The 140,000-nt window shown below is 40.8% G+C and overlaps 3 protein-coding genes and 1 non-coding gene across 5 annotated transcripts in view; 1 reads left to right on the forward strand and 3 right to left on the reverse strand.

Annotated features, from left to right (window-relative positions):
- Positions 1 to 23,887: 23,887 nt before the first annotated feature.
- Stip1 (Stress-induced phosphoprotein 1) lies at positions 23,888 to 56,282 on the reverse strand. The gene is made up of 13 exons (XM_080266729.1): positions 56,165 to 56,282; positions 53,052 to 53,173; positions 49,091 to 49,178; positions 46,673 to 46,807; positions 42,998 to 43,152; positions 40,928 to 41,105; positions 38,518 to 38,644; positions 37,101 to 37,243; positions 36,514 to 36,594; positions 31,244 to 31,502; positions 30,803 to 30,963; positions 30,113 to 30,219; positions 23,888 to 28,186 (listed from the first exon to the last, which is right to left on the reverse strand). The coding sequence occupies exons 1-13, from the start codon at positions 56,183 to 56,185 to the stop codon at positions 28,114 to 28,116; spliced, it is 1,650 nt and encodes a 549-aa protein (XP_080122855.1). The 5' UTR covers positions 56,186 to 56,282; the 3' UTR covers positions 23,888 to 28,113.
- Positions 56,283 to 59,618: 3,336 nt separating this feature from the next.
- On the reverse strand, positions 59,619 to 87,304 carry LOC145392260 (leukotriene A-4 hydrolase). 2 transcript variants are annotated; one of them, XM_080266727.1, is made up of 13 exons: positions 87,211 to 87,304; positions 84,629 to 84,744; positions 81,282 to 81,421; positions 80,539 to 80,683; positions 79,248 to 79,366; positions 77,967 to 78,105; positions 76,032 to 76,172; positions 73,737 to 73,943; positions 72,863 to 73,007; positions 66,346 to 66,520; positions 63,631 to 63,748; positions 62,787 to 63,007; positions 59,619 to 61,517 (listed from the first exon to the last, which is right to left on the reverse strand). In XM_080266727.1, exons 1-13 carry the CDS (start codon positions 87,254 to 87,256, stop codon positions 61,397 to 61,399), a joined length of 1,833 nt encoding a protein of 610 aa, XP_080122853.1. In that variant the 5' UTR covers positions 87,257 to 87,304; the 3' UTR covers positions 59,619 to 61,396. The 2 variants fall into 2 exon arrangements, with proteins under 2 accessions (XP_080122853.1, XP_080122854.1); XM_080266728.1 differs by lacking the exon at positions 76,032 to 76,172.
- Positions 86,309 to 86,427, forward strand: LOC145392275 (5S ribosomal RNA). Its single transcript, XR_013895955.1, has one exon. It is a non-coding gene; the product is annotated as a 5S ribosomal RNA (ribosomal RNA).
- A 5,465-nt stretch (positions 87,305 to 92,769) lies between the features above and the next one.
- Positions 92,770 to 140,000, reverse strand: part of LOC145392215 (uncharacterized) — a 103,453-nt gene continuing 56,222 nt past the window's right edge. Inside the window, exons 2-12 of the mRNA XM_080266667.1 lie at positions 110,752 to 110,925; positions 109,751 to 110,024; positions 107,754 to 107,901; positions 107,204 to 107,600; positions 102,107 to 102,847; positions 100,595 to 100,764; positions 99,585 to 99,743; positions 98,432 to 98,503; positions 96,522 to 96,691; positions 95,220 to 95,585; positions 92,770 to 94,096 (exon numbers count right to left, since the gene is read on the reverse strand). Of these exons, the coding sequence (XP_080122793.1) occupies positions 94,005 to 94,096; positions 95,220 to 95,585; positions 96,522 to 96,691; positions 98,432 to 98,503; positions 99,585 to 99,743; positions 100,595 to 100,764; positions 102,107 to 102,847; positions 107,204 to 107,600; positions 107,754 to 107,901; positions 109,751 to 110,024; positions 110,752 to 110,925 (2,763 nt within the window). The 3' untranslated portion in view covers positions 92,770 to 94,004. The remainder of the gene's footprint in view (positions 94,097 to 95,219; positions 95,586 to 96,521; positions 96,692 to 98,431; positions 98,504 to 99,584; positions 99,744 to 100,594; positions 100,765 to 102,106; positions 102,848 to 107,203; positions 107,601 to 107,753; positions 107,902 to 109,750; positions 110,025 to 110,751; positions 110,926 to 140,000) is intronic.

Below are 140,000 nucleotides of genomic sequence, written 5' to 3' on the forward strand. Positions count from 1 at the left end.
TCTCAACACCTGCTGTAATACATGATTGGTTGATAAATAAAATGTCACTTTAATTGTAGTATAGTTTGTTAATATGAACTACTAAATATTTTCATTTGATATTCATCTCTACATATGGATTTTACTGCAAAGTGCTGTACACATAAATTCCGAGACAGTCGCCGAAATTCCGAATTGTAATGTTGACAAACCAGACTTCATAACACCTGCGTTGTGGGTGGCGTGTTTCATCTACGGGTGCTTATTTTGGCCTTAGTGGTGGTTGGCTACGTTGCATTTGGCTGCAGTAACACTCAAGGACATTCTGTGCATCTTTTCCGACAAACCTACATGTGATCCAGCAAGAAGGAAGTTATGGGAAATAAAGGAGAAGAGAACAAACTGGTCTGCAAGTGAGCGTCATCGGCTTTGCCAGGTAAATTTTATTTATTCACATGTATTTGGCCTATTTTATCAAAAGAGCTGTTATACCATAGTACAAACTGAAAGAGGCTGTGTGAGGATACAGTATATTTTCATTAATGAAATGGATGTAAAGTTGGTTATATGCTGGACCTTGTGTTCAGCCCCTTTAACTTTCACACTTTACTAGCGGTAAATTGCAACGTTGGGTCTGGTTAGTACTTGGATGGGTGACCGCCTGGGAACACCAGATGCTGTTGGCATCCCTACGTGTCAAGTAGGGTTGGTGGAGGATTAGTGCCCCACCCTGTAAAAACAATTATAGTGTTCCTCCTCGTAACATAGGGTTTGGGTGGAGTCACCCCCTCCCTACACTATTGCCATGTTTCCTAACCCTACGATGTATAACGCCTGTGGTTTGTGTAGTAGGAATGATACATAAACATAACTCATACTAATATAACTGTAATGAAAGTGCTGACATGTATCAAGGAAGAATAAAACTATTCTGCATACTATATTATACGATAATAGAGAAACGTGGCATAAAAATTTGGCAGTGTTGCTCTAAAAATATTCTAATTATTATTTACTTCCCCAACACTTCTAACATTGCTAATTAATTTAGCAAGTATAATTGCAAGAAAATTTGAAGGGATAAAAGTGGGAAGAGGCGATCCTTTCATAATTAAAATAAATATATCAAACAGCTCTGGGGTGGCAGCACTCACGCGACACGTGTTTGTGTGTACGCTGTGGGAGGTCACCAACCCCTACAGGATTTAGGCCTATTGGGGAAACCTCTATAAAAAAAAAACGCGCCGTGACTTTTACCTCAAGGGTGGTGCGGAAATAAAGTCAAAATTATAATCCATACATAAAAATGGAAGTAAAAAACCATGGATGACACATAACAAAATCTAGCGAGAGAGAGAGAGAGAGAGAGAGAGAGAGAGAGAGAGAGAGAGAGAAATAATAATAATAATAATAATAATAATAATAAAACTTTATTTCCACTAAACAGTGGGTATTCTTATACATTATACAGTAGTACAGCATACAGTATGAAAGTTCTATACACAATATAATACAAGTTGATACATATGGTGGAGAATAGTGACAGAGAGGTAAATGGTTTAAAAGGTGTGGGGACACTTAGGTTAAAAATAGATCAATTAAGGGATTTAGGAACGAAGGCAGTGGGAAGGATTAAGACAGATGGGATTGTAAGATTAGGGAGTTTGAGCAATAGGGTAGAATGTATGCTCTCAATAAAAGTATAGCAATTATCAACGGCTAATTATTATACAGGTGTTGATGGTGGGGGTCTATATTTATAGGAGGTGTTGGTGGTGGAGGTATAGCGGGTGTTGTTGATGGGGGTGTTGTTGGGGGTAGGGGTATAGGGGGTGTTGGTGGCAGGGGTATAGGGGGTATTAGAAAAACGGAGATCACAAGAGGGAAACAGTGTCAAGGTCATCGCTGATGGAGAGGTCAGCTCGGAAACGTGGCAACAGTGCAGGGAGGGGGTGACTCCACCAAAACCCTACGTTTCGATCTGTCAGACTATAACTCTAAGCCCTTGGCCACCCCGTTTGGGATACATGGCGTCTGGCAATGAATGAATGAATGAAATTGAAAAATTTGGTTGATGAGAGAAGACCATTGTCTACATGTAGTTTAAGCTACTATATACTTTACATGTTGGCCATATTCATGTAGGGTGTATGTAAAGGGCTAAGGCATAACTGTGAAAAAATAATTCTCATATGGTTAATGACGTGCTTCCTACGTGTCAGCAAGTGGATTGGTGGAAGGTTAGTGCCCCTCCCCGTAAAACAAATAACTCAAAGTCAAATGGCCACCCCTTATGGGATAATGGCGTCTGGCAATAGATAGATAGATAGGTGATTGTAGGCCCTGATCTACAACAAAGAAGAAAAATATCTAACTGATAATACCTTCTTTAGTTGACTACATTAGTTATAAGAAAGGAAGTCTGTCATATCTGTCCACTGCTGTCTCAGATCTCCACTCAAAAGCAGACACAATCATCAAGACCTGTGCTGATTTGACTGGGAGTAGCTGCTCAGTAAGGGAAAACTTAGTGAAGTTGAATTGAATGAAATTTTCATTAAATATAATAACTTCCAAAATGCCACAGTGTTGCCATCTCATTGTAAACATCATTTATTAATGAAAGATGCCATTGTCATGCAAAAGCATGATCCAGAAAAAAAAAAGACGAAAATAAGAGTGGTGCATGCACTACATTGATTAGACTATGTGCAACACCAAATACAACACTTGTAATCAACTGTATTGATAACATAGGTTAGGTTAAGGAACATTATATGTATCTATATCTATCTATCTATCTATCTATCTATCTATATACAGTAAATATATACCTGATGTATGTACCTAAAACATACATATTGTATTGGAGCAACAATTTTTTTTATTAGTATATGTGATCTCTGTTGTACAGCACCAAACATGACATTGCAACCATCTGTGATACATGCTGCGGATTAGACTTAAAAATACCCGGTACAGTATTTTGTACATAACACCCACAAACTGAAGTAGATCTGCTGTAGAGTGGGTCAATACTCTTTTGTAGGTTATGAAACATGAGTGATGATGATGTATTTTATCCAATTTATTCTTATCAACATTTTGTGTGACGGATGTTTTATACTATGATGAAGTTACACAACCACATCTATTTATCTAACCAGTCCTCACGTTTGTAAATGACTGTGATGATTTCATACCATAAGTTAAGAAGAAACACACAAGTACAAGAACCACTTTAGATCAGTGGTTATACTGCATAGGGTAGTATATGTTTTGTGATTGGATTATTCGTATATCTGTTTTACAATACTGTACACTGTATTTTGATATATATTTTACTCTGGTGGAGACTTTTATATCCATACAGTCATCCAGCATTCAGTCCTTTTTGCCCCATCATTATTTATATCGGATATTTTATATAGATACAGTTTCATATGTTTACCATTTGGCCTGTGATAACTAGCAAATATCCACTCGCTGCACCAACATGGCGGTTGTGCAGTCTCTCTGAAGGGTGTGTAGTCTGGGCCTGCGGAGAGGCTGGAGGATGCCAATGGGGTACGGATGGTGAGAAGTGTGAACGTCGGGGGTAGGGTTGCGAGAGGCAGACTGAAAAAGATCTGGGACGAGGTCATAGAATGTGACCTCAGAGATACAGAATAGGGAGGCTGCCAGAGATCGAGTAGCATGGAGATCCACAATTGGATGACCAAGGCCGACGCATGCACGCATGATAGAGCCTTTATCAACGATACAAACGTTGTAACAACATATGTTTTATTGTAATACAAAAAAAAAAAAAACATGTTAATAAGCCAGAAGGCTGTTCGTAACACACACACACACACACACACACACACACACACACACACACACACACACACACATCACCATGCCAGTATCTCTGAGTAATCCCCACCTTTTGTCTACCCCCAGCACGTGTGGAGCAGCCAGCCTCTCTTTACCCCTTCTCCGGACATTACCCATCACCTCAACATCAGAACCACCCACGGATCATCTCAATTAGGCTAGAGCTCTGGACAGTGAGTATTTGGAGATTTCGTAATGCCTTTTCCATAGCGATTTATTCTGCCTATAACGCCTTCATAGCCTGTTGTACGTTAATGTTGAATACTGTGCTGATATTAAGGTGGCATAAATAGCATACGAGTCAGTGTTAAGGTGCAGTGTCCAAAATAAATGTCTTATATCCTCCCTCTGTATACCTGCGATTCTCCTTTCTTCCCTCCCTCCCTCCCTCTCTCCCTCCACCTGTTACCCTCCCTCCCTCCACCTGTCACCTTTCCCTCCCTCCCTCCCTCCCTTCACCTGCTACCCTTCATTCCTCCACTTGCTACCCTCCTTTCCTCCACCTGTTACCCTTTCTCTCTCCTCCTCCTGCTTCTGCTCCTCCTCCTCCCCCCCCCATTTCCGGTTCGGCCGGAAGAGGCGGCGGGGGAGGAGAAGAGGGAATAGATGGAGAGGGGGAGGGTGGAGGAGGAGAGAAAAAGTGGGGGAGGGGAACAGGTAGAATGTGTGTGTGTGTGTGTGTGTGTGTGTGTGTGTGTGTGTGTGTGAGAGAGAGAGAGAGAGAGAGAGAGAGAGAGAGAGAGAGAGAGAGGTAAAATAAGTGTGAGGGAGGGGGTGGGTGGAGTGGGTGGGAGGAGGGAGGGAGGTAAGATGAGGTGGGGTGGAGGGGGGTGGCAGGGCGCGTGAGGTAGCCAATCAGCACTAAGCCAGGTAATGGTGGGGCCAATGGGAGCGGCAGTACAGCACGTGGCAATAACTAGCACATCCCGCACGCGCTGTCACGCATCACGCACCACAGCCCTCCCACACCCACTCCTACCCCTCCCTCACCCACCCTTACCCCACCCTCACCCTCCCACACCCACGCTACCGACACGCCGCTCGGAGAAGGGCGATTGTCTTTTTCTTAAACTAATTTTTGTACTCTAATAACCAACAGGATTTTTGTAACCTTATCTAGCCTCAATCTCAAAATACAGACAGTCATCCAATATAACCTCAAATCAGTAGTAGTAGTAGTAGTGGAACAGTTGTAGTATTTGTTGTTACCCTCGGCTGATGTGTCCTTAATCGCTAATGAAAGACTTACCGAACTGAAGGGGTTAGGCACATCACCAGTAACCATCTCTTACGCTTCGGGGACTTTTCCAGTAGTGCTGTGACTGACCTCTGACAATTGTATCCACTTTAGGAGAGACTTATAAGAGAATTGATGTACTTGTCCTCCTTCTGTCTTGTTAAAAAAAAAAATGACACGGAACAGAGAGAGAGAGAGAGAGAGAGAGAGAGAAATTGGTGTAAGACTATGGATGGATTATTGGATTACTGTTTGCTACGTCAGGAAGTGAAGGAGCGTTGTGGTGTTAGTGTGGATGTGATTAAATATGTTAAGGAGAAATAGTCTGAGTTGGTTTGGCCATGTGAGGAGAATGGAGAATGAGAGACTGACTAGAGGAGTGTATGTGAGTAAGGTGGAGAGGGAGAGGGGGAGGGAGACCGAGGATGAGATGGAGGAATGGAGTGGAGAGCCATATGAGAGGGAGGTGTGAGTTGGAAGAGGGCGGCGAACTTGCAGGGGACAGGGCGACATGGAGGCGATTTGTTTGTGGTCACTTATTGCGAGATTAAGACTTCTGGCGATAGCTAAGATAGATAGATAGATAGATTGATAAGTAGATAGATAGATGCAGGACTCATCTTTCTTCCAGCAGGACTCATTTTCCTTCATGCAGGACACATTTTCCGCCACCCAGGACACATTTGCCGTCACTACCGTCAATTCTTGCGTCCCATCCGCTTCCGGGCGCCATTGCCTGAAGGAGGAGCCAGAATTACACGAACGACTGAAGGCTGTTTGACAGAGAGAGAGAGAGAGAGAGAGAGAGAGAGAGAGAGAGAGAGAGAGAGAGAGAGAGAGAGAGAGAGTATAGATCATCCACTGTAAGAATAATTAGAATTTGTTTTATCAAGAACTGTACCCTTTTCACTCTAACTTGGCCTAAAATTTCCATCTCCCCATCTTCAGTGCTAAGTTGCAGCAATGTATCAACACTAGAACAGAATGCTAGTCACGAAAAAGTGCTATGGAGAGGATGCAGAGCCGTAGTACTAGAATAGAATACAAGTCACGAAAAAGTGCTATGGAGAGGATGCAGAGCCGTAGTATTATCTTTTTCTGCCGCTGAGCTATGTGAAATAAACTACAGAAAGTCTAAAATCTGGACCAAATTGAAATAAAAGAACTGCATGCGTAAAATTATGATCTTTTCAACATTATATTGAGTTGACCCAAGAGATCAGCACTAGAATATGGTGCTAGTGACAGGGGAGTGCTGTGCAAAGGGTGCTGAGCCGTAGTATTATTTAACATGAGGTAGGGCAGGTAAATTTTCTCCCTGCCTTCCTTCGCCCTCCCTGTGCCTTACTTCACCTTACCTACCTCTCCTCTCCCTTCCTTCATATTTTTCCGCCCTCCGCTCCATTCTACCTCCCTTCCTCCCTCCCTTCATTCTGCTTTCTTGTCTGCTTTCCTCCTTCTGTATCTTCTCCCTCGCTATCTTTCTCCCGCGTAATCTACCATTTTCTCCCTTCGCCTCTCCATCCCCTTTGCTCCCTCTCTACCTTCCTTCTTACCCTTCCCCCTATCTTTTCTCTCTCCCCCCTCTCTACCCTCTCCCTGACCCACTCTCTCTCTCTCTCTCTCTCTCCCTCTGGCTAATGATGACGTCAGCAGATTCTTCAGGTCATAATATCCGGTGGTCAGTGATTCTTCCTTCATTAGTCTCATTCATTCATTCTTCATTCATTCATTCATTCTTCATTCATTCATTCATTTTTCCTTCATTCATTCATTTTTCACTCATTCATTCATTCATTCTTCATTCATTCATTGTCAGTCAGTCATTCTTCATTAATTCATTCATTCATTTTTCATTCATTCATTCATTCACTTATTCATCCATTCATCATTCATTCATTCATTCACTTATTCATCCATTCATCATTCATTCATTAATTCTTCATACATTCATTCATTCATTCATTCATTCATTTTTCATTCATTCATTCATTCACTTATTCATCCATTCATCATTCATTCATTCATTCTTCATACATTCATTCATTCATTCATTCATTCATTTTTCATTCATTCATTTATTTTCTTTCCTACCTTTTATGTTTTCTTTCTTCCTGCCTTATTGTCTTATTTCGCCCTTCCTTCCTTTATTTCATTCCTTTCTCTTCATACTTACTTCCTTCCTTTTCTGCTTCTTTCCTTCATTCTTCCTTTCATATCTTATTTCCCTCCCTTCCTCTTTCATTCTTTCTTCCATAACTTATTTCTCTCTCCCTCCCCCTGTTCCTCCGTCCTTCCTTCCTTTCTTTCTTCCTTCATTCGTTTTATTTTCCTTCCTCTTCACTTATTCATTCTGTTGATCTTATTCATTCTTCCTTCATTCGCTTCTTCCTTTCTTCCTCTTCACTACTAATCTCATCCTTCCTTCCTTCATTCATTCATTTCTTCGTTCCTTCCTCTTCACTAATTCATTCCACCAATCTCATCCAGTCTTCCTTCACTCATTCTTCCATCCCTCCTTCTTCCCTTCCTTCATTCCCCTTCCTTCATTCATCTTCCTTAGTTCTTCCTTCCTTCTACTTATTATCTTTCTTCATTGTTATTCTTTATTCATCCCAACTTTCCTTTCGTACCTTCTTTCCATCCTCTTTTCATTCATTTATTCATTCATTTTTTTTTACAGATTATTAAATATCCGGCGGTCACTGATTTTTTCTCCTTCTCAAACTTCCTCTGTGTGACTTCCTTCCATCTTTCCTTCAGTTCCTTCTTTTCCCACCTTATTTCTTCCGTTTCCATTCATTTTTCCTTCATTTTTTTCCCTTCCATTATTTCTCACCAGGTTCCTTTCATCCATCCTTCTTTCTCTCCGTTGTGTCTCCTGTTTCCATCTTTCCCTCACTTCCTTCTTTCCCTGCATTCATTCTTTTTCTTTATTTTTACATTAAGAACATAGGATAACCACCCAAGGTCATTCCATCCTGTATCCTCGTATCATTTTATCATTCTTCATTCTTTTATTCCTTTCCTTCCTTCCCTCCTTCATTCATTCCTCCATTCATTGTTTCCTTCCATCACTCGTTCATTCATTTCTTCAGTTGTTCATTTTTTTTTTTTACATCATTCGGCGATTTCTTTTCATGACTAATTCATTCATTCATTCATTCCTCCATCCGTTCATCTTTCCTTCGTTCATCCGTTCATTCTTTTCCATCATCCGTACATTATTTTCCATCATCCGTTCATTCTTTTCTTCCTTCATCCGTTCATTCTCGCCATTCTTTATTCCTCGTTCATTCATTCATTCATTCACTACTTCGTTCTTTCGCTATTTCATCCATTCGTTCATTCTGTCCCTTCCTTCATTGTTCATTCTTTCCTTCATTCGTATATACATCCTTTCCTTCCTTCATTCGTTCATTTTTTCCTTCATTTACCCTTTCATTCTTCCCTTCATTCTTGCCATAATTCTTTCCTTCAGTCAGTGTTCCTTCATTCATGCCTTCTTTCGTTCCTTCGTTCGTTCCATCTCCTCACTTCATTCGTTTATTTTTTTCTTTCTTCATTCCTTCATTTTCGATCATTCTTTCCATTTTCCATTCGTTCATTCTTTCCTTCATTCGTTCATTCTTTCCGTATTTCCTTCGCTCTTTCTTTCCGTATTTCCTTCGTTCATTCTTTCCTTATTTCCTTCGTTCATTCTTTCCGTATTTCCTTCGTTCATTCTTTCCCTATTTCCTTCGTTCATTCTTTCCCTATTTCCTTCGTTCATTCTTTCCCTATTTCCTTCGTTCATTCTTTCCTTATTTCCTTCGTTCATTCTCCCTATTTCCTTCGTTCATTCTTTCCTTATTTCCTTCCCTCTTTCTTTCCCTACTTCATTCGTTCATTTTTCTAGACTTCCTTCGGTCTTTCCTCCTCCGTTCATTTTTTCCTCCAGTCGTTCATTCTTCTCTTCATTCGTTCATTCCTTTTTTTGTAGTCACTCCACCCTTGTTCCTGGTACAAGGGGCGATACCGGGAAGTAATACGAGATACTTTTAATAGTGCTGTAAGTGGCAAGTACTGGTTCACCTGTACAAGCTGTTTACCTTTCCTCAATAGTTAGGCTTCAAGACGTGGGAATTGTCCAAGAGTTACTCCCACGGTAACAGGTATGGAGGGGGGTGTAGGGGGGGATGTAAGGGGGAGGGGTGTAGGGGGGGTTTAAAGGAGAGGGTAGTGAGAGAAAAGAGAGAGAGAGGGGAGCTGAGATGAATGGAGGGTCGAGGTAGTCACTTTAGTTTGAGAGAGAGAGAGAGAGAGAGAGAGAGAGAGAGAGAGAGAGAGAGAGAGAGAGACTAAGAAAATCAAAGAAACAGGTACAAAACATAATCCATATACTCTACCATCAAACTAAGGAGTGTGTGTGTGTGTGTGTGTGTGTGTGTGTGTGTGTGTGTGTGTGTGTGTGTTTTAACTAAGAGAGGGAACAGTCGGGTATACACACTGCTCTGGAAAACATCGTAGCCCCTTTTCCTTAGCGATTTGTTTTGTTAAATCTTGATATTGTTTGGTATTAACTTATATCCTTAAAAATCTGTATATATTCCAAATTGCACTAGTAATATTCAAAAGCAACGTGAAGAATTAACCGCTAAAAAACGTGTAACGAAATCTTCAAACATTCGTGTGTGACGTAGATAATTGCTGTTGCTTTGTTGTATTAGAAGATGTAGGTTCGATCCAGTGAGGCTTTGTGTGTTTTATGGAGAGAGAGAGAGAGAGAGAGAGAGAGAGAGAGAGGGAGAGAGAGAGAGAGTTACGTAGATCACACAGACGCAACGTTTTTTCTAGGTGTTCTGCCCCCCCCAAAAAAAAAAATAGAATAAAATCAAATTACAGGTTTCAGCTAGAGAGAGAGAGAGAGACCGCAGGAGAAAGAAAGAATGGAAAAAAATTAAGACCTGACAAAAGGACGAAGAAACCTATATAACCAGTCCATTTTTTTCCCCCTCTCAGGTGAACGATAATAAAAAAAACGCAGGTGATGCTGAAAGGAAAGCCAGCGTAGAGCAAACCGGTTTTTCCTTAACTTTCGTTCGATTTTTGCTTGGTGTTGGTTCAAGGGGGGGGGGGTGTTGGAGTGGTCGGCGGAAGTTATAAATGGGTTTGGCTGGAGAGAGAGAGAGAGAGAGAGAGAGAGAGAGAGCATAGAAACATTGAAGAACTATAGGATGAATTTTTTTTTTCTCCATAAGCGAGTGCGGCAATCTCTCTCTCTCTCTCTCTCTCTCTCATAAACGATCCTGATATTCGCCTAGTACAGTACACCTACTTTCACATTATTATTATTATTATTATTTATTCCCTGCTTTTCACACTACATCATCTCATTCTAATGCTTACCCACCTGCTTTTCTACCTGCCAGCAGTCTCCTCTCCCTTCCCTACGCATCTTACCTGCCTTATTCCCACACCTTACCTGTATCTACATTATTTTCTCTCCCTCACTCCCTGCCCACCTACCTGTCTACCTACATATCTACCTAACTACCTCCTTCATTGCTTACTTACCAGCTTTCTTATCGCCCTTATTTACCCTCTAGCCTCCCACCTACGCACATTAACATATATTGCTTGAGATATTATTCTTTTTTGTTTTCTTTCTTTAGGAGGAGCAAGGAACACAAGATGCTGCAGTATCCTTCTCATGTCTCTCAGACGAGGAGGTAAGTTGTTGTTATTATTATTATTATTGTTGTTGTAGTTGTTGTTGTTAGTAGTAGTAGTAGTAAATAACCACCCAAAAGAGATCTAAATATTCTCCTGTGACTAAGATTTTCGTTTGCAGACCGAGATATGGAAATATTTTCTATTTTCATTCCCTTGTACTGCCTGCAAAACTAGTCTTTGTCAAGCCAGATAATTAATTGTAGTTCTTTGGTTAATATCTCCCTTTTAGCAAAAACAAATCTTAGTTTGTTATCGTGTTTTGTATTTTTCTTTATTGGCCACAGCCTTTCAAAAGTGAACTTACTTACGAAAGGGAATCAGTTATACGTTGCAGTTTGAGTTACTGGCCAGGTTTCTGAGAAAAGAAGAAAAGAAAAAAGGACAGGAAAGTGATGGCAAGTTGTTTTTGTATTAAGGTAGAGTAGACCTCAAGAGAGCATGTTCCAGTAATCTTGGCCAACGGTCCATGACACCCACAGTTGACCTCCAAGCAGTACCCATGTTCCTCTTTGTCGGGACCTGCCACCCCCCAACGGTCCGGCTCGTAACGGGAAACCAGTAAATACGAGAGAAAATTCGACTGTTGGGAGGCGAGCGATGAATGAAATACCGTCCTCTTTATCCCCCGCCCAGAGCAGCCAGAGAGCGAGAGCCGCCGCGCTGACCGTGTTCCAATACGCGTGGCTTTGGCTTTGCCGGATGTTAATTGCTCTAGTAGGCCAGTTAAATATTACACTTGAATTGCTTGAGTCTGCATCATTTTATATTTCACTGAGCTGCAGAGATTGGCGCTTGAATTTGCTTCCCCAGATATTTTTGCCAAACCTATCGTTGTGTACAGTCTTTAAAAAATGAAGTTTTATTTGAGTATAGTTTTCTCGAGCATGTTACTTTATTGAATTAAAAAACAGAATTTTAAAGCAGCATGCGACACCCAAATAATTTATTATGGTACTGTACTTAATACTAGAAAAAAGTAAACATTATAAAATTTTGTAAACTTCCGAAGCCAGTGTCAGGGAAGCTTTGAGATGGGGCGGTTCACTTGTAATCCAGCACTGATGCTCGACTAAACTCACCCGTCAGTCCACGTTTTTCAAGTGCCATAAAAACCTTCTAAATCCCTTCGCAGTGGAGCCATGACGCAACACAGGTGAGGCAAATATTCATGATCGTTTCTGCCTTACGTAAAGAGTGAACTAGATAACGTATATAGCGAGAAAACGCGAAATATTTAATGAGTGTGTGGGGGGTGGACCTGCGTCACTTGTTTGTCCACTGTGACGCCATAGGAAGAGCAGCGCTGGGATTTCAAAATATTTCGCTGGTAACAGAAATTCTTCGTCCTCGCTCATACTCTCACTCCATTTTTAATTGATTTCTTCATTATATACATATTTACAGACCAAATTACAACGAAGTATCAGATATTGTTGGGATAACATGCATTGATTGGAAATGTGCTAGGATGTGACGTTATTGAAAATGCGATTCGTATCACCCTATTAGTTTATGGCTCATTTCACACCTGACACAACCGATGAGGAGAGAGAGAGAGAGAGAGAGAGAGAGAGGAATGAAAGCAATGTACGGTAAGGAAGGAAGAGAGAGGAGAGCAAAATGAGGTTGGCAGAGAAGGGAAGAAAGGAAATAAAGTGGTAGAGATGGAAAGTGGAAGGGGAATCTCTCTCTCTCTCTCTCTCTCTCTCTCTCTCTCTCTCTCATTTTTTTCTTCCTGTCCCTCCTGCCTTTTTCCTTCATCCCTCCTTCCTTCCCTACCTGTCTCCTAACCTGATCCCTGGAGGAATTTCTAACGACCACTGGGGGAAATTGTGGTAGTTGTGGTTGTGGTAGTTTGGGTAGTAGTTTTGATAGATAAAAGTTATGGTAGTTTCGATGGTGGTAGTTGTGGTAGTTGCAGACATTGAGGTGCTTCTGATAGTGGTCATGATGGTTGTGGTAGTGGTAAAGAATGGAAATTGTGATGAGTGGTAGTTGTGGCTGCGTTAAGTGTGGTGATTGTGGTTATTATAGTGATTGTCAAGGCTGATAGTTGTGATACATGAGGTAGTGATGGATGTTGTGATTGGTAGTTGTGATGGTAAGTGTATGCCATTATTATTATTATTATTATTATTATTATTATTATCATCATCATCATCATCATCATCATCATCATCCATATGCATAGTAATATTTGGTGATGAAAATATATCAGGCTTATTCTAACATGGCCTAAAATTACCGTCTTTCCTTCTTGAGTGTTTTATGTCAATATATTAACTCTAGAATGTGCTACTGTTCACAAAGAAGCACTATTGAAAGGATGTCGAGTCAGGGTTGTCTGTTTCTGCCACTGAGCTACGTGAAATAAGCTGCAAAGGAACGAAAATCTGGGCCAAGTTAAGGTGAACGATGTATAGTAGTGGTGTTGGTAGCGGGGGAGGCCTTCACGCGGTGGCACAGATATGATAGGACGGTGTTGCTGCCCCCCGGTTATACAAAATTACAAATGCCACCCAGTTCCTTCCTTATTTCACTCGAGGCTGTGTGTGTGTGTGTGTGTGTGTGTGTGTGTGTGTGTGTGTGTGTGTGATATAGCAGGAATGTAATATAAATGCCATCGAAACTAGAGGATTATAAACTGCACTAACCCTTTCATGCCAAGAAAATATCGCAAACCGGGAAATGCAAGTTTCGGTTCGACAACTTCAGACAAATTACAAGTCTCTCTAACTCTTTCGTGCTTCTCTGCTTTCTTTAACTTTTTTCTTCCTTTTCTTCTTTAACTGCATCCTCCTCCTTTTCTTTAACAGCTTCGTTATTCTTTTCGTTCTTTATCTTCTTCGTCCTCCTCTCCTCTTTAATTTCTTTTACTCTGAATTTGATGATGCATATTGCTGTCTTGAAATTATGTCTGTCGTAATTAGAGAGAGAGAGAGAGAGAGAGAGAGAGAGAGTAATAGTAAAGCCCTAGGAATGCAGTAAAGGAATATACAGTATAGTTTTGGAAGAAAGGTTAAAAACTGTGTAATGTAGATTTTAATAACACAGGATGGTTTAAAAAGCATAATTATTAATCTCTTCCATCAGAGGACGTATTTTTGTCATTTTTTTACTTCCAACAGGTGTTTTAGTTAATGAAGGCTGTGTCTAACCATTCCAGTTCTGAGTCTCTCCTAACTGAATAAAGTAAGAAATATAAACAAAAAACAGTAAACAAAAAACAAAAAAAACAAAAGCAAAACAACAAAAAGAAAAAAACAAAACAACAAACATAAACAATGAACAACAATTACGTTACCGGATTGATGGGACTAACCATTTGACCGCGTTTTCTTTTTCCGTATTCTTCCTACTTTTCGGAGTCTTTATTCGGCATAGAAGAGATTTTTTCAAACTGGAATAGTTGGACATAGCCTTCTGTAACCCCTTCAGCAGGAGAGGCCTGTCCTAAACTGAATAAAATAGTTTGGAAGTAGAGAGAATCCAGCAAAAAGTGCGTCACTAAACTGAATATGTTAAGACGTGGAGCAAATCATGACAGGAAAGGGATTCGTATTTTGTACCTACCTTGGGTGCTTCTGTCGCCCCCCGGATGCCCCCCGGATGCTTCTCTCGCCCCCCGGATGCCCCCCGGATGCTTCTCTCGCCCCCCGGATGCCCCCCGGATGCTTCTCTCGCCCCCCGGATGCGTCTCGCGCCCCCCGGATGCATCTCGCGCCCCCCGGATGCTTCTCTCGCCCCCCGGATGCGTCTCTTGCCCCCCGGATGCTTCTCTCGCCCCCCGGATGCTTCTCTCGCCCCCCGGATGCTTCTCTCGCCCCCCGGATGCTTCTCTCGCCCCCCGGATGCTTCTCTCGCCCCCTCGGATGCTTCTCGCCGGTATGATGCGTCAGGAAAGAAAGTGAAGGGCGTGCAGGAAGTGTGAAGTATATCGAGTGGAGCAGTATGTCAGCTTCTGGCCTTCACTGCGCCTTGACACTTTCGTAGATGCTGTCACTGGTCGCAGAGGATGCTTATAGAACACGCGCAGAGATAAGACGTACAGTGAAGTAGAGTTGGCAGACACAGGTTCGATTTCCCGTCAGTCACTATGTCCGAATTATTGCTGTGGCTTGGATTTATGCCTTTCCAGTACACGAAGACCATTAAGGGTGACACTGTTTACTAAGTCCTAATCTTCGCGTAGAATAAAACACTCGGCACTCGAATTTATATCCACATGTCAAACTGTACTGCTGGATGAATAGGGAAAATGGGAAAACAGACTGCACCTCAGCACCTAACATTCTGATCGGCCCGAGAAACAGGGGAGATAACCCCGCACAGTGAAGGATGGTATACAGTAAGAGGTGGAAGTCAGTGTTTCGATTCCCGGGCCTTCAGTGTGTTGGAATCATGAAGGGAGTTACAGGCTTCATCCAGCAGGGCACACGGATCCACAAAATGATGATCGCAAAGTGTGTCTGATGCGTCAGTACTCTGTTTTCGTAGAGGTTTATGAACTGATGTAGTGGTGGTAATATAGTAATAACAGTGTGAGATTACGTCCACATATTTTCCTGTATTTCTACTTGAGCGTCATTTCTGGGGCGGCGGAAGTCCATCCAATATTCAGTGTGTTGATACACAGGACATTATTATTGTGCTGGGGTTCCTGTGACGGTATTATTTTGTTTTAAGTGATTAGCACTGTCCATTCATTCTTCATAGCTATACTTATTTTTTAATAACAAGGATTTCTTATTTCCATATTTATTCATTGCAGTAATTTATATGGGAATTGCAAGGAACATGTAGCCTGATTCACTGATTCTGTGCGCGGCAGCCCTGACCCAGCATCCGTTACACCATTGTCATCATTAGAATATAATGCTGCAAATGTGCATGGAAACGCAACTTGGATACCTACAAAAAAATTCAGAACTGCTCTCCATTTTTTGCCCTACTGCCCCACCCACTCCTATTTTTTTTTTTTTTTTGCTTTAAGACCAATTAACGGGATCGACCATTTTCGTATATATACATATATATATACATACATACATACTTATTATAATATATATATATATATATATATATATATATATATATATATGAGAGAGAGAGAGAGAGTTTGGGGGTGGGAGGGGGAGGAAGTGGGGGTGGGGGGAACTGCACCTGTTATGATCGCTGCCAGATTTGCCCGCGGCTCGCTTGTCTCACCATCCCTCCTGTTCCCCCCCCCCACCTCCCTTTAACTTCCTCCCACGCTTCATCTCCCCATCACCTTATTCTGTTTATCACGTTATCAGGTTTTCATCTGTCTCAACACTGTAAACCTGCATACGTCCAGGCTTCCTACTTACTACCTTTTATCGCTCCTACGAAATTTCCTTCAGATTCTCTCTCTCTCTCTCTCTCTCTTTCTCGGTGATCTGTACTGGTAGCGTCCAACCCCCATTATCCCCCCTTTCTTCCTCCCCCCTCCTTAATGACGGTCGTGTTGCACCTGTTGTTCTAGACACACACACACACACACACACACACACACACACACACACACACACACACACACACACATACACACACTTTCAGATGGGATTATTGGATGAATTTTAATGTCAAGATCATTATCATCATCATCATCATCATCATCATCATCCCCTGTTCCCTCCTAAAATATTGTGTTATAAACAGTTCGCATCAACCCCTTCAGCACGATGGCGTTTGTTATTTTACCCTCACTGCAGATATACAGGTTTTAGTCAGTTTGGGAGAGCTGTCATGGTGAAGAAATTAAACGATGAAAAAAAATATATATATATATTGCTTTGAACGGATAATAGTGTTGGTAAATGAAGTAAGAATTAGAGAGGGGGGGAAGGGAGAGGGTTTAGAGAGAGAGAGAGGATGCTGGGGGTCACTTCCGGTCACCGATCAGTTGCCTCAAGACACACTTTTTGTCTTGGTTACCCTTGAGCAGTTCCTCCCTCCTTCCCTCGCTCTCCCTTGTCACCCTTTCTCTCTCTCTCTCTCTCTCTCTCTCTCTCGTATGTTTGAATCCTGTGGTACTCTGCCCTTAATACAAACGCTTGGCATGATCAAAAATAAATAAATAAATAACGAATCAGGTAATTAACAGGGTAACAAGAGAATCCTTTGAATGAACAGGTTAAAGTATAGCTACGAAAAATTATATATATTAAGCCAAAAAAAAAAAAAAAAAATCTGGCTTTGAGAATTAAAAAAAATAGTGAAGCTTTTTGTCCCCTGTGTGTGTGACTTGGAAAATTTTTACTATTATTATTATTATTATTATTATTATTTTCTTGGATATTATAGTTTCAGTTTGTTTGTTTTTTCGTGTTTTTCTTGGTACGTGCATTTTCTTTTGCCATTGTGTGTGTGTGTGTGTGTGTGTGTGTGTGTGTGTGTGTGTGTGTGTGTGTGTTTTTAGGTATTATTTTTCCTTTTTTTTTTCCTGTTATTTTTATAGTTTTCATTTATACTCATTAATATTTTTCCCTTATATGAAGCTTATCCCCTTTGCTGCCGCGTCACCCAGTCTGTATTGAAATTCTGGCCAATATCAGACGATTTTGTTCAGCTGAGAAAAACCTTCGTAATCAGAGAGACGAATATGGGTTTCTTTGGCTAACACCAGATGATTTTATTTAGTTAAGGAAATATTATTAGAGGGACGTAGAGGTTATTTGTATTTCAGACGATTTTATTCAGCTGAGGGAAATTATAGCAATGGGACATATAAACTTCAGGTATTTCAGACGATTTTATTCAGCTGAGGGAAACTGTAGTAAAGAGAAATATAGGCTCAAGGCATTTCAGACGATTTTATTCAGCTGAGAAATTATAGCAGAGGGACGGAAGGCTATAGATATTTAATGCATACTGACACCAGACGATTTTCCTCATCTGAACATCATCCTGGCAGTCAAAGGGTTAAGTGACAGCCATAATCCCCTGAAGTCCAACCCCTCTAGTACCGTGACAGCTTATTTATCTTATTTCCTTATCTTTTATCACCAGACGATTTTATTTATCTGGCGGTGGATCTCTTAATGGCTAAATGGAGACTAGTTCAAACCCCTTCACCTCGAGAAACCGTCCCTAACCTACCTAAAATCCCTCGGGTGTAGCAAGAATAAAGCCAGATATTTGTTTTACTGGGGGATATGAAGGTGTTGCTAGAGAGAGAGAGAGAGAGAGAGAGAGAGAGAAAAGGGAGGTAAGTAGAGCCAGAAACGACACTTCCCTCCCTTCAGGCGGCGTTAGCCCTCCAGCCACTCCTCCGGTATGCCCTCCGTCTCTCCCACTCTTTCCCTCCCTACCTTCTCTCTTTCCCTTCATCTGCCTCTCCCTCCCTTCTCTCTCTCTCTCTCTCTCTCTCTCTCTCTCTCTCTCTCTCTCTCTCTCTTTCTCAGGTAATCATATTTTGTTAGTCAGTTTCAGTCATTCATCCATGTGCATATTTATTTACTTCAATATATATATGTATGTATGTATGTATATTCATGTCCACGTCTTAATCTCATTTACATTTAACTACTACCGTTTATCTATGTAAAATACCTCCGAATATATAGCCATTTAACTGTAGATATCGTTTTGTCGAATTCATCCCCCCTCCCTACATTTCATCCATCCATCCACTCAGTTACCCATCCATTCATTCATTCACCCATCTCTCCATTCACACACCCAGCGATTCCTTCATTCATTCATCTACCCACGCATAAAAACATGCTATCTGTTTACCTTCATGTCTGACTGTCTTCATTCATTATTATTTAATCTACTCCTCCATTCATAAATTCGTTCATTCATTCAAAAGTTATCTTTGTCATACGTCTTATTCCCCCCCTCTCCTCTCCTCTCTCTCTCTCTCTCTCTCTCTCTCTCTCTCTCTCTCTCTCTCTCTCTCCATGCAGTCCCTTTTTCCTCTCTTTCCCTTTTTTCCCCCTTCCTTCCCGTCCCCATTCTCTGTTCCTCTCCCCTTCCCCTTTTTCTCATTTCCTTACCTCTAATCCTTCCCCTATCACTTCTCTCCCTTTCCTCTTTCCTGCCAACCTCCCCCTTTTTAACCATTCATTTTCTCCCCATCCTGTGTTTCCTCCCTTCCTCCCTTACTGCTCTCCCTCTTGCCCCTTCTTTCTCTCCCTTCCATCTTTACTTCCCTCCCTTGATCCATACTTTTCTCCCACTCTTTTCCTTTATTTCTCTTCTTTTCTTCCATCCTCTTCATTCGTCTCCTTTCCCCTTTCCTCTCCTCCCTGATTTCCTCCTCTCCTCCCTTTTTTCTTCCCTCCTCCCTCTATCCTGCTTTCCTCTCCATCCGTATTTCCTCCCTGCCCCTCTCCTCCTTGTTTTCCACCTCATTTCCCTCTTACCTTCCTCTCCCACTGTTCCTCCCTTTTCTCCCTGTTTGTCTTTCTCCCTTCCTCCCTCTACCTCCTCCTCCCAGCACGCGACCTGCACGTTCCCTAATGGTGGGAGATGATCCACGCGCACGCACTCCCACACGCCTCTCTCCCTCTCTCATTTTCACGACTTTGTTCTTCCTTCTCTCCACTTTTTCTCTCTTTTCCCTCCTCCTCCTCTTTTTCTCCCCTCCTGTCATTTCCTTTATTGTATATTTTTCCTTTCACTTTATCGTTCCTTAATTTCTTCTCTCTCTCTCTCTCTCTCCCTCCCTCTCCCCACCTTTTCTTTCATCCTCCATTTTTTCTCCCTCCATTCTTCCATCCTTATCATCTTTTTCCTTTTTTTTTCTTCCTTTTCTCCATTCCTCTTTTTACCCCGTCTTTATTTCCTTCTCTTTCACCCATCTTTCTTCACGCTTCGTCTTCTCCTCTTTACTGTATTCTGCCACTTGCTTCATTTCTTCCTCCCTGTGTCTCTTCTCCCTATTTTTTTTTTTTAATCTCCCTTTCCTGGCTTCTTCACTCGTGGGGGTCAAAGGTTAGGGAGCCACAAGGGTCATTGAGAGCCCCTCCTTCCGTAGCCTAAGGGAGAGAGGGAGAGGTGGAGAGAAAGACGAAAGGTGGAGGGGAAGAGAGAGAGAGGGAGAGGTGGAGGGGAAGAGAGAGAGAGAGGGAGAGGTGGAGGGGAAGAGAGAGAGAGAGGGAGAGGTGGAGAGAAAGACGGAAGGTGGAGGGGAAGAGAGAGAGGGAGAGGTGGAAAGACAGAAGGTGGAGGGGAAGAGAGAGAGAGAGTGGGAGAGGTGGAGAGAAAGACGGAAGGTGTAGGGGAAGAGAGAGAGAGGGAGATGTGGAGAGAAAGACGGAAGGTGGAGGGGAAGAGAGAGGGGGAGAGGTGGAGAGAAAGACGGAAGGTGGAGGGGAAGAGAGAGAGGGAGAGGTGGAAAGAAAGACGGAAGGTGAAGGGGAAGAGAGGTGGAAAGACAGGTGGAGGAAAGATAGAGAAGGGGGAGAAGAAAGGAAGGTGGACAGGAAGGAAGGTTGAGAGAGAGGGAGGGGGAGAGGAGGGCTAGGAGAAAATGGAGGGAAGAGAGGGAAGTAAAATGAGAAAAGAGTGAGGAGAGAAGGAAGGAAGGAAAAGAAGGTGGAGGGAGGAAGAAAGGGGAAGGGGGGCAGAATGAAGAAGAGGGAAGAAGAAAAAGGGGAATGGAGAGAGAAGTAAGATAAGGGAGGGAGTACACGGTGAGAATATAGAAGAAAACAGAAAAATGAAATGGGGGAGAGAAGGAAAGTAAAATGTAAAAGTAGAGGAAGGAAGGAGTGGGGAAATGAGTTGAGAATGGAAGGGATGAAAGAAGAATGAAGCCTGGGAGGATGGAAGGGGAGAAGGGAATCCCGGGGAGGCTGGAAGGGGACAGGGGATTAGGTGGGAGGCAGTAAAAATGTCAGAGTAATCACCGACACACACATTTAGGGTTAGCCGTTGTTTCCACTCCTAATGCTCTACTCACTCTTACAAATTCTTCCCTTTGTTTTATTAATCAATATGGCCATAACATCTGTGCATACTCACTGCAATCCCGTTATCAACAAACATCCTTACTTCACATCTTGCAGCAGCTGCATTTTTTCCATCTCATCCCCTCTCTTCCCTTCATATATGAGGGTCCCAAAAATTCCCGGAAGGAACAAAAACTTTACAAAACTTACAGCAAATTCATTTTAGTTCCTTTCAAAGAACTCCCCTTGAGATGCTATACACTTGTTCCAGCACTTTTCCCAATCCTGGAAACACTTCCTGTAGTCTTCTTTTGTTGCCTTGTCCAGAGACTCACACATTTTTTCCTGGATTCTTCTAACTTGTCAAATCTTCTGCCTTTCAGTTCTAACTTAATCTTGGAGAACTTGAAAAAAATCACAGGGAGTGAGATCTGCCAAGTACAGGGGGTGTGGAGCAACAACAACATTGTTTTTGGCCACAAATTACTGAACTGACAATACGGTGTGTGATGGAGCATTGTCAAGATGCAAGAACCATTTATTGAGTGCGCCACTTCTCTGGCCACTTGCTCCTGATGCCTTCCTGTACACACCTCAGTACTGTAATGTAAAACTACTGGTTGACAGTCTGTCCACGGGGAACAAATTCTTTAAAGACAACTCCCTAAATTTGAGAAAACAAGATCGACATTGTCTTGATGTTGGACTTGTCCTAAAGTGCTTATCGGTCTTGGGGATGTTGGTTTCTTCCACCGACTGGACTGCTTCTTGGTCTGGGAGTCATACCTGTAAACCCAGATCTCATCACCTGTAATGACATTTGAAAGAAATTCTGGGTCATTTCTCTGCCTTTCTTTCAAGTCCTGACACATGTTCACACAATTGGCTTTTTGACCAGTAAGGGGATGAATTTTGCTCCAACTTGGTGCATGCCAAGATCTTGTGTCAGAATCCATTGGACTGAACCCCATGAAATGCCTGTGGCCTCCACTTGTTTATCACTAGTCCAACAACAATCTTCCAAGATTTCCTGTCAAATTTTCTTGATGTTTTCATCTGTTCGAGAGGTCAAAGGACGGCCAGGACATGGAGTCTTGGACTGACATGGTGCCTTTCTTAAAACACATGTTCCATTCACATACATCTTCTTTTTTTTTCCAGCACCTGCTCCTTGAAAACTTGCTCAAGAATTGTCACTGCCTCAATCAAAGTTTTCCTGAGCAAAAAAAAACATCATTCATCATCATCCAGACCTCCTTTCCCACCCCAGGGCAGGGTGAGTAGCAACATCCAGACAGCCCAAATTTGCCCAGTCCAATGGACCATGCTTCCATTCACTCACCATTCAAGCCCTCGGAATCCTGGCTCCATCTGATATGCCAAAAACATTCACCACGTTCTGTAGCTTCACATAAACATATCTGATAAGAGTCAATCCGGATGCTGTCACGTTAAAAAGGGGTGCCAAATCTCTGATCATGTGCTTCTTCTCACAACATTCATCCAGCCAGTTCGTTCCCTTGTCCCCTGGAATCCTGGCTTCATCTGATGCACCATAAACATTCACCAAGTTCTGTAGCTTCACGTAAACGTATCCGACAGAATCAGTCTGGAGCATTAAAAAGGGGTGCCAAATCCCTGATCATGCGCTTCTCCTCACAACATTCATCCAGCCAGCTTGATCTCATCAGTCCTCTAGCCTCCCACAGACTTCCTCACTCCACATCTTTCATGAATCACATTATTTCGTATCATATCCACTCTGTATTCCACATACATTCCTCAGCAGTCTCATCTCCACTGCTCTCACTCCTGACTTTTCATTTTCATGCCACACCACAGTCTCACATCCATATGTTAAAGTTGGCACTAACACTTGTTCACGTAAGCCTCGTGCAGCTGCAACACTTAAGCCTTTGTTTCATATCAAGGCCTTCATTGCATCAACTACTTTCCTTCCTTGTGTCACTCTACTTTCCACTTCTCTTGCACATTTTCCTCGCTTTTTTATCATTGTACCCAGGTATTTGAATTCTCTTACCAATTCCAGTCTCTCTCCATTCACTGTAACATCACACTGGAAGTCACCTTCTCTCAATAATTTAAAAAAAAAAAAAAAAATGCACTCTTTGCTCATTCAAATATTCCATAGCAGAATGAGGACCAGCATTGCTCATCATGTGCACAAAGAAAAAAAATCCGGAAATATGGACTCAATATTCTCAGTGCAGTGCCATGCAGGCAGAATGATTCACGAGACTGCATGCAAGGCGTGCCTACTGTTGCAACGGGGAACTATTCTTTTTCTGTGGTATCAGTCTCTTTTGGTAATTTTTTAGTTACTCATCATACATTCCTCAGCTGGGGTATGTGGCTGGCTCAGGAGAGATGGACACCCATCTCCTACATAGTCCTGGATCACGAATGACCAAAGTGTAGCAGCTGTTAGCCCACCAAAAAGATAGTCAGTAGATGGGTACTCTTGTCCCAGGAGATATTACTGTGGGAGTGACATGGGACCAAGACCCAGTAGCTGGCTTTGCACAGCACTCCCAGGCAGAGTATTCAGTCACATTTGCCAAGAGGTCTGGGCTAACACAACTAGTCACACATATCTCTGCTCACACATATCTCATATATAGCTCATAGTCACAGGGGCTATGCCTGCTTCATTTCCTTGCACCTCACCATGTAGAAGGACCCTGTTCCAACCCTGGTTAGGCACTAACTGCAACAGGAAGGCAGCTGCTTGCTTGCGGTTGATGGGGTCAGGCCAGATACACCAAGGTATGGCAACAACAACAATTCCTCAGTAATCCCATTTCCGCTGCTCATACTCTTTACTTTTTACTCAGTCATACCCAAGTCATACACCTTCATGTAATCCTCTAATGAGCCTCCAGACTCAGACCTCTATTTTTTTTTGTTAAAGCCTTTGCAGTGCTAGCCACCATCTACCTTACATATTTACTTTTTTCTGTTGCCGCACATACACAGGTACAGTACTCAACTCCCTCACCAATTCAGTTGTCTCTTTCACCAGCACATCACACAGAGAGTTACTATCTCAACAACCATTCAGCAATATTACTTGACAAACACAACTTGTATCTTATAAGGAAATGGAACAGTGTGTATAAATTTAATCCATTTATTGATCCTGTTAAAGATTTGCAGTTATTTGTAATGCCTTCAATCACATACCCAGCATTCTTGGCTTATTACAACTTTGTAACAGTTCTATAAGCATGACAATATTGAGTTTGTGTAGGAGCTTGTTGGGAGTGTGTGTGGGGGGGGATGTAGCTACTTAGTATGGGCAAAGTTTAGACTGAAAGGAAATAAAATCTCAGTAAATCTCTCTCTAGACATGGGAGAAAAATAAATAAATAAATAAAATAAAAAATAACCCCCCAACCACAGTAGTAGTTTGTACAAATTCTCATATTCATGGCAGGCTGTCTTCCCAGTCATTCTGGCACCACAGTAAATATTTATTCTAACCAGTTTCCCCCATGAAATTTTTTTACATGCATTACCCATGGTACACTGTATCATTTGATGTGTAGCTAACATAAGCTATTGTAATCAGTAACAAATGAAAAGATGAGACTAGCTGCATTTCTGCACTGCATGTACAAAAATGTGAATACCGAATATTACCAACTTCATAACCCAATCCTTTTCCCAATGACTTCATGATTTTCAGTAGCCTACTTATCTAGAAATGAAATTTTGTATGGTTTTTAACATTGGTGTCGAAATTATACTTCCTGAGAAAGTAAAAGAACACTAAAAATACCTGGCACTGCCTGGCAACTGAGCACGAAGCTTATGGCATGTCTCCCAAGAATGTGGCAGTGAATAATGGGGGAACGTATCCAGCTCTCCAAATGCCTGAGGGATGATACTGGTAAGAGAGGTGAATGTACAGAAAGGATGAAATCTGGTTGATATATTGTCATAAATGAACAAGATAAGTTATAACTTTATGTTAGGAAAGCTAAGAGATGAGACTGGGTGGATTAATTAGACCCACATATTGAAATGGTATTTATTGTGAAAATAAAATAGTTGGGGTCAACCTTGGACACCCCTCAGCCAGAGTCATACCAAGTTGTACTGAAACCATTCTATCCTCACAATAAAGATTTTATCACTAATCAACTATCATCATCCCATTCCTAGCTTGGATGGGTGAAGTAGGATCCAGAAATAAAGAAAGCACAGAGAACAACAGGAATAGTACAATTAGAAGCAGGATCAGAGGTAGGACACCATAATGTACAGAGAGGACTTCAAGAGCCAGGTTACACATATTTCCAACTGCTATATTCTTAAAGTCTGCTTAGTGTTGTGAAACCTTTCCCTACTGTAAGGAAGATGCTTGCTCGTTTGTCTGACATGATTCTACTATCTTTCATGAGTTTTGGATGAGGACACACTTGCCTGAAAAGAGTGACTGCCAAGAGGAAATGAGGTACAAGGGTTCTGTTATGGTTCAAACTATTAATGTAGCAACACTAACCCTGTGCTTTATTTCATTTTGTTGTTCATGTATTTTGAGCAAGTGAGTCCATGCCCTTACTGAGTCCTCTGCTGTGCACCATCCAGATTACTCTTTCAACCCAGGGACATCATCATTATTTTAGCCTTGCTCTCTCCTGATACTTTTACCCAGCTTAGGAGGCTTTTTCAACTGAAGGAGTCAGATATTGCCTACCTTAGCCTTTATACTACCAGAGGTCTGTCCTAAGTTGAATAAAACTGTGTGGTGGTAGCAAGGAAAAAAAAAAAAATATGCAATACATCATCAGACTGAAGGGTTAATGATTAATAAACTAAATATTACCAAAGGAATCATCAGATGTGTAATGGCATTACAGTAGTTATAAAGTTCACTGGTTGACAATATTGACCATACACTATCATTATTATTTCAGTTCAGTTTCTAGGCCTATAATACAAATCTGAGCCCTTAAATGACTAATGATGTGTTTTGTTTTGATGCTGTAAACAATACCAGTACTCCACTCCAAATCCCTCCTCTCATTCTTGGGGCAGTAGTTGTGTGGTTACAAAACTTTACTGCACCTTTTCTTCAATGATTTATTTTGTATGCTGTCCTTTGCTAGTCTCATATATCTTTGATGTCTTTCCAGCACTGACAAAGACTTGGGGGGGGGGGGGGAAAGAAAAAAAAAAAAAAAAAAACGACCATGAAGTATTTGGAAGCCTGTTTTAGTCACAGAGCCTAGGGATGTCTTATGCACTTATTCTTGCCATCTCCTGACAATTTTGATGAGCTTAGGATAGACTTTTCAAACTGGAGTTAGCTAATAGCACTGATAAACCCCTCATATGATAGGCATCTCCTGAGTTGAATAAAATTGTCTGGCAGCAGCAAGAATAAACTGAAAAAAGGATGTCACCCAAATTCAACAAGTTATCCGATAAGGATACAGGATGGTATTCTTATGTGGTGTAGCTAATGTACTTACTAACACCTTACGTAATTATCTTGAGTATTATGATTCCATATTTCCCATGACAGTAATCTTTGCTGTTTCAACGTATTTTGGTTAATTAACCTACCTTTGAAATTAATTTGCATACCAGTAAGTATATTACAAGAGAATATTACTTCTGTTTTTGTCAGGACAATTATATTTATTTTAGCACAAGCCAGATTATTTGACTTAGGCAAGTGATAATACAATACTACCATCATTAACTCTTCCATGGCCACAGCTTGCCAAGTGTTTTATTCCAGATCAAGCCCGGCAATTTAATTTAGCTAAGTAACCTTAGCCTTGGGCCTCTACAGTATGGTTCAAATACTGCAGTGTTGGCTTGGATAATGGATGGATAAGTCATAGGAGCTTCATGAATGTGCAACAAACAAAAATAAACTAGTAAGTACAATAAGTGGTGCCACAAAAATTCCAAAGGCAACTAGAATCCCTTAACACTTCAATGCTAGTGCCGTAGTTTTATTTTATTCTTGCTAGTCTTGTACAATTATATTTAGCTTAGGAGAGGCTGTTTACAGTGGAGTTTGGTACATTCAGCTTAGGAAAGGCTATTTAAAGTGGAGTTTGGTACAGACACCATTTATCCCTTCACTCTTTGCAGTTTCCCCAAAGCTGTATAAAACCATCAGGAGATTGCAGGAAAAAAATGACCAACACATCACTATGAAGGAGTTGCCTGGGATGTTGCTGATCTCATTAAGCTTATTATGATCAGGACAGTTATAATATTCTCGTTAACACCAGATAATTTTATTCAGCTGAGAATGAGTCATAGGAACCTGAGTGTTAATACTGGTATTATCCCTCTAATGGTCAGGACAGCAATGGAATACCAGCCACTAATGCCAGATTATTGTATTCAGCTGTTAAAAAAAAGGAGGGGGGGGGGCCTCAGTATTATGCTATTATTATTATTATGTATATATTTACATACAGGGTAGATTGATGAGGAACTGAAGGCACACTGCCCTTGGATCCTTCACTTATAGACATTTTTCCCACATTACTACACCAGGCTGGCCTTGGATCCCTACACCACAGAGGGTAATAAGGGACTGGATGCTATTGTCCTTATTACAGTATCCTACAAGTTCACAGGACTGCTGTTAACCTGTTCACAGAAACAACACCTTTATACAGTACAATTTATTCCTGCTACCTCCAGATTCTCTTCAGCTTTGGGGAGATCTCATAATGAATCAGTTACTGAAGCTTATATTCATCCCCTCCAGCTGAAGAAGTCCCTTTTAGACATAGTAATATAGTCTGGAGGTAACAAAGATGAACATAGTAAAGGGGTTAAGAGATTTTTAAAGGTGACAAGGAATACAGACTTCATTTCTTAGAATGAGAAAATGCTTTCTCTAAGGTGAAACTGCGAGTTGATTCCAAGCCTGTTTTACGGATTTAGTTTTGTTCTAATTTACACAGCTGAGGATCTCATACAACTGAATAGGAATCTGATTTTGTTCACTCAATAAAGCACATATTGCATGAGCACTTCTCTAATAACTGATAAATACATCTGACTGCCCTAAAACACCTCAAAAAGAAGTGCTACGAGAACATAACTGTAAATATTATATCAATCCCTTCTTCCATCATAATGCCTTGAAAAGAAAGAAATCATATGTACAAGTCACAATTCCCTAATTAACTCATAAATGGCAAACCTACTTACTATGCTAAAACGTTGTCCTCAATAATGATTAAAAAAAGGCGAGCCATAGTTAAACTAACACACAAATATGGGCAAATATGTAATCCAGTGGTCAAGGAGGAAGGTAACAGTCGAGTAGGAGGGTGGCCAAATGTTGCAATATCCACCCACCTCCGTTCAGACGCTCTACCGGATGGAGATCAGGCCAGACTGGAGAAGCTTCTGAATCTTGGAAGCAATTTCGGGGTTCTTCAAGTGACTGAAAAGGCAGGAACAGCAATGTTAGGAGCTTCTAAATTTGGGGATTGGAACTTGAACAATTGGGGGGAGGGGGGATCCCATAGGAGATGATGTATGCTGATGACTTGGTGTTAGCTGCAGAGGAAAGACTTAGGATATGAAGAGATGGAATGGGGCACAAGAAACTGACAGTCAATGTTAATAAAACACAAGTGATGAAGGGTTGGTGGTGGTACCGTCAAAGCAGAGAGAAAGTGGCCATGTACAGTATTTTTTATATAAGGGTGCATAAGAGATGTGTTATTAGAGATAGACTGCAAAAAATGCAGATTTTGTGTGTGCAGTGTGTCAAGGAGAGCCTGTTGAGATTTTTAGGTGTGAGCATGTGAAGGAATTTTTTTATCTGGAGGATATATTATGTGCTGGAAGTGGAGCTGGAGCTAGTTCTGGGGCTACAGTAAAGAGTGGATGAGGAAGTTCAAGGGGCTAACTCTCGTAACATTGAGAAGGCTCTCCCTCCATGCTATGGGATTTTGTGCTGCAAGTGTTTGGAGTGTAAGACTGTATGGAAGAGAGACGTGAGCAATAATGGTGGAGGATATTCATGGAATCAAATGTACAAGAATGACAGTGATTAGTTGGATGTTTTGTGTGTCCTTGAATTCGAGATCTGAGGGCACTAGGATTGCGACTGAAGAGTTGAGAGGAAGGATGGGACTGGAATGCATTGGTGTTGTGATGAGGAGGGGTAGACTAAGATGATCTGGGCATGTTGAGAGAATAGAGGGCAGCAACTGGGTGCGGAAGGTGAGAAGTGTGAACGTCAATGGTAGGGTTGAATGAGGCAGGCCGAAAAAGAACCTGGAACAAGGTCATGGGGTGTGATTTCAGGAATAAAGGACTGAATAGGGAAGCTGCCAGAGATCAAGCAGCAGGGAGAGCTGCTACCAGTATTAGGTCACCATGACCAATGCATGCCAGCTTGTTGGAGCCTTTACATATGACACACAGCTTACAATGCCTAGCCCATTTCCACTATTCTCACTCTTGATTTTTCATTTTATATTATGATAATTGGATAATGTCCACCCAATGAAGCTGGCACTAAAATCTCCACATTTAGCTCTAAGTCAGTTTGTGCATCCAATTATAACTGTCTAGACTTTCCTCCCACTAGTTCCTCTCATGCCTTTTCTGTCCAATTCTCTGATGCAAGAGTTAACCACTACTCCCAGTCCTTCCAGTATGCAATGGGCCAACTCTGGAACTGTCTCCCTCTGTCTGTTTTTCCTACTGCCTACGATCTCCAATCTTTCAAATGCAGTACGTCCGGGCTTCTCAAAATGAATGGATCTTGGATTTGGCTCTCTGTTCTCTTGTTTTTGTTTTTTCTTGGAGGGAGCAATCGACAGGCCCCTGGTCTTTGGTTCCTTCTTCCTCACACAAAAAAAAAAATAATAATAATAATAATTTGGTTTTACGCCAGGTATCCCCAAAGGACTAAGGCGTTGCCCCTGGGTAGAGGACTTTAGGACTGGAGCGTGTAGCATTTTAAGACCGGATGCCCTTCCTGATGTCTACCAATGACCCTTGGGTGGATTCGATCCTCCGACCCTTCGGTCAGAGCGGTGCGCTCTAACCCACTGAGCCAAAAAATAAATCCATCCATCCATCCATCATAAATAAAAAAATAAACCCCAATCACCCATTGGATGTAAATCTTTACAGGTCCTATCCATGAAGTGCACCTTAACTGGTCAGCAGGCATCATTTTGTTGTATGATTACCACCCAACATAATTTCAGCCTTATGGCTGCACTAAACTGAGTGAAAGAATGGCGAGTGCCCCCCTCACCACCTTTCTAAAGGGCAAATGTGGCAAATAATAAACTTAGCTGAAGACTAAGATGAAAACACACTTTTACTATCAGTATAATATACTCACTCTTGGAGGGCACGGGGGTCAGTCTGCATCTGCTCAAGAATCATACGCATGGCTGGGTCCTTCAGGATCTGTTGCACCTCAGGATCTGCCATTGCTCTTTTACGCACCTGGCAGAAAATAAACAGTCAACATCACTACCCAGTATAAAGTTACATATGTAGTGCACATGGGTTTTTAATCATTATACTATAATCTATCTATCTATCTACTGTACTGCCAGATGCCTTAATCCCGTAAGGGGTGGCCACAAAAAAAATCACTTCCATGTCGCCCTATCCAATGCCATTTCATTGCCCTGCTCCCAGCTCACCCCCCCCCCCTCTCATATAACTCTCCACTCCATCCCTCCATACTCAGCCTCTCTCCCCCTCCACCTCACTCACATACACTCTCCTTGTCAGTCTCATGCTCTCCATCCTCTCCACATAGCCAAACCACCTCAGTGTTTTTATCCTAATGCATTCTATCACATCCACATCCACACCATAACGCTCCTTTACTTCCTCATTTGTCAGTCGTCTCTGCACATGCTCCTCTCAAATAACTCATCTTAAATATCAGGACCAACTTGCCTAGCCCTGGACTCCTATGCGCAATATAGGATTGGGTGATAGATAGAAAGCATAAACTAGCAATACATCAGGGAAGGGTTTATAAAGTGGCTGGTGTGTATGATCACACAACACTAACCTCTTCTGGATCACTGGATGCAGCCAACATACACTCACGGTAGCCATCAAGTGCGTCCTGGCAGTTTGGATCAATGTCGATGGCTTTTTGGTATGCATCCTGAGCCTTGGAGTACTGCTTCAGCCCCTGGTGGATCTTGCCTTTCCGCACATAGCCTTTTACTGTACAAACATACAGATTAAATAACTGATACACATCACATTTTCATCTGTTTCATCAATTTCCAGTTATACTTGTATAAGAACATTTGTATCAAACAAAGCACTGCTCTTGAGCTGTTAACTTCTCAGTGACAACCTGTAATAATAATAAAAGTACTGATAAAAAACAGTGTTTGCTGTTATTACACCATTTAAGATGTTAAGAAGTACAAATAAAAACATATAAATTCAAACATGGGATTTCCTTCAAAGACTGTCAATCCTACTTCACCGAACTCACCAAAGTTTGGTTCAAGCCTGATGCATTCATCGCAATCCTTCAGTCCCAAATTAAACTCTGCCAGCTTGGTGTAGCAGGCAGCACGGTTGCTATAAATCTTGGCATCATCTGGATTACGTCGGATTGCCTCTGTGTAGTGGCGGATAGCAGTTGGGTAATCACCCTTGCGGAAGCATTCATTGCCCTTTTCTTTTTCCTCCTCAGCTTTAGCAGGATCGATGTATGCTAATCTTTCTTGTTCTTTTAGCAACTTCTCAACCTGCAGGATAAAAGTGCATATCACGATCATCATCATCATCCAGACTTGCTTTCCCACCTTACAGCAGGGTGAGGAGTAGCAATGTCCATGATAATTTTGAATATATTTAACATATTCTTTTGAATACTGCATTTAATTCCAGTCTGTGATCTATTCTACAAAGAGGCGGCCAAAGCAGCAGTGATGGGAATGCTTTCATTCATTCAAACTGGTGTAAAAATGAATGACAGGCCTCAAAAGGTAAACAATAATTCACTGGAGAGAGAGAGAGAGAGAGAGAGAATCACTAATCAACAGGTTCAGTTAAATGGGCCACACACACTCACTGTAAATCAGCAAGCAAAAGACGCTATATAAATGTTTGTTTTAGCAATGGCCCGAGACTCTAGCACTTATTTCTCCACCATTTTAGGTGTGAACTAATCTGTAATGATGAATATTTTCCAACAATATGGTTGTATCCCACACTGTACTGACTGTCCTAAATGATAAATGCTTGAACTGAAACACACGGAATATTTAGACCATAATATTATATCACTGTGGTTAGACTGCAGCCTGACACAAATACCTGGTCAGCAGACTTCTGTCAGGCAATGTGGCAGACTGGTACGCGCTTGCGAGCTGGGAAGCAAGCATGCACACGCGCACACACAGACACACATATACTGGTGGTGTTCCATCAATAGTATAACAAGGTTAATATTTACTTTCAGTGGTACAAGAGCTGTGGGCAGAAATTCAGCTTCTTTTAATTTTTTCTATTAATCATCAGTAAAATGTATATACTGGTAATTAAATAATACACACAACATAATTATCACTGTCTTTCTTGAAGTTTAAGGACTTTAAATCTAAATTTGAATGTTGCTTGCCAATCTGATTTTGTTTACCTGTTGTGAAAAAATGTTGGTACTCTAAAAAATATCATATTAATATACAAAGATGCATCTAAATATCACAATTCCTTTAGCTTTTCTAATTGGATTTTTATTTTAAAGAAGCTACAGTATAAACTTTTATTTTAAAGAAGCTATGAAATGATACCTGTACTATACCTATATATAGTAGGATGATATTAACCCCTAAGCGCCGGTCCACATCACATTACGTGTTGGTAGAGGTCTATGGTCTATGTCATATGACGTTTTAATTTTTCGCGGGGATGTTTGAACTTCATAGCGCACCATATGGACTCAGTATATTGTCCCGGCATGGCTGGTGTGCAGAGTCACGCTGGCTGGCTGGGGGGAGGGCAGCCCAGCAGGGAGGAGGGCTGTGGTGGAGGGTGGTGGGAGGCCAACGTAGGGAGTGTGGCCTTGGAACCAGCTGATACTGGTTCGGGGTAGGGGTAGGGGTCGGGAGCGGTAGGGTAGTGGGGAGGGCTACTAGGGGGCCATGTGGGGTGTGGGGGAGAGTGTATGGGTGCTTGAAAACACTTGTACTGACGATAGCCAGCCTTTAGGGAGTATCACATTGTCAAGAAGTACTAAAAAGTGAAATAATGTGTAAATAGTGTGTAAATAACTGTGAATACCTAAACAGACCTAAGTTTGTTAGAAAATAAATATCATGGAAAACATAAAATCAGCCGATCTTTATTAGTTACTGTCTTGTGTTTTTTTGGTATTTTAGTTGTGATATTGTCTTCATACGGCATTGTGAATTAGTGAGAGAAACAAAGACCCACTCAACACTTATTCTGATGCGAGATATCATCCCTCCTCCCTCCACCAACCACTGCCATCACACCACCGCAACCTTGAACACGCTCAGCTCAGCCGCCACACACCTGCTCCCTCACACCATACTACCACCTCCAAATCGCCAACAGAGAGTAGGTACGTGCTTTTTAGGTGTTTTTTGTCATTTGTGATTAATTTGTAATGAAAAAAATTTATTTGGGGGAAAACTGATTATCCTAAAAATAACCCGGTTCTGGGACATGCATAGGTCTACCCATGCCTGGCGCCTAGGGGTTAAGACACACTGATACTCATAAATAAGCAATATCTTTCCCACTGGGCAAATAATAGGAAACATGAAGCACATACCAGAACTTTTGTGCTTCCCTAAAAGTACGCAACACTCAATCATTGGACCAACAGTAAACACACAACTTTTTAAACTTCTAAATCTAAGCCGATCTTGGTAATTAACGATACATAAAACGCATTATGTGTAGTATGTAAAGTTCTGGCCATTACCCAAATAGTACAACACAGCATTTATACTTGAAAGCACTGTGCGTAAAATCTTGGCTGGCCAGCCATTATCTGCAACCTTTACACTTAAAAGTACGCAACATTCTGATCATTAGCCAACTCAGGCCAGACCTGACTAGAATTAATGCACAGTGGTAAAAGTACATGTGCTTTAGTCCCTGAGATTGGATTTAACAACTAGTGGTCAATGACTGTTACATATATACTGCATATACAGGTATACCCCGGTTTAACGACGCAACTGGTTATGTTAAAACCCATCGTTAGGCGAGGTATCGTATATCAGGGTAGTTTTAACACATAAAGTAATGAGATGCATTTTTCAGCCTTGGGGTCCCTCCCCCCCAACCAAGTCCAACACCCACCCAAATGAGTCCAAAAACAGTTTAAAGCCAATCTAAATGGCCTAATGGCTGTAAAAGAAGCTAACCTAAGCCTAACACCTGTAAATAACTCACTAAAACCAACAAATAAAATCTGAAAATCATCAAATATGTCTGGAAAAAATCAAACTTAGTAAACAGTACCCCAAAATGACAATGTTCACCCCACCTATGGCTAGAACACATTAATCTAAGTCTAAAAACTGTTCATAAATCAACCTAAACAGAATTTTGGTCTAAAATGTCACCAAAATCGGTAAAAAAAAAAATCAGAACCCATCGTTAAACCAGGGTTTGGCCATCATTATGCTGGGTATGGTGGAATTTCTACCCCCATCGTTCAGCAGGGGTATTGCATCAAGGGGTATCGTATATCGGAGTAGTACTGTATCACGATTAAAAGCGCATTCCATGCAATAAAGCATGAATGACTAAGTTCAGTGCATACCAATCACAAACACAGGTAATATTGTGTACTGTGCTGGCTCACATTACACATACAAAAATGTCATGCTTTTCTAGATTTTAAGACAGTCTTTAGTCCAGCATATCTTACTTTGATAAGCTTAGTATCGAAAGTTCTGGGGTTGAAGTGGGCAACGTTTTATGGTCACCATGTCTCCTGTCACGCTAAATATTAGATCTGAAGTTACAATTGAATCTGCACATAATTTGCGCACTCAAGCACTTGTACTGTAGCTTACATACTGAGTTGCCCAATGTCATTCATCTCTTCATCTCAGTTACTGTCCCCTTATTACCCCTGTCAACAGTCTTCTTTCTTATTTTATGCAGTAAATCACCTCTTTTAGACTGCAGTGAGAAGAGTGTCCATCCATCCATCATTCAATTCTACGTTGCCCCATAAGAAGCGTAGAAGCCTGGGGCTAGGCAATTTGGTCCTGACATTCAAGATGAGAGTGACCAGCCTCACTCATCCCTGAGTGGCATTACATGAGCAATAACCCCAACCACCCCTTGAATATAAACCTTCCCCAGCTCAATCCGACTGGAGTGCTGTAATTACCCACTAAACCACCAGGTGCCAAAATTTGGTTATATGGTTACCACCCAGCATAGTAAATGGTTTCCTAGTGTACAGGAAACCATTAGGCTTGTCACTCAGTGTAGAGTCACCTACAGGCAGAAGGAAGAGGAAAATATTACAACATAATAAAGAATATAGGCTTATAACCAATGGGTTTGGGTGTGTGTACACTAATTACAAACATAAATCCACACAGCCACCACACACCATTAGTACACAGTATACCTCAACTTGCTGCTTTCAGCCTTCAGTTCTTTCTTTCTTTTCCTTTCCCCCTTTCCTGTTCACCCATTTATTATGCTTAGCCTTTAATAGTTTTCAGTAAGACTTTCTTAAGCTGCAAACACTGTCAAGGTAAGAACACTTCTTCACACAGAATCAAGCAAAACAGTGAATGAAGTCTTCAATAAAAGGAATTTTAATGTTACTTCTGTCCATATCAGATATCCTGATATCAACAGTAAATACAATAAAACCTCGATATAATGGACTATAATAGGCTGGAATTTGCTTTTATCGGAATTGAGGAGCTATCAGACTAAATTCTTATATATCAGAAAAAGTCCGATCAAGCCAAAAGTAGTCCGGACTGCCTGACCACTTCAGCTGTATTCACCACAATAAGGTAAATAAGACATGTTTATCAGTGTACAGTACAGTATTATTATATATATTATACCATTTGATTATTGTAGTGAATGTATAATACAGTACATTACTGCAATACAGTAGTAGTGAAAAGTTTAAAAACCGTTGGTGCAATCTGGACAAATGTCTGATATATCGGAAAAGCCCACGTTAGCAGGGGGAAGTCCGGATGTCACTTTTATTGGAATTTCACTTTTTTCAGAAAGGCTTGGGTCCCAATTAGTCCATTATAGTGAGGTGTTATTGTATCGGTATCGGTTTGGTATCGGAAAAAATTGAAACATTGGTGATACATCGGTTCAGAAACCGTATCGATAACAGCACTAACACACACACTCAATCATCATTCAAAATCTCAATAATACTAACTCCAAACTAAAGGCATACCATTCTCACTTACACAATTAACATTACCCATCAGCCGAGAGCCAATCTCACAACTTCACAGGATAAAAACAAGGGTGCCAAGCCCTTGTCAGGCAACTGTACATACAATATACCTGTACTTCCAACCAGCCCAATCTCATCAGTTACGGTACCTAATTTAAAAACCTGTCTTGCTCTCTCACATTCATTTACCAAAAAGTCCACCTCCTCTCATCTTCTGACTTGCTCAGATTATAGATACACAATTTTTGCTGGCTTTTTACACCCCTTCTCTCGAATCGACCATTCCATCTAATCACAATCTCTACCTATTATCTTACCTTGCTCAGGAGCTCTTTGGTTTCTGGAGTGCGGTGTTCGGAGAGAGATTTTTCATAGAAAGTCTTTGCCTTTGTATAATCCTGCAATACAAAACATTTGGATAATTTGTTGCAGAAGTTAGTGACAGGTTTTAAAAATTAGCTATGGACAGCAAATGAATTTTTAAAATCGCCCATTAATTCCATAATACAGGAAAATTATATTAAACATTACCACTATACATGGCTAATCTGAGGTGGAATAAAAATATTAAATGCAACATAATAGTATTAGGAAAGAATTTAGGACCTTACCAAAGGGCTGTGAACTTCATGTATTTATAACCTAATCCACTGTGATAAGAATAAGAAACACTACACTGCACCATAGTTCCTGCAAAATGTACAGCCACAACATTAACATGCTTTAAGTACTATGGAGGTAATACCATACAGAATGAAAATGTTTCAGGCACTAGTGAATACTTTGGATGAACTGGCAGTTTTGAGACAAAAGACATGATTATTATTATTCAAAGTGAAACTATTTTAATAATAATACTGCATCACTTAATGAAAGCACAAATCTTCCAAGTACCCATTCTCACCTTCAAAGCTTTGTGCGCATTACCAATCCTAGTGAAAGCCTTGGCTATAAGTTTAAAGTCTGCCCTGTTTTCACGCCCAACCTCCACAGCCTTCTCACACGTGCTAATACATTCCTGGTAGTTCTGCATCTCAAAGAAAACCGCTGATTTGGGGCAAGAAAAAAGTGCAGTTAACCTTTAGTTTATGATTAACATTAACATAACATAAAATAGAGTATACTGTGGTACTAATCATACTAATTGACTGCAAGCATTCTCTCTCTCTCTCTCTCTCTCTCTTTCTTTCTTGAGTAATAAGAGAAACTACTCTTACTTAGCAGGCTAATATATACTATACGATACTTCCCATAAGCTAAATAAAATCATCTAGAGTTGGCATGGGAAAAAATAAAATCATCTAATTTCTGAAGAGCTTAGCAAAGATAATTTCTAAATACATCACTATGAGAAGATTTTTCACCATCACTGCCATCATTATCTAATCCTGTGTTGCCCCATGAGGAGCATAGCAGCCTGGGGCCAGGCAAGTTGGTCCTGACATTTAAGATGAAAGTGACCAGCCTCACTTAACCCTGAGTGGCATTACGTGAGCAATAAACCCCAACCATCCCTTGGATATAAACCGGCACAAGCTCAATCCAACTGGAGCCCTTTAATTACCCACCAGGCACCATAATTTGGTTAGTTACCACCCAGCATAGTAAATGGTTTCCTGGCATACTGGAAACCATTTGGCTTGTCACTCAGTGTTGCGTCACCCATAGGCAGAAGGAAGAGGAAAGTGTGAAGGAAAGAAAGACAGGACGGGAGTGTGAAGTCACCCATAGGCAAAATGAAGAGGAAAGAATGAAGGAAAGACAGAAGAGGAAGGAAGGAAGAAGAGAAAGGGAAGACACCTGAGAGCAGCACTACTTCGACTGAGTGGATGGTGAAAGCTCTCACCTACCACATATATATTATATATGTACTGGTATGTATATATATATATATATATATATATATATATATATATATATATATATATATATATATATATATATATATATATATATATAGCAGTAGCAAGAATGAATTGCTGTATATTAAACCATAACACTGCAGGGGGTTAAAAATCTTGGTAGATCAGACAAACTATCATCAGTCCAAGAACTCTTTAAGCATCATATAGTGTACCAGTTAACTCCTTCACAAAAATGATGCACTTTCCATATTCAGGGTAACACTGCACATTGTTACTCACTGGGAAGAAGATTTAACAGCCTCTACAATTACAGAGAGTAATGACAGCCATACCTAGCCCCTTTAATTGGAAATGAAATCCCTAATTTGAATAAATTCTCAGGGAAAAAATAAAAAGTATAGTAGTTAAAGCCCAACAATGCAAGACTTCTACAGTAAATATATTCTAACATCTCACCTGCTTTATTGCTGAGGAATGTCATATCTGTTGGATCTAATTCTATGGCTTTATTGTAGTGTTCGAGGGCTGTTGTGAAATCCTTCTTCTTATATGCTGCATTCCCTGATTCCTTCTCTTTCAGTGCCTGGAGAAAGGTATTGATATTATTTTCCACTTCTTGGTTTTGCCTTACCTTACAATAACACTGAAGACTTAAAAATAACCTTTCAACACCAAAATTCACCATTTAATCCATATGCAACCATCACCACTTAATCCATATGCAACCATCATTCAATCCATAGGCTACCATCACCATCAGATCCATATGCAACCATCATCATTCAATCCATAGGCTACCATCACCATCAGATCCATATGCAACCATCATCATTCAATCCACACCTAATCAGCACCATTCGATCCAGACAAAAATCAATCATACTTACAAATCACACTCTACCCAACTGCTACCTTATGGAATGCAATCCTGAATCCTGCGACCTTACCTAAACTTATTTATCCCCTAAAGACCACATTTATCCGAGATTAAGTTCCATCAAAACTGCAATTTGGAGTCAAATTTTCAACTTTTCCCAAGGTAAAATTTTTTCTTACAGATCTTAAGAGCTTGAACTTACACACCTGAAAATGCCAATCTCAGTCCCCTAGACTTAATGGTTACCACAAAACCGCCCATCAAATATTATGTGTCCCCCCTTGCAGTCAGAGAAAACCTGAAAGAAATCAGTGGAAACCTAATTTTTGCTAGAGAACCTTACCAAAATCAATGAAATCAATGCAAAATATGTTTATACTGAAACCAGGTGTGAGTCAGCATATAAAAAAAAAAATAATAAAATAATAAAAATCCTCCCATCATCCAACCCTATATTGCCCCATGAAAGCATAAAAGCCCGGGGCCAGGCAAGTTGGTCCTGACATTTACAATGAGAGTGACCAGCCTCACTCATCCCTGAGTGGCATTATGTGAGCAATAAACCCCAACCACCCCTTGAGTTTAAACCTGCACCGGCTCAATCCGATTGAAGCACCTTAATTACTCAATAAACCACCAGGTGCCATAATTTGGTTATATGGTTACCACCCAGTGTAGTAAATGGTTTCCTGGTGTATAGGAAACCAATTGCCTTATCACTCAGTGTAGAGTCACCCATAGGCAGAAAGAAGAGGAAAGAATGAAGGAAAGAGAGAAGAGGGAGTGTAAAGTCACCCTTAGGCAGAAGGAAGAGGAAAGAAAGACAGAAGAGGAAGGAAGGAAGAGAGGAAAGGGCAGACACCTAGAGCAGCACTACATCGAGTGAGTGGATGGTGGGCGCCCCCACCTAACACACACACACACACACACACACACACACACACACACACACACACACACACACACACAAATTTAAAAAAAATTTGAGGGCAAGCACCCGTCATCTTAGACATGCCACCCATCTAAAAATAGACTCAGTATGATTAAACTGTACAAACAAACATTGCTTTCAGCTAATAACCTTACATAAATTACTATAAATTTATAACAAACCTTTCTAGGCATCAATCAGTCATTTGTTATGGATTAAAAGTGGATCATAACTGGGAAATTATCGCATCATTTTCAGGACATAGGCTAGGAAGGGAGAGAGGTGGAAGTGAGGTGGGGGGTCTCAGGCAGGGGTGAAACATACCCCCAATGTAGGGGAGAGGTGGTGTGAGGGTAATTTTGGCGAGAGTAGACAGACACAGGCCGATCATGACAGGGAAATTACCGTGTCATATTCGGGACAAAGGATAGGGAGGGAGGGAGGTGGAGGTGGGGTGGGGAGTCTCAGGCAGGGGTTAGACATATCCCCCCAATGCGGGGAGAGATGGTGCAGGGGGTATGGTGCAAGGAAACATACACAAAGCAATCACTGCAGGGGAATTGCCACTGGATTCAATATGAAGGGGGAGGGGGCTTGTGGGGGGGTCATGAGAACCCCCCTATACAATGTAGGTGTAGTACTGGTGAGTAGTGTGGGTGGGAGCAGAGAGAGCGGGCTGTATCCAATCAACCAGAGGGAGATGGAGATGTGGCTGGGGGGGAATTCCCCTCACAGACCTGGTGAGGGGGCGGGATCTTCCTTCCCACCACCTCATCCCCTAGTTCTGATTGAGTAGGAACCATTTATGCCATGAAAGGGGTTGGCTTAGTGCTCCACAGTTTTTGACAGACCTCCTACCATCATCAGTCATAGGTCTCTGCATGGCAAACTTGCAAACTGATGATCGTCAGTCATAGGACTTTCGGGATATACAGAAAAACCTCTAATCACCTATTAGTGTTCAAACCTTTGTGTGTGACATGGTGTTAACTCTGACTTGAGACACACAAAAGATGAAACAGATACTTTAGGCTAAACCATTCGAAAATAATTCTAACCTTCAGCTGTTCAGGTGATTTATCAACGTCCATTTTCTCCTCCTTCTTGGAGGGTGGTGGTGTGGGGGCCTTTTTAGGGGGTGGAGGTGGAAGGTCATCATCATCATCACCTGCACTCATGTCCATCCCCAGCAACACACTCAGTGCCGTCAATACATTTTTGTCTCCAATCTTAGTTCTGGAAAACAAATATACAATTAAGTTCACTGCCATCCTAACCTCTTCTTCCTAAATAAGGATAAGGTGAGACAAAGTGAAACAGTACACATATTAAAACATCCCCACAGGTCGATGCACATTTACTGACCATGTAATGTCATCAGGGGTTTGAGGGGCCCTTAACTTCTTCAGTCATATGACATGTTATTTAATCAGGTCACCATTAGACATATTCATAACATACAAAGGATCTCTAAAACTGAAGCAGTTAATGAAGACTACATTTCACTCCTAGTTTAAAAAGTCTCTCCAAAGATGAATAAAGGATTTTGGAAGTAAGACTGAACTGCGAAAATAAATCTTTAGATTGAAGAGGTTAGCTGGTCAGGACTATGGTATCCTGATGTTGAGCTCCTATGTATCAAAGGAGATAGTATGCACCTGGCCATTACCCTTGCTGAAGAGAAGTCAATGATCAATGAACGAAGCAGACTCAAATTCAATTTAACAGGGCATGATGATGGTGACTGATAATGATCCCCCTCCCTGAGGGTCAGAGGAATGTTTAGTAGAGTATGCTGGACTACTTTCCAAGTATTTGAAAATATTATTCCAACCTCTTTTTCCCACCCAAAGATGAGGTGAGCTAAGGTCCAGAAAGCTATTACAAATACCAGTCTTCTTAAAAAAAAAAAAAAAAAAAAAAAAAAAAAAAAAAATAAGGGCTAGTGAAATGGGAGCCCCAGGTCTCCTTATCACTACTTTCCATTTAACATCAGAGTACCATCCTACTTGGCTTGTGCTACAACCTCCTCTCTATGAGGTTCATCAAGGAAAAGATGAGTCACACAAACAAAAATCAAACACCATACCCAGTAAACTGAGCCACAAAATTATTCAAGCCTTCAAAATCATCACTCCACCTGACACAAAAACAATTTATGGTACACAACAGGAAATGGCAAAATGTTCATCATCATCCAGACCTCTTTTTCAACTGAAGGATAGAATGTGGAAGGGTCTAGACAGCAAGAAGAAAACTGGTATATAGAGAACCAGCAAATATCTGCGTAATTAAATGGGTCACCCATTCACTTACTATTCAAGCCCCTAGTCTGTAAGAGTTTTATTCTAAGTACCTTCAAAGATTTCTTACCACCTCTTCCTATGGAATTTATTCTACACATTACACATCCTCCTCCTCTTATATACATGTATAACCTGGTTTAACGATGCAATTGGTTAAGCAAAAAACCCATCGTTAGGTGGGGTATCATATCTCAGGGAAGATTTAACATGTAAAGTATAGGGATGCATTTTTGAGCCTTGGGCTCCCCCCCACAGCCAAGTCCTAAACCCACCCAAATGAGTCCAAAAACAACTGTAAAGCCAATCTAAATGGCCTAACGACTGTAAAAGAAGTTAACCTATGCCTATCACCTGTAAATAACTCACTAAAACCAACAAGTAAAAATCTGAGAATTGTGTTATATCATGATTAGTAAAGTGTACCCCAGAATGACAATGTTCACTCCACCTATGACTAAAACACATTCTAAGTCTAAAAACAATTTATAAATTAACCTAAACATACAATTTTAGTCTAAAATATCACCAAAATCAGTAAAAGAAAATAAAAACCCATCATTTAACCGGGGTTTGGCCATCGTTAGGCGGAGTATGGTGGTATTTCCACCCTCCTCGCTATGCCAGGGTACTGCATCTAGGGGTATCGAATAGTGAGGTACCTGGTATACCTGTGTTGCTGGTGCAAATGATGCCAGTATTAAAACATTACATAAGAAGCATCCAGGAGAATGTTAAGGTGTAATGTGCCAAATCAATCACTAATAACAACATCCTATGATGCCTCCTATGCCAACGAAAATCCAGCCTATTAAAAATGCTAACCCAAGGGCCTGAGGGTTGGTGCGCAGCTCCTCTATGGTCCTGACATATTCAGGGTCCTTCATTAAGTCCCTTGTGCGTGGGTCCTGACGCAGACGCTCAAGGACATTTGGGTCCTGAAACGGATTCATTAACCTCCCGCCTCCCTGCTGTGCTATCTGTAATGAGAGAAGTGTTGACTGAATAGCTGATAAAACCACAAACTTAAGTACTAATAATTACAGAAATCTAAGACTTTTATTATTCCCGTATGAAAAAAAAAAAAAAGGGGGGGGGGAGAATACTGCCTATCTATATCATCATCATCAGCCATTTGAGTATCCACTGCAGGACCGGCCTATCCCGACCAAAGTGGGGATGATACTGCCAATGTATCTCTACCAAGTGGCTTAGGCTGTCTGGAAGAGATTGTATGGAGGGTGAGAAGTGCCTCTAGGTGTCACTGTAGTGTTGGAGTGACTTTGGATGTGTGTGCAGTCTGTGAACCAAGTGTAATCGGTCCGTGCAAGCCGACTGGGTGCAAGCATACTTTATAGTAAGTGACACTGGTTCAACCACAGCAACCCTTATGTCCACCAAAGTAGTACGTGGCCGGGTGTACACTCTCAAAGTTTATTACCCTGGTGGGGTGCAAACCCTGGTTGACCCGTGTACGAAAACGTACACTCTACCGCTGAACCACAAAGGCTATGTACATAATATATATATATATATATATATATCCATCTATCCATCCATCATCCAATTCTACGTTGCCCCATGAGGAACGTAGAAGCCTGGGGCTAGGCAATTCGGTCCTGACATTTAAGATGAGAGTGACCAGCCTCACTCATCCCTGAGTGGCGTTACATGAGCAATAACCCCAACCATCCCCTGGATATAAACCTTCATCAGCTCAATCCGATTGGAGTGTTGTAATTACCCACTAAACCACCAGGTGCCATAATTTGGTTATATGGTTACCACCCACCATTGTAAATGGTTTCCTGGTGTACAGGAAACCATTAGGCTTGTCACTCAGTGTAAAGTCACCCATAGGCAGAAGGAAGAGGAAAGAATGAAGGAAAGAAAGACAGAAGAGGAAGGAAGGAATGGAGAGGAGAGGAAAGGGCAGACACCTGAGAGCAACACTACAGTACATCGTGTGAGTGGATGGTGAGCGCCCCCACCTACCACACATACATATAGATAGATAGATAGATAGATATTGATATAGGTATAGACAGATATATATATATATATATATATATATATATATATATATATACTGTATATCATCTGGAACTCCTTTCCCACCCTAGGGCAGGGTAAGGAGTAGCAATGTCCAGACAGCCCAAATTTGCCCAGTCCAATGGGCCACGCTTCCATTCACTCATCATTCAAGCCCCTGGAATCCTGGCTCTATCAGATATGCCAAAAACATATTTTGCAGCTCCACATAAACGTATCCGTTAGAGTCAATCTGGACGCTGCCACATGAAAATGGGGTACCAAATCGCTGATCATGCACTTCTCTTCACAACACTCATCCAGACAGCTCTATCTCTTGTCAGTTCCCTAGCCTCACCGACTTCCAAACCTCTCTTCCTCACACACTCATCCACCATATCTCTCCACCTTCTCCTTGGCCTACCTCACCTCCTCCCTCCTTGAAATTCACTCAGATATACCTTTTTCACCACTCTATTGTTATCCATTCTCTCCACATGACCACACCATCTCAGTACACTCTCTTCGATTCTGGTGTCCACCTACTTTCTCACTCCACATCTTTCATGAATCACAGTATTTCATATCCTATCCACCCTCTGTACTCCACATACATTCCACAGCAGCCCCATCTCCACTGCTCTTACTCTTTTCATTTTCATGCCACACCATAGTCTCACATCCATATGTTACAGTTGGTACTAACAATCTTCATGTAAGCCTTGTGCAGCTTCAACACTCAAGCCTCTGTTTCTTATCAAGGCCTTCACTGCACCAGCTACTTTTCTTCCTTGTGTCACTCTACTTTCAACTTCTTTTGCATATTTTCCTCTCTTTTCCATCACTGCATCCAAGTACTTGAACTCTCTCCCCAATTCCAGTCTCTCTCCATTCACTGTAACATTGAACTGGGAGTCACCTTCTCTCTCAATAACCATCACTATACTCTTTGCTACATTTACTTTCAAGGCATGACACTCACAGACAGCAAAACTCTGTACCAGCCTACCAAGTTCTTGTCCGGCATTTGCAAGCAGTACTGCATCATCAACATACAACAAATCTGAGATATTCCATCCATCACCATTCATTACTAACAGCATCCCTCTCTCCATTACTTGTGTTTTTACTTGTCTCATCACCTCATCCACGTACAGTATACAGTATACTGAACAACCATGGGGGCATCACACAACCTTGTCGCACACCCATGCAGATAGTGAACCATTCACTTAGATGCCTATTAACCCTTACAAATGCTTTATTACCATCATAAAAACTCCTGACGGCACCTAGCAGCTTCCCATCTTCACCGTACATGTGCAAAACTTTCCACAATCCTTCTCTGTCCACTTTGTTGTATGCTTTTTCCAGATCCATGAATGCCATAAACACCTTATAGTCCTTCTCACAAACCTTCTCTGCTATCTGTCTCACTCTAAATATTTGATACACACATCCTCTGCCATCCATCATCCAATCCTATGTTTCCCCATGAGTAGCATGGGAGCCCAGGGCAAGGCAAGTTGGTCCTGACATTTAAGATGTTCACTCATCCGCGAGTGGCATTACGTAAACAATTAACCCCAACCACCCCTTGTTTATAAAACTGCACCAGCTCAATCTGATTAGAGCAACTTAATTAGCTACCCATTAAACCACCAGGTGCCATAATTTGGTTTATATGGTTGCCACCCAGCGTAGTAAATGATTTCCTGATGTACATGAAACCATTTAGCTTGTCACTCAGTGTAGTTGCCCATAGGCAGAAGGAAGAGGAAAGAATGAAGGAAAGAAAGACAGAAGAGGAAGAATGGAAGACAGGAAAGGTCATACACCCAAAGCAACACAACATCAAGTGAGTGGACGTAGTGCTGCGCTCGTGTGTCTGCCCTTTCCTCTCCTCCATCCTTCCATCCTCTTCTGTCTTTCTTTCCTTCATTCTTTCCTCGTCCTTCTGCCTATGGGTTACTTTACACTCTCTCTTCTGTCTTTCGTTCCTTCATTTTTTCCTCTTCCTTCTGCCTGTGGGTGACTCCACACTGTGTGACAAGCCAAATGGTTTCCTGTACATCAAGAAACCATTTACAACACTGGGTGGTAAACATATAACCAAATTATGGTGCCTGGTGGTTTAGTGGGCAATTAAGTTGCTCTAATCGGATTGAGCCGGTGCAAGTTTATATCCAAGGAATGGTTGGGGTTTACTGCACATGTAATGCCACTCAGGGATGAGAAAGGCAGGTAACTCTCATCTTAAATGTCAAGAACAACTTGCCTAGTCCCAGGCTCCTACACTCCTCAAGAGGCAACACTGGATTAGACGGTGGTTTGATGGATGGATAACTTTATGACCTGGTCTAATTAACAAGGGCTAAAGTATGTACTGTACTATACCCATACAATGAGGATATAATTTCACATTTTCCATTCAAAGTGATTTCTTTGCAAAGAACATGCTTCACTTACCTTAGCACGACATTCAGCTAGACCATCCTTCAATTGCTGGTTGTCTGGTTGTAATGTAAGACCCTTCTGGTAGGTATCAGCTGCCTCAGTTAGTCTCCCAAGATACGCAAGTGCAGCACCCTTCCTTGAGTAACCCTGCAACCGTATAAAAGGAGGCATAATTATAAATGAAAGGACATAATATAAAGTACAGTAAACAAATCCTGAAATCTAAACGGCTTTGGAATTAGCCTACAGTGGCTGCCAGTAACGGTGAATACAGTGAAGAATGTTGCATCAAAAATTTAGTATTGGTTCTTATGTTTAAAAAAAAAAAAGAAAAAAGAAAAAAAAAAAAGGCATTGGAATGAGAGGTCCCGTGATGTTAACATCTACCTATCGCATGAAACAACATTTAAGAAACTGGTTATTGAAAACTGCATAATGGATCTGAGAGTTTGTGCACTACAGGTATAACATTAAATAGTATACAGATAATGGAAAGACTTAAAGGAACTGAGTAGGGGTATGGAAGGCCTTCTCTTATGTATTAGTACTGTACAGTACTGTATATGAATTTAATAAACCCACCAGGCTACCACCCAGCACTATACCCATTTTACACTACCTTGGCCTAAAATGCCTTATCTCCATCTTGAATACCGAAATGCAACAAGAGATTAACATTAGAATATGATGCTACCCATGAAGATGTGCTGTGGAAAAGACGTTGAGCCAAAGTATTGTATTTTTCTGCCAATGGATTGCAGCAGACACTCATTATACGATGAACCAGTGTACAATGAATCACTTATATAATGATGAAAAAGCTATGACCTTTCTCCTAATTATGACTGCATTTTCACTCATACATCATTATAAGCCCATATAAAGCCTCACTGGCTGAAAGTACGATCATTATCTTCGTTTTCATTATCACCGACAAGCAAGCGTACAGTCATTTGTTTGTTCCAAGATGGTTGTTGAACTTGTCACCATTCTGTGGGTTTTGTGTCAGTGACAGAACAATGATATGGTGTTGGGGTTCAAACAGCAAGTGACATGCAAAGAAGTGAATACAGTAATTAAAAATTTACTTGGAGTTGGAAACTTGTTTTTAGACTTTGTTGGGTGAGCGACCCTTAGCCAAAACTGTATCCTCACTGAGCCCATGTTATAAATGACTCAATAAGCGATAAATTGATAAGCAATGGACTTCTTTTCAAATGCATCCTCATCTTAAAACAAGGACGAACTGCATGTGAAATGAGCTGCAAGAGGACAAAAATGTGGGCTAAGCTATGGCTATATCAGTGAAAGCATCCTTGTAGCTCTCACTCCACAGGAAAGGGGGGAGATGAGAATGCACCTGGGTTTTTCTTTCCCCTATGCAAAATAACCCCAAAGATCAAGGAGCCTTGTTCTACACCATGCCACCCATTATGAACCTGAGAAATTATTTGGAAGATGATTAACATGATAAAAACTTTAACACTTTCCCGAACCAGCCATGCATAACTTTTCTACCCTGTTCCCAGGCTGGGGGTGAGTTTCCATTGAAATGAAGATTTGTTGCCTGTGTTCACCAAATTGTTGTGCCATATACTTGGGCCACGAAAAATCGCTCCAACAAATGACACACCAGCCAGTCATCGACCCAGAATCGGTTAGCCAACAAATGACTTATTGGTGCGTTATGGGCCAGGAATAGCATTAATTTTAGAGCTGACATAATGCAAACACCCGAAACACAACCCTTACATCTGCCACATCTTTATCAATGATTCATTTTTAGTACTAACCAAATCTTTTAAATATCAGACTGAAAATACACAAAATACACCTGCTCTAAGAAGCATTTTAGTAGCCTCTAAGAACCTAATGTATGAAAAGCCATACATCCATAACCTGACCAGGTTAATTTCCTATGTCTGCTCATTGCTGCAGAGAGAGAGAGAGAGAGATGGGGGGGGGAAGATTTCTTATTTACACTCATGTAAGGTAACATATCCATGAACATGGATAAAAGGTATAAAAAAATCAACTGAAAAGTTCAATTAACAAGATCACTATCACTCAAGCTCCAATAAATGCAAAATCACAGAAGTAACTTGTTTCAATTATAAAGGCTCCAACATGCATGCAGTGCTGGCATTTGTCACCTAATGGAAACTATGCTGCTTGATCCCTAGCAGCCTCTTTACTCAGTTCTTTATACCTGAGGCCACACTCTATGTCCATATCCCAGGTCTTTTTCCGTCTGCCTCTTGACACCCTACCCTCAACATTCACACCTCTCAACCTTTGCACCCAGCTGTCACCCTTCATCTCCACATGCCCAAACCATCTCAATCTACCACTTCTCATCACAATACTAATACACTAATACTGAACACTGGAATTACAATAAAATACAACTGTGACTCCCAGGCTCCTTACCTTAGGCCAGTCTGGTTTATATAGCACCACCTTCTCTGCATCACTCAAGGCATCATTGTATTTACCCATCTTGGCATACGCTGCTGACCTGCCAAGGATTCAAGAGGTATGTTTTAAATAAATCAGTGTACCACAGTGAAATGAACCTCAGCCCCTTGATATCACAGACATCACATAACTAAGTGAACCAAAGGCAGTACACCTGCAAAATGCCCATGGGCTGTTTAAATGTCTCTTAGAGCAGGCCTCAAAGACTACCTCACAACTGCACGTTTACATAATGATGAGCCATCAGACAATCATCACATTTTCCTTTTGGATCCTCACATCCTGACCTATTGCGATGGGGTGGCAATGAGGTTATGCCAATACAGAAAAAAATTGCTGACAAACATACATCGAATAACAAATTGCAATATGCCATCAGGCCAGTTAAATACATCTAAAAGCATGCCTCAATCCCATTCTCACCAACACAGGTCTCAAAGATGTAGAGCCATCCCATAGCAATCCAGACTACGACAGGTTAGGATGTGGGGATCACAAACAAAAACATCACACAGAAAACTACTCAACATATTGAATAAACTCAAATTACACTCAGTCAACAACCACAAAAATGTCACTCATACACACTCAAGCACATACGCATACGCACACACACAAAGACAACAGCACACAGAGCAGACAATGGCTGAGCCATCTCCTCAGGGTTCCTGATTATCTAATTTTGTAGTGTGGGGATTGAGTACTGTCCTGTACTGTAATTTTCATAAGGTTGTGCAGTCTGGCTTGTTAAACCTGGGCCAGAGAGAGAACCACAGATATTCAAATGCGAAGTTGAAGAAACATCAAGGTGGCAGTATACAGTAGTCTGGTAGGAGTAAACAACCCAGGGCAGTGAGAAAACAACTAAGGCCAGTAGAAGAAGAGGGAGACCTGACTAATAAGAGTGAAACTGATAACAGAAGGTGTTGCTCAGAAAATTTTTGATGCTTCAAGGAGACTCAATAATACAGAAAAGTACAAAAACATTTTCCTAAGGAGAGACTTAAATGAGAATGAAAGGGTGAAGTTAAGGTCACTGCAGCAAAAAATATACCGGTACAGTATCTGGATAGTAATTGATATGAAGGACAAGAGGTGGTATATAAAAAGAATGAAGCAATACGGATAAAGAAGCTAGAAGAAAATGAAAATTGACATTTGGAACAGACTGGAAGAGGTGGTGGTGCAGGAAAAGAACATCTATGTTTGCAAGCTGAATAACTTAAGATAAGGAGACAGGACAACACGAGCTTAGCTCAAATTCTGTACACTACAACTAGGCATGAACACACACACACACACACACACACACACACACACACACACACACACACACACACACACACACACACACACATCTCATTTGAGTGAAAATAAGACAAAGGTGTTGGTCAAATAAGAGTAAAACACCGTGACAGTTTTAAACTTTGTACGACTGCGCCATGGCAGAGATTACATCCAATGATACTAAGTTCACGGGGTTCTCCCATGATGACCAAAGCAACACAAGTATCAAACTGAACCAAACAAAAATAACAAATGTGGTGAAAATGACTGAGAACAATGACCTGGAATTAACACAGGCATGGGCAATAATTATCGAATTATAAGAACGAACTTTGGAACAGGAGAGGAGGATAAAAGAGCTGAGAAATAGATCAGAGAGCATCTGCTCACGCAGTGCTGACCGGGAGAGAAAGATGTCTGAATGAAATGCGGGTAATGAAACAGCTGCAAGTGAAATAAAACACCTTAAATGACAAAATAAGAGGCTGGAGGAGGAAAGGGACAAGATGAAATGTAACCCTGATGAGTATGAATCTAAAACTAAGATGCACGAGGAACACATCAAGGAAATCCAAAAACATCATATGGAGTGGAAAAAAAACTCAACAGGAAGATAAAGTAAGTCTTAAGGAGGTTTTACAACAACAGAAAAAGGAAAACCAGGAAAAGGTGGAGAAGGAAGTGGTGAAAGTATTAAAAAGTAAAGAATCACTTGTCAGAGGTGCAGCAGACAAGAAAAAATACATGATTATCTCAGGTTTGAAAAAAAAAAACAACATCAGTGAGGTCAGAAAGAGAAAGGGGAGAACTGGGAAGGGGGAAGGAAATAGTGTCAATAGTTATGGCCCAGGAGGGGATCAGGAGGGACAAGGCCACTCAAAGTATAATTTCAATTTCAGGCCACAGTAAATGAAATAATCAATAAGACATGGAAATTAGCAGATAAGGAAGGATTTAAAAATATCTGGATAAGGTGAGATGCAAATGAGGGAGAGAGAGCTCAAATAAAGGAGCTAGCTCCTGCCCCACCTCCAGCACATAACACGTCTCCCAAATAACACAACTCTTCCCCACACTCAATAGACTTACCACCAAGTTCAACCCTTTCACGCCTGGTAATATCCACATGCTCTCCCTGACACACCACACACATCAAATCACCATTATCTCACACTCTACCTCTAATACCACTACATCTCTCATGCACCCACTTATCACAAACACTGCAGAAAATGGAATTACTTCCCATGCCCTTGTGACAAATTGCACATGGCCACTCTCCCTCTTCTTTGACAGTACAGTACTGCCCCCAGCCTTAGATACCATCACTTTTGTTTTAACTGCATATACTCTTAAGCCCTTGTGCTCCCATACCATCTCTCCACTTCCTAATCTTTCTTCCACCTCCCATTCATTCTCTGCAACCAACACCAAATCATTAGCATAAAACATCTTCCACGGGAGCCCATTCCTGATGTGAAGTCACGTGAGAGGGCTTCAAGCACCGTGATAAACAACAAGGGGCTCAAGACTGACTCCTCATGCATGCCAATATTCACATCAAACTCATCACTCAAATCTCCATTCACCTTTACCTGGGTGTGATCACCCACATACATGTCTATTACAACCCTAACCAGCTACTCGATCCCAAGCTTTCTCATTGCCCACCTCACCACCTCTCTAGGAACTCCGTCAAAGGCCTTCTCCAAATCAACAAAAGCAAAGTACAGTTCTCTTTTCTTTCCTGTATACTTTTCCCCACGCTCTCGAACAATGAATATGGCATCAGTGATCCCTTTGCCTGGCATAAACCCAAACTGCACATCAACAATTAGTATTTTAGCTTTATAAGCAAAAATTATTTTAGCTTTATAATAAAAAATTAAGTCTGGGTACTCCAAACTTTATCTAAATTTCCCTCAAAATGCAAAACTGGCTTTGAATCCACAATATACTGGGTTAATACCGTCCAATTATTTACAATTCAATTGCAAAATAAATATTTCCATTTACCTAATCTGGTTCTTTCCTTATAAATCTTATTATGGCCTCTTGCTGACTGGTTCTCTCACAACTCAAAAATATCCTGGCACAATTCAGGGTCATACACTCTGCATAATATCCTGTAGGTGTCAAACATGCCTCCTCTTGGCCTCCTATATGATAATGTTGGTAATCCTAGCTTCCTTAACCTTTCTTCAAAGCTCAGACCCTTCCATGATGAAACTAATTAGGTCGCTCTTCTCTGTACAATATCTACTGCCACCACATCCTTCACCAAATGGGGACACCGGACCTGATTTGCATATTCTAAATGGGGTCTAACCAGAGTTACATTTAACAATTTAAAGATTTCTTCATCTAAAGACACAAATGTTTGCCTTACAAGCCCAACTATGTAGGCTGCCTTATTTATCTTCTCCACCAGATGATCAGTTAATTACAGATATTGTCACTTAAAGTTCCACTTTTGTCCATAAATCTGATTTGCCAGATTCCCAAACAATCTTAACCAACTGAATGGCATAAGTTGTGATATTCTGGATTAAACCCGACCCATAACAAGTACCAGTACTTGTTGCTCCTGGTATACCCTCAAATAATAAAAAACTACACAACTTACCTGTTGCTATACAAGACATGGTTCTCACGATCAAGCTCTATAGCCTTTGTGTAATGACTGATGGCTTCCTGGATTTTTCCTGCCTCCAAACAAGAGTTGCCAAGTTCCTTTAGTTGTGTAACCTGTTGAGGAAATAACAATTAATCAGTTCAAATGATTACATACTTCCTCTTACAAAATCCCTGATGTTTGACTATGACATGGTAGCTATTTCTATCAACTGGATGTTAACCCTTGCCAAGCTGCAGACCTCATACAAGGCACAATGAAGGTCTGCATGGGTCAAGTTGCATGCCTCATACAAGATACCGTACAATTTACACTGGATATAAAAACAATTACTCGGGGGAGGTAAACTACTTTATAAAGAATCAGCGCAGCTTAAGTTAAAGCATGTGCCAAAATCTGAAGCATCACTACTGTATACATTGCTGGTCATGTCTACATTTCGAAAATTTAAATTTTGTTAAAACAGACTTTACTATACTCTTCCACATGCTGTAATGACATCATACAACACTCTGCTAATACTGTGCCTATACCATCATATCAGTCTTACATGAGACTTAGCATATACCGGTACTGATACCTATTCACAACGCAGACAATGATTATCAGCACTGACAGTGACACATGAAGGTCTGTGGGGCACTGTAACTGGAGAACTGCTGGGCCTCAAGGAGTGAAGTATTGTATGGGATCTATGACCAAAGTCAGTAAGTATCAGCAAAACATCACTCCCACAACCAACACCAGTTAATATACACAGTAATACCTCCTCAAGTCAGAGTATAAATCAGAAACCCACAAAACTCAAGTCAATTAACATCTATCTATCTATCTATAGCCCGACGCCCTAATCCCGCAAAGGGTGGCCGCAGACAAAACGCCTCCAAGTCACTCTGTCACCCACCATTTGACTCCCCTCCCCCCAACTCACCCCCCCCTCCCTCATATACCTCTCAACTCCATCCCTCCACCTCATCCTCGGTCTACCCCTCCCTCTCCCTCCCTCCACCTCACCTACATACACCCTCTTAGTCAGTCTTTCATTCTCCATCCTCTCCACATGTCCAATTAACATACCGGTTAGTATTTTTTCCTCAATAAACTATAATGTAATAATCATCACTGTGACAGCTGCAAAAACGAATGGTTTTGAAAATATCATCTATAAACCTCACCACTTTCACACACAAACTGTGGCAAGTAACCACTCCCCTAGACGGACTTTGAGGTTGATTCAGTTTCAAAATTAGTCCATCACTAACAGTTCATCTCTACTAATCTATCCTAATATGATCCAATCTAACCTAACCTAACTAGCTGGAACAATTCGGGAATAAGAGAGTTTGAGGTCTGAAATGACTTAATGGCTTCTCTATGAGGCCACTGCCTCTGTCAAAAAACATGATGCTCTTTAGTAAGAAATGTTATTTCAGCAGAATTTGTCATAAATCAATTATCCAATTTTTAGTAATAAACGATAAATCTTATTTCTGCAGACTCTGAGGGTTACAAATGAATTATAAACTTATAAAAGATACCCCTGTCATTAAATTTTCATAATTTGTTCATGAGAGCTCTCCTGCAATCTGACTGCTAATTATAAATGAAATCTTAAAAATGCACTTTTGTTAGGTACATTAACTCACCCTCAAATAATTAGCAAAATTCAAGCTGCTGTACAAAACCTAAGTTCCATCAAATCTACTCTGGGCATTATCAAAAAAATCCATTGTATAGACAGTAAGTGAAAATATATGAAACAGTTACGTTAAAAAAAAAAAAAAAATGCTCCGTCCATGGTGCCTATGGTCTTTAGTAAAATTCTTACCAAGAAACAACACAAGCCTGAACTATACCTTTACAAGTCTGATAAACCCCTGGTAAAAACACTAAGAATAAAAGAGTGGACACAGTCCAGTAATACTTTTCCCCATTTGTCATTTCCAAATACCTTCAAGTTACCAGAAAACTGAGTTACCCCTCATGAAAACACGTAAAGGTAAGCTGTACTTGAAGCAGTGGGAGCACCTTACCAATTCATTTTGTATTACTCCAGTGTGTTTTCTGTATTTTTCTGTTTTCTGGATAGTAAATTACCTTTTCCTGCTGAAAAATTTCCATTTTTATCATTACGTCCCTTAAGACATATAAGATTCTGTTACGAGTCTATGATCAGGACGTGTATGAAGGTGTCTTTGTCCTACAGGAGGATACGAGAACAAGGGGCATCCTAAGAAAATCTTCAAGGAACAAGCAAGAGTAGAAAAAACACTCATTTTGTAACAGAGTTGTGGATACTTGGAATCAACTGCCCCAGTATATGACAGAATCAAAACCAGTAATGAAATTTAAGATCAATTTAGGCAAGGTTTAGAGTGATCGAGTTAAAATTTAATTATAAAGCCAAAATTATGTATAATAAGACTGTTAGTTCTGCTCCCGCCACCACATATTCAGCTGAAAGTTCAGAGCTGGATGTACAGGCCTAGCTGGGCCCTTTCCAGAAGATCTACTGTGAGTTAACCAGTACCTACGATTGTCTTAACGTACTCAATGGTGGTTTTTGTTTCCCAGCTTCCCGACTGGATGCTATGTTTGGCCAGGCTAACTGGATGCTAGGTTAGCTTAAGCTTGGGTTAACACTTAGGACAGTCCCACCATTTACCCTGATGAGTCAAAAGGGCTAACAGTGGAACATATATACCTAAAAATGATGGGAAAACAATTTTCAGATATCTTTATTTACCCCACCCAGAAATAATCAGAAAAATATAACAACTATCAGGAATAACAGATTTGGTAAGGTGCTTCTACTGCTTTAAATAAAGCGTACCATTACCTGAAAATGTTACAAACTCCGCATCTCATGAAAAATTCAAGCATACGCCTATCTGAAGTTTACTAGAGTTCTTATACTGTAATTACATAAAAGATATTATGGGATGGGCTATGGGCTTTATGACGCTCACATGGCACATCCAACACCAAGTCAGGTTACACCCTCAAACATGTGCATGATCTCAATTGTCACATTACGGATTACTTTTAGTCCAGCAACCTTAACCCTATAATACTCCTAGTAGAGCACACAGACACACACGCACCTTGGCTGCGTTGTCACCCATACTGTCTGAAGACTAATAATTGACTGAAGACGGTCAAAGACTGAGAACCTACGGTGCCGCCTCGTGCAATTTTCTCGAAGCCTCTCGACCCACAACAACAACAATCAGAGAGAGCGGGACAAGAAAAAAAAAGTGGGAATGATTTGTCACATATGAAAAATTCGTAACATTACATAACAACATCCATATTGAAAGAAAAAAAACTTAGCTATTAACTCATTTTGAAGGACTTCACAAAATATTTTAGACTGCGAACAAATGACAATCGCGTAGCGATACAACATTGATGCCAGATTCCCAGGAATGTCTGGATTTCTCCAGAAAACCCAGGTAATAATAGAATTCCTTTTACTTCTCATGCACTTTCTAAAGAGGAGACATGTCCAGAAATTTGGTCAGCACAGAAAATATTTTCCTGCAAGTAATATGATCTTGCTGTTTCAGGGGATGCTAAAAATCTAACTAAATGCGGCTTCGCCGACCGTTCAACACAAAAAGATAAGGAAACATTTGTAGAAATATATCGCTTCTTGAGAAAGTTATGAATTTAGAAAGTGGTTTTTGAGCAGTCGTTTGACTGATTAACCTAAATAAAACTGAAGGCACAAGGGTCATAATATACATGTCGCCAGTGCAGTCAAGGCTCATTTGCGTCCTGTGCAGCCTATAGTGCATTTTTTTTTTTTTATTGAAAGATGGAAGATCGGACTTAACACGGAAACTCACGAAGTATGCTAAAAATTGTGCATAATCTAAAGTCATCTGCTTAACATGCTATCAACCTGCAAGTGACGCTGCTACTCAGACTCGGAGATAGCTAAGTAACTATGTTAACGTAACTCTACCATTGTTAAGTCTTATTATTATTATAATTATTATCATTACCTTTTGACAAGGCCCAATAGAATACTTAAGTCCTCCCTTACCTTAGAGAATAGTGTCAAACAGTGGCGCGCTTCTCCGATGAGGGCAACCACTCCTAATGGGTTAGGTTTTCTCATGATTGATTAGGGTTTCACAAAAGTTTTCCGGATCCAGAATCTGTAATACGATCTGGATCGGTCCCAGAAGTTAATCGACTGTTCCTTGGGACATGGGCTATATCTACCCTCCAAATCTTTTTGAGTAATCCTGCTAACAAACTGGGTTGAAGACTTTCTCCTAGTCAAAGAATGATGCTCGAGATTGTTCTGTTGCATTACCGTGCTAGATGGTTCTGCTAATGTACTGCACCCATCGTTCAATCGGTTGAGGACATCATCCCATAGGGGTAGAGCATAATGACAAGTGACCCAGATAATCTACCACAAATAGTCGGGATCTGGCAACACTGCATTTCAGAGCAGAAGGAAACTTAAAAACTCAAAAGGCTGTGGAATGTCCAATATCTTTTAAATACCTGAAACGGGAAATCCGAAGGAATTATGGAGTCTCTGAGTATTTATGATGTTGAAAACAGATGGTCAGTTGCAGAAAACAATCCTATGGAAAGTGGAAGGCCGGGGTTTACTTATATGAACTTACTGATAATTTTATACTGATCAGTTTTATTCGGTCAAAAATTGGAATCTCTCCATTTTGAATGATATGCTGTAACATGGTGACTGACATGTTATGGGCAATGAGAAACAAAACTATGGAAGTATCTGACATGACTTCAGTGATAAAAGAAGTGGGGTTAGTTACTGATTTGATAAAATATGATTATACTGTATATGTGTGTGTTGTACAAGATGACTGCCTGAAAAGTGTGAGTGTAAATGTGTACAAGGGGAAGGGTGATGCCCTAGAAAAACTTCTAGAAGGTACAACTGGACAGAGCGAATATTCATGAGATGCAGTTTGGGTTTATGTCAGGCAAACGGATCACTCACGTCACTGTTTGACAGCTTCAGGAAAAATGAATAGGAAACAAAAGGGATCTGTACTTTGCTTTTGTTGATTTGGAGAAGGCAAACGGATCACTCATGTCACTGTTTGACAGCTTCAGGAAAAATAAATAGGAAACAAAAGGGATCTGTACTTTGCTTTTGTTGATTTGGAGAAGGCCTATGATCAAATCCCTTGTAGGTGGTGTGAAGTGGGCAATGAGAAATTATAGGATCGAGAAGTGACTGGTTATGGTTATGTATGTGGATGCTCACACCCAGGTAGGTGAATGGAGACTTGAGTGATGAGTTTTCTGTAATGCTGGTGTGCATCAGCAGTCAGTCTTGAGCCCCTTATTATTTATCATGGTGCCTGAAGCCCTTTCACATGACTATGGAAATGGACTCCTGTGGGAGACGGTGCTGATGATTTGGCGTTGATTGCAGAAAAAGAAAGGGAGGCAAAGGAGAGATTTAGGAAGTGGACAGATGGTATGGGACACAAGGCCTTATGAGTAAATGCAGATAAAACAAAGGTGATGGTACCTAGGGTTAGTGGCAGTACTGTCAATGAAAAGGGAGAGTGGCCATGTGTGGTTGGTCACAAGGGCATGGGAAGTAATTTCATCTTGTGCAGTGTTTGTGATGAGTGGGTGCATAAGAGTTGTAGTGGTGTTAGAGGTAGACTGCAAGATTATGCTGATTTCATATGTGTGGCGTGTCAGGGAGTGCACATGGAGACTGTCAGTCTTGAAAGGACTGATCTTGCTGGTGAGTCTCTCGAGTGTGTGGAAGAGTTTTGTTACTTGGGAGACATGTCATGTGCTGAAGGTGGGGCTGGAGGTTGCTCTGTGGCTAGAGTAGGGAGTGGTTGGAAGAGGTTCAGAAAGCTGTTTCCTCTCCTGACACTGAGAGGGCTCTCCCTCCATGCCAATGGATCTTTGTATGCGGCAGGTGTTAGAAGTGTAAAGCCGTATGGTAGTGGGAGCTGGGCTGTAAAGGAAGAGGATATTCACAAGCTGAAATGTACAGAAATGACAATGACTAGGTGGAGGTGCAGTGCGTCCCTGTGTACAAAGCCTGGTAGGGCTAGGTTGACAATGGAAAAGTTAAGAGGACAGATGGGACTGGAGTGTATTGGTGTTGTGATAAAGAGAGGTAGACTGAGATGGTTTGGGTATGTGGAAAGGATGGGGGATGGCAACTGGGTGCAAAATGTGAGAAGTGTTGCGACAGGCAGACCGAAAAAGACCTGGGATGAGGTTACAGAGTGTGACCTCGCGGATAAGGGATTGAATAGAGGGGGACTGTCAGAGCTCAAGCGGCACAGACAGCCACCATTACGTGACCAAGGTCGACGCATGCAAGCATGGTGAAGCGTTTATAAACGGAACGAAACAAACAAATGATGATTCTAATGACACTGATGATGACACTGCCTTAGAGTACAAAAATTGTAAGATTCAAGTATGAAGCTTATATCTGGCTTAATATCAATAACATGAGTTATTATAAAAGCCTGGTCTTGCAGTACTGTGACACTGAGATTAAACAATATACCATAACACTTTTATTTAAAAATATAAGGCAATGTAAAAAATACATTATCCTTAGTGCTCCTCATAAAAATATATACATATACAGAACAACAAAGTACCTGTACTGTATACATGAGTAGTGAAGCCCTTGCATAGCATTACACAGAATTAAGTAGTGCACTTAATAAAAGAAAAATGTTGCAAATTAAGGCAATTATTAATAAAGGTACGACAGCACAGTTACCTGGTCATCACCACAGAGCAATTCATAGTGTACTTTCATTCAAATTTTCTGCTTGCCAGCCTCCTTGTGACTGACATTACTATGCATTGCATGAAGTGGTTAGTTCCTACCTTGTATCTCCAAAGTCTAGAATGTTACCTTTTCAACTATGTCCATTTATTCACAGCACTATTACTCACAACATCCTATTCACTGCACTATGTATCTAAAGCAATCTGAAGTGTTGTACTAAACAGTCTGGTATCATACATAATGGCATGCAAGTTGCTTTACTTTACTTGGCACAATGCATTGCTTTCCCATATATATATTGCATGTTTATCTAAACATTAGAGATACAGTTGTGCTCAGACCTGCATTCATGATAACATTTATTGCTTCCCATGTCTGTACTGTATATACAGTACAGTACAGTATCTTCTTAATCCCTTCAATTCAATTATATCTATATTTTACTCATGCTACCTTCAGACAATTTTACTTAGCTTAAGGAGAGAAGTCACAGTGTGAAAAGTTACCAGACTGTTTCTAATCTGTTACTACAAATTATTTCACCCAAGTTAACAAAATAGTCTAGAGACAGCAATATTCAAGGAGTTCATCCAGCAATATTCAAGGAGTTCATCCAGCAATATTCAAGGAGTTCATCCAGCAATATTCTAGGAGTTCATCCAGCAATATTCAAGGAGTTCATCCAGCATCCAATCCTATGTTGCCCCATAAAAAGCATAGGAGTCTGGGGCTAGGCAAGTTGGTCCTGACATTTAACCCGTTAACTGTGCATTGCGGTTTTTTGGAGGTGTCCGTGGTGCACAGACATAGGGGTAAAAATGAAATTTCCCAGAGGGCAAATTTTGTCTTAGGAATTGAGAGAACACATGCCAAAGTATATAGTAACGAAATATTAGCCCAATAATTACCTTAGTAAAGCCATGGATGAACATCGAAGTGTCTGATTCCCTATTGGAATGTATGTTTTCGGTTTCGTTTTCTTTTTCGGTTTCGGTTTTGAAGGCTCAAACATGCTTGCATGGGTCGGCCTTGGTCACCATGGCACTATATTCGAAATTCACCTGCGCAGCCAGGGCTGTATTGAGCAGTCACACTCGGAACAGCCCAGGCTGTATAGAGCAGTTAACGGGTTAAGATGAGAGTGACCAGCCTTTGGACATAAACCTACACAGGCTCAATCTGATTGGAGCACCTTAATTACCAACTAAACCACCAGGCGCCATGAGATGTTATCCAATTTTATTCATTTTTTATTATTGAGTATATAGGCATGATTCAACAACAAAATGCAATAAGAAATGATCCTGAAGAGGTAGTAGTTTAATTAAATCTGATGAAAACATGAAGACAAAATCAAAATACTGAACACTGCAGGATTATCAGACTAACTGCAAATTATGAGTCTAAATAAAATAAAAAATATAATATTTAATAATACTGTAATAATAATAAAAATAATGATAATAATAAAAATAAATAATATGTGACACAGATCTACCAAATGAGGATAACACAGAAATGGGCAAACAAATCAAAGTCTGTACTAATGTTATTCCCTAAGATGAAGGTCCTTGGCCACAACATATGCTGCAACGCGCATCATCGAGTCCTTGTGGGTGTTGTATGTAGCAACAGCTTTGGCACGCATATCCTCCCACTGGTACAGGTCCCTAATGGAGGAAGGAAAACAATTAATGTCAATACTATATACTCATTCACTAATCATCCAAACCTTAACTTTTGTTTGTTTGTTTGTTAAATTGCAAGCATAGAAGCCCAGGGTAGGCTGCTTGGCTTCAGTATTTAGGGCAAGGGTGACCAGTCATCTTTCCTTGAAGTGCATCATTTGAACAATAAAGTCGAAACTATCCCCTCAAACGTAGACCCTTAAGGACCACATCTGCCTCCACTGCTGAAAATCATTGGATTACCAGGCATCCACCTCATTTCAAGTAAATGATTGGCTACCATCTACAATATTAAAGTGTATAAATATACAGTATAAACAATTAAAATAGATTTCTTTGTACAGTACAATGTACTGATGTGGTGAATTAAATACACTGCCCCTACACAATTTTTATATGCCTGGTGCTTTGGTAAGTTAAGGTAATCCAACTGGATATGACCCATAGAGGTCTAATTCTGAGGAGTGATTGAAACAAATTACTCATGTAATGTAACTACGGGATGAACAAGTGGTCATTCTCACCTTATACAGAATGTCTGGACTAAGTGGTCTCAGGCCTGTACACTCCTTATGGGGCAATACTGGATTGGATGATAAATGGATGGATGATTATCCTCATACATACAGATACACATCACCTAATCCATGAGAAGCGTAGAAGCCCACGGCTAGGCAAGTTGGTCCTGACATTTAAGATGACAGTGACCAGCCTCACTCACCCCTGAGTGGCATTAAGTGAGCAATAAACCCCACCCACCCCTTGGATGTAAACCTACACAGGCTCAATCTGGTTGGAGTGCCTAATTACCCATTAAACCACCAGGCATCTTAGTTTGGTTTTATGGTTAACACCCAGCACAGTAAATGGTTTCCTGGTGTACAGAAAACCATTTGGCTTGTTACTCGGTGTAGAGCCATCCATAGGCAGAAGGAAGGGGAAAGAAAGAGGGAAAGAAAAACAGAAGAGGAAGGAAGGAAAGAAAGAAGGAAGAAAGAGAGGAAAGAAAGAAGGAAGAAAGAGAGGAAAGAGCAGTCACCCAAGAGCAGCATTACACAGAGTGAGTGGATGGCGGGTGTCCCCACCTACCACTTTCATCACTGAAATAATCTTAACTGAAGAAACAACACTTAAAAAAATATATCATCCAGCTTCTCTCACCTCAGTCAAGAGCTACTGCAGGATATCATCAAGTTCCTAACAAACATTCAGCAGATGTTGAAATATGAAGAAGAATCCCGGATTACTGACCTGTAAATGGGCCTGACAAACTTCATTCTGCCCTGTTCAGTGATGAATTTCAATGCATCATCCACACACTCAGTCCAGTGAGCTCGAAGTCCTAGCCGCAGCCATCGGAACTTGATTTCAGCATTCTGGCGCTTGGACATGCTGTACAATTCTTCCATCTTCTCTAATTTGGCTACAGATAGTGGCTCCTCTTCTAGAAGCTGTGCCAGCCACTCACGCACCTAGTTCAGTAAGTTTCACAACATGGTAAGTACAATAATTGACAACATTCTGCTTATTTCACATCACCTAATTTTCACTTTCTTCTGCCAGCTAATAATTCAAAATTGGGTGAGGGTTATGTGGCTAAATCCTTGGATGAATCTCTTTGAGGTGATGCATCAGAAAGAAAAGAGATGGGCATTCCCTAAGTGTGAGGAAAAGTAGAATAGTAAGGGACTTTTGACTCACTGTATACTAAGCCCTCATCATGTCACCTTTTTAGACATCCTAAGTCGAGAAAATTGTGAAAAAATTATCTACAAAAGTTCCACTATAAGCTGATTCACTGGTTTCCTCCAATTTACAGGACCAGTTACATGGGAATAACACATCCTCAATCTTACAATGAGATCCTGGGGTAACCTGAGGACTTTGTGTACCCTACTTCCACCAATTAATTCATTTAGCCCTTTGACTAAAATGACGAGTTTTCTAATTACAGGTAATTCTTTCTACTGACAGACAAATTTTTCATCTCATGAAATCATGCATGTAGTGATGGGGATTAACAAAGACCACCTAAAAGAAATATCTTACTGAATAAAATAACCACGCATTAACACTACTACATGTGATGAGTCACCTGATTAGATGAAAGTGATGCAAGGTCCTTGGCAAAGAAGGGGCAATCGGTATCAGTGTTCCATTCCACCCAGCGCTTACACAACTCACGGCATTCCACAGCCAGTGAATCATCAAATCTAATCAAGTACAAATAACCACAAGTTAACATCTTCATTAAAATGGTGATATTTTTGCACTGAGTCTTGATGTTACCAGATTATTTTATTCCACTTAAAAAATCCTCTTGGTAGTGATGGGTTTACCGAAGGTTGTATATAACCCCTGCAATTAAGAAAGTCTAACCAAAGCTGAGGAAAAACATTAAGAGATGGCAAAAACAAAATGAAAATTATGTCCTAGGTTAACCCTCTCAGGAACCTTAAGTTTTCTATAAGGTTCTATGACATGATCAGAGAGAATGGAGAGAAGGCAGCCTCTGACTGTGGACAGAGGAAAACATTCCCATGGATTTTATTTGCCCTGGAAATTGGTTATATTGCTATGAACTGGAGAACTTCATTTTTGTTGATGTTTATAAGATAGACTAATAAAACACAAAACTGATGAGTAAAAGTACCAAAATGCAGTGAGAATGAACTAGTTCCGGAGTAAAAATAGCTTCTGAATCTCCTAATGCAAAATTCTGCCCACACTGTGCAAGTGCAAAGTATATGTCTAGATGCAGAATTTCATGGGCTTTCTCGTGGTGTTTTCAGAATTTCCAAACAACCAATAATTTTTGAGTAAATTGCCAAAACTTGCGTGCGCACCCCCAAACACACACCACCGAAAGCCAATAGGACACTATTTGAGAGTGCTGGCGTTGAAATATGACTCATCAAGGTTTGACACACTTCATGCTAAAACTTAATTTTTGGTGAATATTTTTGACAAAAACTGCTTAACTGGTGTATCTTCAGTCCAAAACTGATAATGAAACAAATTGTGTCATCAGTTACTCTTCAGCTCAACTCAGATATGATGCAATTTGCGTCATCATTCCCAAGAGGGTTAAATGGGTTTAAGCTCAAGGCATCATTACATCTTTAGCCTTGGTAGAAACATTATATTAAATGACTTGTTGCTGTTGTGATCCCTGGCTCATCTGGACATGAACAGAGAGCCGCAGGCTCAAGATGTCCTTCTGCAGTTCACCATCCTCCAGTCAAGGGATAGGGAAGGAGCTATGGGATGTTTGTATCATCAGTCAGCAGAGCCACCCAGTTTTAACAGTGGCATCATGTGAAGGTATTCTTCTTCAGTACCACCATTAACAGGCTAATGAAAGGAAATGATGAAAGAAAAGCACTGGTAAAAATGACTGGTTTTGGTGATGTAAAGAGAAGAAATATGGTGCCTGAGAATGTGAGTGGCAGAAGTGAAGAAAGCTGGGAAGAGGCAAAAAAAATGGAAAGGTACATGTAGTATGTTTAGATGAAGTTCATACAGAGATGGTACAATGCACCTGAAAAGGTTAAGACTGTTAAAAGTATCCCATGAAATCTGGATGACTGGAGGTGCGGAAGTGGAATGGAAGCAGGCTGTGCTTGTCTCTGTACAAAAATGAAGGTAACCAGAGTGACTGCAAAAATTATGGTATAAGTCTGGTCTGTGCTACACAAAAGATATCAAGAAGAATCCTTAGAGAACAGTGGATGGATGGCTATCACTGACCCTGACAGGTCCTACCACGAAACTGACATGTGACTACAAGCTTGGTAACTTGCTACACACATCACTCTTAGACAGGAAACATTCAGCCTCAAATACAGTAACTCGATAATATTTTCAAAGTTACTGTACATGCTGGTTATGTCCAAGCTGAGACTCTCACACTGTTACAAGTCTTATCATTTAATTTTTTTTCCCCAGTAAATAACTAGCTTTGGCACATGGTTTAGCCCCAGTCCACAGGAAACATCAGCTGCACTATGGCCAACCCCAGCATGGGGACTCCTTAAGAGGCAACATGACATCATGTTCATGTATGCATGTACTTATAGGGAAAGTATGGAATACAGTACAGTATATGCTCAAGGTCCAACAGTAAGATTCCTTCGAACAGAGTTACTGGAAATCCTCTAACACAGCTTTCCACTATTTGCTGGAGGTAAGATAGAGCCCATGGATATCAGATTTCTTCCATCTATCAGAACAAAGTTTCCTTTCATTATCAATGAGCAAAATAAAAACAACGATGATATCTATTCTACTGATATATTCAGTAGTAAACAATGTGATACAATTAAAAAAGCACAGGTGATAATACATTACAATTACTGCACATACAAGTCCTTAGGACACCCCATAAAGTTAAGCTTGGCAACCTCCTGGCCACCTATTTTTTACTGTAAATCCCATCTATGCTCTTGAGGGCAGTCAGCAAGCTTAATAGCCACACTTTGTTCTCCCTATCTGGGTAGACTCTCAAGGTAGACCTTTTAAGCTGCTGGTAGCTAGATATGCTGCTGCTGTTGCTATTAAGACCCCAGGCTTAATCTGGATATGAGCCAGATGGAATGCAGGAAACTGGTCACTTAAACTAAGCACTCCAAAAAATCATATCTTTGAAGTCTGTCTGTGCTGTGAGAGTGAAGTATATGAGTTAATTGTGTTATGGTGTGAGAGACTGCATTAGAGACAGGGCATAGCTAGGAGTTCACTTCTAGAGGCATATGATACAATGTAACTCTTGAAAATTATGATGCAATACTGAATAATGATCCTGACTCACTGTGGCTTTATGGGTGGCATGCCAGGGGTGTTCCACCAGGCCTTCCAATCAATGTCAGCCAACCCTGACACACGCCCATTAAAGTATTCCAGCAAGAAGGACCGGAACGTCTCAGATGTGATGGACTGATACTTAAATTTATCCAAGTACGCCCGTAAGAATGGCTCAAAGTCACCTATGAAAACAGAAGAAAAGAGTCTTAATACAGTGTACAATGTAATGCATAAAGCATGCTACATACCAGTACTTGGTTCTTCCGAAGCATAAATTTAACATACAGTTAACCCTTCATAAATTGAACTATATGGGGCTCTAAGGCAATTCAACTTACCATATTTTCCGACTAACAGGAAATCATTGCAAAAAAAACTATATTATCCCCCATAACTGCAAATTATACGTGATTACTTGTTTATTAACACCACACTAAAGTATTTATAAAGCAATAAAAAAAAATCATCTGGACCTCCTTTCCCACCCTAGGGCAGGGTGCATGTCATAGGCTATGCAAAGGTAGGAGGTTGCATAGGTGCAGGGGTGCAACAGTCACTTAATTACCTAAAGGTCTGCACTTATTTACTACACTTTACAATTAGTTAAACCAAAATTACATGCAATATAATAAACTAAAATGTAGCATCATCATCATCATCATCATCCAGACCTTTCCCACCCTAGGGCAGGGTGAAGAGCAGCAACGTCCAGACAGCCTAAATTTGCCCAATCCAATGGGCCACGCTTCCATTCACTCAGCATTCAAGTCCCCGGAATCCTGGCTTCTGATATGCCAAAAACTTTCACCACATTCTGTGGCTTCACATAAATGTATCTGATAGAGTCAATCCGGACGCTATCACATTAAAAAGGGATGCCAAATCCCCGATCATGCACTTCTTCTCACATCTCGTCAGTTTCCTAGCCTCACAGACTTTCATACCTCTCTTCTCACACACTCATCCACCATATACCTCACCTTCTCCTTGGCCTACCCTGCCTCCTCCCTCCTTCAAGTTTGTTCAGATATACCTTTTTCACCACTCTAATGTTATCCATTCTCTCGACATGACCATACCATCTCGGTACACTCTCTTTGATTCTGGTGTCCACAGACTTCCTCGCTTTGTCTCTCTCACGAATCAGATTATTTCATATCCCATTCACTCTCTGTACTTCACATACATTCCACAGCAGTCCCATCTTCACTGCTCTCACTCTTGACTTATCATTTTCATGCCACACCATAGTCTCACACCCATATGTTAAAGTTGGCACTAACACTCCTTCATGTAAGCCTCACACAGCTGCAACACTCAAGCCTCTGTTTCTTATCAAGGCCTTCATAGCACCAGCTACTTTCCTTCCTTGTGTCATTCTACTTTCCACTTCTTTTGCACATTTTCCTCTCTTTTCTATCACTGTACCCAAGTATTTGAGCACTTTCACCAATTCCAGTCTCTATCCATTCACTGTAACATCACATGGGGAGTCATCTTCTCTCTCGATTACCATCACTTTACTCTTTTCTACGTTCACTTTCAAGGCATGACGCTCACAGACATCACCAAAACTCTGCAGTCTACCAAGTTCTTGTCTGGTACAGTATTTGCAAGTAGCACTGCATCATCAGCATACAACAAATTTGAGATATGCCATCCAACACCATTCATTACCAATGCCATCCCTCTCTCCATTACTAGTGGTTTTACTTCTCTTATCACCCCATCCATATATATATATATATATATATATATATATACTGAACAACCATGGGAACATCACACAACCTTGTCACATGCCCACACTGATCATGAACCATTCACTCAGATCCCCATTTGCCTTTACACATGCCTCACTACCATCATAAAAACTCTCAACAACACCTAGCAGCTTCCCATCTACACCGTACATGCGCAAAACCTTCCACGATCCTTCTCTCTACTTTGTCATGTGCTTTTTCCAGATCCATGAATGCTTTAAACACCATATAGTCCTTCTCATGAGCTTCTCCACTAGCTGTCTCACCGCAAATATTTGATCCACATATCCTCTGCCACTCAAAAGCCACCCTGTTCATCACGTTCAAGGACTTCTGATATCTCTCTTACTTTCTCTATAATAATTCTTCCATATGCCTTCCCTGCAACACTTAATAAACTCATGAAATACAAGACAGTAAAATGTAACCCTTTGAATAAACACTAAGTCACACCTCGGTCAGAGTTCGACTTACCGGAAATTCTGCCTTCTGAAGGGTCGACTTATCAAGGTTTTACTGTATTTTCAAAATCACAGCTTGAAAATGCATGCATGCAATGATTTAATGACACAGAAACTGCAATTTAAACGATGATAACATTCCATCCTAAACTTTTTTTTTTTTAAGCTTACAACTGAAGCCTTATGCTGGCTCCTGCTGTTCCACCAGACTGGTTGTCAAAATGAATGAGCCTGTCTCATGAATATATTAGTGTTGATCTCAGATGATAAATGAAGCCTGAGAAGCAGTTAACAGTACAGTACAAAAATGACACACCATACAAAAGATATATGTAAAAAAAAAAATCTGTCTTACAATCTCGAGAGACTCAGTCCCATGGCTGTGGGGACCCTGAAGCTACAGCATCATATACTTGTGAATAGATGCCAGATACCGATACTTTATACTATTTATCCATTGCCACTTTTGTCTAATGTCAGTTTGTCAAGAATTGCATTAAAAAATAATCTATCTATCTATCTATCTATTGCCAGACGCCTCAATCCCGTTCGGGGTGGCCACAAATAAATTGCTTCCACGTCGCCCTGTCCCCCGCCATTTCTCTGTCCTGCTCCCAACTCACACCCCCCTCTCTCATATACCTCTCCACCCCATCCTTCCATCTCATCCTCAGCTTCCCCCTCCCTCTTCCCCCCTCCACCTCACTCACATACACTCTCTTCGTCAGTCTTTCACCCTCCATCTTCTCCACATGGCCAAACCACCTCAGTGTATTCCTCCTAACGCTTCCTATCACATCCACATCCACACCACAATGCTCTTTTATATCCTCATTTGTCAGCCTGTCTCTCCATGTGACTCCACAGGCTCCTCTTAAATAACTCATTTCCACTGCTCTCCCTCTTGGCTTGTGTCCTTCCAGCAACGTCCAAGCTTCACTTCCATATGTTAGAGTTGGTATCACAATACTGTCATGTAGTAACTTTTTCACTTCCATGCTCACTTCCCTGCTTCTTATCACTGCTTTCAAGGAATCAGCCACCTTTCTTCCTTGTTGTACCCTTTCAAGCACTTCACCCTCCAAACCTCCATCCTTACTCATCACACTACCCAAGTACTTAAACATACTCACATTTTCCAATTCCTCACCATCCAACCTCGCTGTACATTCACTGACTTCACCTCTCTCTAAAAGACCATCACTTTACTCTTCCCTACATTCACCTTTAGATTCCATTTCTTACAACCTCTCCCAAACTCATCTACCAAGCCTTGCAGCTCTCCTTCGTCTTCACTCAACTACACAGTATCATTTGCAAACAACAATACAGGGAGTTTCCAAACACTACCCTCTCTCACCAGGGCCACTCCAACATCCACTACCCTACCTTGTACCTCTTTTATTACCCTATCCATGTACAGATTGAACAACCATGGAGACATGACACATCCCTGTTTCAACCCAACCTTCAAAGAGAAAAATTCACTCAGTTCACCATCCACACGCACTGCAGCCTTAGCACCATCATACATACTCTTCACAGCATTCAACAACTTCCCATCTACTCCATATATTCTTAATACTTTCCACAATCCTTGTCTATCCACCCTGTCATATGCTTTCTCCAAATCCATGAAAGCCGCATGCAACTTCTTTCCCTTCTCTAGAAACTTTTCCACTAAAGATCTAAGAATGAATATCTGATCTACACAACCTCTTCCCTTCCTAAAGCCTCCCTGTTCTTCTCCAACTAATTCCTCTGTTCTTTCTCTAACTCTGTCAATAAGTATCCTACCATACACTTTTCCTATTATACTAAGAAGACAAATGCCCCTATGATTACCACACACTTCTTTTTCCCCTTTTCCTTTGTACAAGGGAATAATTATACCTGACATGTAGTCATGTACAGATGCTTTACTACTACTGCCTGTAACAAAGTTACTATTCATCATAGAGAGCTCAATTTGGTCTCGTTTTGAAGCTTTGTATTTGTACTTTTATCATACTCTGTTCAAAATAGCAATACACACACACACACACACACACACACACACACACACACACACACACACACGCTCGCTGGCGCAGTGGTAACGTTCTCGCTTGCCATCTGGTAGACGGGAGTTCGCACCTCGCTCAGGTTGTGAAAAGTTTCACTGACGAAGTGGGTGGTTACTGTCCCCCTTGAGCAAGGGGACGGGTGTGTGGGTGTGTGAAGGTCACAGCCTTGCCCTTAGATCGGACTATATGAGCTCTCAGCTCCCTTCCGGGAGGGTAAAATGCTGACGATCACGACCATCAAGTGATCCTGACCGACCCGGTGAATTACACAAAGGAGTAGAGTTTAACCCGAATGCATAAATTTTACACCTTAAAAAAAAAAAAAAATCTGCCAAAAAAACTATTCAAGATAGAATAATACTTTCTCCTCCAAAATGGAGCTGAATAAATTTCATTTCCAATTACATGTAATTTATTGTATTTGGAGCAATAATATCACAGAAAATTAAAAATGAACAGGAAGACATTTGGATGATGGCCAAAGCTGTCATCTGAACATCTGAGCCTCAGAAGCCGATGACAGCCAAAGCTGTCAGCAGTACGTGAAAGGGTTAACATGGTTGATTTTAGGAATGGACAAAATGAGTTATATTTGTGAGGACTTACTGTATTCATGATATCATCATATGATTTTACTGATCTTAGCAAGGATTTCTGGCAGTGGAAGGGGTTAAGCCTTACAGTTGGAAAAATCTCACCGGAGGTGATAAAAATCATTCAGAGATACCAAGAACTACCGTGAGTCTTTTAAAGTACATCAGACTGAACGTGTTAATCTATGCCTCAGAAGGACTGTGGGTCATAATACTAAAACAAAGCATGTGCTGTGACTTTTCTTTGTTTTTTAATGCAAGAAAGAAGGAACCAAAGGCCAGGAGCCCATGAGCTTGTTCCCCCCAAGAAAAAACAAAACCATGATAAACAAAACCATGATAAAAGAAAGTCAAATTCAAGATCTGTTCATTTTGAGATGCCTGGATGCATTTGAAAGACAGGAGATCATAGATAGAAGGAAGTACAGACAGAGAGAGGGTTCCAGAGTTGACCTGTTGCATACATGAAGGCCTGTGAGTAACGGTTAACTCTTGCATTAAAGAGCTGGACAGAAAAGGGATGAGAATTTGTTGCTAGATGGGCACTAAATGCCCGCCGTACTGGTGGAGGGATGCAAGCAGACAATTCAGAGGAGCAGTGACCATTGAAGTACCAACAGAAGACAGATAAAAGGTGCAATGGTGTGGCGAAGAGACAGAGGTTGAAGGAAGCCAGTAAGTGGAGGGAAGTTAATGAGACAAAAAGCCTCTGACTCCACCTTGTTGAGTGGAGCTGCATCTAGGGAGCCCCCCCACACGAGAATTGTATTCTACACAGGCGAATAAAATCCAATTATAAAGTCAACAACAGTGCAGGGGTAAAAAATGCACAGAGTCGGCTTAGCACAGCTATTTTCTTGGAAGCAACTTTTATAAGACAGGTAATATGATCTTTCCAAAACAAATCCCGAGAGAATGAAACTCCAAGTATGTTTAAGGATGATGCAGGATTGAGTTGGGTATTGTTAAAGATTAAACGATACTCCTGCGGAAGATACGGTCAGGTTGAAAGATGTAAGAAATGATTTTTTGATGCATTAAAAAAAACAAGATTACATTTACCCCAATCAGAGATATACAGCAAGTCAGACATTACATGTGCCATAGCCTCATCCCTTGTTTGTTGAAGTACCTGCTGAGATGGGTGCTGCAGAAAGCAAATTGAAAGGTGAAGAGTGGAGTCATCAGTGTATGAGTGGATAGGGTTAGATGTACAGCTTGGAAGGCCACTGATGAACAGAAGGAAGAGAGTTGGTGACAGGACAGAGCCCTGAGGAACACCACTATTGATAGCTCCAGGAGATGAACAGTGGCCGTCTACAACAGCAGCTACAGAATGACCAAAATGGAAGCTAGAGATGAAGGCACAGGTAGAAGGACAGAAACCATAAGAGGGCAGTTTGGAAATTAAAGATTTATGCCTGACTCGACCAAAAGCCTTTGAGATGTCAAGTGCAATAGCAAAGCTTTCACCAAAGTTCCAAAACTGTGGACAAACCATTAATTTTTAATTTCTGAGACATGTGATGATGAATGAACATATATCTGTCTTTCTGTACGGTTCTGTGATGTGAGACAAAGCTGCTCTTCCTTTTAATATACTGGTATACTACAAGCATCAGGATCAGTTGTCATACTCACTAGGCCCTCCAACAAGGGTCTCCAGGTGCCAAAGCAGTGTGTGACCCTTCTCATAGGGCACTGTAGAGAAGGCATCATCAGGGTCCACTCCTGTCAGGTCAGGCACAAGGTTTGTCAGCGGGTCATTTTCTCCACGAGTGCGTATCTGGTAATGGATGAGGATAAGAAGCAAGATGTAATTATGTCCACTATCCTTTTTAATTTCCGATCTCACAGCTTTTCTTCTGCTTTATCCAACCATCCATCATCCTTGTTAATACAGACGGCTTAGCTTATGAAGTGGAGGCAGAATTCCAGGAACTTGAATGATGCATGAATAGTTGTCTGGCCCATTTCACTGCACATGCTGTTGATATTGTGCTTTCATATTTTCTCTTTATTGTTTAGGATCATACATCATGATGAAAATACAGAGCAGGGAGACCAAGAACATGGCTCAATAATCTCTGTCAGGTACAATCTCTCCACCTCTTTGTGTCAGTGGGGGTAGGAAATTGCTTATGAAACAATGGTTACTTGGTGGAAATACCTATTTCCTATGCTAATACAAAGATCACTAACCCCTTCCTGCTCAGCTGATGGCAGAATGTTGTCAGACTGGAAGATCAGTGTGACTAGTAGCCAACGAGATTCCTTCCTGCCTCATAAATGCAGTTCAGCAAATTCATGTTACCACCACTTAGCAAATAAAGTTGTGGCACTGCCCCAGTTCCAACATGAAAAAACAGACTAACTATAATAACCAAGGAAAGTTATTCCAACCTCATAACTATGGTTCACTGAAATTCATGTAACCATCACTTAATATTCAAGTCATGGGGGTGGATCGGTGTCATCAGGCGAAAACCAACTACAGTAACTATACCATACTCACACACTCGGCCAGGTCCTTCCATCCTCCCAAGGCAGAAAAGTGTCGTGTGGGCTCCCCATGAAGGCGTGATGCAATCTTGCGCTCCACAAACATGGTGAAGCCCTCATTGAGCCAAAAGTGCTCCCAGTGGCTGTTAGTCACCAGGTTACCGGTCCAAGAGTGGCTGATTTCATGTGCCACAACATCAGCCAATGAACGGTCACCAGCCTAGAAGGTAAGAAAGAGGCAATAGATATGGAATGGTATTGACAAAGGATCCTAACCAATTCACAGGATACACAAGTCACCATAAGTTAACTACAAGCTGTCCTGTTATACAAACATCTGCTATATCAGCAACCAATGTTCAAAGAATAGGCAATTTTGACCCAAATTCGGTTATGCGAGCAATCTGTTAGCTTAACCCTATTTTTCCCATAAGTTATGTACTCATTATACAAGTTTGGCGATACTTTTTTTTTTCAATCTGATATATACACTATTTAAGTAGTCCTCCACTAATATATCCCAATCATATAATGGAACCCACCTGCATAATCACAGACCCTTTCGTGTTTCAAGCTTTGTCACTTTAACAGCCACTCTAATTTTACTATGAAGTATATCTGTATGAGTGAAGATAAATGTATATACCTGCACACGCAATGTTATACAGTATAAAACTTGAAGGAGTTTATATATATGGCCCATCCCAACTTCTCACTTAACCTTTTGAGTGGGCAATATTTCCCTCTACTGAATACAATTTTTAGTAACTAAAAAGAATAAAATTATTAAGCTTTTTAAGATGGTTGTGAGGCATGTGTATGGATAAATGGGCATCCAAGTGAATGGTTCACGGTTGGTGTGGGCATGCGACGAGTTTGTGTGATGTCCCCATGGTTGTTCAATACATATATAGCCTATAAATGGGGTGATGAGAAAATAAAAACATGAGTAATGGAGAGAGGGATGGTGTTGGTAATCAATGGTGATGGATGGAATAAATCAAATTTGCTGTATGCTGATGATGCAGTGCTACTTGCAAATACAGAACAAGAACTTGGTAAACTAGTTCAGAGTTTTGCTGATGTCTGTGACAGTCGTGCCTTGAGAGTAAATGTAGAAAAGAGTAAAGTGATGGTAATCAAGAGAGAAGGTGACTCCCTGTGTGATGTTACAGTAAATGGAGAGAGACTGGAACTGGTGTGAGAGTTCAAATATCTGGGTACGGTGATACCTGAAGGTTATCAATCTATATATAGCTGGATGCCATAGTCACGGAAGGGGCAGCTGTTTGACTCTGAGTTACCTGTTTTACAGGAAGGGGCACTAACCCTCTGCACTTGTTGACACGCATGGAATACGTATGGGTTGGTTATATGCTTACCACCCAGTGCCGTAAATGGTTTCCTGGCTTACAGGAAACCATTAGGCTTGTCACCTGATGTAAAGCTACCTGAGAGGGAAAGAAGAGTAATAAAAAGTGACAGGAAAGATGGGAGAAATAGAAAGAGAGGAGGGCAGACACAGAAGAATGATAAAGGTGAAGGATTCCAGGGGCTTGATTGGTGAGCAAATGGATGCATGGCCCATTGGACTGGCCAAATTTGGGCTGGCTGGACACTGCTACTCCTCACCCTGCCCTACAGTAGGAAAGGAGGTCCGGATGATGATGATGTGGAATATTATTTAGATCAGACAAGACTTTAATTTATTGCACAAAAGTCCCCAGAATATTGTAAACAATGATAGGTAAACACACAAAAATGCAATCTGGCATGATGAATATGGGCAGGTGACACACAAAAAAGGAACAATGGTATTTGTCCAACATGCTGTCATGGTGTTAGTGCACTGGCGAGCACAGGAAGGCTGACACTTGGTGAAGTCACGTGTAAATGAATGTTTTGGATGGCCACTACACCTCTCTCAGAGAATGCATGTTCTCCTTGGCTGCAGCACCTCCCACCTTCCTGGAATATCAGACACCCCATTCCCCTCCCCCTCCCCCAAATAAGATTTTATGCACATCTGTCAAAGCAAACCCTAGTTGTGAAAGTGTTTCTTAATTTTTTTTTTTTTTTATGAATGTTTTTTAGTGTCTACCGTAATAAAGACAATTAATACTAAAGTAACACATGTTGGACACGAGGCCACAATGGCGTTATCATTCACGAAGAAGGGGGCGGCATTAATGATACTGATTGACATACAGCATGACCAGCTGTTATCAGTGAACAGCTATGTATTAATGACTAAAAGATTAAGATATTCTATGTAGCATATCTATGAAAATTTGTTACTCAGACTTACTAGGAGTGTAGGTGTGACAAAAGTAAGACAGGGATTCTCCATACCACCATAAGGGAAGCTGGGAGGGAGAATGAGGAGATCATACTGACCCCAAACATAAGGGCCACAGAGAGATTCAGCAGCTACCAGCATCTCCTCTGTCTGTAAAGCACCACAAATTAGGTAATGAGTACACCTGATTACGTACAGTCAGTCCTGGTTACATGTCAGGAATGTGTTCTTAAATATCACAACATTTTCCATACAACTGGTATAGCACTGTAAACTAGGAAAATGGCAAATCAGCTCTATACGTACCAACAGAATTATACAGAAATATTTCAATAATTAACTATGGACTTCACACACACACACACACACACACACACACACACACACACACAAAGCTGTCTCTCATCTTCTTGCAATCACATCACAATGTATTTTTTCTTAATTCTGCTAAGTTTTTGTTAAAACATGCCATAGCAGAACATCAGTTTTAAGTGTGTGTGTGTGTGTGTGTGTGTTCGTGCGCACACATCCATGCGTGTGGACAGTTGATCAGGTGTAAACAGACTGTTTTGCGTGGGATGGCCACAGACGGGGACCAACTTCTGGGATTTTCCAGTGGAAACTGTTTTTCCCCCACGTTTACTGGGCTGGGTCAGGTTTTATCCTTCGGCACAAAACATGTTTAGTGCAAGTTGGTCCTGCATAAATTGAGGATTTAGTGTACACATGACCATCAACTAAACTGAAAAGGGGTAGGAATATTTTTATGGCATAAGTAATTATGACCGTGACATATGCAAGGGACAACATGTGACCAAGCCCAAACTGGAGGACAGCGATGCAGAAGTGGTTCTGAAATGATGAGTTTTGTTACTTGAGGGATATGATTAGTGTGGGAGGGTGGTTCAAAGACTATGTCAACTGCCATTCAGTAGTGGTTGGAAATTTATGGTAACTGTTGGTCACTGACAATGAAGTGATCCTTTCTATATTTGAAAAGGGAAAATGTCATGTTCCACGTGTAAGAAGTGTGGTGCTGTACGGCAGAGACATATGGGTAGTAAATGAAGATTTTTAATGAACTGACTGTAATGAAATGAGAATGGTGAGGTGAATGTATATTGTCAAACTTCGAGATGGAACAATGTGTGCAAATTTAAGAGAATGCTTAGGCATTGTGAATGTTAGAGAGGTTATGTGTATGGGTAGGCTAAGGTAGTATAAGCATGAGGAGAATGTTTGAGAGTATCTGAATGAAGCGCATAAAGATGTTAACATGGAAAGGTCAGCCCGTATAGGCAGACCAAGGAAAATGTAAGCTTGTACTATTTTAGATAGCACACTGTCTACTCAGTTAGGGCACGCCAACCAGATGTGGCACATTTAGATCTTATTCCAAAGGATGCTTGTGGTCTACTGTTAATTACTGTAATGCTGTATAGTGGTAAGGAACTTCCTCTTGCCTTAAATGTCTGGACTGACCAGGCCCATACGCACCTGTTGAGGCAAAACTGGAAGGGATGATGGAAGTCCTGAGAGAGGATGGTGCACATCTGCAGACCATGCTGTCTGAATAATCATCCAGTGAAGAATGACACTGGTTCATGCTAGTATGGAACACTGTTCTTGCAAAATATATAAAGCCAGTACTTTATATCCAGAACTATACTGACAAGGAAAAGGTGCTAGGGAGCCTCCTAAACTTACCAGAATTTAGAAATACAACATGCCTTGTCTGAACATCTTTTACAGTACATCCTTCGAACTTTCACTCCAACCTTGTACACACCAACAACTGTACATTACCTAGACAGGAAAACTAAGAAGCATCATCTACAAAAACACATTGTCCTACTGACATAACTCTATCATTCCAGAGAAAGCTAGCTCAATAAATCCAAAACATTAACTTTCTCTCAGACAATAAGGCTTTGGTAAACACACCTGTGCAAATTCAAATTCTGCTTTCTCTACATACTCCTTCTCAGACCAAACTAGAGATCGTGGGCCAACCCTGCGGCTCTCCAGTGCCCCAACAGCTAACGCAATCAGGTACGACGGCATTGGTACTGGTTGACGGAATCTGTAAAGGAAAAGTTCATGTACTTAATCCTTCATTAGTCTGGTGGGGTATTTTGGCACCCCCAATTTTTTTAAAAGCTCATATTTCCTAGCCGGTAACTCAATTATTTCTCTCAGTTCCAGTGCTCGCCTGATTCAGTGAGGGGAGGGAGCCCGTGGAGTGGCGTGGTCCTGCCTCTGCTGTAGTGAAAGAGAGAGAGAGAGAGATGCATTTTTTCCCCCATGGGGTGTCCAGTCAACCCACCAGAAAAACCTATTTATATATTCACAGTTTAAAAATTGTTTCTCTTTTCAATGGGAAATGAATTTATGTAGATATATTATGCAGAATATATATTGGCACTCTCTCTCATATGTTTGCAATGGATTGTTGTTCTCAGTGTATTTTATTACAAAGTCAGTCATATGAGTTCTGTATTTCCTACCTATCTATCTACTGCCAGATGCCTAAATCCCAAAAAGGATGGCAACAAACAAACCACCTCCATGTCGCCCTGTCCAATGCCACTTCACTGCCTTGCTCCCAGCTCACATCCCCCTCTCTCATATACCTCATCACTCCATTCCTCCATCTCATCCACGGCCTCCCCCTCCCTCTCCTCCCCCCCCATTTCACTCGCATACACTCTCCTCATTAGTCTCTCATTCTCCATCCCCTCCACATGGCCAAACCACCTCAATGTTTTTCTCCTAACACTTTCTATCACATCCACACCTACATCACAACGCTCGTTCACTTCCTCATTTGTCAGTCTGTCTCTGTTCCACTTTTTATCTTTAAGTACTGATATGTTCCTCTCTCATGATCCCTTACCGTACTGTATAATATTTATCATCATCATCATCATCATCCAGACCTTTCATTCACAATTAAGGATGGAGTAAGACAAGATCCAGAAACAAGTAAGTGCAATAGTGGAAAAACATTAAGAATGTGCCCAGCGATACTGTACCACACAATTGTCCAAACAACATTCAGACTTCAGAAATCCTGGCTCCATCTCGCATTTTTTAATGTGTTTCAGAATTAAACACATTAACTCAAGGAGAGAAATATTTTTAAAAATGTCTGGAAAATAGCTTATTTGTTGAGCTGATCAGCTTAAAACAAGTTTCACATTCCCTTTATCTTCATATACCTACCTGAAGGTAGTTTTGGAGGCACCCTCACTTTGTCCATCCCTTAGTGCACTCATTAATACCACAAGGTCACTTGGGGCAGTCACCTCAGCTGTATAGGGCATTTTGACAGACGGTGTATCCTGGAGATAGTAACACCATCATATATAAACAGTACTGTACTCTGTTTTCTGAATACTTAGCTATAGCATTCTGCAGCAAGTAGCAACCATAGCAAATGCAAGTTATCAATGAACCACAATGGAATTCATGTTCAGATTGCAGTAAGATACTATAAGAACCATCATCATCATCAATATTATAACACCATTTCCTATTAACAAATGAGATACACAGGATCCACAAATACTGGAGGTTACCCAAAGTGGAAGGATTTGAAATATCCCTTGTTTGTTTGTTTTCTAACCTACAACCTTTTCCTTCTCAGGTTTTGGTGATGGGATTATGCTATGTACCATAAATGAAGTAGATGTTTCCAGCAAAAAGGGTTTTCACACCAGAGTAGAAAGTCAAAACCATCCACTTCTGGTACTGGACCTGGTCACAACTCATGGACTGACATTCATTCCGCCGTGACTTCAAGGTTCACACATGAGATACATTTAAGAATCATATCACACTAAAGATTGTCAACCACTCTAAGAGAAAGGGTATTATTCATAGTATACAAATGGGCAACGGCAGATGTCCAGCATCAGTCACAATGATGTAAGCCTCCAGTTTGGAAAGTCTCTCCCAAGCTTAAAGACATCAAACAACAGCAAGAGTAAAATACAAAATACATCAGTGGAATGAAGAGCTTACAGGGTCAAGTAAAGACAAAACAACACGACAGACTGGAGAGGGAAAACCCAGAGCAAGAAATTACTTCAGTCAAGAAGAAAAAGTATATCACCATAAGTTAATCCATGCTAGATTATGCCAAACCATTTATTTCTAATTCTAAATACAGAGTGAAAATTAATGACACTAATTTGAAAGGGGATTTTTACATACAGGGTCAGGCATTTAACTTTGTTATGTAAATGAAACACTAAAGGATGGAAGCATGCAGAAAGTTTCCTGTTCCAGAAAGAAAGAAACAAAAACAAATAAGCCAAAATCTAGATATATTCATTTAGAGATACTTGGACAGATTGCACAAACAGAGGGACAAACAGACAGAGAGTGCTGATAAGCTGCCTATATGAAGAACTGAAAGTAATGACTGATTCTTTTATTAAAGAGTTTACCAGAAAGGAGTGAGTTAGTAAGCTGTAACACAACCAGCTTAATTTACAGTCAAATACAGAACCTGGCATGGAAGAAGTGAACGGCAGTGGATGGCCTGGCACTGAGAGAAGACGTAGGGGTGTTTCTTGCCAGCTGTCTGCTCCGGTGAAAGCCACTGAAGTGCTGAGCAGCCAGGCGAGGTTTTGTATTCTATCTGAATCTTGCATCTTTAGGCAGAGTGAAGAGACACTGACTACAACTTGCAACTTGGTTAACATAAAGCATGCAGACGTGCAAAACTCATAATGTTCTATAAACAGAGATGAAAAACCTAAAATTCTTACAATTCATGGTAATGTAACTTCCTTCACAGTATCTATCATCTTTAACATCTAGTTTTATGCTACATAAAAATGGCAACAGCTAGTACTATATCACTTTGTGAGGCATTAAGCCCACAGATACATCTAACCCAAACATTTAAAAGTAGGTGACCAGCCTATGTTCTTAGTGGCAAGAAATAACTGAAAATCCTCCAGCTGCCAGCTTAAAATTCAAACCATTATTCCCATGAATCCATACGACATCCTTTTAAAAGTTAACTCTCGTTGCTACCCGACAATTTTATTCAACTTGGGAAAGGCCTCCCACACTGAAGGGGCTTAATAAGACTACATCTAATGCTTCCAGATGAAGAAGTCTACCCTAAGGTAATGAAAAATTGTCGTAAATTAAAATGACATCCCTGGTTTGATGACTTAAAGACCATAAACAGCATAAATACTAAAGCATATATAAAAATGAGAAAATGTACCATGAACTTACTGTTTCTTAATATCTGAGGGAAGTGTGACTGTAAGAGGAGAACCAAAGTTGGGGTGGTGATCACCAAGGGTATATGTCAGCACCTGGCCCGTCTCTTCAACCTTTACACTCTTGATGGTCAACTCACGGGTGTCTAAGATCTTAGACAAAGATGAAATGACAAATATTTAGGTACTGTACAACAAAAGTGAAGCAAATATGTATCACAGGATAACTAATGCTACAATAACACATCAATACTGGTAGTGTTTGTGTCAATTATCCTGACACTTTCCTAACCATTAATGTACTCTAAAAACAAGCTTATTGCACTAGGGTATAAATTTCCTTTTCTCTGTTTTCTTTTTGTATACTTTCTATTAATATTACTTTAAAATGGTGCAACTCAGCTTTCTTAGACCAGATCTCAGTTAGATTATGGCTATTAGGTAGACTGTACTGACAATAATAAAAATTCATTAAGTACAAAATGGACCTGTAAAGAGATACTATCCTCTGATTTACCACCTTCTGCAATATGCATCACAGATGGTCTGCTACTATCAACCTTGGTGGTGTTACCATAAGAAGTGTGACTAAAAACTTGGTAACTAGCCATACAATCATCAGTTTCAGGCAGGAAACTCAGTCATAGGATGTCCAAGCAATTACTCAATCACTGTTACAAATGTTTATCACAAATCTGAGCATACTTTTCTCTCAACAGTTTCAGCAGTTGTCAGAATGTAACTGACAAGTACTGTCATTTCGTGTGGTTTAGCTTCCAGTCGAGAGAGAGAGAGAGAGAGAGAGAGAGAGAGAGGGGGGGGTGCATACCCTGACCAAACACTCTATAGGTATATTTTAGGGGGAAGCACGGTGGTGGTAGGAGGGGGCGCTCGCCATCCATTCACTTGATGTACTGCTGCTCTCGGTTGCCTGCCCTTTCCTCACTTCCTTCCTTCCTCTTCTGCCATTCTTTTCCTCATAATTTCCTCTTCCTTCTGTCTACAGGTGACTCTACATTGAGTGACAAGCCAAATGGTTTCCTGTACACCATGAAACCATTTACTACAGTGGGTCGTAACCATATGGCCAACTTATGGCACCTGGTGCTTTAGTGGATAATTAGGGTGCTCCAATGTGACTGAGCCTATGTAGGTTTTTATCCAAGAGTTGGTTGGGGTTTATTGCTCATGTAATGCCATTCAGGAATGAATGAGTATGGTCACTCTCATCATAAATGTCTGGACTGACTTCCCAAGTCCCGGGCTCCTACGCTCCTCATGGGGTGACATAGGATTGGATGATGGATGTATGTATGTACGTACAGTTGCAGCCAAGGTACGACATTGTCATACACATTCCATAAATGTATGCAGTTCTGGCTGCTAGCAGATGCTGTGCAGTCATATTATGTCAGCATTATGTTCTGAGATTGTGTGTGACGGTGCCTTAGTTACAGGTTAGAGATACCAGGGTGGGAATGAAAACCTTGGCCGCAACCGTATATATCATTATTTTTAAAATTAAGTTATTAAAGCAACTCTGAGGTGGCCCACAGCAGGTAAATTACTACAGACTATCCCTCAGAACCTACTAAAAGTCATAATTACAACTTCTATGTCATCATCATCCAATCCTGTGTTGCCCCAAGAGAAGCATTGGAGCCCGGGGCTAGGCAAGTTGGTCCTGACATTTAATATGAGAGGGACCAGCCTCACTCATCCCTGAGTGACATTACATGAGCAATGAACCCTAACCACCCCTTTGATATAAACCTACACAGGCTCAATCTGATTGGAGTGCCTTAATTACCCACTAAACCACCAGGTGCCATAATTTGGGTATATGGTTACCACCCAGCATAGTAAATGGTTTCTTGTTTTGGCTTGTCACCCAATGTAGAGCCACCCATAGGCAGAAGGAAGAGGAACGAATGAAAGAAAGACAGAAGAAGGAGTGTAAAGTCACCCATAGGCAAAAGGAAGAGGAACGAATGAAAGAAAGACAGAAGAAGGAGTGTAAAGTCACTCATAGGCAGAAGGAAGAGGAAAGAATGCAGGAACGAAAGACTGAAGAGGACGGAAGGAAGAGAGGAAAGGGCAGACACCCGAGAGCAGCACTACATTGAGTGAGTTGATGGTGGACCCCCAACTTACCATCAAAACTTCTATGTACTCCTTTCAATCATTCTTTGCCGGTGGCATCAGTTTCTTTATATAAAGTCATAATAATTAATGGAGGATGAAATGTCCGAAAAGGTAGCTACAACAAGGCAAAAAGGTTGCTGGTTCTTTGAGAGTAGTGATAAGAAATAGGGAAGTGTGCATGGAAGTAAAAAAAAGTCACTGCATGAGAGTATTGTGATAACAACGCTAAGGTGTGGAAGTGAAGCTTGGACCTTGTTGGATGGACATAAATCATGACTGAGAGCAATAGAAATAAGTTATCTGAATGGAGCATGTGGAGTTACATGGAGAGACAGACTGACAAATGGGGAAGTGAAGGAGCGTTGTAGCATGGATGCAATAGAAAATACTGTATTAGCAGAAATATACCAAGGTGGTTTGGCCATATGGAGAGGATGGAGAGTGAGAGACTAAAAAGGAGGTTGTATATGTGCAAGAGGTGGAGGGGGAAGCCGAAGATGAGATGGAGGGATGGAGTGGGGAAGTATTATATATGAGAGACGGGGATGTGAGCTGGGGGGAGGGCAGTGAAATGGCGGTGGATAGGGCGACATGGAGGCGATTTGTTTGTGGCCACCCCTTATGGGATTCAAGGGTATGGCAATAGACAGATAGAATAATAGCACAATCCAATTCACAATAAACTGATGTCACCTCACTACCTGTAAAATGGTCAATTTCTTTAGATGTCTGATCTCAGATGTTTATCATTATGCTGATAAGAGAAATTCATACCTATAACATTCCACACCATACAGAATTCTCTTACAATAACATCAAAAATTTTGCCCAATGGAATCTTCTTATGTACAGTATACAGTATAACTCTGCATATGTCTCACTTAATCCTGAGGACTTTCCTCAGCTCCAGAGATACATCTCACATTTAATGTCTTATCAAACTTTAACTAAGGTATGTCCTAACATGCTGTATATAACATATTACCAAATAAACTTTCCACCTCTATAACTGCCAACAAACTGACTGCCATAACATACCAGGTGTGCGGCATCCTCTCTTTTGTGCTCCACTGTAAAAAGCACTGAATATGTCACCACCTTGTGGATGAATCCACATCCCACTTCAGCTATCTATACCTTAGCATACTGTATCCAACACATTACCAAGTAAACTTTCCATCTCTAACTGCTAACAAACTGACTGCCATAACGCACCAGGTGTGGGGCATCCTCTCCCTTGCGCTCCACTGTAAGGAGCACTGAACCTGTCACCACTTTGCAGGTGAAATCAACATCCCATTCCAGGTGGATTCCAGTCACAAGCACCTGGTCTGAGACAAAGCACACAAATGATTAGGAAGTAAACATAAGATAAAACCAGGGCAGAGTTAAAAAATTATGACAAAGGCAGGCATACTAGATTATAGTATTGTATTAGTTACATGTATCTTTACTCCTAGTTTGGTGGGATCAAATCTATGGGATAGTCAAGTCAACCTATGTAGCAGGGTATTGTGGCAATCTTTCTCCATCTTTGATCAGTGTTATAATTTCTAAAGGGTACTAATACATTTTTAAAATGGGGGTTGGGGGGGATTTCCATTTTAGCTGCACCAACTTCCAAAAGTTTTCTGTTCAACTTTCTTCAAATGAACCAGGAAAATGCTCATGAAGAGTGATGATGAATTGAGTTTCATACTGTTCAGTGATATCAGCTGAGGACATACGGTAAGTGATGAATGGCACAACTCTTCCCTCTAATGATCTGACTTCCTAAAAATGTGGGCAACCTCTAAGGCAGAGAGAAATGCATAATAAAGCATAGCTACATATGTTACTGGCCTATGTATGACTAAGCATGATCCACACTAGCAGAAGCTACAATATCTATCTATTGCCAGATGCCTTAATCCCATATGGGGTGGCTGTTTGTTTTGAGTTATTTTACGGGGAGAGACACTAACCCTCCGCCAACCCACTTGCTGACACATAGGAAACACGTATGAGTTAGTTATATGGTTACCACCCAGTGTTGTAAATTCTTTCCTGGCATACAGGAAACTATTAGGCTTGTCACTCAATGTAAGGCCACCTGAAAAAGGAAGAAGAGTAATGAAAAGTGAAAGAAAAGTTGGGGGAAAAAAAAAAAAAAAAAAAAAAAGGAATGACAAAAGTGAGGAAAGAAGTAGGTAGCACTACATCAAGTGAGTGGATGATGGCCACCACTACCTTTCACACAGAAACTAATTTTTTAAAATCAGAAATGTTAAAGTAAAGGTAATAATAATATTCACTGTACATGTACTATATAAAGCTTCCCATCAAAACAAAATATTGGTGCATCATGTGTACCTTAGATATGATGATGTGCATGTTGGTCAAGATGTAAAGACACTGAATCCAGCAAAAATGGATGTGAGTACAGTACTGTTATCCAAGTGTGTTGTGATATATATTATTCTTTACTGTAGTACAATACATGAAATGACACAATTTATAAAATCAACACATCTTCAAGAAAATGGCATTCAGATCTAACCAAACCCAGTCAGCCTAATTTAACTAACTAAACCAACTATACACTAACCAAAACTAAAAAATGATGCAGACAATAAAGAAAAGAGGATTAAAAGAAAATTAAAACAATAACACAAACAATATGTGAGCTCACTCATTCTCACTGAACTTTCAGAAATCTGGAAAAATTGCTTTTCAGTTATAAAACTGATCCTACCATGTAATGAAACTATGCATATAAATATGTAGCTATCTCAGGAACCCAACTGTCTTCATATTCAAAAGTATTAAGTGGTGTGTTGCCAAACTAGGAAATACGGTAAAAGGAAAATGAACTTCAGACCTCTGCATTATATTGCCTACTGTACTGTATTATATCCTAACGGCCATACCACGTTGAGTACACCGCTTCCCGTCCGATCAGCGAAGTTAAGCAACGTTGGGTCTGGTTAGTACTTGGATGGGTGACCGCCTGGGAACACCAGATGCTGTTGGCATCCCTACGTGTCAAGTGGGGTTGGTGGAGGATTAGTGCCCCTCCCTGTAAAACAATTAACTCTAAGCCATTGGCCACCCCGTCTGGGATACATGGCGTCTGGCAATGAATGAATGAATGAAACATTCAACTAACAACCACTGAAATTAATATGTTCACTGTTCAATTTATGCAATTCTATGCATCTCCTCTTGTATAAGCATTCATCGCAAATGCTTTTCCTTATACATAAAAAAGATGGAGGGGGGGCGGGGAGACTCCAGCTCCTATCTCTTTCATTGCATCAAACCTAACCTAACTTAATTTAATCTGACTTAACCTAACCTAATTTAATCTAGTCTGGGCAAAGACTTGATAACTGAGCTACGAGCTGAGTAACCCCCACTCCCACCTATCTCCTTAATACTAAAAAGTGCATTTACAACAGATGTATAAAGAAGAAAAACTGATTAAAACTGCATATACTAAATGACCCTACGTTAGTTGGGTGTATTTTCGAAATAATACCACTTTGCCTACGCCAATTCTGTATTGACACACAACTTACTATATTGTTTTAGGTTACGAATCTGACACCAATGATTACATATATTATGTAACTCGAGTTACTTCTGTCTGTTGCCTCAAACGAAAATCACAGGCAACTCAACCGACACAAGTACAAAGAAAAACCTGTTTTTTGCCATTATGTCGGCAACATTACGGTACAGGTCACTGACAATATGCAACATCCAAACAAGACAACTGTAAACATCTATAAACAACCGGTTAAGTTTTACATTACCTGGTCTAGAGTAGGAGTTGGGGTCTCCTGGACTTAATCGGGACATTTTAACTGACAGGCAAGTGAGGAAATTACAGGACACCCAAAACACTCCCGTCACTGCAGCTGTCAACACGACGCTTCTTGATCCAAAACTACGAAAGCTCATCCCTTTGCCAGTTTTCTTTTATAAGTTGTAAGCTAAACAAATATAAAGTTTTTAACTTTAATTTGCAATAATTTGTACAACTTAAGAACATTTATGGCACCTTTACACTGTACAGTATCACTTTTCACCCAAAATGTCCTAATGTAACTGCAGCGATAGGTTTTTAGCCACTAAATGATGAAATTTGAGTTGTGACAATCATAACTATCATTGTTTGGGTGATGGAAAATATTTATGGCTATAGTGTGGCTATTGCAGGAATGCCATACCATTTGAGGAGGAATTTACAGTAGTTTTCTTCAATCATCATCATCATCCGGACCTCCTTTCCCACCCTAGGGCAGGGTGAGGAGTAGCAACGTCCAGACAGCCCATATTTGCCCAATCCAATAGGCCACACTTCCATTCATTCACAGTTCAAGCCTCCGGAATCCTGGCTCTAACTGATACACCAAAAACATTCATCACGTACTGTAGCTTCACTGACGAGTATCCTATAGAGTCAATCCGGACGCTGTCACGTTAAAAAGGGACGCCAAATCTCTGATCATGTGCTTCTCACAATATTCATATAGCCAACTCGATCTCTTGTCAGTTCCCTGGCCTTACCAACTTCCGAACCTCTCTTCCTCACACACTCATCCACCATATCCCTCCACCTTCTCCTTGGTCTAACTCGTCTCCTCCGTCCTTCAAATTCTCTCAGATATACCTTTTTTACCACTACTGTTATCCATTCTCTTCAAATAGTGATGAAAAAGAAAAAAGAAAAAAGATAGTGGTAATGATATCAGTTGGCAATGGTGGTAGTAGTGATAACTGGATATTGCTACTGTACTGTGAATGTGAATATGATGAAGCACATAAACAATTACTGCACCCAGTTACTCCCAGAGATACTTTTCTTGAGATTATACTGAAGGAGTGAATAAGCACAGTCACTGCAGCCAGTTACTCCCAGAGATACTTTTCTTGAGATTATACTGAAGGAGTGAATAAGCAGTTACTGCAGCCTGTTACTCCCAGAGATACTTTTCTTGAGATTATACTGAAGGAGTATTCAGTGCTCTGAGAATCAGGTGCATGAGGTATCATAAATATGCGTGTTGAGGTATGAGGGATGATGTTACAGCAAAAGATTGCATTATGAAGGAAAAACGCTGGATACACCCCCAACACTGTATATGTGAGCTTTTCTTATGGTGTGGAGCCATAAACTGGAAGTGTATCTCAAATGCATATTCATGAACAGGAGAATGGATTATTATTATTGATGTTGCTGCTTCAACCCCAGGCTCATATGAATGTGAAGCAAGTGGACTGCAGGAAATTAACCCCTTCAACCATTTGCTTCCAGAGGTCTGTTGATGAACTTATGTCAAAAAATAATTGTCTGTGTTGTGATGCTGTGATGCATGAGGTGAGTAGTGTGTTGTGGAGTGGGGCTACAATGCAGTGTGGGCAATGAAAGAATGGTTGAAGTCATTAACATCATTATGACCTTTTTCTCATCTACCTTAGGACTGTAGTGAAAGTAGCATTTAGTTTAGAATAAATAGATTTATTAACATTATCATTCATATATATCTGCATATATAGGGAATTTTTACTCTTGTTTATATTACAATATAATACAATAAATGCACACTTGTCTTAACCCACAGGGTCACTCTGATCCTGATCACTGCATGTGGCAACAGCACGAGCTGTCCAGAGCAGCCTACCTTGGCCTATTTATAAGCATCCAGGCTTGTTCCACCTACTTCATCCTCAGATGTGTACTCAAAGCACCTAGTTTGTTAATATCAAAATGGTGCAATACACTGGGTTTCTGTTTTGGCCAGACTGGTTGAAATTGGCCTCTTAATTACCCTGAGCATCCAATGTTTACATCAACATATTACCTTGATTTTGTGTCTGTTTACCTCAGCCTGTCTGTAAGCTCTAGGCCAGAAGGTAGTTCAACTTGGGATTTGTTTATGCTGTGGGAATACTCAGCTCGTCTGACAACTGCCAACATTGCATTACATACCAATAAGACTAATCAACAACTAGACAATGAGAATTGTCATCATCTTTTGCAGTACAACCACCAACATCAAAACTGCAACTCTTTACGTCTCATTATTGTGTCCCAATATGTGTCTGGTTCCAGATATTACCGAGATTTCAATATGCCTATCACTTACGAATGCTAGACGAATTTCTGTCTTGAGTGACTTTTTTTTTTTTTTTTTTTTTTAATCAGGTCTTAAACTTTCTGGCAAGTGCACTTAAGTGAGAGTGGAAGTACATATTAGTAAAAGGCTATGAACACACTAACATATCTTGACCCAGGCTTGATCAGTGAGCATTAGAATATTACACTGAGGCCCATAGTATCTCTCTATAATGACATAAAAATCAAGTTTTTGCACCTGAAACATCTCAGTAACTAAGAAGGGGAGTGGGGTATTAAGGGGTATACATTTTGCTAAGAATCAGGTACAGACTTTGTATTACTTTAGTCCTCAGGGTCGCTAGGTTATGCTGAGCTTCTAAACTCGTACATTATGATATTCATCACTATATCAGCTTCAGGGGGGGTAGGGGAAAATGGGGGAGGGAGAGGGTGGGTTACTTAGGTAAAAATCAGAATTTACTTCCATACTGTATATCAATAAATATCAGTTCCCTCTTGAGGCTACTGACGACAAAAACACTTAGACTCTGCGGTATACTAATACAAAATGGTATATTCTGGAGTGCTAAAAATATAAAGCAATAACTTCTTTAACAGAAATTGGACTTCATTAAAATGATACAAAAACTAAAAGCTTGCAATTGTACAACAGTCAAACATGCCAAGAAAAAAAAAAAATCTAAAGCACTGAGCTACTGAAAGAAAAAGGGATATGGTACTAAATTTTCTATAAGTGCAGTACAGTACATATCAAGGGGGAAATATTTAAAGTGGGAGATAATATTAACCCAGTGAGACCAGGAATGACATTTTCATTTTGTTCTTGCCATGTCCTGACAATTTCCTTCAGCCTGAGACTGACATTTCAAACTGGAGGGATTAGACACAGGCTTAGTAAATCCCTCCAATAGGAGAAATTTCTCAAGTCACATAAAATCGTCAAGCAACAGGAAGAATAAACTTAAAAAGGATGTCACCCAGATTTAAGGGGTTAATAAGGGTACAGGAAAAGGGAAGAAGGCAATGAGTTTAGGTTGGGGAGACCAGTGGCAGATCCAGATTAGGACTCAGCTAGTCAACATACCTCAGGGGCTGTAGTTATAAACTCTCCTTTGTTCAAGTTGTATATGATATTTTGTATATACATTTGTCTTCATTCATACAGCTACCAAGCACTTCACAAACAAATTAGAGTGAATATTAAAGTAACAAAATATGAAAAATAAAATGATCTATGACAATAGCTGAACTGTTGTGGAGGCAGTTATATTTATCCTGCAAATTGGTTAGGATCCTTTATAAACACAGTCCCATATCTCTGTTTTGGAGTGGGATAACATGGATCAGCTCTCAAGTATTTGCCAAATCCTAAAATTAACACAGCACAGATGATGCTACATTTTACCTATCTCACAAAAACCTTCCAGGCTTGTGTCTTAATGGTGTAATTCCATGAGTTGTTATATATACTGGACGAATTATACCCACAATTGGAGAACCTACTTATAGGGGAGAAACAACAGTTTTGGCCTAACTTAGGCCCTACTCATCCTGATATCCATTTACTTGTATAACAGGATATGTATGCGTTTATGTACATTGTACACATATATATATAATGTTCTCCATGTCTATTCATACCTCAAAAGGGTCCAAATCTGACCACAATTGTTTATCTTCCCTATAAACAACTTTTCCAAATGTGGGGTATAAGTCTTTCTTCAGGGTTTATGATTACCATTCCTCAATCCTTTTATTCACAAGGTCAGAAGCCACTCACATCCCTAGGGTCCAACGCATTACAAGTAACAGAAACAAACACTGTGAGTGTGCCGTCACGTAGGTAATCTTTCCAGGTAATCATGTACACAGCCACAAGCACTCTTCTATAATCAACAGATCTTAAGTCTATTAGGTCATCTTGGATCTACCAATGATATCTCCACAATCAATGACAATATTACTTCTCACTAAGGTATATTCATCAGTATGCTAATTATCAAAAGTTACAACAATACAGTATATTAAATATATTCACAGAACGCTTCGTGTTCCCTTAGTTATTGACCTGAAAATAGTTTTTAATTTGTAAAAAGTGGTTCATTACAGTATTCAGTAAAATAAAAGTTGTGTGCTTCAAGCCAGCCCTGTCTTCCACTGCCTTATAATCAGTCTTTGCACAAGTACTGTACAGTACAGTATATCTATTATTATTGACTTTCAAATCCCAGCCTCGTATGATACAGTTCAAGAGATTCACAACTGTCAGTAAATCCATAGTGAAAGAGCAGAGAATACTGAAGCACACTAGGGGGTTGGTGACACTAGTTTGACTCTACACTAAAGAGAGTTGGATCTGTACCATGACTGAAACTCTTCCAAGAGCCATATTAGTGGCTCTCATCACTACTCAATATGAAAGGTCACTTCTAAGATCGATATAACATGTCGTGTTCCATAAATTTGGTAATGAATACAGTACACATGTCTCTGTAGCAACTGCAGAGACATAAAATAAGTCAATTGTATCACAAATCACAGACACCATCACACATATAGTTTCATTCACCCTGCTTCTTGAGCATGACACACCTAAATACTGCATAAGACTGGGAGATTTGGGCAGGTGGGATAACAATGTACGGTAGTGTTGAATTAAACTCCCAATAACATAATTAAGTCTCAACATTTTGGTATCACTGCTGACACTCTGCAACTTTTAATTCTAAATAATATTTAGTCTTTAATATTTGGTATATCAAATAAATGTGCATCATTCTACAACACTTTGGTGATACTACATTAAGTATCTCAAAAAAAAAAAAAAAAAAAAAAAAAAAAAAAAGCATCAGGACTCCCAACATGAAGCTACAATCAGGAACACTGAAAAGGGATTTCACACTGTTAGCCCATGCAGCCTGGGGATGTCTTTTTCATTTTATTCTTACTAGGTCCTAATGATTTTATTCACCTTGGGACAGACTTTTAAAAGTGGTGGGGATAGATACAACTTTAACTATCCCCTTGAATATAAGAGGCCTTTCCTAAGGTGTATAATTTCACCTGGACAGAGCAGGCATAAATAAAAACAAAAATAACATCACCTGGATTTACAGAATTCAATGTTCACGATAAGTTATTTAAATGAAACCAATATAAGTAAGGGTCCTGATACTTTTCCATGAAACCAAAAGTTCAGATTACTGAGTTACATTTAGTATTTTTGCATCCTAAAAAGACCCTATTGTTGATTTCTATCAATCAAGATGAAAGGACTACCAGAAATTTCAATTATCCTAGCTCTACTTCAGTGTAAGGGGCTTGTGATAAAGCCTAATCAGACTCCTTATGAGTAAGAGTCTCTTTAATTAATCACTGCCAAGGCGACACCAGTATACAGGACTGCCAAGTATTAGGAAAAACTCTTGAGATTAGTGTGGCAACTTGCCTTTTGTACGATGTGCAAACTTGCCACAATAAAACTAAAGTATTATCAACAAAAACAAGACAACAAAACTATACACTGTGTCCCTCTCACAACACTAGTAGCTGGTGAATTGTGGCAAAACAAAAAATAAAAACTGAAGACTGCACAACTCAATTCACTTCATGACATTCATGGGAAAATAAAAGCCAATGAGAGACACAGGAGTTCATGTAGTGAAGAATTATCCTGATTGAAAAAAAAAAAAATCACACTGCAACTTATAACACTTCAGATTAACTTCAAGTCTCTGATCTGTGAGACAATAAGTTCACATCTGCATGCAGCAAACAAAACGAATTGTTTCTGTACACTTGAGAAATGTTGAGCCTGTAGCTAGCCAAGTTTTCAATAGATCCTTAGCCCCTTCACTCTGAGAACACTTTTTTTTTTTTTTTTTTTAATTCATGTTACCTCCAAACAATTTTACAAAGGTCTAGAGATTATATATGCAGGAGGGGTAAAATAAAGCCTCCAATTTACCTCTTCAATATGAGATCTTCACTATTCTTCATCATCAGTTTGGTAGCAAAAATAAAACAAAAAATACATTAACAGAGTAAAGGGGCTAAACACTGCACTGCCATGACTGCTGAATAATTAGTATGAGATCTAGTGTATCAACGACAACTCATCATTTTCCCACGTGGAGATTTCACTGTGGCACACTGAAAGCACAAATTATTCTTTCTGCTAAATTCATAATTTTGTTTCCTAGAACAGCAGTTCAGAAGGATCTGTACTCAGCATGTCTGAAATACTTCACCCGTTACTTGAAACACAAGTATTTGCATTGTGTCACTGTTAATACTTTTATGTACGTAGTTGACTCTGAGTTTTGTGTTGCTTGAATGACTGACCCAGAGTTTCCCTGGTTGACTCATAACTTCACTGACTGACTCAGAACTTCCCCAGCTGATTAACAGCTTCATGACCAGTTGAGTCAGGTCATGGTTGACTCAAAAGATCTACAGACTGACTCAGAGCTTCATGACAGGCTGGCTGAGGGCAACCTCCGCCAGGGCAGCCAAACCCATGCTGGTCAGCACACTTTGTTCCACCACACTCGTATCTGTAAGATCATGAAATAGTGTGAGTTGATTTGTAAACTGAATGTTCAGATACTAGTTTCTAATATTATGTTGTATGTGCATACAAACATACACAATGGAAAGGAAAACAGCTGGCAACAGCTGTGATGAGGAAATTTGGGAAGAAAATCAACTGAGATTGATAGCAAAATGTAAACAAAATTCCTGGTATTTTAAAATGACGAAAGTAGGTGGGGGCGCTCACCATCCACTCACTCGATGTAGTGCTGCTCACGGGTGTCTGCCCTTTCCTCTCCTCTCTCCATTCCTTCCTTCCTCTTTTGTCTTTCTTTCCTTCATTCTTTCCTCTTGCTTCTGCCTATGGGTGACTCTACACTGAGTGACAAGCCTAATGGTTTCCTGTACACCAGGAAACCATTTACTACACTCGGTGGTAACCATATAAACAAATTAGGCGCCTGGTGGTTTACTGGGTAATTACAGCGCTCCAATCGGATTGAGCCAATGAAGGTTTATATCCAAGGGGTGGTTGGGGTTATTGCTCATGTAATGCCACTCAGGGATAAGTGAGGCTGGTCACTCTCATCTTTAAGTGTCAGGACCAAATTGCCTCGCCCTGGGCTTCTACGCTCCTCATGGGGCAGCGTAGAATTGGATGATGGATGAATTAAAATGACGAAAGGCAATAACAGCTATATATCTATATATACATCTATATCTATCTATCTGTCTATATATACGGTATATATATACTAATTACTGTAATAAGGCTAAGAGGTAGGAGTAACACAGACAATTAGGGCAGTGGGCAGGTGAGAATTAGTGATCTTAACTGACTAATTTAACTGGTGATAGTGACTGACAGAAAACCAGCATTAAATGTTGCCTGTACTGACATTCTATTCTGCTACTAATGACACAATAATTAACTGAAAAATTGCCTACTGAAGCTCCATGGCTACTTATAAAGCTGGTTTACTTGTTTGCCCCACGTTCCAGGACCAGTAACAAGAGAAAAGTTGATAATCTGGAATGTCTCATAATGTGGACTTACTGTTTCAGTAAAGGAGTAACAGCACTAAAAATATAACTAAATCATCAACAACTAAAAAGTCTCGCACATTTGAAAACAAATAAACAAACCTCTGCGTGCATTGACTGGGTCATGCCTTGTGATCGTCTGTTTGCGTGCCTTCCTCTTCTGTGATCCAATAAGTGGACCCCCCTCCCCTCCTCCCCCAGGGCCACCTCCACCTTCTCCACTTGGGCTGAGCTGGGAGGAGGAGGAGGAGGAAGGGGTTGGAGAGGAGGTGGTCTCTCCGTCCGACGAGTTCCCTCCATTAATACTACTGGTGACTCCTGTTCGAGGAGTGGTGGGAGTGGCAGGGGTTGGTGAGGTGGGCGGTGAGGTGGAGGTGGAAGTGGGAGGGGCAGCAGGGGTATCTGATGTGGAGTCGGCTTGAGCAGACACTCGACTGCTGCTGCTCACAACACTAACGCTTGTAGCCTCTGCCAAAATGCAAAAACTTTACCTGCTTAACTGCCAGTCCATAATAACTCATTGTCTGACTGTAAAACCTCTATTACTACATTTAAGACAGTACTATTGCTGTCTGCTGTCATCATTACCATTATCATCTTTATCCTAAACTGCACTAATAAATGGTCATCCTAATCCTACTTTTTACTTATAAATGGATGGGGTAGGGCTTACAAATCTGTACACAAAAACATAAAAGTAGCGCAGCTATAAGTGAAGTGCCTCATGAATTAGTCTACACAAGTTATCATCAATCATTCAGTTCTTCAGTATGAGTAATTCTGGTTCCAACTCAGAGACAAGCCATCCAAATTTGTATATTTTCCTAAACTGTGCTTCACAATATCTGTTACAGTAACTTCACCAAAAATCATGTTAATGCTGTTGCTGTGACCCCTGCCTCATCTGAATGTGAACCTGAAGCTACCCTTCTGCATTCCACCATCCTCCTTTCAGGGAAGAGAGACATAAAGAGTTGAGGGGCATCATTATTATTAACCAGTGGTTCTGTATCAAAATCAGAGAAACTGGTACCCAACATCAAAATAAAATAACATCATTACACCTAAGTCCATTCATGTTACTTACTTTTCACAATACTATATGCATTTTTTTTTTTTAATACTGTTTCACCAGCTAGAATAACTTTCTCAAGTAACTGATACACCCTATAGACTTGTAATGCAGTTCCTAACACCAAAAAACACTTACTGAACTCATGCACCTCACTCTCATAATACAATATAACCTCAACAAAGATCTCAGGGGGCAGTCAACTGAAGTGACCAGTTTCCTACAGTCTACTGGGTTAAAATGAGATGAACCTGAGACTAAACTACAACAACAACACATTATTATTTTCTCGTTTTAACCCAAATATAAAAGTATCATGTGGTTTTACTCACGTGAGGATGTGGAGGTAAGAGGTGTGACTGTATGGGAATTGGGGACAGGAGTGGCAGCGACAGGAGTGGATGAGGCTGATGATGTACGTTTCCGTTCCTTCTTTCGCCGAGTGAACTCATCCAGGCTGAGTGATGGTAGTGCTTCAATCCGAGCTTCTAGGTTGAAATCACTGGAAAGATTGAAATTTATTCCTAAAATCTTTTTCTTATTAAGTGTACAGGAAGAGCAGTATAATCACTTCACCATAAAAAGCATGTACCTTATCATCATCATCAACTCCAGACTCCCACCTTAGAATCCCCAAACAGAGAATGGCCATGACAGAAGTGCCTCCTCGCTACTTTATCTTCCCACATCTTTCTCACTCTCTCAAACACCCCTCTTCCTCTTCCTACTCTTTCTTCAACAGACTGTAACTTCAGAGATAAGAGACTGAATAAGGAGGCTGCCAGAGATCAAGCAGTGTGCAGAGCTGCCATTAGGTGACCAAGACCAACACATGCAAGTATGTTGAAGCCTTCATAAATGATATATATATATATGGGGTGCTCACCATCCACTCACTCGATGTAGTGCTGCTCTTGGGTGGCTGCATTTCCTCACTTCCTTCCTTCTTTCTTTCCTCCTTATGTACTTCTTTCTTTCTTTCTTTCCTCTTCCTTCTGTCTACCGGTAACTCTACACTGAGTGACAAGCCAAATGGTTTCCTGCATTCCAGAAAACCATTTACTATGCTGGGTGGTAATCATTAACCAAATTATGGTGACTGGTGGTTTAGTGGGTAATTAAGGCACTCCAACCAGACTAAGCCTGTGTCAGCTCATATCCAAGGGGTGGTTGGGGTTTACTGTTCACGTACTGCCACTCAGGGATAAATGAGGCTGGTCGTTCTCATATGTCACGACCCACTTGCCTAGCCACAGGCTCCTACACTCATCATGGAGCAACACAAGATTAGATGGTGTATGTATGTATGTATTTATATGCAGATAAGTGTATGGGACTGGAATGTATTGGTGTTGTTATGAAGGGTAGATTGAGATAGTTTGGTCATTTTGAGAGGATGGAAGAGAAGAACTGGGTGCAGAAGGTTGGTTGTGTGAACAGTAAGGGTGGCACTGTGAAGCAGACCAAAAGTGACCTGGGACAGTCACAGAATGTGGCCTCAGGCATAAGGGACTAAATAAGGAGGCTGCTAGAGATCAAGCAGCATGCTGAACTGCTTTTAGGTCACCAAGGCCTATGCATGGTATGCAAGCATGTTGGAGCCTTTATAAACAATATGATATGATATTTTAATAAGTTTTGCTAAATTATCCCTTAATACACTTATGCTAGTGTGCTTTGTAAGAGTTTTTACTCACTTGTGAAGAAATAAGGCCGGCAAAACGAGTTACTTGAAAGACAAGGGATGTATATATGGTTATGACCCAATGGAGAGAGAGAGAGAGAGAGAGAGAAACATAAACAGCCTGCAGAGAATGGTCAATAGTACAAGGTACTGTATATGCTGTAAACCTGGGATGCTCCCCTTGCCACTACCAAGTAGTTAAAGAAGTTATCACTGTTCAAATGGATGATGCAGGGAACACTCTGGCTATCTAAATTTTGTCAAAACATAAATTCCTGATCTTCCACAAGACCCATCCAAATGTTATGAAAACACCTCTGCTAATACAATTACACCAGTCCTGAATGAAACAGCCCTTGTATGTAGTCAATAAAGATAGTAGTTATTAGCGTTATAATGGTGACATTTGAAGGTTTATGACACACTGGAGGACCTGAGTCTCTGGAAAATGGACTCCAGCTCAGGGTGAGTACTGTGCTGATGGGAATCATTAACCAACTTACAGTACAAAAATAAGTCCATTCAATCTTAAAACACTTCAACAGAGGGTATACTTACTCGGGGTGTAGCCGCCTAAGTTGCCTGCGTCCTCTCCTTCCCCCCTCTTCTGATCTCCGGCTGCTGCTGTCCCTGGCAACCATCATAACACTCATTATCACCTTCACTCTCTGTCTATTCAACATTTCCATGAGACAGTCAGCCCTTACTTAAAATGTAGGTGTCTAAGTGAAATGCTAATGCAAGTGAAATGAAACAACTTTATGTGAGACGTGCTTCTGGTTCGTGACTCATAGGTTAAACTAATCTGGCTTAAAAAAATAATAATAATAATAAAAAATAATTAAATAAGTAAAGCATAAGTAACTCTACATGAACAACAGGTGTTAAACCATTAGCATCTGCAATTTAATTATGGTAAAACTATTAGAAAAAATAACTTAAATTAAGGACTAAGTATACTGCACAGATCTCACTGTGTTTACTGGTACACCTGTTTTCACTATTTTTCCAGTGGACAATTTTGCCAGGATATATCCAGTTCTGAAAATTCTAAGTAAAAGTAACCAGATACAGTATTTAGTGGTTGATGGGGGGCGCTCACCATCCACTCACTCGATGTAGTGTTGCTCTCAGGTGCCTGCCCTTTCCTTTCTTACTTCTTTCCATCCTTCCTCTTCTGTCTTTCTTTCCTTTATTCTTTCCTCTTCCTTCTGTCTAAGGGTGACTCTACACGGACAAGTCAGATGGTTTCCTGTACACCAGGAAACCATTTACTATGCTCGGTGGTAACCATATAACCATATTATGGCACCTGGTGATTCAGCGGGCAATTAAGAGGCTCCAATCGGATCGAGCCGGTGCAGGTTTATATCCAAGGTGTGGTTGGGGTTTACTGCTCACGTAATGCTACTTAGGGATGAGTGAGGCTGGTCACTCTCATCTTAAACGTCAGGACCAACTAGCCTAGCCCCAGGCTCCTATGCTTGTCATGATGCAATGTAGGACTGGATGATGAATGGATGGTACAATCAACGCCCACTTAATACCGAGACAGTATTGTATTACTGTAAGATTTTAAGTGTAATACAGCATACTCGTGATATGGTGCATGCAAACTCAGTATATAACCAGGTCAAATCTCCCACCTTACTTTTTATCTGAATGGATAACACAAACAAGAGGTTGCAATACACACACATTCTTTACTCACCCACTCTCTCCCTCTGGTGGCTTGGAGTGAAGAGTTTCCTCCTCTTCAATGGTCTCCTCCTCATTTTCTTCCTCTTCTTCCTCTTCTTGGTTAGAGGGTGGAGGATTGTCCTCCTCCTCTTCCCTCTCTGGACCCCCTCCTCCCTCTGATTCCTCCAACCTGAAAGAAGCATAAAATTTAGTTAACTCTATGAGTTATGAAAAATCAAACTTTAAACTGATAATATAATGATGCACATTATGAGGAAAACATTTAAAATAAATGAGAAAAAAAAATTTTAATCTAGAATTTACACTCACATCACACTGCTAGGAATTTGAAATTTATCGTTATGAAGGTGGTACTGTATAAACACTGATAGAAAAGCTACAGTTAGAGGCATTAATCTAACAGAAAATTATACAGTAATCCCTAAATTATCTGGACCATCCATTATCCGGCTGCTGTGATCTGGCTGTTCAAAATCATTATTCACATTTTTGCATTTTATCCGGACAAAATGCTTCCATCCGGGTGATAATTAAAGCTGAACAAGCATTTTCGCCCAACCGGGCCATTGGTGATTGCCTGCCTGTGGATGATGAGTCTGGTTGACCATAATTATTTATTGGCTGTGGTTTATAGGTCTGCCTGACCATTGAAAGTAGTGTAAAACACCAGGAATAAGTGTTGTACAATGTAGTGTAGTGGCATTTTACAATGGCTTTCAAAGTTAGGGTATGTACAAAGGGGGGCTGGGGAGAAGTCCACTATCTGGACAGAGCCACTATCCAGACATGCCTTTAGCTCTATTATGTTGGATAATTGAGGGGTTATTGTACACGTGAAAAGGATAGGCATATCTCACACAACTCTGCCAGTGGTTGCATCGCATCCCACAATTTTCAGTCCAGAAAAACTCTAGTTGGTAAATTCTATTACAGAAAATAATTATCAGTGAGTGGCTTATACTGAAAGTACAAAAAACAAGATTTACTGTAGAAACTGACAGCCTGGCCATCACATCTCACCTTGTGTTGCGAGAGCGTGCCCTACGTGGGGCTGGCAGCACACCCTCAGAGATCAACTCCTCATATATTTTGCCCTTGCAGGCACGTGGGGCTCTGGACCGCCCTCCAGCTGCCCCGGCACCTCCTCGCCCACTAGCCCGCCCTGTACGTCCCACACCACCTTCTCGTCTCTAAGGAAAAATCAAAATGAGAGGGAGGAATTGTGTGTAGTTCAGAATTAAGTAATAATACCTTATTCTATACGGTACAGTGGGTTCTTGCAACGTCATTTTTGTTAACGTTCTTTCTCCTTAAGTCCACCAATAATAAATGAAAAATTGCCTATCAAAGTTCCACTGTTACTGTTAAAGCTGATTTGTCAACTTCTACTAAGCTACAGTACCTGTACAAGTTGTACAGCATGGAAAATGTTGTGATATTTTGGCATACATCCCTGACTTATAATGAACATTGGTAGCATTACCCTAATTGGGGTGTAGGGACTGGAAGTTAGACTCCTGCACTCCAGTATACTTAACCCTTTCAGTATAGTGGCATCTTCTGTAGTTTATTCTTGCTACCACCTGACAATCTTATTCAGCTTGGGAGAGTCTTTTGGATGGAAAGGTTTAGATACACCTTTCACTAAGTCCTTGGTGCACCACGGTACAGTGGGCTCACACAGTACACATGATCACAGTGCGCGAGTCGCATAGTACATGAGTGACCAAAAATTATAACCATAAAACTTTGCATGCACAAGTTTAGCCGACAATACGCGAGGCAGAAGCAAGGAATGGCCACTATTTTCCCTGACTCCGCAACCCCCCTCCCCACACAACACGCCCATCGTGATTTAGAGGCTCGTGAGGAAGGTGCTCAAGGGGAGTCTACAGTGAGATCTCACCAGTAATGACTTCGACAATAATGTTTTCTGCAATAACTCAGCAATAACGGTATGGTAGGTTAGAATAAATACCCAGTTTCTATAATAACGTTTGAATTCACCTGAATAACGGTTATTTCACAAATGCTAAGTTGTTATACTGAAAATGTGTCCATAACAAAATAAGGAGTGAAACAGACAAACAAGAAGAGATGAAGGAAATTGCCGAAAATGTGAGCAGTAGCGGGGAGCAGATGGAGGACCCTCCCCTCACCACCTCCCCTGACTTGCCCACTGCCGTCCCCTCCACCTCCACTGCCCCACCTGACTCACCAGCTGCATCCCCCTCGACCTCCACAGCCCCACCTGACTCACCTGCTCCACATGGCATACCGGCAAACCCTACCATCTTTCTTCCCTGCTGTAGTTACCCCTTCAAGCAATTTATCCTCTAAACATTGCCACTGTTCACCACACTACCTAAACATTTAAAGGTACAGTACTCACAGTCTCTACCTATTCAGCCTCACTCTGTGGCTGGGAACACGTTTTATTCTAATAATATTCACATCACAGAAAAGCTAAACGTAAACTTTTTACTTTGCATCATACAGTAGTTTTTCATTAGGCATTTAAACAGTACTTACCTTTTTAGGTGAGACTTCCCCATCTTCCAATCCATCCTCTTTCTGTCTCTTCCGAGGCCGTGAATTTTGCATAGAAACTCCATTCGTATTGGTACTACTGACTGTGTCCCTCCCGCCCCCCTCCCCAACTTCACACTCTCCTTCCTCCCCTTGTTTGGCATCTGTTGCACCATTTGATGAACTCACTGTTTTATTTTCAGTTTGAGGTGGACCTTTGCCCTCGTCCCTCTGCATTTTCTCTTTCTTTTCTTTTTCATCATCATATGCTCGGTCAATCACCAAGTCAATGGCTTTAGACACTAATAAACTCACATCATACATCCCATTTATTCTCTTATCAATAGCTTTGTGAAATGCAGGCTTTTCCATCTCATTATTATTATTGTTCAGGTTTTCTGGCCTAAAGAAGCGAGGGAAGTCTGAACGGTTTTCCCCACCAGCACTGTTGTGGTTTGGAGCACCACACATTTTGTCCACTATATTGTTGATCAGCTGTTGTTGGGATGCACACAGGGTTGTTGTCTCTGTGGTTAAATTAAGAGGCTGATCCTCCCGCGAAGGGGAACGAGGGTAGAGGAGGGGGTGTGTTGGTGGTGCAGGGCCATGAGGAGTGTCAGGGGGAACACAACCATTAGGAGGCCGGAGACGCTGTGGTCCCTCAGCTCCCTCTACTTCACAATCAGGCCTCGGTCGACCCGGCCACCCACTACCCAGGCTACCACGCTCCTCATTTGGGTTCTTCTGTAAAAGATTATTGAATTATAATACATTATACTATGTTCTCCAAATTAAGAAATAATATCTTTAATATGAAAAAAATTACAGAATTCTTACATCTGATGCAAGCGTTATATCTTGAAAACAAATTACTAAATAAAATTCAATTGCCTTAAAGCTAATGTAAATAAAATAAAATGATGTTTTATTCAGAGCAACACAGAAGGGTAAATCATGAAATGGAAATACAAAAAACTTTACTGATAATTTGTAAATGTAAATGTGATTGTAACAGTCCATATAGGTCCACTGGAAGACAGGACCTTCTCCTCAAAGGGAGTTGTACCTAGAATTAACCCTTTTCCCATGCAGGTGATGCACCAACGGGGAAGAGGTGTCTGTAGTGACGGGATGCTGGTGGATAGTGAAAGCCTAGTCATTGCTGGAGGTATTACATTAGTGGCTACAATTGTTTTATGAGCTGCTGACATAAGATTCAATGAAGGATGGGTAGGTTTCTATTACTAACATATACCCCTTAACAAACAGGTGCAAAAATCTTAACACTTACAATAAACAAGCCTCTGTTCCACAGACAGCACATCTGCTAGCTTACTCCCTCAACTTTCGGCATATTACCTTTGAGAAATGTTGAATCTTTCAGAGAAATATGATTTAACATTGCTAAAACTATTGGACTCGAATTGGTGGCCCTGACATCTAGCATTTGTGTTGCAAGCAGTCTCAGACTTAGGAATTATTACACCTGGGGCTTTCTTTCTGCTCTAATTCATGTCCCTAATGAGAATAGGAACTATGTCTGGATCTTCCCACCCTAGGCAAACATTGGATATTAGCAGGCGATGACAATTTTTAAAACCAAGTTATTGCCAATATAATAAGACTGAATCCTCTAAATGTGGAGTGTCACTGCCATCAAGTGTCTTGGTGTTGTACTTACCATGTAAGAAGACAGATAACAAATGAGTGTAACTGGATTGAAAATTGTGAGGAGCACTAAATGGAGCAACTGGTGGTAAATGTGTAAGCCTGAATGAGTGAAGGTCACAAAAGGACAATACTGAGCTACAAAACCAACATTCAACAGTAAAATAAGGACAGTGGATGTGCACTAGTCATGAGGAAGAGGACCTGTTATGAAATACCATTGGCATGAGTGTGGAGATTTATGGAAGAATACAGATAGTCTAATCTAATCTAAAAATGATGCTATGATTCCTCTTAAGGAATCCTCATATTGGGAATGGTCAGGGTACAGCTGATGCTTTCTATATACTGGAAGCAACACCAAGAGCCAAAATAAACTAATTACTTCCCAACAGTTACTGGAAGCTCTAGGGAATAATGAAATTTGAGATATGTTATAAGATTTGTAACACTACAAGTACAGTATAAGTGTCTCAGCTTGGACTCTGACTTTATTTAGTCACTCAGAAGAAGGATCACAGAGTGAATACTTGTGGCTGAATGTGTTCTGCCTAAGAGTGATGCATATGTGGCTGGTTACCAAGCTTATAGGCAAATTTCACTTTCATGGTAGTACCTCCCACGGTTGATGGTAGCCACCATCTACAACCTACAGGTAAGAATAAATTCAGATATTTAAGCAATTTGGAGTGGAAATGCCTGGAGTACAACCAACATCTTGGGTTATATTTTCATATGCTTAGAAAACTCGTTAGTACCTCTTCCTCTGTTATTTACTTTGTACACTCAGTCCATGACTAACACACGGTTGAGTAACATGCTTTTGTTCTAACACGCTCAGGATATTGTGAGAGGTCATAATCAATGAACATGTTTGCTAATAAGGAAAAAATTACTTTCATCCATGTGTTCTCCTAAGCTAATGTCCAGTTCCACATTTTTCGTTTGATTTTGCATTTCCCAACACACTTTGGACCGACTGAATTTGCGGCTATCAGTCTTTCTCATATCTCAGTGAGTTCTACCCCACACTCATATATTTTATAATTTGGGGGGCAAAATGGAACAAAAATGTTTGCTAATCGGAAAAAAAATGCTCTTTCATTGATGTGTTCTCATAAGTTAACATTCAGTTGCACATTATTCGTTCGATATCACGCTTCCCAACACATTTTGAACCGACTAAGCATTCCGCTACCAGTCCTTTCTTGCGTCTCACCAAATTCTATCCCACACTCATGGGGTTTTGCAATTTTAGGGGACAAAACCCACACCCACGAGGGTTTTGGAAGTTTACGGGACGAAATGGAACAAAAATGTTTGCTAATCAGAAAAAATTACTCTTTCATCTCTATGCTCTCGGAAGTTAGAGTTCCGTTCCACATTCTTTGTTCAACTTCGCACTTCCAAACACATTTTGGACTGACAAAGCATACAACTATCAGTACTTTCCCATATCTCATAGAGTTTTATCCCACACTCATATAAGTTTCGCAATTTTAGAGGACGAAATGGAATGAAAATGTTTGCTAACCAGAAAAAAATTACTGTACTCATCTATGTGTTCTTGTAAGTTAGTGTTCAGTTCCACATTCTTTGTTCGATTTCACTCTGCACATTTCAGACTGACTGAGCACACGGCTATCAGTCCTTTCTTACGTCTCACTGAGTTCTACCCGCACTGTGCAACAAGGTCTTTTTTCTGTGTTTGAGTGTAAAACAAGGACAATAACTCTTAGTCATGCCGAGTGATCAACCCAAGCCACTAAGAACGCAGCACACCTTCACATATGCCCAGAATTATGAGATAACTGGGAAAGAGGCAGGCAGAAATGGCAAAAATGCATGGCATAAATGAATGCACCATCGGAATAATATGGAAGGACCGGGAGAGGATAGAGAAGATTGTGCGTGGGAAACCTGGTGATACAAACCTGGCGGCAGTAAAAGTTCATCATGTTGTCTTGAAGCTGACTGAGAGGCTCAGAGGGTGTTATGTGGTGCTCAAGAGAAAGAACAACGTCCCTACCAAAGGCCATGTGATACGAGAGAAGGCGAAACTTTATGACAACAACATTGGGGGAGGGCGGTGGGGGGAGAACGCCGGGGATCTACGAACCAACACATGGGTATCCAGGTTAACTTTTGTTTTTGTTAATGCTATTTTAATACAATTCACATTCTTAATTACAGTTGTTACAGTATATCTTTTTCAGTGCTTTACCTGATGGTGGATATAAGCAGGGGGTAATTTATGTAGGGCAGGGTGGTAACAAGGGGTAAAAGTGAGAGTTTTGGAAAGTGGCCAGAACACATCACACCGTTATACATACAAATATATTGTTTGAGTGATGCGGGTTTGAGTAGCACAGTCCTTGTCCATTCCCTGTTGTCTGCATTACTCAATGACTGAGTGTATATTGCTCCATAATATTTTCTTGATGTTTCTGTATTTTTAATAGGGAAGGAAGGCATATAATAATACACCTGAAAATGTTTCTGTGTTATGTGTAAAACGTATAAAATTGTGAGGACACGGTGTAAAAAGCCTCTCAAGCCCACAAAAATGTGGTCCCCAGTATCATCATCAGTGTTCTATCACTAAAAGAAAGAAGTTAATATAAAAGTGAAGAAAACAACTGCTAGATCACCTCAACTATGTTTATCTTACATGTGCTTCAAATCTTCATTCAATTGTGAATAGTTAGTTTTTACAAGCAGTTTCTTTTTGTTTTGATAGATTAATACCCCCCTTTGCTGAAGTGCCAGAGTGCACCCTAACATAACACTAGTGTTAAGCACGATACGTTATGATCTGATCACAGGGAATGCAAGAGGGAGTTATAACAAAATAGATTTACAGCACCATGGACAAGAAACACACTTTCATAAGAGCACCTACACATAGGCACTAGACAAGCTACCGTGAGGGAGAGAAGGGCATAGTAGCAGGTGAGGGGAGCTGGGAGTGAAGGTGCTAACATTCTTTTCCTCCCTCTGTAACTTGTAAAACTGAAGCAACCCATCATTTGTGTGTAGAGGGGACACAACAGTTTCTCTGTTTCATGTACTCACTACAACTGTAGTGTGAATCAGTTGGTAAGAAGCATATCACAAATAATGGAGAAAAGAGGATGAGGAGTAAACTACATACAATACATAAATGAGGACTGGGATGGGAAGAGGAACTGCAGTGTGAATAAGCAAGTAAGAAGCATATTACAAATATAACAAGAGAAAAGAGGGTGAAGAGTAAACTAAATACAGTACACAGAAGAGGACAGGGATGGGAAGAGGACCTTCAGCTGAATCAAGGCAGGAAATGAATGGTGAGTATTTTGTTGCCACCCCATCTCAGTGAGGTAATGCACAAAAATACCAGGTATGACATCAGAAATAAAAACACAATGAAGAAGTTAGTTGTGGCATTACCTGAGCTGTATCAGGGGCTGCCCTACTCCTGTCTGACCCTGGTGGTGGTTGTGGTGGCAGCTGTGGTGGAGGCTGAGGAGGTGATGAGTTCTGGGAATTCAGGAGATTTTCATGGAGGTAACGCTTTTTTGGCGGTTTAGGCGGGGTCATGGCGGGTGGAGGATCAATTGATGCAGAGCCACCTGCCACCTCACTTGATGTGGCAGGCTTGGGGCCGTTACAAGTGGTGGTAGTTAGTGGCAGAGGGGCAAGGCGCTGCAGGGAGCCTCCCCACGATGGCAGACTGCTGGCAGCCGTATTTGTACTCATGGAGGTGGCAGCCGCAGCATTAGTGGTGGCAATGGTGGCTGTGGCAGGCACTAAAAGAGAGCCACCACCAAGGGAAGAGGAACTAGTACTGAAGGAACCAGTTGGGGAGGAGGGACCTGGGACAGGAGTGTATGAGGAGGTGGTGGCAGGGGTGTAAGTAGGTGGTGGAGTGTATGTGGTGAGTGGGATATAGGTGGTGGTGGTGGTGGGTGAGGTGTAGGTCGTGGTGGGAGGGGTATACGTGGCAGTGGCTGCTGGTGTGTAAGACGTGGTGACTGGGGTATACGAGGCAGTGGTGAGGCTGGTGGTGGCGGGAGACCCCACACTGCTGCTGCTGCTGCTGGCGGCTGGTGACAACAGTGTGCTCAGCCCACCCATCTGTGCCTCATCTAGAATTAATGAAAATAATAATGCATGTGCTCCTCACCTACAATAAAGAAAACAATGAAACATTAGTGCCTCAACTAGAAAGTAAGAAAACATTAATGTATAACTGCCTCATTTAGAAAAAAACAACAACAACAATACGGTAATGCAATTCCTAATATCAAAAGGCATCACCTGGACTGCCATATCTTTCAATTATCCTAATCAATGGAGAGTGAGAGACTGATGAGGAGAGTGTATGTGAGTGAGGTGGAGGAGGAAAGAGGGAGGGGGAGGCCAAGGATGAGATGGAGGGATGGAGTGAAGAGGTATATGAGAGAGGGGGGTGTGAGCTGGGAGTAGGGCAGTGAAATGGTGGGGGACAAAACGACGTGGAGGCGATTTGTTTGTGGCCACCCCATATGGGATTAAGGCGTCTGGCAAATGACAGATAGAGAATTAAAAGCACCATTTAAATTACTACTGACTTTCAATAAGTACATATGTATATGAGGGAGGGGGGGGTGAGTTGGGGGGAGGGGAGTCAAATGGTGGGTGACAGAGTGACTTGGAGGCGTTTTGTCTGCGGCCACCCTTTGCGGGATTAGGGCGTCGGGCTATAGATAGATAGATAGATAGATAGACATATGTTGCCTACAGTCAAGTTACCTGAACTCATGTTCCTGTTTTAAATATTTCTTTTGCAATTAAGTCCCTAGCAAAGTACAAAAATGCTGCCTTTATTAAAGTTCTACTGCTCCCTACAAAGCTATTCTACACATTACCCCAAAATGCAGTATCCATTGTAGGAAAGAGTTTAAGATATTTTGGAATGCCTCCCAGACATATAACAAGGACTTACTGCAATGTAGTTTGGCTACATTTTAGAGTGGTTTGAATAATTTAAATGGAAGAATTTTATTAGCCTATGGAAATACTTAAACCCACTTTCCATATGTGGGTACAGTACAATTCTTCCACTAATGCAATTCCTATTATTAAAAAGAAACAGAGCACCTACAATGATGTAACTTTAAACTAACTTTACCAATCAAAACCTCTCTATAGATTACCTTTTTAACCCCCTCCACCCTGAGGAAATTTTTTTATTTTTTGGTTTGTTCTTACTACCTCCAATAGTTTTATTCAGCTCAGGATACAACCTCTCACACAAAAGGAGCTAACGAGAGCTACAACTAATACTTCCAGTTCAGAAAGTCTTTCCTATGGAGAATTAAAACGTCTGGAGATAGCCAGAATGAACTATGGTATAAATCAAATGCCTGGACTGAAATGGTTAATTATCTTCAACCTACAATGCTATACAACCTTCCACTGACGTGAATGGATGGTTTAAATGTGAAACACTGGCTGAGCACAAACTAAATTAAAATCAACCAAATAATCATCCAAAAACATTATTCTCCTTTGGCACTTCATCCATCCGAGGCATTTTTTAGCTTGTTACTGCTACTTTCAGAAAACTATACTTAGCTTATAGAGATCCATTCAAACTGGAGGGCTTATATACAGCCTTGATTAGCCCTTAGAAATGGTATATTCTTCACAAACCGAATAAAACTGTGAGTGGTGGGAAGAAATGTATAAAAAGTCCAAAGAGTGATAAGGTTAAAAACTATGAATACTGATGGAATTAGCATGCATGGTTAATGAATGCTGGGAGAAACACCCACTTATATATGACAAATTTCAAGTAACATTTCAGTATATTAACTCCTTCAACATGGTGACTTTTTACAAATTAATTCTTGCTATCTCTAGGTAATTTTATTTCAATGAACCTGTCAACACCGAACTAAGCACTAAACCACTGAACTTGTCAAAACCAAACTCAACTTGATCTCAACTCACCAGCCAGCTTGCCAAATGTGATAGCCCCGTCTGTGGTGGGTAGCGCATTGCAGCGGGGAACTTTCTGGTTAGAGGGGCGAGCAGGGGGCGGGCGAGGAGGTTGGGCAGGAATCTTGTACCACTTGAAGTCTGGGTTGGCGCGCAGGAAGGCCTCCTTGTACTGGCGGGCGAGGTCGGTGTATGAGGTCTTGTGGTGTGGAGGCAGGTCAGCCCACCACTCTCCCAGAATCTTGGTCACTTGACGGTTCTCCAAGTGAGGGTATTTTTCTCGCACCTGTAAGAATGGTAAGTGTTAACCTTGAGGCAAATGCTCTAAACTTGTACGGATGACATAACACAGTAATATAAGCTGACTAATGAAGCATGGTTATGGCTGCAGGTATGTGTGGATGAAGGAAAAAGTACTTCACTGTATGTGTCATGTACACTACTGCACTAAAACAGCAATGTACCACTAAATCATCATCTGACAAAACAAACTTCTACATATGACTTTGCTACTATAATTACAGCTGACAGCAGTTTTATGGCTTCCATTTTGACAATAAAAGGCAACATTACACTCCATTATCCATGAACAAATTGCACACTTTCAATACTATAAAAATATTAAGAAGCTAACAGAACTTCGAGAAAACTAAACAAAATACCTTTATATTATTTTTTTAAAATCATGCAGAGCTGCAGCATTTCAAAGCTGCCACGGCAAATGTTGTGGCAAAACAGTTCCAAATTGGATTAGTGTAACAAGGAATCCCGTGTTAATGCAGCAGTATCATATATGTGAAGAAGGTTTGGCCCAGCTCTTATAAAGTACAAATTCTAATTTTATCTTTAAAGCAATCTGTCACTCTGCTTAATAAGGATTCAGGGATCTAAGGCAGATTTTATACAGTCGAGTTTTCATGAAGAACAGAAAACTACAAACTGACCACAAACATTCATTTTGCAACCTAATGATTCAGTGTTTTCCATATGTTTGCAAGGGGGGTGAGTTGCACCTGTGCTCTGTGTCTCTTGCAGAATATGAGGAAGGCATTCATGGGTCGACGGGCGGGGTGTTGTGGGGCATCGTCGGGTGGAGGCGGGGCATCTTCTTGGGGTGCTGATCCTGACCCACCTTCCTCACCCTCACCTTCGCCCTCTCCCTCACTCTCACACCCCGCTACCCGCTCCTGCAAATGGAGAAATAATGAAGTGTTGCATTATCATTGGCTGAGAGGTTATATGTTAATTCAATAACAAACAGGCCATGAATGGAAAAAAATACATACAGTATGCTGGGTAAGAATATATAAAATGGATACAATACGCTAAAGTTAATCATTTCTAACTTGAAGATAATCTATAGAAAACCAATGTATACAACTCGGACACGTCAAAAGAATGAACTCAGCCAGGTGACCAGTTGTAAAACACTGACACTGTATATCATATCCTATATACATCAGACTTTCTCATGTTTCAATCTTGATCGATGGAAACGTAACATGCTTTTACAAAAATTAATTTACAGTATATATATATATATATATATATATATATATATATGTATACATATGAGATGGAGGGATGGGGTGGAGAGGTATATGAGAGAGGGGGGTGTGAGTTGGGAGCGGGGCAGTGAAATGGTGGGGGACAGGGCGACGTGGAGGCGATTTGTTTGTGGCCACCCCGAACGGGATTGAGGCGTCTGGCAACAGATAGATTGATAGAATATATATATATATATATATATATATATATATATACCGGGATACTGTATGTATATATATATATATATATATATATATATATATATATATATATATATATATATATATCTATCTATCTGTTGCCAGACGCCTTAATCCCATAAGGGGTGGCCACAAACAAATCGCCTCCATGTAGCCATGTCCCCCACCATTTCACTGCCCTGCTACCAGTTCACACACCCCATTTCTCATATACCTCTCCACTCCATCCCTCCATCTCATCCTTGGCCTCCCCCTCCCTCTCCCCCTCATTCACATACACTCTCCTCGTCAGCCTCTCGCTCTCCATCCTCTCCACGTGGCCAAACCACCTCAGTGTGTTTCTCCTAACGCTTCCTATCACATCCACATCCACACCACAATGCTCCTTCACTTCCTCATTTGTCAGTCTGCTCTCCATGTGACTCCACATGCTCCTCTCAAACAACTCATTTCCAATGCTGTCATTCTTGTGTCCCTCCAACAAGGTCATATATATATATAGGTATATGTATATATATATATACAGTATATATCTATTCCTCTGTAGGAGCCCATGGAATAATGTTTAAATCCTGCGTTATGATGACATCATTTTGCAGTTTGTTCTTGCAGCTACCAGCTTATAAGTAGGTTAGATGAGCCCATTTCAATGAAGTGGTTCATGAGGAACACAACTAACCTCTCTAGCTTAAAAGGCATATCTTATGCTAAATAAAGTTACCTGGGGACTGCAAAAATACAATAGGTTCGATTTATAGGCAACTTTTTTCATTTTACATTAGGTGCACTATACATCACAGAAAAAGTTTGCTTATTTCCTTTCACTGTTATCTAAAAGCTGAGCTGCCAAGTTTCCCCCTGCTTATTTACCAGCTAAGTAAAAATGTACAATATGATATTCTAGAGCAAACCCCTAAATTGGAATGTGGACTGCCTGTATAATTAGGTAGTAACCAGAGTGAAGGGTTTGAGTCTTACTTCACACCATACATTTTCCATCAGAAACTAACAAAGGGCAGTCTCGCATAGCAACCCCCATTCCAGAAAACCAGCTTGGGCTCATCTTGTAAAACAGCAAATGAACTCTCGACCCCAATAAAGCACAGTTTTCTTGGTGTGGGCACTGAGGAACCGCATTTGGATGTACAAGGTGTGAAATTCAAATTGAGATGATAAAACCCTCTCACCCTCCTCTTCCTCCACCTTTTTCCTTTTCCTCTTCCTTCCTTTTAATCCCTTCTTTTCCTTTTCCTCCTCTTAATTCCCCCATTTTCTTTTTTCTCCTCTATTCTAAACCCCTTCAACCCAGGAACATGAGTTTAGTCTTATTCTTGCTGGTCCAATATGATCTTTGAGCCAGGCAGACAAAGTCAATGGTCATTATTTTTGTACGAAATGAATCTGTGTCTGTCTGTCTGTGTCAAAAACTCAAATCTCAGAAAGTACGGATTGAAGAAGGAGCCAGCTAGACAAAGTCAATGGTCATTATTTTTTTACGAAATGTATGTGTGTGTGTCCATCTGTGTCGAAAACTCAAATATCAGAAAGTATTGATTGTAGAAGGAAAAGTTATTAATAAAAGTTGTTTAGAGTCACAACCTGAGTTCACATGTTGCTCAACCAGCATTGGGAGTCATCCAGGACGAATACATAATGGTCAAGTTTTCATCTAACAGTATTATTACAGTCTACCTGGCTCACAGACAATGGGGAGTCTTTTATTCAGTTAGAAGTCCTAAGCAGAAAAAAAAAAATGACATCTCACCCCTGCAGTAAAAAAAAAAAATAAAAATAAAAATAAAAATACTCTAAGCTGAATACCTGTATAATCATCAACAGATATCAACTATATATATATATATATATATATATATATATATATATATATATATATATATATATATATATATATATATATATCATGGGGTTGAAGAGTTTACAAATTACTTCATATTACATTCTGACAAAGAACTCTTGCCATGACTGACCTGGCCTGACCTGACCTGACCTCTGCAATATGTGTGCATGGCTGGAAGATGTGGAAAAGATGGATGAATTTACAGATACTGTAGATGTGTGAAAGATAACTGTGAGGAGGAATGGCTTCAATGAGTGGATGGATGGCTGCATGAATGGATGGAGGGGAGGTTGGATGAAATGGATGAAAGGGTAGATGACTGAAATGGGTGGATGGTTGGATGGCTGAGATGGCTTGATGGGTGGATGGTTGAAATGGATGGATTGATGGTAAAGATGGGAGGATGGCTGAAATGAATGCAAAGATAATGAGAAACAGGTTAGTAGATGGGTGGATAGATAATAAGAGATCAATGAATGGACAGACGGGTGGATGGTTTAAATGGATGGATGCATCGATACATGGACAGGTTGACAAATGGGTGAAAGGAGAAGAATGGATGGACAGATGGGTTGGATGGGTGGAGGATGGGGAGGTAGATGAATGGTGAATAATGGATAGATGGCAGACAGTTGGATGGGTGAAAACAGAAGGAAGGCTGAATAACCGATAAGAAAAAAATGGATGAAAGCATGGATAAGAGGGACTGAGGGATGAATGGATAAGCAAATCCATGGATGATGATAGGGACTGAAAGATATATGCATGATTGGAAATAAGGGTGGATGGAAAATTGATGGAAGCCAAGATTATGAGGATAGATGGACAGATAGGTGGAAAGATGACTGGTTGGCTGGCTGGCTGGATGAGGAGAGGGTGAATGAAATCAGCTGAGATGAGTGGATAAATAGATGCACAGAAGTGGAAAACGTCAAGACAAAAACAGGGAGTTGAGTGGCTGGATAGAGGGGGGGCTGAGATAGATATATAAATGAAATTGATGGAAGAGTGACCTGCTGTATTGAATGAAAATGAATAACTAACACTTAATACCACTGAATAAGAAACGAATACAAGAGAATGAAAAGGTGCAATATACAAAATACTGTACTGTACATCACACACACACACAAAAAGACTCTTCCTATGACATTCATGGTCCAATATTCCATGGTGTCACCTAGAAAACGTCCCATACCGTCAACAGGGTGGATGAGTGATGCAGATGCTTGAATAAATGAAGGGATGGACAGAATGAGGAAAGAATAATGAAGAAAAGGATGAGTGAGTGAAAATAAAGAATAATCCAATAATAGATGGTCATGACATAGGAAATGACGGAAGATTTGAGGGACCGATTGATAATTAAGGCTATTAATGCATAACTGAGTCTCACACCGACTGACAATTATTTCCCTGACGAAAACGATGACATACTACAAAGACTGTGCAAAGTGACGAAAGTGACTAATTATACACACCACATCAGAATCACTGCGCAGGAACACCATTACACACTGTGCAATAACAATACAAAATTTATTATACAACAGAAAATAATCAGAACTTATGTAAAAATGAAAAATGTAAAACTTCATATATATATATATATTCGTGCACGAGTGGGCCAGGTTCGCGCCCCACCAGGGTAATAAATTTCGGGAGTGTTCACCCGGCCACGTACTACATTGGCGGACACAAGGGGTGCTGTGGTTGAACCAGTGTCGCTTACTGTAAAGTATGCTTGCACCCAGTCGGCTTGCGCGGGCCGATTACACTTGGTTCACAGACTATACACACATCCAAAGCCACTCCAACACTACACTTATAAGCATTTCTCACCCTACATACAATCTCTACCAGACAGCCTAAGCCACTTGGTAGAGATACATTGGCTGTATCGTCCCGACTTCGGTCGCGATAGGCCGGTCCTGCAGTGGATACGCAAATGGCTGATAATGATATATATATATATATATAGATATATATATATCTATATATATATATATATATATATATATATATATTTAAAGTAACGCTTAAAATGAAACATTCTGAAAGCGTGCAGAGGTCTGACGTCATAATCTTACGTCACTCGTCATGCGAAAACTCAACGTTGCATCATTGGAGGCTGTGAGGATGTGTGGTCTGTGGGTGGTAGTGGCAGTGGTAGGGTGTGGATGTTGGGGTTGGTTGTAATGGTTATGGCAACTTGCTGGGAAGAGAATGAAGTGTGTTATGATTTAATATTGCAGAAGACGTCTGTTGCATCTTATTCTCGGTACCATCGTACTACTGAATTCAGCATACGGGAGATCTCTTGTAGCGAAGAGGTCAGAATGTCTCGCATGACTTTTAATTCTTGCTACTGTCTGACGATTTTACTCATGGGTAGCTTCGTAGTGAATGAACTGCGAAACCTGACAAAGCTAGCCAGAGGGAAATTTCGTTTTTTTGTTTTTTTGTTTTTTTTTTTTCCTTCTACTTCTTGCGGTTTGAAATGGTTGTAGCAGTGGTCTTGGCTGAGGACAATAGTTTGCGGTTCGAAATGCTTGTAGTTCTGGTAGTGCCTTGTTTGTGGGTGGTTGAGACTGTGGCTGTAGCGGCAAAAAGAGAAAGTTGTAACAGTGGTTGATCAATCTGGTAGGAGAAGGCTGTAACAGTGATGGATTCGTTTGACATGTGGTTGCAATCATGGTTTCAGCGTGCGGGCTGTGAATGTAAAGGCTGTGGTTAAAAGAAAAAAAAAAAAACTAATAATAAGAGTCTGGTAGTGGTTGTAGTTAATCATGGCTTCTGGTTGTAGCCTGTGCATGTTGAGGTTGTGTTGTAACAGAAAGAGGGAAGGTTGTAATACTGGCAGTGGTTAGAACGCTATTTCTGGTGGTGGTGAATGATCGGTGGTTACAAATGTGAGACTCAGTTATGGTTGTGCTTGTGGTGGCTGTTACTCATTAGGGCAGTGTTTTAGTCGCAGTGCTATGGGCAGTAAAACAAAAGTGCACTGTCCTATAGTAGTAGTAGTAGTGGTGGTGGTAGTAGTAGTAGTTGATGTTGTTAACCGGTGGAATGGTAAGTTCTGGATAAGTGGTACTGCAGGCATAACTTCAACCTCTTCAATCCTGTGGCGTCTAACAGTTTATTCCTGCTGGTGCCAGGCGACATTACTAATCTTCGGGACACAATACACTGAAGGGTTTCGATACATCCATCACTAACCCCTTCACTACTAAACGCCCCTCGTATGTTGTATATAATATGAAAGAACAACCTGCAGTCTTCCATCCTTTTGCCTCTTCCTTGCGTACAAAAGTGGCAGTATTATAAACGGCTATGATGACGTGGCAGTAGTTACGGTCAATTTAACTGGCGTCAGTAGTGGTGGTGATATCAGTCTTACATAGCGTAGATGCAATGTAGAAGGGATTAAATGGGGAAAGAATAACTTAAAGAGATGGTGCACGGTGAGGATGGGAGGAACGAAGGAAGGACGAAGGATGAAACGGGAGGGGAGGAGTGGATGGGTGGAGGAAGGAAGAAGGATGAGAGGGGAGGGAAGAAGTGGATAGGTGGGGGAAGGAAGAAGGATGGGGGAGAGTGGATGGCTGTAGGATGAAAGGAAGGAAGGGTGTAGGAAGGAAAGGAAGGAAGGATGATGAATGACAGGGGAGGGAAAAAGTGGAAGGGTGGAGGAAATAAGAGAGAAATGGAGGAAAAAACCACAGTAAAAAATTAGGAAAGAAGGGATGTATGAAAGGAAGAAAAGGAGGGAGTAGAAGGGTGTGGGAAGGGGAGGGAGTTGAGTGCAAGGGTGGAGGAGGGAGTAAGTGAGGAGGGAGGGAGGGAGGGGTGGAGGAAAGTTGTGGGGGTGAGGGAGAGGGAGGAGGAGGGGAGTGGAACGCGGTCACTAACGGGACGGTGAACCCTCAAGCCCTACCACACTACCACAATCCCTACCACAATTTCACAACTATCACAACCAAAATCCCTAGCAAATAAATCTCTTACCACCACAGCTATCACATTTTTTCAGAACTAAGCCAAAATCCACCACATACCAAACACAACCCCTATCACACCACCACAATCGCTATCACTCTCCCACAAGCCCTATCACACTACGGCAATCTCTACCACAGCTGCCAATGTTTCAAAAGAACCAATTGAAATTCTTTGCCACTTCAATCCAAGGGCGCATTTTTCCACTTTTTTTTTTTCATGCTGCTACCAGACGACATGACCAGGATAAGAGAGCACCCAGGCAGTGAAGAGGTTAACGAAGGCTACATCAAACTCTTCCAATTCGAAAAATCTAAATAAAACTGATAAGGGTATAAAATGCGAAAATGTCATCACACTGAAGAGCTAAAACTGCCAAACCCTAACACAATAACAAAAAAATCACACTCTGCCTTCACTATCACAATCCCAGTCACAATAGCCACCACAATTTCACAACCAAATCAAGAGCTTCTAATCCCCACCACAACCCATCAAAACTATCTACTACTACAACAATAACAACAAAACACTTCTATACTTTAAAAGGGTTATAACAAAAAAGTATTTCCTAAACAACAACCCTCCCAATGAAGTACAACATTGCTTCATCATAATCACCACCCATCAACGTCACCACAAATCACAGATCAACGACAACTCTATAACTACCACAATACCTGCAATACCACTATCGTTACAATATATCCACGATTTGTATCCAGAATGACATCAGTTGCAACTAATATACAGTATTAACAAGTTACCACCACAACCATCTAAGCTTACAGTACCATTACTCTCACAATTATCGTCTCCGTTACAACCAAAACTATTCCAATCATCATTATTAAATTTTATTTCACACCTGTAAAATGCTAACTGCATTAACAATTTTACCATATTCTGATAACTAACTTCTCTGTTGTCAAGAAAATCTTTCTTATCATAGCTATTACTTATATTACTTTTCTTACTGCCAGGGAAAACTTGTCCCACCATACCTATTACACTATACAGTATTTCACTCATAATCTTAACTACAAGAACGTATCCAAAATCCTCACAAAAAATAACTTATATACTACACACAAACGGCATTTATTTTCAGTAAAAATAAATGTATGTGACGTTAACAAAAAATCAAATGGGCGCCGAAACAGAACAACCTTATAAGAGAAAAAAAATCTTATATTTATACTTGCGAAATTGTCAGATTGTAGCTGTGAATCAGAAAAAAAAAAAAAAAAAAATCACTCGTCCATTCGTCAGGGCCCTGTATTGGTCTCCAGGTTAGTGGTGTTGCGGGGAAATAAATGGACAATATTTGGAAGCCTGCGGTTAACTTAAGAGTTCCAATAATATGAGATGCAAAATTACACCAGAGACTACAGCCAAAGTTTTCTGACAACACCAAGAGGTTATTTAATCGCATGCGGTTAGACGACTCCCTAGCATCTCATAGCGATTAACATCCTTTCAAGTAAACTGTCTTCATATGGATGTTTGAATTTATATAAGACAACAAAATATGAACGTGTGATAAGTAGAAATAAATGGAAGGCGTACCAAGGAGTCCACGATGACAAAGAACGATTACAATGGGGGAAACAGGCTGCATCTACGGTATCTAGGTGTGCTGTGGGCTAGGAAAAAATTTAGAGGGAATCTATCTCACGTGTAGTCTATGGGCATATATCTAATTCTTTTTTCATCCTTTCAAGAATACCACTGATATCCACCGTGCTATAAAAAAAAAAAAGAAAAAAAAGAAAAAAGAAAACGGGGTGTGAGGAGGAAAACGAGTACACTACACTGGAAGATACAGACAACACGCCTGCGTATTGTTATCTGTGGAAGCAGGTCTAAAGTCCCCAAGTGTATTTTGTTCCACTCTAGGAATTCTACCGTTCCCTTCTTCTTATTTTTTTTTTTTTTTTCTGCCAGAGACCTTTATTGTTTTGGAAAGTCCCCTACTGGCTAAAGGATTAAACAAGGCTATATCACCCCTAACCTAATAAATCTTTCATATGCCGAATAAAAACGCCAATAAAAGCTTGAACAATATAAAAGGCATCTGAATGAGAAGGTCAATCTTTTGCTATCCAGTATCCACACACGCACACACACACACTGCAGAATTTGATGTATTGATGCGTTTTGTGACGATCTGAAAAAAATTAAAACTGGGATCTACGTGCAGACGGACTGACACCAAAATCTAATAAATAATAACTATACAGCGCCATACGGCCATGAGAACGAGTAGATGTCCACGTAACGGATGTATATAATAATCAGTTACACTATTTCCCAACAATATTATCCAGACGGTACGTGAAATTTGCGGTGACATGAGGAAAGTTTTGGCGGGCAATTTATAGACGAGAAAAGTGACTCGTACGACAAGATACGTGACGAGTTTTTTCTTTCCCTTTTTTACGGTCAATATAAAAGTCATACACACTTTCATGTAGTACAAGTTTTTGATTATTACGCGTACTCTTTTATTTATTTATTTTTTGAGAACTGTGACAAGTTAATCTTTAAGTTATACAATATTAACCTTAAACACGCTTACGTAACAACCTACAAAGAGTGACGTATACATTTTTTACACAATCGCAGCATTATGGTGGTTAATAAGCTTGAAATTGGGATCAAGCTCATGCTACCTTGAAGTACTCAACTTCCGTAACTGAGCTAGGATTTCTACAATGTACAATAAATTTCTACTCATAACTCAAATATATTTTCTGCAGCAAGAACAATTGATATAGAGAGCCTGTGGTCCAGTGGTTGAACAGCTTACTGCTTACCAAAAGGACACGAGATCGATGCCGCCTAGGCCAGTCTGAGGAACTGAATTACGTTAGAAACTGTAAAAGACCTTCATTAAAACAATCACACCAGTTTGAAAAAGACAACTCTAGCATACATTCAGAAGGTATTAGTGGCGTAGCTATGGGGAAGCCTGGGAGGGCCGGGCCCCCTCAATGACACCCTTGCTCCCATTTGAAATTTGGGATTATTAAGGTTCGGAGAATGTGGAGCACTGGGTCCCCAAAAAATTGGGCTAGGCCCCACCTCAGCTCCCCCATCCATGGAGACCTGGCTATGCCACAGGTAAGGATGGTATGGTCATAGCCAAACGACTAACGTCTGGCCAAGGTTATGGTATGGGCACCCGTGGTGGTGGGACGCCATCCGTTGTGTAAAGGACTGTCGGGCTCCAGGGAATGGACTGACTAAAAATACGCTAAGTCGAAAAAAAAAAATACTCCACGTCCTTCTAATACACACACACACACACACACACACACACACACACACACTTTTCTGGTCAGGAAACTAATCGTGAGGTATTTTAATGAACCTTGACCCCTCATAAACATACAACCCTCGGCCGCTGCTACGCTTAACCAATATGTGTCTGATCATCCTCTTGCTATCGGCCCCCATCATATCCTTCCAAGACTGGTTGGTGAGAGTTTGGTGTTTCCGTCCCCAGGCTAAGAAAATTTCGCTTCGAGGCACGGTTATGGCCGATTTAAGGACCACATATTGCAGTCTGTACACTCCCCTCTCTGGTAAATAATTACGAGAGTTGGCGTTACGCGTTCTTGGATGTCACTGTCGCAAGTATCTACGGCATGACTGTTAAGCTTGAAGTTCACGTTTGATTAAGTACTGCTGTATACATCTGATGATGATAATAATAATAATGAATACCAAAACAACAACAACAACAACAACAGCAGCAGCAGCAATGACAGTAGTAGTACTGTAGTAGTAGCAGCAGATGATGATGAAAAAGGCGTGTGAATTAAAGTTGACCGTGCAACACACAAACCACCATTCCACATTTATAACACGCAAGTATAATCTTCCATAACATAGTTCCGGCGAATCCAGCATTATTGCCATGATTGGAGAAACACAGCAGCTTGGGTGTGACTAGCAAGCAGCGCGGGGGGAACTTTTCAAGAATATTCTGGGCGTATGCAAGTTCCCGTTCTCACTGCCCGTGTCCCAACCTCTCACTAGATACGACCTCGGCTTCCCTTTTTCACCATTACTACGTCAACTCTCCCTTCTGCATTCATACAAGCATTCAAAACTATTATTCTTGACTCAGCTAACTGTTAAATAATGTTACAATGTGATACTGCAGACTAGGAAACGGGGGAAATGGGAGGGTGAGACAGGTGCACCTAAGAGGCGGTTGAGACACATCCCCGCCATTGCCTCCCTTACACACACAGACAAACCGTTACCTCACACCCGCCTCTTCCACTCCACACTCTCACTATTATTACCCCTATAGACCTAGCAGTTCCATTCAAGGAAGGTTCAGCGGGCATGCTAGAGGCTAAACAGAGATGTGGAAGGACGCAGGAAGGAGCAAAGAGTGTGGAATCCTGGTGTTAGTATCAAGGTTAGAGGGGTGAGTGATCCCTTAGCTGACTCCGCTTATATAACGTTGCCACCCTCACCACACAAATAACTATCCACATCCACCACCCACACAACTACACATTATCCACACTCCCAAGCCACATTAGCGTTAAATAAATATCCTGCCTTACACACACACATATCGTACCAAAGATCACGAAAGACCATCTAGCCAACAAAATCAACCACATTCTACACATACCAATTACCATCCACATCTATCTGCCTATCTATTATACACATTCCCTAACAACACTATATACAATAACATCAAACTAGCCTACTTATACATCAGTCTACACAACCTAGTCAAATTCACATACATATTTCTACATATACACATCTATCCACAGCCATCATCAACTAAGCACATAATATCCATATTCCTAAATCACACTGAAGCGTACATCAATGCAGCACACACACACACACACACACACACATTTACTCATGCTATCGCCAGCTTAGGGAAGAATTTGTAGGCAGTCACCACCAAACTCTTCTGTACGATAACCTCTCTCTCTCTCTCTCTCTCTCTCTCTAATCCAGTGAACTAGAAGTGAGTCAGAGGACAGGAGGGAGGGACGAGTCAAAGAGGAGAGACTGAACTAGAAGGCGGAAGGCAGCACTATCATAAATATATATAAATGTAAATAATAATGAACACAAAAATATCATGGGTGGCATATAGTCTTGGAGTTACAGAGCACTCAAGCGTCTCTTCCATACCAGTTTATTCTGGATGAGAGAGAGAGAGAGAGAGAGAGAAACCACCTCACTCCATCTATGTATGTGAGGTACTTTTTTCTCCTTTATTTCTGATACCTGAACAATTTCCTTTCGTTCAGGGGGGGATGCCCGGCTGTGAAAAGATTAATGAAATTTATAATCCCTCCAGCAGAACAAAAAGCCTGCGTTAAGGTGAGTAAAATCGTCTCTGAAGATGAGAGAGAGAGAGAGAGAGAGAGAGAGAGAGATACGTGACAGGATTGAAGGGGTTAGAGACGTATAAATAAAAAATACAGTGAAGCAGGTAAATAAGCTAGTCACGAAGAAGTGCTGTGAATAAAATCGTCTGGAGAGAGCAAGAATTAAATGTGTAATCGGGTGGAAGAGGTTAAAAAGACGTAAAAAGCATATGGATAGAATATTACGGTGAAATAAGCAAATTGAACTGATAAGGAATATGTACACGAAATGCAAAGAACAGAAAATTACAGAGAAATAAGAAAAAATATATATGTTGGAGATATGAAGGGTAAATAAGATGATGTTGGAGATGTGAAAGGTAATTAAGATGATGTTGGAGATATAAAGGGTAAATAAGATGATGGAGATGTAAAAGGTAAATAAGATGAGGCTGGAGATGTAAAAGGTAAATAAGATGAGGCTGGAGATGTAAAAGGTAATTAAGATGATGTTGGAGATATGAAAGGTAAATAAGATGATGTTGGAGATATGAAAGGTAAATAAGATGATGTTTGAGATATGAAAGGTAATTAAGATGATGCTGGAGATATGAAAGGTAAATAAGATGATGTTGGAGATATGAAAGGTAATTAAGATGATGTTGGAGATATGAAAGGTAAATAAGATGATGTTGGAGATATAAAAGGTAAATAAGATGATGTTGGAGATATGAAAGGTAAATAAGATGATGTTGGAGATGTAAAAGGTAAATAAGATGATGTTGGGGATGTAAAAGGTAATTAAGATGATGTTGGAGACAGAAAATGTAAATAAGATAAAAAAAAAGATGATGGAGATGAAAAATGGTATATAAGAAAAAAAAAAAAAACTGAAATAAGCGAATCAGTAAGGGAGAAATTATGCTAAGACCTGGTAAGCCTGTGAGAATACGTGGCAGGGTGAAGACTAGGGTCAAGGTTTGGGGGGTAAAAATAGCCCACTGTAAACACTAGCTAGGGTCTGTAGCCTCCCGTAAGGTGGCTCCCGACTCACTATCACGTCTTCTATAACATTCTTTTTTTTTTATGGCACAGAATGACGCGATATTGCTCTTTCGTGTGTCTTTACGGATTCTATGTACATTATTAAAAGATATTAGTAGCATACGAGAGAACAGTTAGGTTTAGTACGCAAAATTAATAATAAAAAAGTGTACAAAGATCCCTATCCTCTCCCCAGGAAGACTATGATAAAATGTTGCATAAAAAGACTCTGCACTAGGTGTTTTTATCATCATTACTGTTTTTGCCGACGCTGGACCTACAATCAAACACGGATAAACAAATAAATAATGCTTGTAGGGTTGATGTAATGGGGCAAAAGGACTGGGAAATATAAGAGAAAGGAGGGAAGGGGAAGGAAGAGGCCGATAACCGTTGAGGAAAAGTAGGAATAAGAAAAAAGGGATTAAAGGGAGTGGAAATACGAGAAGGCGGAGATGCAGGAGGAGCGAGAGAAAGCTGGAGGGCAGTCGTGGAAAAGGAATGAAATTATAAAAAGGATGTGTGAGAAGGAGGAGGACGAAAAAGGGCAAAAGGAATGTTTGAGTGAAGAAGAATAAATGTAGGAAATGGAAAGGAAAAGGAGGAGGAGGAATAGGAGAGGAGGGAATTAATGTAGGCGATGGAAAAGAAAGATATGGAGGAACGGAAGAGGAGGGAGGTAGGGAACACACACAAGGGGAATATAAAAGATTCAGTGGAGAAAAATAAAAGTAGGAAATGGAGAGGGAATGGAGGAGGGAATAAATGTAGGCGATGGAAAGGAACAGGAGAAGAGGGTGGCAGAGAACACACACAAGGGGAAGATAAAAGATTCACTGCTTAAAAGAAAAAAAAAAAGTGACTCCACCCTACGTTAATGGAGATGGCTCCTAATTCCTTTACGGCCAGATCTCTCCTGGGCTCGCTAAAAAAAGCCTACCATAAGCAAGACTAAAGCATTCACAACGTCATGGTGCTTACTGGGTTCATGGGGGAGCTGGGAAAGTACAGGTAAACGGATGATAAGGTAGAAAAGGGTGGTAACAGATAGGAAAGAGATTTAAGAATGGTTATGGGAGTGTAGTATTGAGGTAAAGAGAATAAAAAGGCAAAGAGGAGGAAAGGGTAGGCTTCAAGGATACAGATGTGAAGCACAGGAAAAGAAAAGAAAGAAAATGAGGGAAGGACAAGATATATTAAAGAGAATAAAAAGGTAAGAGGGGGAACGGATAGGACTGAAAGATACAAAGGTGCAGGATAGAAGAGAACAAAATAAAAGTGGGAAAAGGATAGGACATATAAAGAGAAGTGAAAAAAAGGAGGAGGAGAAGGATAGGATTGAAGGATATAGAGGTGAAGTACGGGACTAGGAGAGAGAGAGAGAGAGAGAGAGGACAAGCACTGGAAGACAAAACAAGCGAAATCTGGGCGGCGTCCAAAACCCATCGTCTGAATTCAGAAAAATAAATGAATAAAATAAACATATAACATAATGGCGTCCTTCAATACACATTCAATTCGATTTACATGTGTGAATATGACAATACGACAGCAAATATTATACACAGTTTAGGAAATAACACGGCACAGCTCGTAAATAATGACTCAGTGTGTGTGTGTGTGTGTGTGTGTGTGTGTGTGTGTGTGTGTGTGTGTGTGTGTGTGTGTGTGTGTGTGTGTGTGTGTTTACATCGTGAACTGAGGCGTTGATTATTATTATTTATCTCCTTATTCTGTTCATATAACGTGCTGAGCCATATAACTCTCTGGGAAATAATAAGGTTTCCGGTCTGACGATACAATACTGTCGACTGTAAGAAATTAATCAGGCGTTTCCAAACATAATAATATTTCTGTGATACTCTCAACAAGTCTTCAACCTCTTCAATACACTGACGTCTTTGCTGAGTCTTGATACCTGCTACAATTTTGGAACTTCCTGTAATATTTGAGTTGAGGAAAGCTACAATTACCAGCCTCCTAAGCGATTCTCCAAAATAAAATCGTCTATTGATTATACTGTAATTGTAAAAAATATATAAAGCGTCCTGGAAGTGTAGGGGGTTAGCATTTTGACGAGGAAGGGTTGATTAGATATACATGTAATTTTTAACATGCCTCTTGGCTATAGAAGGAATTGATCCCCTTAGTTTACAGGGCACATAAAATCAAGCACCTCATAAACACACACACACACACACACACACACACACACACACACACACACCAAACTAAGATATCAATTACCATCAAGACCCTCCATTATCATAAAAAATAATTAAATAACCTAGAAGACGAAAAAGAGGAAAATAAACAGTAAATCATGTACATCCACAAACAATAACAAAATCTATCTATCTATCTATCTATAGCCCGACGCCCTAATCCCGCAAAGGGTGGCCGCAGACAAAACGTCTCCAAGTCACTCTGTCACCCACCATTTGACTCCCCTCCCCCCAACTCACCCCCCCTCCCTCATATACCTCTCAACTCCATCCCTCCACCTCATCCTCGGTCTACCCCTCCTTCTCCCTCCCTCCACATGAAAACAAAGAAATAAAGAATACAATAATTCACAATAAAACAATACGAAACACTACAAAAATAAACAATGAAATATGAATATGAAGACGAAAATGCACAATAAAAGAACAGTAAACAGGCACCTTCATAAAAATCATTACAAAAAATAATAATATGCATGAAGTTAAGCACAATACAGAGTTATAACATGAACAATATGAAAACCACAGTTACTATTTATCACAGTAACACCATTGCAAAAAATAGTAGAAAATCAAATACCTGCACCGACTCATAAAATATACATTTAAGGATCATAATTATAAACAATGAAATATACAATAACAATCATGCACCTCCAAAAACAAAGAACATCGTAAATAACAAAACAAAAATAGCCCGCAAGATACCACAAAAACTTTAATAATGGCGAAATGATTACGAAAATAAACACAATCATAGGCGTCCATAATTACACTTACGAAAATGAAATACAACAAGAACGCGCATGAAACAGCACAAAACACAATGGTAAAATATACAGAGAAAATACACAATATAATGAACAATATCTATGAAACCTATAAACATAATCGTTCGATATACTGTACATACAAACACTCATTCTCTCTCTCTCTCTCTCTCTCTTGAAACCACATAAAATCGCTCTTATTAAATTCGACCGAAGGCCTTGGATTCGACACGGACAATTTCCATAAACCAGCCACTTGTCAAATTTACCCTAACCTCAAATTACGTGATAAAACGCACTCCCAAACCAAGATACGAGCCGCCTTAACCCGTGCTACGAGTATTCAAAGCGACACTAGCACTCGTATGGGCGGGTCAGGCTGGGTTTGAGTTACGAGCCCAGATCCGGTAAGAATTCAAATACGCTTGGTACTTCAGGTTACAAGAGATTTCGTAGTAATGTAGTAGTGGTGGTGCGAGATCCAAATTATATCTATCTACCTGCTTACCTACCTATGTATCTATCTATAAAATATCTTAATTGTGCAAGGGATGGCCACAAACAAATCACCTTCACTCAGTCACAGACCTCTCCACTCCATTCTTCCACCTCATTCTCGGTCTTCCTCTACCTCACTCATATACACTGTCCTGGTCACTGTCACTCTCCATTCGCTCCACACAGCCAAACAGGGGACATCTTTAACACTTAGCAGCACATCCACATCAACACCACAACGCTCTCAGACTTCCTCATTTGTCTGTCTAGCCCTTCACGTAACTCCACACGCTCCTCTCGGGCAACTCATTTCCGCTCCTATGGCTTTTGACACGTGTCCTACCAACAAAGGCCAGGCTTCACTTCTGTACGTCAGTGTGGTGGTCTCATTCATGCCATGACTCCCTTCAACTGAATAAAATCATCTGACAGTATTCTAACGAGAGGAAAAAACTCTCTCTCCTCTCTCTCTCTCCCTCTCTCTCGGTGGTGTGTGTGTAGTGTGGTGTGGCAATGGCGGGGTTCAGCAGTCTGGCCAGTGACACCCACTCCATCAATATGACTGTCACACATATCACTCAGGCATGGGTGCACACCGACATTTCCTGCTTGCTATTGCTTTAACATCACTGCATTATACAACTCTTGATTCCTAAGATGCTAAAACACTACTACTACTACTACTGCTACTACTACTACTAGTAATAATACTTCTCATTCACTTTCACCCTCTTACTACTACTACTACTACTACTACTACTATTATTACTACTACCACTAACACTAATAATAATACAAATAATAATAATAATAATAATCTTCCCATTCACTTTCACCCTCTTGCCCTCATTCTCAGTCCGTCAAACATGAATTATAATGGACCGAATGACAGGAAGAGGAAATTACAAAGGAAGACTATCCAGCAAGAGAGCACAGAGTAAAACAAATACCATATCCATTCACTCGCCCCGAACCTATGAAATTACTGGTTCCAATAAATAAATAAATAAATAAATAAATATATAATCCACATAAAATTGCTGTTAATAATGCCTGTGGGGTAGAGCCATTTGGTTGACTGCCAGGTTATATAACAACTTTTGTCATGTGCATTTCGGTACATACTTCTTCCAACCATTCATATAAAATAATAACTGCCACCACCACCACCACCACCACCACCACCACCACTACTACTACTAATAATAATAATAATAATAATACTTTTTTTTTTTCATTAGCGGAGCCGGATCTTGCATGTTTGGGATGTTGACATGAGACGTAAATATTGAACAGTGGATGGTGTCGCCCGCATTTAACAGACAGCCCTCTTCAATCCGGTTCTTCCTCCCCTCTCTCTCTCTCTCTCTCTCTCACACACACACACACACACACACACACACACAAACTCAACTCCGATAATTCACCTACTCTGATACTGTTCCTTGATCTTACCTCATCCCTTCTCTAAAGCTGGTATTTGCCTAGGAACGATAACAATATATATATTACAATACAAAACACTACTAATTACAAAAACCTTATCAACTTAACATGCACCCTCCAACATAAATAAATAGGTGAATAAATAAAATAAATAGCCAGAAGGATTGTATATGAAATGAAACCAGTATAAATTAAGCCAGCTAAGCATCCACTAGATCTCCATTTCATGCATGAGGGTGTGCAACAGGTGTGTGTGTGTGTGTGTGTGTGTGTGTGTGTGTGTGTGTGTGTGTGTGTGTGTGTGTGTGTGTGTGTGTGTGTGTGTGTGTGTGTGTGTGTGTGTGAGAGAGAGAGACACACACACACACACACACACACACACACACACACACACACACACACGGGACAGGTTTTACAGTTGTTGCTCTTTGCTCCAACCAATACTCAACTCCATCCACTTTAACCGCGCCTAAAACTGCCACCTCTCCATCCTGAGTGCTGAAACGTAACGAAATACCAAAATGATGTAATACGGTGCTAATCACGAGGTGTGGAGAGGGTACAGGGCCGCAATATGGTTTTGTTCATCCAGATTGCTACGTGAAATGAGCTGTGAAATAAAACTCTTGGCCAGACTGAAGTGAATGAGCTACGACACTCCGCTCTCCTCTCCACGTTGGTTGTCACGCTGGCTCTGTTTTACGCTGCTGGTGTCGTTAAAATATTACTGGAATTGGGTTAACACTCTCAGGCTCACATGGATCATCTACCTAAATTATAATACTCTCGAGACGGTTAATAGTATCGGTGTTAACAATCTTTGGCTTCCAAAAACTGGCACTCTTCTGGATTTATATCACCTGGCGTTAAATGGAACAAACAAGTAGTCTGTCCCAACGCTGTGAGGGGTAATGATACTAGTACTAACATTCTAACGCTCCTGTTCCTGAACCACGGGTGAATTTTATAGTCTGGCGTTGACTGGAACAAAATACTCGAGTTGTCCCAGTCATGAGGGGTTAACATCCCGGTTCAAAAAACTACACGCTCTCCTACCTCATGTGACTAGTAACCAAGGAGACTCATTTTTCTCCTACCTCACCTGACTTCATATTCTGTCTGTCTGTCTGTCTGTCTGTCTCTCTCCCTGTCTCTCTCTCTCCCTGTTTCTCTGTCTCTCTCTCTCTCTGCAAGTTACGAGAAGGGAAAGTGGTAGTAATAAAGGTGCAAAGCCACACCGTCGTTACGTAAAGGTGTAGTCTGGCTGGCATGGGAGGCTTGGCAGCACCTTTTCCTTAACGATTTATTTTACGTATTGCATTTTGATAATCTCATGTTAGTTAGTTAAATCCTTTTCTCCCTTTCACTTTATTCCCCGAAAGGACGATGGTGGACTGCAGGACAAGGATATACAGTATTTAGCATGCAGTCCACTGAGCGGGGGATATTTATTACGTATTTTGATCATTTACTGCCGCCACCTCCAGACAGTTTTATTTGGTTTAAGAAGAACCTCTGTTAAAGGAAGGGTTCATGAAAGTTCTATCTAAACCCTGCAGTCGGAAATTCTACCACAGTGTGAATAAACTCGTCAGATCAAAATATAACACATACGTCATCGGAATAAAGGAAATAATACTGACACAACTTGGATCAGTAATAACTACCTCTCTCTCTCTCTCTCTCTCTCTCTCTCTCTTTGGAGGTTCTTGAAATGTGGGCTATGTAATCTGAACGCAATTTCTTTTCAAAGCGTTTCTCTTGCCAACGTTAATACCTTCTCGATGATGACGTATTTCTTATTCTATTCTTGTTATAGCCAGACGATTTTCTTTGGCTCAGATTTTTCGAAGTGCAAGTGTTAGGATATACCCCCCCTCAAAAAAAAAAAAAAATCACTTGATTCGCATGGTTAATCATCAATAAATAGTAACGTGTTTTTAATCCCCACCACACCACACCACACCACACCCATGTCAGATTAACCGTGGAGAGTGTAAAGAACAGGAATGAGGTGTTACATATATTAACCCTTTCGTCGTTCACACAACTCCGATACTACATTTCAACTGAGAGAGAGAGAGAGAGAGAGAGAGAGAGAGAGAGAGAGAGAGAGAGAGAGAGAGAGAGAGAGAGTCACAGGCATCCAGAATATTCACAGCATCATCTAAGAGGAAGGCCACTATTTTCGCTGGTTATGGAAGCTCCCTAACACCTCTTCCTAAGCAACTTATTTTACTTATTACACCTTAACGCCCCCTTCTGTGTTACTTAAATCATTCTAATACCACCATACTCCGCACAAGTAACGTACAACACGATATTAGCCAGCCGTATCCAAAAATAAATCGCTAAGGAAGAGGTGTTAGGGAGTTTCCTTACCCGCGGAGAATACGACCCTTCCCTCATCAAATGTAGCAAAATCAGCGAAGGGTACAGGAAGAATCTCGCTATAAATATTAACAGAAGCTAATACCAACACGTTAACGTAATAGTCTTATAATTACATCACCTCCATTCACACACTACTTATTTCCACCAAGCCACACCCTCCATGAAAAACCATAACCAGTTCAAATAATATAAGTATAGATTGTTACAGACATTAACTAGCAGATTATGCTAACAAGTACATTCATACCCAGCCAACCGAATCCGCAGCTAATCTATCTATATCTATTATTTATCTACCTATCTATATATATTATCTATTTCTCTCTCCATCTATCTAATTAAAAGTTTCATTACCCTTCAGTACCTTTTCATCTTTTTATCTTAAAGGACATAACACTACTGACGCCTATGGTATGAAGGATTTATTTATTTATTTATTTTTTCGTTTTTTGCAACCGATTGTATTCAGCTCAGGGAAGGCATCTCATTGTCCACGGATAAATAAAGAGAAATATTACCTGTCAGAATATTACACGTGCAAGTAATTAACCATTTCAGCCCGATGACGTCTTTTTCCATTTTAATTCTACCAATAAACTTGTTCAATCGACTTACAGAATTTTCAAAACGGTGTTCATAACCTGACAACCTTAAGCTGAAGGGAAAGTGAGGTGGTAGTCTGATGAAAAAAGAAAAAAAAAGTCTCAGTAATACACGGATGCACAATCAACTATTTAAATCCGTAACTAATACAACGAAAGGGAAAACGAAAAGATCCCAAGTTATTCAATACACAAACAATTCCGTAACCAATGAAATACGAAGAGAACTGCGTAATCGCCAGGGAGAGTGAAGACCCGAAGTTATTTAATACTCAAATAAACTGTCCGAAACTAATGAAATATAAAACGAACGACAGGGAAAGTGAAAAGTCTTAAACGTGACTGACAACCGCCTATGCAGCTCCCTAATGTCTTTATGACGGTCTTAAAGTAGCATTACTGCCGAGGAGGAGGCCTTACTGTCCCTCACTCCAGCACCAGTCTTTGCGTTCAAATTCTCGACGCGTAGTTTCAATTTTACCTGTTAATATTCTTGCCGCGTAGTTTCAAATCATTAACTGTTTCTGTACTTCACACACTTTCAAACTATTTCACTTGTTTCAAATCTTGGTAAGTAGTTTCAAATAATTCCACTTGTTTATACGACTGTAACGCACTTTCAAATAATTCGACTTGCTTACATTCTTACAATAATAGGTTCTGATCATTCCACTGGCATTTTCAAATAAACACCACCCGTCTGTATTCCCGGGTGAAAGTTTCCAATCATAAAACCCGTTTCAATTCAAGACGAGAAGTTTTACATCTATATGTTTCTATTCTTCGTACAGTTTCCTATTTCACCCGTCTGTATTTCTGATACTGCTTCCAATAATCAACGAACTGTACTGAGATAAAACAGGTTGGGATGATGATGATGATGATGATGATGATGACAGCCTAATGATGATGGTGATGATGATAATAATGACGATGGTGGTGGTGATGGTGATGATGATAATAATGACGATGGTGGTGGTGGTGGTGATGATGATGATGATAATAATGATGATGGTGGTGGTGGTGGTGGTGATGATGATGATGATGATGTATTCTGGACAATTTGAGGACACGACAGTTCGCTGCTAAAAATAAATCCTGCCAGGTAGCTCAAACTTCTTCCTCGTCTACAGAATGGTTGGCATCTGCATCCTTAATATGAAAAAGAAAACAGTAAGAATGAGGACAATAATAACAATGGTGGTAAGAGTCTTCAAGTATTAGCACGTCACGAATAAAAGACTAAAATAATAATAATGACGATGATGATGATGATGATGATGATGATGATAATAATAACAACAATCAGCTATAAAAGTACTCTTCAAATAACTGCGTGCCAAGAATAAATAATAACAACAATAGCAATATAATAATACATAAAATCAGTGCTTCAGTAATACCGCCCCCCCTAAAAGAAAAAAAGAAAAAAAAAAAGTGAAACCGGTAGGCAAGAGAGGGCTGGCAATTTCACCCTTCCATTATTCGCACCACTGACGGTCACCATTCACCCCCGTCATTCACAAGCGTCCTCAGTTTATAAAATTTACCCTTACAGTTCAATGTCCTCTGTTTTATTATTACTACCGGCAGATTTTAGTATTCACTAACTCTATCCTCGTCCTCGTCATCCTCCCCGTCCTCGTCATCCTCCCCGTCCTCGTCATCGTCCTCATCATCACTATTATTATTATTATTATTATTATTTCGAATTTCTATGCGCTCTTTCGCTGAGCTGGACGCAAATGGATACTTCATTCATACTAGTCCTTTCACTCCAACTTGACAAACTGGCATCTCTATAATGTTGTATACCGAGAAAATAATACTAAAATATGGTACTCGTCACGAAGAAGTGCCATGAAAAGGAGGCAGGGTCTAACACTGCCCTAGTCTGTCATTTGGCTACAGGAAATAAGCCGTAAAAGGACGAAAAGGCCTAATAAAACTGACTGAAATAAAGCATCAAACTATTTTACTAGGTAAGGAGACCCTGCCAGTAAAGACGGTCGTTACTGAATACATTTATGTTTTTTCATTCAGGTTAACAATTGACGTTTTTTTTTTTTTTCACCTAAATAACTATGGTACTTTCAACTTAACTTGGCCAAGATTTTCGTGTTTTTGCAGTTATTTCACACTCTCCAGTGCCAAAATAACACTATGGATCCACACCTTTTCAGTAGCACTTCATCATGACTAAAAATAGTAACATAATCTAGTTTTTCTCTCTTAAAACTCATTACAGTGACAGCAAGACTAGCAAAAGGCTCCACTTACTCTACTTACACTTCTTCATGGCTAGTATCAATCTAGTTTTAATCTCTTTTTAAAACTCACCAGTGACAGACTAGGACTAGCAAATGGCTCTACATACTTTACAAACACTTCCTCATGACTAATATCAATCCTGTTTTTATCTTTTGTTACAACTCATTACATAATATTGAAAGACGGCAGTTTTAGACTAGGTCAGAGTAAAGAGGGTACGGTTAAGAAAGATACTAAAATTACCCGTCTTCATTCCACTCAGGTCTTCTCTCCAGAGTAACACCAGACGATTATATTCCGGTAAGAGTGAGAGACTGACGAGGAGAGTGTATGAGTGAGGTGGAGGGGGGGAGTGGGAGGGGGCGGCCGAGGTTGAGATGGAGGGATGGGGTGGAGAGGTGTATGAGAGAGGGGGGTGTGATTTGGGAGCAGGGCAGTGAAATGGCGGAGGACAGGGGGACGTGGAGGCGATTTGTTTGTGGCCACCCCGTAAGGGATAGAGGCGTCTTGCAATAGATAGACAGATAGATAGAAGGAAAGTCGTAATACAATTCATTATACACCTCACACACAAATATCCCAAACCCTTTCAGATCGAAGGCCTCTCTCCTAACCTGAATAAAATCGTCTGGCGGAAACGAGAAAAATTATGTTACAAAATTGAGTGGTTTGAACAGTGAGTAGGAGGAATAGGTAATAAAATTTACTATTAAAAAGAAGGCTAAATGAGTTATGTATATTTTTTTGCATGTCGGACAATATTAGATGATGATGATGATGATGATGATGATGATAACATAAATAACACTAACAGCAATGATAACTGTTAAACCCTCATGGTCGAAAACCCTTAGTATTATATTAAGACAAACGCCATACGGTTTTATTCAAATGGGTGGTCTTGTGTGCTAAGACTGTCACCATTAACCCTCTCATGGTCAGGAAAACTCCACTATTCTACTCCAGATACCACCACATGATATTCAACTGAGCCATAGAAGCAAGAAAGTGAATAGGATAAGTAATAATGTGATTCTTGCAAGACGTGGAGAATGGAGAGGATTTGAATTCAATTAAACGCCACACACACAGAAATCCGCAAAAATATATTACTCACGTCATGTACGAATCACCATAATTATTACCTAACTATGATGATTCTAATAATTTGTTGTGCGAGTGTCCCATGATAGTACCGTAATTGGAGTGTTTGAATCAATGTAGTCACTACCGGAGACACGTAGCTCACACACACACACACACACACACACACACACACACACACACACACTCTCTCTCTCTCTCTCTCTCTCTCTCTCTCTCTCTCTCTCTCTCTCAAGCAGGAAAAACAAATCCCAAAATATAATGAAATTTGTAAAAGGTGAACGCCTTGTCCCTCGGTGAGATAAATGCATAGAAAACGTAAGCAAAATCCTGATCACATAACCCACAAATTTAAATAAACGAATGTTGAGAAATTTTGTGGATTTTACACAATTATTCGCCAGCTATCGTGTCCGTAATTGTTATAAATACCTGGTAAATCAAAATAACGAAATTTCTACACCGAAGTTCACCTACCGAGACTCAAAGTTTACAAGGCAAGACAATACAGGATGCCACTGCGGGCCATCTACACGGTCGTCGATCCCTATGTCTAGTTCTACCAATTCCACCCTTATGGTCTTCCCACTCGTGCTCACCCAGCTGAATCGGAACAGGTCGCACGTCTGACATTATAAAAACTAGCGAAAATAAGACGAATAAAATGTGGGGAACAAAAGACGTGAAGGCAAAAAACGGGCGCGGAGGAAAAAACAAGAAGTTGAATTGGCGCCAAAACACTGTCCTATTCTCGAGACACAAACACTCGCCTTGGTTTTCCTGCGTAATTTAGATGTTTCCAGTCTGATAATGCGGTAGGAGGAGCTTGACGACGCAAAACAAAAACAGATGTAGCAAAAAAAAGCAGGGTGGTGAGTGCAAAAGAGTGTTCATGAGAGGAAAAGGCTCATATACCCTGTCCTGCCCCGAAACTTTCCTTTGATACACACACTCAATTGGGTTCGTTCAAATAAGATGGAATATTCGCTTCATTTTCCAGTGTAATTAAGGTGTTGCCAGTATTATCAAGTGGTAAAATGGGCTTCGTGCGCAAATAAACACAGCAGCCAAACGCAGACGTGGAAGAGTGAACAATAAAGACGATTTGGCACCACAACACAGTCCCTTCCTAAGACACAAACATAAGCTCGATTTTGTGGCGTAATCAAGGCGTTTCCAAAGCTACCATGCCGTCAAATTAACTTCACAAAGCAAAATATACGCAGAAATGGCAAAAAAATAGGAGGGTAAAAAAAAAAAAGGTTAATGTAAGAAGCTTGCATACGCTCCAGTGCCGAAACGTCCCATGGATACACACGCTCGCTTGGGTTTCACTCATTTAAGGTGAAACACTTGGCTGACTGCGGGGTAATTAGCTTAGTGCTGCCAGTCTTTGCACGCAACAGCGAGAGATTCGCGCCGCAAATAAAATACAAAAATAAAATAGAAACAAAAGTGGTAGAAATGGAAAGGAGGGGAGAGTAAAAGTGACATAAAAAAAAATATCTCGTACACGCTCAGGTGGCGAAGAGTCCATGGGAACAAACACTGATTTCACTCATTTGAGGTGAAACGTAATCGATTTAAGGCGTAATTAAGGCGCTGCCGGTCATTTTAAAGAAGCTAAGTGATTTTCCCGTCGCAAATAAGAATGGAAATGGCAAAAACGAACGCGGAAAAAAAGGGGAGGGGGGGGGACTGACGCCAAAAAGGCCCCTCTTCCACACGCATACACTGGCTTGAATCTGTAGCGTAATTAAAGTGTTCCTAATCTTTTCATGTGGCACAATAGCTTCGCGACGCTAAATATGAAAATGCACTGTGGAAAAAAAAAAAGTAGTGTGTGCATACAGGCGGTTAATTACGGGAAAAAAAATGTATACGTTCCGGCACCCATACTTCCCTTCGATACATAACAATCGGTTTCCTCCAAATATGACGAAATACTCGCTTGATTCTGCGGTGTAATTATGGTAAACGAGGCAGAATCTGGGTGTTGTCGGTCTCATCATGCGGCATAACGAGCCTCACGCCGCAAAAATGAGAGCAAAAACGGACATGGAGAAATTACGAGACACAAACTGGCGCCAAAACACCCCAGACTCAAACATCCACTTCGACACTGTTACGTGACTGAGGTGTTTCCTGTCTATCATGTAGTAAAATGTGCTTCACGCCGCAGTGTAAAACAGAAGATACAAAAAACAGGGAGGTGAATGGGGAAAAAAAACTGTTAATGAGGAAAAAAAAATAAAAAGCTTGTAAACGCTTCACTGACGAAACGCCCCTTGGATACACTGCACCTGCTTTGGTTTCGCTCAATTAAGATGAAACACTTGATTGATTTGTGGCGTAATTAAGACGATGCCAGTTTCATCATCCGGAAAAAAAAAAAAGTACGCCGTAAAAACAAAAATAAACATGGCAAAAAATATACAAATAAATGACGCGGAGAAAAACAAGACTCGGCGCCAAGCAACGTCTTTTTTTCCATACACGCACTCGCTTGATTTTCTTGCACAAATACGGTGTTCCCAATCTTACAAGTGGTATCATGAGCTTCGTGCCCCCAAAACAAAAATGGAAGTGGCAAGAAAAATAAGATAAAAAGAAAAAATAGGGGAAAAACACTCCAAGCTCCGGCGCCGAATCGTCCCTTGGCTACAGATGTTTGTTTTGGTTTCGCTCAATTAGGCTTTAGAGAACGTTATTTTGTTGGTTTCTCAATTATTATCTATTTATTTGCCTTTTTCTATGTATCTACTCTGAACATAGGATTCACCGCCTGTTCTCAAGGTCTCCTATATACTATACACCTCCACATGTCACCACCTCGGCACTAACACTCATCGTCCATATTTCATACATATCAAGGCTGCCTCATGAAGGATTGGTGTGCTGGTATTAGCGGTGGCGTTTTTACTACGTGTCAGGGGACCGTTTGGAAGATCAGTAAGGTCTGCTTTAACAAAAACACATGTAAAAATCAAATCCATAAACTGTTCCCTGGAATAAACTGGAATGAGACTGGCAGGTAGAGAGATGGAGAGAGAGACAGACCGGTAGGAAGGTGGAGAGAAGGGCAGGTAGGGAGGTGGAGAGAGAGAGAGAGAGAGAGAGAGAGAGAGAGAGAGAGAGAGACAGACAGACAGACAGAGAGAGAGAGAGAGAGAGAGACAGAGACAGAGAGAGAGACAGAGAGGTATGGAGGCAGGAAGTCATTGTGAGGCAGGTAACTAAACACAGAGGAAGGTAGACAGGTGAGACAGGCAGGATGTAAGTGAGAAAGAGTGATGCAGGTAACTAGACACTGAGCGAGGCATCAAACGGTGGGTAAGGCAGGCAGGGAGAAAGAGAGAGTCAGCCAGGTAAGTGAGGCAGGTACGGAGGCTGAGAAGGAGGGGGTAGAGTGAAGTAGGTAAGTAGGTGATATGAAATAGGAGGTTGTGAAGTGGGTAAAGAGGTAATGTGGGTTAGGTATGGAGAGGTGGGGCAGACAGGGAGGTAGAGAAGAAAGGAAGGGGTAGGGAGAGATAATCTGAGGTAGGAAGGGTGAGGCAGGCACGAAGGTATAGCAGTAAGCAGAGGGTACGGTACAATGAGGTAGTTAAGGAGGTACTGTGAGGTAGGTAGGTAAGGAAGATGAGAGGCAGATAAGTAGACATGGAGTGAGGGAGGCAGGGAGGTGAGGCAGGCAGACACACAGTGGGGGAGACAGGTGGAGCGGCACGCGTGAGGCATCCCAACCAGTCGCGTGGTGGAGGCGGCCAGGTAGGGAGCGAGGCAGGGTGAGGCAGGGCGAAGCAGGTGTATACTGAGAGTGATGGTGTGGCAAAGAAGGTGTAGACTTGAGACTGAGTGAGGCAGGTGTAAGAAAAGCGTGGTGTGGTGAGGCAGGTGTAAGGAAAGCGAGGTGTGGTGAGGCAGGTGTAGGAAGATAAGGAAAGATCCAATGAGGCAGATGCAAGGAAAGAGAGAGTGGTGGTGTGGTAAGGCAGGTGCTTGGAGAGAATGGTGATCTGGTGAGGCAGGTGTAGGCAGATAGGAAGAGATCCAGAGAGTGAGGCAGGTGCATGGGGTGAGAGTGGTAGTGTCGTGAGGCAGATAAAGACTGAGGAGTTCCAGTGTGATGGTGCAAGGAGGGGGAGTGGTGGGGTGTTGAGGCAGATCTAGTGAAGCAGATGCAAGGATATAGTGGTAGAGTGAGGTAGGCGAGGATGGCGAGGCAGAGATCCAGTGAGAACAGGTGCAAGAAGAGAGAGTGGTGGTGTGGTGAGGCAGGTGTGGAAAGGAGAGAGCCAGTAGAGCAGGTGTAGGAGGAGAGAGTGGTGGTGGTGGGCCGAGGCAGGCGTTGATATATAAAGTTAAGATCCAGTGAGGCAGGTGCAAAGGGGAGAGAAAGAGAGAGCGTTGATGATATAAGGCAGGTGTAGCAGAGATCCGGTGAGGCAGGGAGGTGGTTAGGCAGGGCAGCAACTAGACAGATCCAACACCCTTCCCCCGCCCCCCTACCCCACTCCCTAGACTCTCTATGTGGGTCACTGGGTGCCCCAGGTGGTACTGGCTCGCGCGCGCACACCACACACACACACACACACACACACACACACACACACACACACACACACACACACACAAATAATTTTTCTTTTCTCTCTCTCTCTCTCTCACGGCCTGAAACATCAATATTCTTTATATACTTCTCCCAGTTCCATATTATTCAATAAAAAAAAATATTCGTTATTAAGCTTTGGAAGAGAGAGAGAGAGAGAGAGAGAGAGAGAGAGAGAGAATGCCTGCCCCTCCTGATAAGCACGTGTGGGGTCAGTTACCAGCACGAGAGTAAATAGTGGTTGTGGTGGTTGATACTGGTGGTGCTGACTGAAGATAGTGGTGGTGGTGGTGGTGATGGTGGTGATGGTGGTGGTGGCTGAAGA

This window comes from Coenobita brevimanus, chromosome 21, assembly GCF_032717465.1.
Source record: "Coenobita brevimanus isolate Jiangsu-jjx chromosome 21, ASM3271746v2, whole genome shotgun sequence".
Lineage (NCBI taxonomy): Eukaryota > Metazoa > Arthropoda > Malacostraca > Decapoda > Coenobitidae > Coenobita > Coenobita brevimanus.

Bases quoted from the DNA above. Each gene is read 5' to 3' on its own strand.
- Stip1 (XM_080266729.1), bottom strand. From the start codon at position 56,185: ATGGGTGACAACGCAGCCAAG. The intron at 49,179-53,051 runs GTAAGTTGTGTA...AATCCTTGGCAG, and splicing joins CATGTCTTGTATAGCAACAG to GTCAGCAGCGTATGCCAAGA. The intron at 38,645-40,927 runs GTTAGAATTATT...ACCTTTCTCCAG, and splicing joins AATCACCTGAACAGCTGAAG to GCACTGAAAGAGAAGGAATC.
- LOC145392260 (XM_080266727.1), bottom strand. From the start codon at position 87,256: ATGTCCCGATTAAGTCCAGGAGACCCCAACTCCTACTCTAGACCAG. The intron at 78,106-79,247 runs GTAGGTATATGA...TTTCCTTTACAG, and splicing joins GCCTCCAAAACTACCTTCAG to ATTCCGTCAACCAGTACCAA. The intron at 63,008-63,630 runs GTGACTCATCAC...TTACTGAACTAG, and splicing joins CATCACTTTCATCTAATCAG to GTGCGTGAGTGGCTGGCACA.